Genomic DNA, 143,903 nt, shown 5'->3' with positions numbered 1-143,903 from the left:
CACTCACACTCATGGACACGCTGTGCTTGATTTACACATGTCTCACTTTCCTGATGTTGAACTTAGGGTGGAACAACTTACACATTCCATCATTTATTATTAAGTAGAGATTGGTGACATCATATAATTGCTCAGTATTGACCTTTCATTGACCATTCTTTGCCTGAACTAGGGTGCTTCAACATTGCATCATTTTGTAGCGTTCCTTACTTTTTTTGGAGCAGACATGTGATTACTTTGCTTCGCCTCGCCAACATTAATTCAATTCAATTCAGTTTATTTTTATATAACGTCAAATCATAACAGAAGTTATCTCGAGATCATTATCATCCTTTACTTGCCAAAAAGCTAAAAAAAAAGTATTAACTATTTAAGATATTTTAGAAAAAAGTCTCTAAGGCTACGTATACGCATAATATTTGCAAACTTTTTCCCCTTAATGTAGTTGGGATTTGGGTTTGCAAACAGGTCAGTCTTTTTTGTTATTGTTGTAAAAGGAGTGTGAGCAGTCTACTTGCTTATGGTATTTTTTTGTAAAAACACCGTAGTGAAGGGAAGCGAAGGGAATAAAACCCTGGTGAGATTCGATCGTTGGCTGGTGGGACACTCTCTGTTACTATAAGACAATCTGTGGGCACAACAGGGCAACATCAACAGGTTGGCTCAGAGATGAGCAGCAGAAAATTTCCATCTGTCTCTTCCCTCTTCTTGCTGTGTTCACCCCTCTCTCCATCACCCCTGCGCTCTATCTCTTCACCCTCGCTCCCTCATTTACTTTCACTCACACCCTCCGACTCTCATTCTGGCACCTCCCGGTCTCTTCAGCTCCCCCTCCTCTCCCCTCATCCCCATCCCTCCTTCTCTCTCTCTCTCTTAGGCGTTGTAGCGTATAGCCCCCCCCCCCCCCCCTCTCTCTTTCTTTCTCTCTTTCCATGACTTGCTGTTGTTTTTGAGTGATGTGCGGCTGATGGCGAACGCTGGGCGATGACAGATGGATGTGACAAGCAGATGGTTTTGCTTGTCGTCTTTAATCACACAAATTCAGTCGGCCATGAAGCTGGAGCTCTGTCTTGTCAAAGAAACACAAAGTGGAGACAAATTTATCCAGCACGCCATAGATTTTGATACAGAAAATGTGTAGGCATTTGTGAAGAAAAGGGTCTGAACGTTAACGGGGGTCTTTGTGTTGAGGTCGGCCCCTGATATTGTTTTGATGAGTGTCGACTGCTGTTTGGTTGCATGGCAAGAAGTTGAACTTTAAATTTGACAGTTATGACGATGTAAAGTTGAAGCTGGATAAACAATTGCCCTTGTCATTGTCATTCTGGAACTGCTTGACATTATATGCTGAGTGCATTTTTAATACAAATGCAGTATTGTGCTAATATTTTGATGAGGTTACACACGAGCTGAATCACAAGCTGAAATCCAGTCTTTTCATAAAGCAATCCATCTTATTAGTTTGCACAGCGCAATGTTGTAAAACAACCACAGATATTAAAAGAATAGTAAAATGTCTGCCGGTAGACAAATGGTCATATTACCCATCCCTATGTTATTTAACAACGGCTGGGTATTGTTTTTCACATTTTTCCATACTAGTGCCAATACAATACCTGATAACCAAAATTACGTATACTTTTTTCATAGCTTGCATTCAGGAATAGGAGTGGGACTAAATATCGATACAGGAATATATTGTATTACTTCCTCTTGCGATAAAGTATCGATACACTGGTGCCAAATATTAATATTTTTATTAAAACATGGAGGCACTCTAAACAGCCGATGTGTTCGGACAGCTGAATGGAAACTAGTTAGCTACATTAGTGTCTTTAGCGCGGAGGTAAATGATAAAAATGATCAATAATCCCTCCAAAATACCACATTAAGACACCAAGACCTTGAGGAACATCATAGAAAAAGCCATGCATCGATTTGGTATCAATCAAGATTTCTGCAAGAATTGCAATTTTCAGCGATTAGATGGCGAGCACTTCTGTTGTGTAAACTGCTCAGAAACCCCCTCATCGTCAATCTAGCTAGGTAAGCCATCCATCCTCTGAATGCCCTAGGTCTCTAGGTTGTGGCTGTAAAGTTTCATGAGGCTGTGATTATTGTAGAGGTCACCACAGGTCATTTTATACAGTGTGGTCAAATTTTAAAAAATGGTCTCACTACAATGAAATGGCTACTATGGGGATTGACATCATCACACATGAATACAGTTGGGCTCATTGGATCCACAAGAGTCTCGGCTTTACAGTCATATCCAATTTATGTAATCACAAGATTGTTTAGGGACTCCAGTATGCAGAAATATTCAAACACCATTTTTTATACTGCATTAAAAAATAAACTATGTTTTTTTCCCCCCAAACTGCATGTGGTTATCATAAAGTGGGCATGTCTGTAAAGGGGAGACTCGTGGGTACCCATAGGACCCATTTTAATTCACATATCTTGAGGTCAGAGGTCAAAGGACCCCTTTGAAAATGGCCATGTCAGTTCTTCCTCCCCAAAATTTAACCTAACTTTGGAGCACATCATTGGATTCCTTATGTTTTTCTAGTTTCATATGATTTCCGTACCTTCACTGTAGCTCTAAAACCGAACCTGCTACAGCGTCTGAACCACAGTAAAGTCGGTCGGGATCGTGGGTCTCTGAGTGTTAACTAGCGTGTATAAACAGACCACAGGTCTTTTGGCTCTTTAAACGGACGGTGAGTGCACTCGCTGTGCCCTCAAACCATTATATCAACATTACAACAACACCAAATCTACCGCTATTCAGGATGATTTTTAACGTTGCATGGTAACCATAGCAACCGCTCACCACTTCCTCAATTCAATGTCTGACACAAACAGACCCCTGGCCTTGCCTTTTATTACTTGATCAAAATGAATTTGTGTGTATAAAAACATTTGGTTTGTCCTCGGGTCTCACACCACACCATTTTGCAACAAAGCAGATTTAAGAAGCAGCCACGCACATTGTTGTTTTCACTTAGAAAACCTTATGAAGGAGTTTTCAATTTCATTTTTTTTATAATTGTATAGGAATAGTTGTACCCTTCCTTTTAAACATTTTAACCTCAGAACTGTTCTGCTTCCTGGGAGTTCAGCCTTTTGCCAGATAAGGGCTATTTTACATTAGAACGATGGCACACGTGGACATGGACAAGTTGCAGTCAGTGTGTGTGTGTTTGTGTATTAAAGAGGCACTAAGGTAAAAACTTGTTTCATCTCAGTTGTCAAATTCTGTGAAACTGACACCACAATGCAATAGTGAATAAATACATAACTCCTGCTTTTTGCCATTTTAGGGGTTATTTTTTTCTTCTTCAGTTACACAGATATCGTGATGTATCAGATGATAGGGTTGGTGCCGGTGTAAAATTTTCAAACAGGTTTGATATTAAGCCACAGCACCGGACCGGTATACTGAATTTTACCACGAGGGGGCACACTTGACTCAGCAGCCAAACCACCAAAAATTGGAGGAGCCACTAAAATGAGAATAGCTGGTCCACCTTAACAGCCCACCTTAAGTGAGCCTTGGCCGAAGTTGTCGCTAGCTTTGGGCCCAAATCCCTTCACATGAATCAGCAGGTGGCGAGAAAGACACGGGAACTTGGCTTGAGCCTTGATGAGCTGTAGCATTTATTCACCGACAGCCTGAAATGTGCACACACTGCACTGCTACGTTCACAGCTATAACGTTATTGCTAACTTCAAACTCACCGTCAGCCACATGCTCGCTCCCTCTCTCTCTCTCTCTCTCTCTCTCTCCGCCTCTCGACCGCACACTAGCTAAAGTTACGGGCCGCTAGGCTTGCAATACACTGGCTGACGGAATCCCGTCTTGTCTCGTCCCTCCAAAAAAAGCCATGAACTTTCTAGTAACCAAACACAATGTGTGCCTCTTCCCCCCCTCTACTGAAATTTGATTGTTATGTCGAAGTCACCAGCCTCAGCTCGACAGATACGCACAGCCTGTCAGACACTAGTGGTTCCGTTAGTCAGTTTATAAACAGACATGATAGTATCTTAAGAACGTGTTATGACAAATGCCAGTTCAGTCGGTTGGTATAAAATCAAACCGGTGTAAGCTTGTACACTGGAACGGACCGGCAAAACCGCAAATCGATCCAACTCTGATAAATGATTGTTTTGCAGTGTATCAAGTATCCCAGAATCGCTGTATCGTGATTTTATCATTATCAGGGAAGAGGCCTTTTATGTGAGCGCCTGGAAGCCGTGAGCAGAAACCTTTTTGGCATTAATTGTAACACTAATACAGCTTTTGTGGCATAAAGAGAATCTGACGATGCTGAAGATCTTCAAGACACTTTGGGATGTCTTGGTGACACCTGCCTCCGCTTTTTGTATAAGCACTTCACCACTGCACTGAATCAAAACAAGACCAAAGCAAGCCTAGCTGGAACACTAGTCGCAGTTCGTCACGTTCACTATAAAAATGACTGAGCCAATCAGATTTCAATAAGAGCGAGGATCAGTCCAAGGGGCCGCTCGTATCCCCTCTCAATATTGAAAGTATTAGATTGGCCCAGTCTGACGGCTAAAAAAATAAAATGACCACCGGCTGGTTCGGCCTGGAATGGATCCGCCGTTAGCAAGTCTACCCAAACCCCCTGATTGTTATCTTGGTTAATGTATCGTAATAGTATCCCATGTTATTATGTGATTCTCACCCCTATTCAGGAATATAAACATGCTTCTTTGCAAAACCTCCATTTGCATTCAACAAAATGTAATTGCACATGGTAGAATTAAGTGATCTCCACTGAGTTACCAGTTTTTTTTTGGTACATTTGTAAAATGGAGTCCAGTAGTTCTGCAAAAAAAAATCCAATCTTTTTGAAGCTTATAATGTTCAGTAATTGCTGACACTGCTGATATTGATTCACCTCTATGGTAATTTTTCTTGTAGTTAGTGGTGATGTTGGATAGCATTATATTTAGGAAAAGTTTCTAATATCCATCCCTCTCATGTATGTAAATAAGGCTAGAGAGAACTTTAGAAACACCTTTTAAAATAGTATGCACTGCAAGGCAACACCACCACCAATTACAGCATTAAAAATAACCGATAATAATACAGTTTAACCAACACCTCTCTGACACAGCGTGAACAACGAAAAAATAATATTTAAAGCTTCAAAAACGTGGCTGCTTGATTGGATTGCATTACAGGCGCACCTGATAAACAGGTTACTGAGTGTACGTGTATGAACTGCATCTCTCACCATCTTCTTAATCCGTTGGGTACATTCATCACTTAACGCCACCTGCATCTGTGTTTGATGTAGGTAGGATTTAATGCACAACCATAGACACAAGAGAAGACAAAGACAAACTCTGAGGAAAAAAAAAAGTAGCCTAACTGGTAATTGCAACACACAGACACACACACACACACACACACACACACACACACACACACACACACACACACACACACACACACACACACACACACACATACAGAGACTGTAGCCAACATGGTTGCCTGAGAGAATGAACACCGAGTCTTTGCAGAGTTTTCAAAAGAGAGTTGTAATTAACACCTAAATGATCAACTCAGCAGAATAAGCTGGCAATTGTCTGATAAGGTGGTAATGTTGCACACAAGCAAGCCACAACACACACACAGAAACGTGTCCCACGCTATCTCCACTCCGACAAGAAGATGCTGCAAGTGATTTCTCCGCCGGTGTATAGAGATAAGTCGACATTAGTCTATCATTTCCCTCCATCCCACCATCAACCCAGTTCTTCGCCTCAGTGTCACGACTACCACGGCTCTCAATCTCAAGGTTACGCTGGCAAGGTCAAATTGACTTTAGATTAATTAACTGTCAATTAAGGGAGTAATTGTTTCATAATGTGGTGTGCCCCCAAGACAAGGTGTGTGTGAGTGGGGGCCAGCACTGTCAGAGCTGGTTTAAGCCGATAAGGTGGCGAGTGAAGCCTCTCTGAGAGGGAGAGAAGAGAAAGGATACAGGTGTATATGTGTGTGTGTGTGTGTTTGTGTGAGAGGAAAGAGACCGGTAAGAGGTGTGTGAGAGAGAAACACAGAGACCTGTAATGAGAGAAACGAGTGATACATCCTCCATTATCCCATAACAGTGGCGCTGCTGGAAGCCACCCTCTCCTCCGCTGCCATCACGGTGCATCAGGCCGCCCTGAGGTGGCAGCACATACATACAAACAAACAAACACCAACACACACTCGCAGACACACACACACACACCTGTGGTAGTCACACATACACACACAATCTTATACAATAGGGTTGTATTAGTCACTCAAATCAACATTCATCAGCGCATACAGAGGCGGATGAATGGATGTATCCACCACCACAGTCCACCAAGAGAAGAAGAGAAGAGCTCAGAGAGGGAGAAAAGTGATGAAATTAGAATGAAAATGAGAAATGGAGGAGGAAAAACAAAAGTAAAAAGAAAGAAGACACGAATAAAAGAGAGAGGGGGGAGAGGCCGTGCAGTGAACGTTGATGAAATGGTGATTGGCTCTTGCTTGCTAATGGTTGGCCTGGAGGGGTGTCAGAGAATGACATGTGCAGCTAAGCTCTTCCCTCTGCATTTGTTTCTCCTCCCTTCCTAATATTACCAGTGAGGTTCACCTTTGCAGACAGTTGCAGATTTTCCATTGAGAGAACAGAGGACGAATCAATAGGAATTCAATAATTCGTTGATTGTCTGAAATAGCAAACCTTGCAAATTACATATATGCAGTTCTTATGCCCCTGAGGGTAATCTACAGAGTCACTGTGTATTGGATTATAAAACAAGGAAAAGTAATTTCAGTATCTATTTTCATTACCCCTTTTTCTGAAGACCCTCATTTGAGTTGTCTTTAAAACCAAAGCTGCTTTTTCCAACTTTCATTGAACATTATGAAACATAAAACTAAGGCTGTCAATCGATTCAAATATTTAATCGCGCCGTCCATAATGAATCGGGATTAATTGCAAATTATTTGCACATTTTTATCTGTTCAAAATGTACCTTAAAGGGAGATTTGTCTTTTATCATTATGGGAGTGGGCAAAAATGCTTGTTTTATACAAACGTATATATTTATTATTGGAAATCAATAACCGCACAAAACAATGACAAATATTGTCCAGAAACCCTCACAGGTACTGCATTTAGCATAAAAAATATGCTTAAATTTTAACATGGCAAACTCAAACCCAACAGGCAACAACAGCTGTCAGTGTGTCAGTGTGCTGACTAAACTATGACTTGCCCCAAACTGCATGTGATTATCATAAAGTGGGCATATCCGTAAAGGGGAGACTCGTGCATAGGACCCATTTACATTCACATATCTTGATGTCAGCGGTCAAGGGACCCCTCTGAAAATGTCTATGATAGTTTTTCCTCCCCAAAATTTAGCATAAGTTTGGAGCGTTATTTAGCATCCTTCACGACAAGCTAGTATCACATGGTTGGTACCAATGGATTCCTTAGTTTTTCTAGTTTCATATGATGCCAGTATCTTCACTCTAGCTGTAAAACAGCTTGCTACAACTTCCAAAAGATCGATTGTGTTAATGCATTAAAGAGATTAGTGTAGTTAAAATGAATTTTCGTAAACGCGTTATCTTAGCGTTACTTTTGACAGCCCTAATAAAAACCAAACAGGTAAGAGGAGAACAAGAAATGGATACACACAAAAGGAGGGGCCTACTGTGTAACTCAGAAGGTGAGGAGTGGGACATCATTATACAGGGGACATTATTACAAGAGGCGTCTGATGGTGAGATCAGACTGAAGGAGTTTGCACATCATGTCTGAATTCCTTTTGTGCGTTCTTCTAAATTCATCATCTGAAGAAAATATTATCCGCCAAAATGTTGTACACAGAATTGGAAAATTCAAAAAAAAATTCTTTGCAAAATCATGAAAACTAATAGCATCCCTCCAGCAGAGGCAATTATCTCACCTTTACATCCTTGAATCTACCTAAAACTCAGGGAGATTTCCCAAGATGATACTGGAGCTACGTCACTTCAAGATCTACGTCATGGTGTCGGGCACCCGGGTCGATACACCAAAAATTACAAGAAGTACACATTAAAAGGAATTAGACTAATTACAGTGATTCAGTTGATCATAACAGCAGCTGGCAGTGTGGTAAACCCACACAGACGGCCACACTGTACATCACCTCAGGGGGGAACACCATCTTTTTTTAAAAACAAAACAAAACAAAAAAGCTCAGCTAAGCACGGCTAAGCTAAGCTAACCACCAGCTGCTCCTGGTAACTTCATATTTAGCCTACAGATATGAGATTGGTATCACTCTTCTCATCCGACTAAGAAAATAAACATATTCCCCAAAATGTCAAGCTATTCCTATTCCAGTTTTACACAATCACTGCCTTACTTACTGTACACGGCACAGGAGAATAATCCTTGAACACTAATCCATTTCAATTACAGGATATATCTGTGAACTGGTAATGGATTTCAAAGACGAGACTCTCTTGGTAATCAACCCCTTCGAACACTGTACATTGTTTTCTATCAGTGTTTTTAATTGTTTTTCCCTGTTGCTGTATTTTGCATTTGCGAGTCACAGGAGTGATTACAGCTTGCAACTGTCTATTGATCGAAAAGCTCCAGTGTTTGTCTGTTTGGAAATCTAACATATGGCCGGTTGTGACGCACTTTAAACAACAGTCTTGATGGAGCCGCTGGAAACTGATGGAAGCAAGCATGTGTGTTAGGATGGATGGATGGACGGATAGATGATAGACAAATGGATGAATGATGGGGAGATAAATGGATGGGTAGATGAATTGCTGGATGGGTGCACAGATGGATGTGTTGATGGACTGATTATCTGAAAGATGGAGGAGAGGCAGAAGAATAGTGGAATGGACAGGGTGGATTGTCATCAGATGAGCTGATGAATAAATGGGCAGACAGATAGGTAGATGGCCAGGGAGAGATTAATAGGTGCTTTCCTCACTGGGCCACCTGCATCCTCAGCATTTAGAAGAGGGTGGAGAGTAGATACTCAGCTGTAATAGGGGTAATGGAGCTCAAAATAAACTCACAAACAACTCTATTTCTGTCTCCCCCCCCTTCACCCTGTCAGCACACCCTCACTCCCTCTCACACTCTCAGTACGAACCTTTCCCATGTACCTGGTACTCTCTTTTGAGGGACTACACATACACTAAAGAAAAAAGAGCATTTTCTGTAAAAATAACAGCAAAATCCAATCCAAATTTATTTATAAAGCACATTTAAAAACAACAAAAGTTGACCAAAGTGCTGTACAATTATACTTAAAATGCCCATTCATCATACTCTCATGATTTAGTTTTCTAGAAAGCATTACTTTATTGCTGGTGAAATATTACAGGGGCTCCAGACTAACTTTTTCCACTCGGAGCACTGGCGCTTCCTACTCAAAATGTTCAGCTAATTAGTGTTTTTTTTTTAAAACATAGACACCAAATAATAAATTATGCGGTCAAGTCTTGGCTACTCCTATGAAAGTACTAATTCAAAATTGATATTTAATTAATTCATATTAAGGCATTTTGCTCCCTGTGCGCTGTCGCTGCACATCTGTATAGGCCTATCCGTCTCTCCTCTCTGCCGGACTGCGGACTGGGGCTGTCCAAATCCTTACTGGCACAAAACCCGTTACAGGAGCTATATCCACCATTACGAACAAAAGGATGTCTGTCGTGTTATCACTTGTGACATTGTATCACCAGAAATTAGTGTATTCCATAAAAGTGCGTACGTCTCTCAATACGCAACTATACTATACGCTATCCAAACTGATGACAATAACTGTTTTGGGATTGCTTGTGACAGCCCTAGTGTCCACATTCAGTTGCACTCGCAAAATCAATCTGCGCAGCGCTGATAAATCATAATTGTTATTTTTTAAGCAATGAATGCCACATGATATACGATGACGTTTTGAAAAAATAAATGGGGGTCATATTTACAAGTTGCACTGGAGCTCCTAGTTATAAAATTTAGGAGCACTGTCTCAAAAAATGGTCTCAGTCAGGGGCCGTGTATTATAGCACTTAACTTTTATTTTCATCTTACATCTTGTACAGCTCCATCTAACGATTATCTTCATCATCAATTAATCAACAAATATTCTTTTCAATTAATCAATCATTCTTTTAGTCTATGAAATGTAAAAAAAACTGTGAAAAATCCAAGTTTCCCTGAGTCCAAGGTGACATCCTCACATGTCTCGCTTCCTCCAGCTAACAGTCCAAGTAGTTATTGGATTATTAAAATAATTGCTTTGATTTTGGTTGTCAAAGGTCACGGTCACTGTGACCACACAAAACATGTTTTTGGCCATAACTCAAAAATTCATATCCTAATTATGACAATTTCACACAAATGTCAATTTCTTTGGACAGACCTGGATGTAAACTGCAACTTGACTGGTTGGTGGAGGCATATAACCACAAGGCAGTAGTTCTAGTTTCTACTTGTAAGCAATGCCTCCATCTTGTAGTTGTTGTATGATGTTTTGAAATTCTCCTCTCAGTTGGAAACTTAAGTTTTTATGGACAACTGATGCCTCTGTCATGCATGCTGGATGTCTGGTGCTGTTGTTGTTTTCACATCAGTTATGTTTTTCTGTTTGTGTGTGGATGAGTTTACTGTGCATGCCTCTCTCTGCAGATAGGTCTGTTCAAATGTAAACTTTACATGTAGCATGTGCTTATACAGTATATTTCTGTATACATGTAGAATGTGCTTATGCAATATAGGCCGATTTCATATGGTTCTGTGCTACCATAATGTTCTGCGAGCATAAGCGTGTACCTGTGAGACATAAACACAAAAGGCTGTTTATCAGTTTTCTGTTATATTCAATTAGAATGCTTTATGCTCTCTCAACAGTGACAGTTACCAGCGTAACACATTACTGTCACTCTTTTGATCTCCTCTCCTCTCCTCTCTCTTTTGCGTGGTCTCATTTTGCTGTCCTCTCTCAGCAGATGGGCCAGACACACACTGGTGGCTCTGTGTGTAAAGTAACTGGTAGTGAGGCACTGTGGTTTGACTAAAGTGTGTCTATGTCTGTGCGTTACCTACATGCAATTTCTTCTCTCAAATTCTCTCTCTCTCTCTCTCTCTCTCTCTCTGTGTCCTATGATTGTGTTTATGTTAGTGTGTGTGTGCGTGTGTGTGTGCGTGCAGTGTGTGTTGACAGGTGGCGGTGGAGGTGGTAATGCCACCAGCCACACACTCAGAATACATTTCCATGTCTCCCACCCCCCATCTCATTTGATAGTCATCCTGGTGGCTTCTGCGTTCAAACCCACTTATGCTAATGTATTTTGGGGTATCAGGCTGCTTGTTCTTTAACCGTTTTATATTAGCTGTATCGATCATCACTTCGCTACAAATAATTGTGCAGATAACTGTTATCTATTGGCAGGAAATGCGGGACTTACAGATAGGCAGAAAAAAAGTGAAGAGTCTGCAGAATGGGAAAGGGGAATAAAAAAAAAAGAGAAATCAATAGAGCGTAAGCCGTTTTTGCCCTCTTGAGAAAAGTTCAGGAAAACTACCATGATGCCTCTCTGCAAAACACACAGTCATTCAAACCAGTGGAAAAGTTGGGACGGCTGATAATCCGTAAACATTACTGGTCCAGTTGCAAAATATCCCATATATCTTTTACGATTGCAATTAGCAATGGTATTGGAAAGACATTGACCATTAGTCCAGTTTTTTTGGGGGGTTTTTAAGCGGTTTTGTGTTTACTTTCTAGACTTTTTCCAAAGCCTCCATTCTTTTTAAATAGTCAAATTCATGAACTCTATCTGTTTTACTTTTTTAAACTTTGGGTATCTGTTCAGCTCTTCAAAGAAACAGAACAGTGACAGAGGGAAAGATTGATGGGCATTGACTGTATTGTTTCAAGTCTTTGTCTTCAGGTAAATCACTTGTATTGTTGAATGACAGAATGGTGCCAGTGATCAACAAATACCCTCTGGAGAATATACAGGGCCTCTACAGACAGATTCTGAGAGATGGAGTGTCAAATCAAACCTGAGGGACGCAGTTTTGTGGCTACTTGTAGTTCAGATTCTACAAATGAATATTGGGACTTGGGGAGCACATATTAACAAGGGTTAGGGTGATTCCCTCTGGGTGAATATTGGACAAGATATCAGCAAATCGGCCTGTTCATCTCACACTCAGGTGATGAGTGAATTATATGACAATGGTTGGATGGTTTTTCATACAACCAAATTTGGTACAGACACTCATGGTCCCCAGAGGATAACTCCTGGTGACTTTGGCAAACAGGATATCTCTAAAACTAAGGACGGAAGTCTTGTGAGCCTCCGCTGTAGTCCAAGAGAACACTAAATGTGAAGGTTACACAAAGTGCAACTTCAACTGGTGAAAGTTGAAACCAGTCTGACAATTTAAGTGTGAGCCAGAGGATAATACATTTTTTTATTTAGGTGACTGACAACATGGCCTTCCTCTGGTATCAAATCCGCCAGCCCGCTATTCTGTCTTTCAGAGTCTGTAGCAGGCTCAGTTAAAGCCAGAGTGAAGATACTGGCATCATATGAAACCTTTGGAATCCATCGGTGCCAACCATGTCATGCTAGCTCGTCGGGAAGGAGGCAAAAGTTTGGCGAGGAAAAACTTGCATGGCCATATTTGGAAGGGGTCCCTTGACCGCTGACCTCAAGATATGTGAATGAAAATGGGTTCTATGGGTACCCACGAGTCTTCCTTTACAGACATGTCCACTTAATGATCACATACAGTTTGGGGCAAAAAAAACGTTTTTTGCATGTATAGATGTGTTTTTTCACCTATTCTTAAAATGGTTGCTGCATACTGGGGAACTTGGAATTACATAAATTATATCACTGTATCACTGTAAATCTTGTGGATCCAATGAGCCAAATTATATTCATGTGTGACCATTTCGTTGTAGTAAGACCAATTTTTCAAACTTGACGTCACTGTAAAAAATTACCTGTTGTGACCTCTAGGATAATCACAGCCTCATGAACCTTTACAACCACAAACTAGAGACCTAGAGCATTCAGAGGATGGATGGCTGTCTTAGGTAGATTGAAAATAAGGGGGTTTATGAGCAGTTACCAGAATAGAAGTGCTCGCCATTCAATTGCTGAAAAAATGCAATTCTTGCAGAAATCTCTAAATGTCTCGAAAAGTTTTTGATACCAAATCACAGCATGGCTTTTTCTATGGTGTTCCTCAAGGTCTTGGTGTCTTAATGTGGTATTTTGGAGGGATTATTGATCATTTTTATTCAGTTTATTCAATCATTCAATTCTCGAGTGGTAAAACATTGTTAAATTTATCACCAAATCTGTGTGTAACCTAGTGAAACGTTTTCTCTTAAGAACCACCAGAAATATATGAAAGCATAATGCAGATTGCAATAGAAACATGATTGGTCACATCGTGGAAGATAAAGAAAAACGTAATCACTTCTGTGTGAGTCCTTCATGTCAAACCACTGAAAAAGACCAGGCGTCTCAAATTGAAAGAAAAAAAATATCTGGAATGCTACATTAATTAATCACTGATAATTGAAGATCTATATTTACCTACTCGTAGTACCTTCACGTCTACACAATCTGCAAGACTGATCATCTTTTCTAACATTAATATAATTTTTATTAAAGTCATTTTTTGCCAGTATACTTTACACGTTTGCTACAGGGGTGATAAACCAGTCTTGTATCAGGTGTGTGCTTTGAATTATTCCTGTAGGGAATTCATTTTTTCTCGTCAAAATACATTCATCACCTTAAAAGCTGCTAACAAGGTGTATGAATTTATTAACACCGGTTGCGCTGTGGACAAAGTGTTCTTTCTCATATTGCACTTTGGAGCTTTACAGTCCTATTTTTTCTCCCCTTACCAGATTGATATTTTGGTTCCTTTCCGTGAATGTGACTGCAGTGAAGTGGAAGGAAAGGCACAGCAGGGTGTGTGTCAGTCATGTTCCAGCAGTGCAATGCAATTTTTATCACTCAGATCTGTGCTTACACAGCCTGCCTACTCAGGTAGAAGCTATTGTATCTGTGCTGTATTTGTGTAGCTTTAAAGAGAAATGCCCATGAGAATAAATCCAAACTTGCAATTGCAAATTGCCAACACTTGTTTCTCTTTTAATTCTAATTATTCAAGCATGTAGCTGTAGATTGAGAGATTTTCATGTAACATGCAGTACAACATAGAGCTGTTGATGTATTTGTACTGTATGTACAACCTCTTTAGATATAGATGGGGCTGGTGCGTCCCCGTCCTACTCAGTCTGTCCCTGCAGACTGCTGTTGGCTCTGTTTGTCTCTTCACTTGATATCACTAAACTATTTGTTTCATTGGGGGTTTGGTCTCCTGGGACCAGAGCAGCATGGCAACCAAATGTTTCATCTTCTCCCAGGCTAATTTAATTTAAAACGCCATTCATTCACTTGTGGCAATTCTACACCTCTAAGGACAGCAATTTCCTCTAAAGAGAGGCTGTTAAAACTGGACTATTTACACCATCTCTGCATCTCACACAGCAGTTACTTTACAAGTAGTCAAATGCCTTACACTGTGCTACCACAAGTGTAGAATATTTGTTGAACATTTGTCCATCCATCCATCCATCCATCCATAACCGCTTATCCCGTTAGGGGTCGCGGGGGAGCTGGAGCCGATCCCAGCCGACATTGGGCGAAGGCAGGGTACACCCTGGACAGGTCGCCAGTCCATCGCAGGGCTGACACATAGAGACAGACAACCATTCACGCTCACATTCACACCTATGGGCAATTTTAGAGTCCACAATTAACCTAACCTGCATGTCTTTGGACTGTGGGAGGACACGGGGAGAACATGCAAACTCCACACAGAAGGGTCCCAAGCCGGATTCGAACCTGCAACCCTCTAGCTGTGAGGCGCCAGTGCTAACCACTGCACCACCGTGCAGCCCTGTTGAACATTTGTGAGCAAAATAATTTGTTTTGGAATTGCTGGTTTTAAACACACATATATTGATATTATAAAATATTATAAATATGTCGGCCAATAAATACCAAGAAATTGTAGTACAGAAAGGTCAAAGATATGTTGGCAGTAATTTTAAAAGTGTGTCCACCATTACATATTTTGTCTACCAGAGAGCACTGACAAGTTTATTTTTCAACTGTAAAAAGGATACCAGAGTTGTTGTTTACGTTGTTTATTTGTTTTAACACATATAAAAGACAGTAAAATACAATTCACATAAAAGGAATGACAACTGCGTGTGAGGGTGTGGTAGAAACCTATAATGGATTATATAAAAAAAACAATAGGTAGAAATAAGTACCAAATAATTGTCCATGCATGCCCAGATATGCTGTATCTCCAGTATCTGACTTAAAAGATAGTTGAAATATATCATGGTCACAATTATTTAATAAATAAATGTAAGGGATTCTCATCAATTACAATTTTCTATGATGTCTGTTTATGTTAAAAAACAAAATCAACATGTTATTATATTGGATTTTAAACCCTTAAATATCAACATTGGTTTCACACTCAAAAAATCCAGTATTGGGCAGGATGAAGTTTTTATTCTCTCTGCCACCTTCTCAGGTGTAAGATTTGCCTATTGTGATTTGCTCAGACCGTTAATTCAGTACCTACTTTTGTGTGAGACATATGTTACACACATGCATCAGCACCCACAAATACATGAATCAAGGTGTTTGATATGTGCGTACACACACACGCACACACCTGCAGTTCTTTTGGGTTATTGCCCTAAATGCAGCGCAGTTAGTCAGGGTCAGAGACAGGCTGACCTTCACAACCACAGGACTGCTAGGACACAGTGGGAGGCGGGGAGGGAGGAAAAGAGTTTGGATGCGAGACGTCTGAGGATAAAAAGATATGAAATGTTGAACAGTAGCTACTTGTGAGGGCAAGTTGGAACCGTAGAAATCATCCACACCATAAACAAAGTAAAGCAGCAGTAGGCAGATTGGAGCAAATATGATTTAAAAAAATATATATATTTTTACAAAAGGGTCACTATATCCTGACAGAAGTGCATGAGACAGGTAATCTGAAAAAAATAATTTGCCTCTGTGTCCTCCGGTGCTCCTAATGGCATCTGCAAGATTTCACAGGCTGGAGGAAAACAACCAATCAGAGCCCTGCTGGAGCCTGCCGTCTCTGAGCATCACTCGCGAACTCCGATCAAACGGTCAAACTAGGCAGCAGCGCTGATCAAATATTAATCAATATTATGTTACGTTAATGTTTATTTCTCACCTCAAATGTTTTCAGAAACATCTTGTAGTGTACTGTTTAGCTGTAAAATGAGAAACATTGTGACCCGGCAGCCATGTTGAGAATAGTTGAGGAAATACCAAACACCGCCCACCAGCCGGAGCACACTTTCTCATTTTACAGCTAAAAAGTACACTCCAAGATGTTTCTGAAAACATTTTATGCAAGAAATCGGCATTACCGTAACAGAATATTAATTATATTTGATCAGCCCTGCCTAGTTTGACTGTTTGATTGGAGTTTGCGAGTGATTGACAGCTGCCTCCGCTGAATGAACAGCCAATAGGAACGCTCTCTCTCTGAAATTACCCGTGATTGGCCAAAGTCTCCTGTCACAGGTTCTATTTTTTTAAAGCCTGAAAACAGAGCCATGAGGAGGTGCAGAAGTCTAATTATCTCTCAGAACACTTGAGGTATTAATTAGTTTGTTTTATTAGTAATTTTTGCCCAATGATGCCAAAAACATTCTGCCTACTGCAGGTTTAAAAGTAGTTAATTTTCCATAAACTGAGAAAACGGATGAGTTATATTGACGGGGGTTTTCAAAGTTCGCGGTTGGCAAAGAAATGCTGTCAGCTCTTTGAGAAAAATCGCTAGCTCGCTGCTTATCCACTGTTAAATTTGGTATATTTCCTGCCGAAATATGCAACACTGTAACCTTTGTGACATGTGTGTCCTTATTATTAGTTCGTTTTTTCCCCCCAGTGGAAATGTCTGATAACTAAAACCCCAATCATAGCCCTAATATATTATTGCCATGCCCCCTTTCCAAATGTTTTACATTTCAGTCAACCCTGAGGAAAATTATCATACTGAACACTGATTTAATGAATAAATGACTGAATACACTGAGATTAAATCTCATAGTATAATTATAGAATTGATTGACAGAAATGTCTCATCCAAAGTAATTGCATTAATCCCCTATATGCAGGCATAGAACCGTATCACTTCCAAGATAAGCAGACAATGCAGTACATTTATCTACTGTGATGATGACCTGTCCGACTGCTCTGACCTACTTCAAACTGGCACTGCTGCTGTTTTCTTCCTTCCATTGCCAACATGACAGTCCAAGGTCTCAGGTCAGATCATGAAGGTGTCTGACCCCAACACCCTGCAGCCAGATTGCATTGCAACTGCCCATAACTCACAGAAACCACATCAACAACACCTTAGTGCAAAGTGGCAGGTGACAGTCCATATAGAAGGCGTCTGTGGTACGATAATGTTCACTCAGATTAGCAGAAAAGTTAGCAACATATTCTTAAATCATAAAAATGGAGATCTCTGTACTGTATACAAAAAAAGCTGTTAAAAGAGGTGAGTATGGGTCAGCTTGTAAAACAACGTTTTTAAAAAAGTACTACACTCACAGTCACATCTTCCATTCTTCACACATCAATCATGTCTTGGACTGCCGTGTCACTATTTATACAGTTGTGACCATCCCCTCTTTGACCTCCTGATCCTCTTCAGCGTGTATAGTTTACTGGCTGCCTGTCCAACACCGGATTTAATCACATTTGATCTGTTCTCTCTCTCGCTCTCCTTCCCTTGTGTCCCCAAATACCACTCTCCAGAGAAGACATGTGAATACCAGCTAAAGGCAGCGACACGATGGACTGATGCTGCTGTGACACAATCAATGAATCCTGCTAGCAGCATGGGTGAAAGAAACAAGATGCAGAGTAAGGCATTTGTTCTTGTTTGTGTGTGTTTCTGTGCATACACGTACTATATGTTATAAAAGTACAGCAGGGTCACACATAAAAACATACTGAAGTGTTCGGCCATCACAAGCCTCCAGAACGGCGTCAGTGCTCCTGGGCGTACAGTAGACTGTACGAGTGGAGGGATTCTTCCGAAAAATATTCCCTCGTTTGGTGTTTTGATGATGTTGGTGGAGAGCGCCGACTAACATGATGGTCCAAAATCTCCATAGGTGTTCAACTTGGTTAAGATCTGGTAACTGAAAAGGCCACAGCTTACGAATCACATCATTTCTATACTCGTCACATACCCTTCAGTGACCCCTCATGCCCCGTATGGAAGCATCTCTTTATGTTTCTATAAGCATTTATTCAGGCTTTTTTTTAAATTTGTGACCCGTCTGTATCACCCGTCTGTATGTGCCATCCAAATGTTGCACAAATTTTACAGAAATGTATACAATTTAGCAAAAAAGAAGTGAATCAGTTTTTATAAAATTTTGTGAATATTAAAGGGGACATATCGTGCTCATTTTCAGGTTCATACTTGTATTTTGGGTTTCTACAAGAACATGTTTACCTGTTTTAATGTTAAAAAAACACATTATTTTTCTCATACTGTCTGTCTGGATATACCTGTATTCACCTTCTGTCTGAAACGCTCCATTTTAGTGCCTGTGTCTTTAAGAGCCCCTCTTGAAAAAACCCAGTCCGCTCTGATTGGCATGCGAGAAAAATATGGTGCCCCTTTGCAAAGGTCAAACCGTGGGTGGATTTACTCAGATGGTGGGCGGTATATTCTGATGAGCCTGGATGTGACATAGGAAAGGGAGCCAAATCTGAAGGGTTTGTTGAATCACAAGTTTTCTGATCCAAGCAGCCCACAAAAAACTGACTGGGTTGTCTTATGTCACAGTTTGTGTGTTGGTAGGCACACCAGAAAAATTGAGTTTTTCATGATATGTCCCCTTTAAAAGTTTAACTTTTGTGGGCAACTTTATAGCCACAGCTGTTTGTTACTGCTTCCCATTTTACTGTACACTTTACCGTACACAGGGTCCTTTTTTATTTATTTATATATTACCTTCACATAACTTACTTAATCCTACCGTTCACCAACACAACTATGACTCTCGCAGCAGCACCAGCACTCCCATGTAGGCCTAGCAAGCACTGTCGGCCCTATTCTTGATTTGCCATTTATTTACATAACTCCGGCATCAACACTATGGTTGTAATATTCTTTTCCTACTCCAAACAAAACCTTTTTGCGGACGATGACGCATTTTTAAATGAGCTCAAATTTCACAAGCCACCATTTATGTAGCAACCTGGTTATATACAGTAGTTTCAAGTACCTGCTGTTATGAGCGCCTTTAGTATGGCAAATAACAATTTAACAAATAGGGGAAAACGTCTGCTACCTTAAATTGATATTGGACCTTTCAATACATATCTGTTGTTAGAAATGCCCACTGAAATCAAAGAATGGTTGGATACACGGGTTCAGCCGTTTAGGAAGAGGGGATGTGTGCCCGTTTAACAGCTCAAGTGAAGTTAGAGAAGGGGCTCCAGTGCATGGGAGGCCTCAAGAGACACATGTTGACAGGAAATAATGAATCAGGGTTCAGGAGGAACCCTCTGGAGGTTCAGGAGATGAGGGAAAAGACAGGAAGAAGGATGAGGGAAAGATGGAGTGAGATGAGGGGAAAGAAGAGGGAGAGGTGAGAGGAGGGGAGAGATGAGGAAAAAAATGGCTTTGGGCTGTTGATGTAAAAAATCAGTCTATACCTGCGTTGCATTTGTGTTGCGTGTGAATTTGTTTTGCTTCAATGTGCTTGAGAGTATATGTGTGTATGTATGTATGTATGTATGTGTGTGTTCCTACTCTTCAAGTGAGTTTTGTGTACACCATCAGTGGCAGAGCAGCTATCATATACACATGGTCCCTTGGGGAAAAAAGGCAAAATACCTTTAAGTGACAGATAGACAAGTGTCATATCAACATCAGACTGAAGATATGAAGGACTGGGAGGGATAAACATCTGTACATCTATTTTTAGGCATCATTCAAGGTGAGATTTGCAAAGTAATTTTTTCCCCAGAGTTTTGTAACACTATTGAGAAGAAGAGGCAGCACTCTCAGATAAACGCATAATATTGAATCAGACAAGTGGCCAAGAAAATGAATGCATCCGTCTGTGCCACCTTATAAATTCAGACAGTTTACATACAGAGGTGATCATCAGGAACCCGCCATTGAGAAAAAAAAAAGAAAAAAAGATGAGACATTCTCTGGCAACAAAGAAAGAAAATATGATTGTGTTTCTGTATGTGTGAAGTAATGGGAGATAAATTCTGTTTCAGGAAAATGAATTAGTTAGAAGAGAGTGTCATGTTGAGAAATGGCTCTGTCATCAAGAGAAGGCACAACGATGGCGATAATAAAGCGAAATGATCTCAGCAGCCTGGGTAGTCGCAACAAACGTAACAATAGCAAACAGTGTGGATACAATGAGAGCATCTGGTTACTTTCAATAACTTGATAGTGAAGCTGCCAGTCCTCCATTTGTGTCTATAATTAAGTTAATAACTGTTACAATTTCATTGTGCATTGACAGTTAAGAACAAAGTATTGAGCTAATCTTCGCTAACCCTAGTGATGAAGGGTTCTAGTCTTGTTTCATGTTATCGGATTATGAACACTAAAAGGTTCACCCCTATAATCTATTAACATACAGTAGTTATTTGTCATTTATTTTAAAGGAGTGATTATATGCACATAACATGTAAGTGTAAGGCTACTAGAAATCAGCAACAAATGGTTTCCACACCATATATACCAATTATAGCCCAACTGATACTGGATTTTAGAGGTTGATACTGATATAGATATTTGAATGTTTAAAGAAATCTAGTGATGCACCAATACCAGTATCAGGTCTGATATTGTGCACATGTACACATACTCTTACTTGTAAAACTATTCTGTTGCAACCGACACCACTTTATGCCAACGGGGCGTTAACTGACAAGATTAGTGTTTTGCATGCAGGTGTGTTGCGGTTTAAGTGCCAAACAAGCCACCCAGCCGCAACGATAACCCGATGCATAAAGATGTTAAATCCATTGTTTATCATCAGCTGCAGTGTATGCGCTAAATAGGCAACTGAGTCCCCAGTTCACCTGTCGGGGAGAGTCCACGATGTTGAGTGCATTGTCATGGACACATGCAGACACTTTCCCCAGTAAGTCTCCACAGCATCAATTAGTTTAGCTGCAAGGTTGTCAACTGTGTGTCTGCCTGTGCACTCTGTCAGGGTTTCTGCCAGTGTATTGTCAGCAACAGCATGTTATATATTTAATTTGTTACAGTCAGAAAGTGAGGACCATCTGATGAAAATATAACATCTTTTCAAAGTCATTGTTGGAACTGTAATGGTATTAGATGGTTGTATATGTTATTATTATGGTATTAATGGTATATGGAAGTACATCAATACTGAAAGAGACAATAGTACATCAGATATATCAAGTATATAAAAATTAAATAAAAAATATCCAAAATAGTTTTCTATATGGCCTGAAAGGAAAAATTTTAATATTGTACTTGACAATAAGAATGAAATCCAATTTTGTCATAAGTCTCCACTTACAGTATATGTGTAATATTTTTCTATTATCATTCACTAACATACATTTATGTTATTGTTATGTTATGTTATCAAGACTATGGACAGTGTCAACAAGAAGCTTTACTAAATATACATCTAAATGTACAAAATCAAAGCTTACAATACATGTATTTATTTTTAGTACATTTGACAATAGATAGGTGTTTAGAATTTTGTGATTGTTCGAGATAGGACGAGCATGTGGATTGTGTGTATGTGAGCACATCTGTTCATATATGTGTCTTTGTATTTCCCCTTTTTTTCCACACCACCCAGATGTGAAGTGCTGACGTAAGGTGGTCTTCGCTAATACATTCATGCGTGCTGATGTTTGAGTAGCAAGACAAACATGCTCATATGTACAGACATGCTGATACTGGCTAACAAAAGATATACAGACCGAGTGCTGGCACTCTGGCCTCTGTCCTGTTCCAACTGGGATCTTATCAGTGTGTGTGGTGGGTGGTAATCAGAAGATATAATACATCAGGCAGCTCCCACAATGGAGGTAGCATCGCCGGTACAGCCACACTCTCAGCAGCCAGCGTGTCCTTGAAATGGAGAATGAGACTGAGGTGGAAAAATTAGAAGTCCCAGTACCCAGTAATGATGAGTTTGGCCAACCCTGTCCACACTCAATCTGATCTCTCTCTTTTTTCTGACTCTGCCTCTTTTTCATGGTCAGATTGGATTCCACATGGGGTCATTGTCTACTGTTAGGCTCGTACGACTTCCCTGCCAAACATCCAAAATAGCTAAAATCATGAGTATTCTACCTGAAAGTTACAATCCCTAAGATTTAGAATATATCAAACCCAATTTTTGATACTATTTATTGCAGGAATTTTTCTTTCGGCAATAGGCTTTCAATATATTTACATTCTGTAATTGCCTACAGTAGTTTTCATTGTTAGTGGTGGTGTCCGCGTTTGGAAGACGAATTCAGTACCATGTTGGAAGACTTTGTTGACTATCTTCTTAAAACAGTGTGACACAATGAAACTACCGAGTTCATAGTTTGTTTGAATGTGCAGCAAACAGATAGAAAAGTGAAGATTTGCTGCTTTTCTCGGTTTTATGTATGATTGTAAATTGAATATCTTGTTGTTGGGAAAGAACAAGCATTTTTACTATTTTCAGAAAATGTTTAAACTAAAAAATTAATTGATTAATCAATAAAATAATTTTGAGATTAATCAACAATGGAAATACTTTAGTGTCATCCAGTTTTCAGCAATAAAGAAAGAACAATGTGAATTTTGTATGCATTGTCTTAGAAAGGCTGTATATCAGACAAATTCAATTCTTTCCCCCCCAAATTCTCCAGGTACGAGAGTCCAGCATCACCTCTAAGACGAGAACACCATCAACATGGTGACATTGTGCGTGTGTGTGGGATTGTTTAATCTAAATTCTCTTATTCCATCTGCTACAGTGCCTCTCTCCAGGGGTCCACGACTACTCTGGTGCTGGCTGTCACTGCTCTGCTCCCTGCCTGCCTAAATGAACAGCCCTGCCTGTGTCTCAGGGTCACCTTCCCAAGCTACAAGCCTCCACTACCACTACCTCATTTCACCTCTCTCTCTCTCTCTCTCTCTCTCCTTCTCTCTCTATGTCTGTGATTTCTTTGTATTTTTACTACCTGAGTCTTTCATCATGGCTTCACTGTCACACACTTTATCCCTCATACTCTTCCTTTCACTTTGACATTCCTCTCTGACAGCGGTCCGTGCATCTAAGACTTGAAGGTCGGATGTGGAAACAGCATTACATTCACTGGCTGTGTTATCAGACAATCAAAGCATGGATTGGTCGACAACATAGACAGCACTATGCCTGGTTCAGGCTACACAATTTTTTTGTCGGTTACGATGGTCACTATGTCAGATTAGCCAATTGAGAGTCATAACTTCTTGTCGTGAATTGACCGAGAGACATGACAGACTACACGTCGGTCCCGGACCAATCATCACTGGTAGTCTTTCATAACGTGCGTGATGTCATCAGAAAGGAAGCTCGATGCTAATGGTAGTAGCCTAATCACTGGGTTGCTGAAGTGTCTCTGCTATTTCACGCCAGCTTTTTTTCTTTTTTCACTCTGTCGTGGTAGTCCCTTGAGGAAACATCAAAAAGGCTGGGGAGTTGTTGCCATAGCTCCACAAATCTTTTCTCCATTTCACAATTCCACCTCACATCGTTCCTCTTTTGCTTCGCCATTGTTTACAGTTGCAGAATACGTCATGGAAAGCCAAAAAAATTAAACAGGCTAAACTTTCTGTTGGGCACGTCGTGAGGCGTCCCAGACGCTGCGTCTACTATAACACATTACACGAGATAAAGCGATTGATTGTCGCGCACGACACTCATTGTCGTTCCCGATCCGAGCTGACAACCTACGACGGCCATGTTGGGCTATAATCGGGCTAACATCGTGTAGTCTGAACCAGCCAATACCCATCCTTAGAAAGCCTTGCAAAGCAAAATTAACCCAGGCTATGGTAGCCTCTTGTTTCGGAAACTTATTTGTTTTTTCCTGGTATAAACAGCTGTGATAAACTTCAATCCAATACTTGAGCTATGTGGGTTCATATGATCGAGTTCCCAAGCCAAGTGTGCATTTGAGTTATGCTGTATTAAAAACAAAAAGGCAACAACGTAAACTTTTCTAGCTTGGACATAAAAAATTATCTGATGTGATTGTAACATTGTTTAATTGAAAATGTATTGAAAGTTTGTAAGGCTTAATTCACACATTCTGCAGTTATTTAAATTATTGGTACCATTACTTTTATATCAATAATTTAAAGCACTAAAAAAAAGTTCACACAAACATACTACAAATTAGAAACAGATTATCGCCAAAATTCAATGTAGGATCCAATTAAACTCCTAATATTCCCAGTAATTACACTGGGCTTAGGTTTTCAATTTCCACCCAGGGCCTTTTGATTGATCAATGGATCAATCCAGCAATTAATCACCTCATTAATTACATCAGGTGCTGATTGTGATCAGGTTGAAGGTCAAACCGCAACGAGAGGCGAGACGATATACACCCTGGATGTTGCTGTTAGAGCAGCGGTTGCCAAAGACTTTTTTTAGCCACAGTTTCCTTAAATTAGAGAGTGTAATGTACTAACTACTACAACCACCACCACTGTTAAATGCTTCAGGAAACTCAGCCTGTATCACTCACCAACAATAAACAACACAGTATTCTCATTAAATGGTTTAATTAGACATAACCTTCAACAACATATTCCAAAATGTACTTTTGGGTGCTGAAAAACATTTCAAGATTTACTGAACTATTGGAAAATGTCATATAAATTGACCATATTGACCAAATACCTTGATATCGATATTGTATGGTTGACCATTGATGCTTTTATAAAGTATTTACACAATGAGATTTTTGATAAATAATCATCAGTAATATGGATATAATGACTAAATTGGAAAAGCCAAATAATAGAACAGCTAGAACAGTCTGGTAAGTTCAGAAAAATACATCAATTTACTGTAATGCAGCATTTAAAACCAGGAAAAGACAACATTTATGCCATATTATGATATTACGATATCCAAAATCTATGACGATATTTAGTCTCATATCACGATAAGGATATTATATAGATATATTGCCCGGCCCTACTATATGTTGAGTATAATGAGTATAATATTTCCTCGTCTTAGCAACACAAATTGCTTTCTATGTTTCATGGAGTCTGGCTTTAAAAAATAAATCGTTACATATTTTCACAGCTCCATACCTGATTAAATATGCAAAAACACAAATATGCAGTCCAGCCATTGGTGAATGATGTATGCTACAAAATATGGTCATAATTCTTCCTGCAACAGGAAAACCATAGGATTTCTCAGCTCTTTATCTACCTGTTATGCTTGCGTGGCAGGAAAAAAAACACTTTTCCTGGTGCCATATCTCTGGCAGTGTGAACACTTCACAACTAAGGAGAGTTCATCAGATATGGAGCGCTGATAGTGTGTGCAAAACTGACAAAATTCCTCTGCGATAACATCCGGTCCCGTGATAGCACACTGTTCACCTTTCTATCTTTTGCTCTCACCTTAACCTCACACTGATGACTTGATAACACCAAGGCTGAATCATAGCATTACTCCTTCCACCCCTCCTTCCCTATTCCCCGTCTGTGAAGACCTCATTGTTTATCACGCACAGACGTGAACAGCGTCCATTCCCTCTGGGCAGCACTCATTGCTTGTGTAAGTGATATGATTGTTGACTACTAATTGCATTAGCCCAGCGGGTTATTGAAGTTCTGCTCCACAACTTGTGGTCAGCGCAGAAAGAGATGACCTCAGTCACCAATCCAGTAAGTTGAGCATCGGTGAGCGCAGGCAGGCAGGCAGGGCGGTGAGTTGTGCGACACAGCATGGTTCCCATTAGTGTCAGCAACACAGGGAAATATGGAGGTCATTTGGCTCCAACAGAGGGACGCAGAGCCAGGATCTTAACATTGAACTGTCGTGGTTAAGAGGCCCCCTGCTCTGTCGACTCTGGATGCTTCCAGGAATGGAGCTGCGATGATGACTTGACTCTGAAGTTGCATAAAGATCTTTCTTTTTGTATTCAATTGTTATCGTTGCATAAAAAATTCCAAGGGGGCCAGTTTACATAAATTTTTTTCCCCACGATCTCATCACACCAGCGCTGAGTGATCAGGCTTTACAATACATTACAGCAAAATATTTTGTGCAATGACTCTAAAGCTACCGGTTTCACCAAAGCAAAAAAAAAAGACGTGGTCAGAGTCTGTTTGGGATGTTTGCGATTAGCTTTAAAGGGGACATATCATGCTCATTTTCAGCTTCATACTTGTATTTTGGATTTCTACTAGAACATGTTTACATGCTTTAAACAATATTGTTCTCATAACATCTGTCTGAATTCACCCTCTGTGTTAAACGTGCTGTTTTAGAGCCTAAATAAGGTGCACCTTTGCAAATTTGTTTTTAAAGCCGTTGGCTGTATATTCTAATGATCCTGCATGTGACATAGGAAGAGGAGCCAAATCTGAATGGCTTGTTGAATCACATGTTTTCTGATCTACGCAGCCCTAAAACAACTGACTGTGTTGTCTTATTTCACAGTTTGTGGATTGGTAGGCACTCCAGATACCCAAATGTATGTGCACAAGCACTGAAAATCTGAGTTTTTATTATATCCCCCTTTAAATAATATTGGTGAGCACTTAATTAAGTTTTATGACTGCACATGGAGGGAGCTGATTAAGAAGGGGATTCAGAGGCCATGGACATGACAGCAGGTCATTATTTAAGCCTTGGGCACTCTATCTAGCTATCTATCTTAAAATGTGTGAATTTGAAATCACATGGGCACACACAAACCTCACACTAACACATGCAGTAGCACATGTCCACAAATATTTAATATACACAAAAAGAAATACACAGCAACTGCTGCTCTCACGACTTCCAGCTCCTCCACAGCTCTCTGAATTTGCAGTAAACATGGGTCAAGCTTCAGAATAATTATCGCACTTTAAATGTACACGTGGGAGTTAGTTAGTGATGCCTAATGAGTTTAAAACCACATTTCTAGGCAGTTGTAAAGCCGTAGGTACAGTATGCAGTGTATTTGTTTTCATCCTTTCTTCTCAAAGTAACTAACTGTCACTGGGTTATTGGAGGCAGGAGACCATTCACGCTAAAGAAAAGAATATATTTAGTGAAGAAGAGGATATATTTAGTACCTGACATTAGTTGAACTGTATGAATAAATTTCTTCCATATCATAATTATAAAATTATCACAGTTATCAGTATCATCGCAGTATTGATAAATATAATAATAATATATATATATATATACATATATATATATATATTATCATTATTATTCTCTCTCTCTCTCTCTCTCTCTCTCTCTCTCTCTCTCTCTCTCTCTCTCTCTCTCTCTCTCTCTCTCTCTCACACACACACACACACACACATACTCTCTATCTTCTGTATTGCATTTGAGTAATTGCAATGAGCCCAACAATTGACATTAACACATAGGAGTCAACCCACATTGCAGAATAGCTGGTCCACCTTAACAGCCCACCTTAAGGGAGTCTGAGCCGTTGTTGTCGGTAGCTTCAGGGCTAACCAGCCCTTCACTTTAATCAGCAGGTGGCAACCAAGAGACATGAACTTGGCTTGGGTCTTGAGGAGGTTTTATTCACCGACAGCCTAAACTGCACACACTGGACTGCTATGTTCACAGCTATAACATTAGTGATAACTTCAGACTCGCCATCACACACACGCTCGCTCGCTTTCTCTCTCTTTAGCGATCGCATACTCGCTAATGTTACGGGCTTGTGAGACCCTGGTGGTAATCAAATACGGTTTTAATTTCAAATGGTACTACAAACCATCGGGAAGTTTACCATGGTGTATCGTGTAACTATTACATCCCTACCTGACATATCAACGTATCCTTATCCAACGGTTCGTATAATATCTTTCGGGAAATTATCCCTTTTTTTTTAGGCGTTCTCCTACGAATGTCCAGCAACACGTGTCAGTTTCTATTCGCTTTATGCATACAGTCTATTCAAAATTAACTTCGGTCTTCGCAGGAAACAACTTAGCTAGAAACTTAGTTAGGTTTAGGTAACAGAACTACTTAGTTAGGTTTAAGAAAAGACTGTGGTTTGGTTTAAAATAACTTTAGTGGTGTAAAATAAGCACGGAAGTTATGTGACAAATAAATCAACGTTGACTTCTGGTTTCACACGGGACACGATCAAAGGTTTCCTGGACCAAAGTCTGGCATTTTTTGACCAACCCATCCACCCCGACCCCCGCGCCGTTTGTCGCTCTGTTGCATACAAATTGATTTTGTGGGATATACAGTATACAAATTATAGTGCATTACTTTTCATAAGTATCGCTATGAACCTAGTATGAGAATAGCCTGAACATATGAGACGATTAATTGAAAACAATACTTAACAGAGACAAAGTAAAAGTGAACATTTGGTTATAAGTGTGGACTAGGATTGAAGATGAAAGAAAAGGGGTCAGTTTGATATGTTACTAAATGCATACATATTAATAAAAAGTATAGTAGTAGGGAAGGCCTACAAATCACTGTATTGTACCAGTACCGGGATAGTATTGATACACTATATTTATGGATATTTTTAATGATACATCAGTGTTGCCAATGTTAAGAATGAACAAAAAGATTTCTAAGGAAAAGGAGTCAGGTTATTTGGGACATGATCTCAGGTATGATTGTGAGACAGAAGATTAGAGGGGAAGGGATATTATCTTTTCTTTCACTGGACTCACTGCAGAAGAGCCTGAAGAAGACTGAGTCAGGGTGCTGAGGCAATTCCAATTTGTCGCGAGGGTGTCGTTCGTTGGTCACAGGGAGTTAATGAGGCGAGGCCCCGAGTTCTAAGTCATCCTGCCACCGCTGCCGATCCCAGACCTGATTACTGTAATGAAATGGTCAGGAGATTATTAATCAAACGCCACTATATATCCACATACTGTACACACACACACACGCACACATGTGCACAGATTGAATCTCAGGCACACACAAACAAGACAAACACGTACAATTAAATAGAGAAAATAAGTGACACACAAGTGATAGAGATCATACGTAACACAAAAATAACAGAGCGCACACTGGAGCATTACGGAATTGTTCCAAACATTAGTCTAGACCGATGGACTGGAAGTAGTAAATGCACTACTCTGAGAAATTTATAGCATGTAGGGGAAATGTTGGAATGCTGCACGACCTCCCACTGCAGTCAGGATTTGTTTTGTTTCCGATGCTGCTAAAGTCCCTGAGCTGGTGATACAACAGGTTACTAAAACATGTTACACTAAAACGTCTTTTTGGGTTCATGTAACATTGGTTCTCAAGTCGTGGTGTACAGCATGTAAATGGGCAGTGTGGTCTTAAAAACATGCAAAAGTAAACTGTAGTTTGGACAAAGGAAAATAATTTGGTCTAATTTGGTTATGCCCTTTTACAGTATCTCCCAAACGTCATGTTTATGCTTTGTAATCCTCACTGGCATCAGGTTGAGTTGTAGGTTCACATTATAAACCTCTTTATTTTGCCTGACTAGTAGATGCTCATCAATTATAGAGAACCGATTATGTTTTTTTCCCTTTCCTTTAGTGAGTTATATAGTTTTTTGTGCATGTAAAAGGTCTGCAAAGTTACAAAGCCCAAAGTCCACGCCAAAGGGAGTTACTCTCCCCCACAGAAACACTGCTCCTGAACTGCCTGAAACTCCTTGCTTGAAGTCCCGCTCTTTCTTCAGTAACACGGTGATGTCACCAAGTAACACATTTTGCTTAGCGGCTAGTTTGACACACCCTCAAACAAAGCTAGTTAGAGCAGAGCTGGAGTGGAGTTCGAAGAGTTTGGTTCGGTTGATCAATCACAACAGAGTGGGCCAGGTGACCAATTAGAGCAGACTGGGCTTTTTGAGAGGGCACGGCGGGAGCTCAAACAGAGTGTTTCAGACAGAGGGTGAAAAGAGGTGCTGCAGCAGAGCCGATATGAGAAAAGTAAAGTATTTTTTTGAACATTAAAGCATGCAAACATGTTCTAGTAGAAACCCCCAATACAAGTATGAACCTGAAAATAAGCATAATAGGTCCTCTTTAACTCAGTTGTATTGAGTGCTCATGTGCAGCAGCATTGAAGTTGTTGACTGAAAGAGAGAGCCCACACCTGCTTTTATACATGTCTTGAGTTGAGAACTGTTAAACCAACTAGCTACAGATTTTTTGTCTTTTTTTAACCAAACAGAAGATCATAACCAGAACATCTTCAGTGAACACTGCTTGGGTTGACCACTTGTTGGGCCTGTGCTTGAACTGCCAATGCTAACTTAAGGTAAGCCCCAAACTGCCCACTGCCAGCAAGGCGAGCCAGCCTTCAATCTCTTTCCTCCAGTCTATTTTCTTTCATACACACACCCAGACTGCAGAGTGACCATAGCCAAGACACTATTAAAGAGTCATTTTAGTAACACAAATGGCCTTGATCAGATTTGATTGACAAACCCACCACCATCATCACATTTTAATCCAAATATTGCTAAATCCTTATTAGCGCACCGAAATGCATGTAATCGCCTTTTTCATACTGGTTCCTGCCCACTTTATACCAGTGAGAAGAACACAGAAAAAACAAAACGATACAGAAATCTGTCGTGAAACGACTAAAACTCTTCCAACTTTGGCAAATAACATGTTAATATATGATTCCAGTGCGCACAGTAAGAAGCTGATTGAGAGAATAGTTTTTCAGGGCCCCTAAAGTGCCTTAAAACATTGGTTTATAATTTTTGAGTTTACACAAGGTCACAGAATAAGTTTATGTGGTTTATCGTCCTTCTGTTTGGGTTAAGGGTTTTCAATTTTTGCTGGCCTCTTCAACAGGACAAGGGTCAGAGGCATGAAGTCTAATTTTTAACCTGCGTAGTTAGGCTTTCTGTGACATATTCTGCACCGAGGAGAGGAATTGGCCTGTGTACAGAGCAGACCGTTCGTCCGTCTGCCGCTTTGCTGCTCCCACAGAGAGCAGAGTTATTTTTCACTGAATTATCTCCCCTTAATGACCAAGGGATTCTAATTAAAGGCATGATTAGGGATCGTTCTTAAGCACCTTATTGGAAATTAAGTACAATCCATTCTGCCTGACGGCGAGTTTCCAGAGATACACTTTTGCTGATCACCACTTGAACAGCAGGGGGGAAGCTGCTCAGTCTTGCTTTTTTGTTTACACAGGCACAACAGGCCAGGCTTTTGGCCAGTTTTTATCCACAGAAATATTGTTAGTTGTGTATCTTCAAATAAGATAAATGAGACCCCCTCCTCCTCTTCCCCCACAACTATTGAATGGATTATTATGCCTTTTTCACTCTCCATTTTCTTCATTTCCCTATCCTATAAGGTTAATGCTTCATGTCTCACCTAAGCTATTTCACAAGTGAGATCCTCCGGGGTGTACAAGGCGCAGTGGGAAAAGTTCTGTATTTTCAAGGTGCAATTTGAAGGTGTTCAGCTTAGTGTCTGGAAATGTTCTAATTATTTCTTAACAATATTTCAGCTGCTTTGTTCACTGCTCTGACAGGACTTGATGTGTCAGGCCGGGATAAATGATCATTAAGATTTAAAGGGATAGTTTGGGTGTTTTGAAGTGAGGTATAGTTATTGTATTACCTACAGTAGATAACAGTCGGCACGCCCCCAGTTTGAAGAAGGGAGGTTGGCGGTTTCATCCCCGGCTCCTACTGTCCAAGTGTCCTTGGGCGAGACACTGACCCCCCAGTTGCTCCCCGGGCACTTTACAGCAGCTCATTGCTGCTACAATGCTTAGGATGGGTTAAATTCAGAGGTCAGATTTGATGTATGTACCTGTATGTATGTACTGTATATGATGAATCTAATAAAGTTTACATTTCTCCAACTCTTAAAGATCATTTATCCCGACCTGACGCATCAAGTCCCGCCAGAGCAGCTAACAAAACAGCTAAGATATTAAGAAATAATTACAACATTTTCAGAACGGATGATATAATGTTTATATTGTATTCAAACTATGAGGAAGATGAAATCTGCTGCTTATTGCATGATGTTTTTGGATTTCCTTCTTAATATATGCAGTTAGTTAGATACTGAAAAAAAAGAATATACTTTGGAAGTTGTTTCATATGCATGCATGTTTTATGTTTTAAATAACTTCTGGGTACCATGCAATTGGAAGACTAGGCTTACTTTAAAAAACACAACCTTGCTTTTTTTTTCATGAATTTGTCCTCTGGCTACTGCAAAAACTAATAAAATGGCATCCATTCGGTCCTATTGAGCTTGTCCCACCTGCTATACTGTATGCACACACAGACTTTAATGAACCTCCGGCTACAGTATCATCTAAACACGCAACAAAAACAATTCTATTACAGTCTATTGATTTGCTCCATGCAGCAATAACAACTGTAGAGTATTGATCCCACCTAATTCAGCTACACATTATTTGAAATGCATTACTTGAGGTCTGAAAATGCTTAAAAGTCATCTTTATATTTTATGTGTATGTATAAAAGAGACATTTACAGTAATTACATTTTTTTTTATTCTACAATGACTTTCAACTCTAAGAATAGTGCTTTAAATGTTTTATTGCTGTGCTATAACATTTCTAACATGTTTAAAGAATAGAAATCTACACAGTAGATGGACTTGTGTTGTATTTTTATTCCAGTGTACAGCGAAGACACAGTGATGGTAATGGTTAATTTCCCTGAATCATTTGATAAACACGAGACGGCCGTCTGCCAACTTTAAGACCATTTTTCATCAGAGAAGAAAAAATGATTTCTTCATTTTCAATCAAGACCCCTAACGCTAACCCTTCTGCCCAACACGGGAGTCCATATTCTGAATTTTAAAGATGCATGCTCTGCAATTACTGCATTCCTCACTATTCTGACAAAGTTTCTTGAAAAGGTCACTTCTATCCTGTTAGAAATGAAAATCCTTTAGGAGAAGATTCTCTACCCTTTTGTAACCTTTACACAAGTAATCCCATTGGGTTGACTCATTGTGCAGTGGAGGGGCTCATAAATCTATATCCTATGGAATGGATGCCTCTAATCAATGGCTTTGGGTGCTTGTCTTGTCTAATCACCTGGTCACACCCATTGATCATGACAGCCGGGTCAAAACTAGGGAAGCAATTACCAATCAGAATACACGCTGCTAGTGAGCGGTGTGCATGTGCATATGTGTAATTATGTGCATACTTGAAAGCCTGTAGTACCTGCACAACTGGCTGTATTTGCTAATTGAGCTGCGGTGGAAGTAAATGGATCGCGGGGATTCAGCTTTACCGGCTGAAGTGTGGAGAGTGTGTACGAGTTTGCAAGTGTGTGACAGGAAGGGTCAAATGTTCCCTGAGGGCCGCAGGCTCTCCTGACCCTCCTACAACACCAATTTAACCATCGGTTAGTCCATGTGTGGCATGGGGTGGGCCGTCGATGGTGGGCTGTCGCCATGTCTGAGGCTTTGTGGATGTGTTCGGGTGACATCTTAACTAAGTCTGCTCCTATCAATTAGAGTGAAGAGGTGAGAGGCTGCGGCGCCGAGGGGAGGCCAGAGGTGAGAGAGAGGGACAAAAGAGAAATGCAACGAAGAAAAGAAACGGCAAGATACAGCGCCGCGGAGAAAGAGCTGGGTGTTCAGTGAAGCTCGGAGATAACTACATTGGAATTAAAGTCGAACTTCAGTGCATTGGAGGATGATAGAAAATGACATATGGCTGCATAAATAATCATTAAACTGTGCATCTACATTGACCTCTCAGAGATATTTGAATCGTAGCTGTTGCATTGCTTTTGCTGTGACTAATTACACTGTCACTAATAACATATTTACAAGTAAATAGGAGCAATCTATACACTAGAGATACAGTATATACCAGATATATAATGCTGGCGTATATGTCAGCTGATGAGCAAGATATGGTGATGTTTGAGGTAGTTTAGAAACAATGTTGCCCTAAAATTTTTTTTTTTTTACTGTAAAATGTCTTGCTCAGTACATATCTTTGTCGCAATTATTTAAGAAGCAAATTCAAGGGATCCTAATCAGAAATATTTGCTTATGTTTTGTATTCATGTAAAAAAAAATTGGCTGATTTATCGTTGGGCTGCTTGATTATGGCAAAAATCGTAATAATGATTATTTTGGTCAATATTGAGATCATGATTATTTAACACAATTACTCATTGACTTTGAAAACATCATGCATTCAAAAAGAAATTTTGTAGCCAACATCAATTCAATTCAATTCATCAATCTGGTGCACTTTGAGAACAAAATTAAATGGACTGTTTGTAAGAATCCGAAATTGCTTAACAGCGACGCCTGTGGCCGTTAAGTCAACGAAAGTCAGCGTCCTGTTGCTCGCGCTCGCACTTGTGTTCGCTCTACATAGACATGAACGAACATCGCTCAAAACAGTGAGGCGACACACGTCAGCTAAAACCACAATATCACTCTATATTTCACCTGCTTGGCAGTAATGTTAGCTGACCAGAGACCAGACACCGGAGTTTTGGTAGGAGACGATAACTTTTCTCGCTGCGGAGCCCCGTCACTTCACAAGACATGGGAAACCTCTGTTGGTCTGGAGGAGCTGCAGCAGTTATTTCTGCACAAACATCCACTGTACATTCACTAGATATTCTCAGAGCTACTAACTCTTCTGCAGTGTGTAGTGCACGTGAGTATGGAGCGAAAGAGCGAGAACAAGCGCAGTGTGTGAATGAAGGCAAGCAGGCAGGCAGAGGAGCAGAGGAGCAGAGACTACGGCCCTGGAGACCAAAGCTACGGTCTCCCCCGCGTCCTCCCCCGCGTCCTCCGACCGCGTCCAATACTGTTTTGCAAGACGGGCTTTACTGGATAGAACTTTGCAGTTTTGGTGCTTCAGTGTAATTTGTGTTGGAGACTTGTCTGAACAGCGTAGCCGCATGAGAGTGCGCATGGGACAGCGAAGAAGTTACAAACAGTCCCTTTTAGAGGCTAGATTTATGAAGAACTTTTTGCTCTAGTGAACAATTTAATCATGAACACATTGGTTGTATAAAGATGAATGGTGATGACAAAAAAGTCACGCCCTCAAACCATGGTAAACGAGACGTGGTCCGTGTTTCAAGACGGGTCAGGTGGGTTGCCGACATTGTCGCACTGATGACAGTCCTCCCTGGTTGACCGTCACACCTGGTCCCTCCCTGCAGGGAGAGAGGGCACAGCGAGCAGTAAGTGGCGAGGTCCGGGCAAGGGAGGCTTTAAAGCGCCACCTTCACCCTGGGCCTTTCCAAGCCGACCTAGAACCACTGCAGAGGAAATATGCCCGGCGAGGGCCAGCCAGCACCGGGGAGTTTTCCCACGAGGGGATCTTCCCACACCGCGCGGCCGTCCCTCACCCGCCAAGCGGGGTGAAAGCACACCGCTGTATATGAAAGTGGTGCACTGGATTTATAACACAAGACAAAACGAGAGCGTCATTGCGAAATGGAATGTGGCAAAATACATGATTTATGTTGATTATCTTGTTTTCATAATCGTTGGAAACCAAAATCATAATTGAAATTCGATTAATTGCACAGCCCTAATATATTGTTATTTGACATTTTGTTTTTGTGACCTCCAGTGGTTTAATTTCTCACCTTATAGCTGCAAACTTGTCACCATTCAGACTTCTTCTTTTTGATAGATGCAGGACCGTGCTAGACCATAAACTGTTTTCGGTTGCTGATAGCTAAAATGTTTTTGTTTAACTTAGCTATATTAACACTGACTTGGCCAAAGGGAGCTAACTTTTCAGGCTGGTGTTCTTATCTTACTCTTCTAACTCTCAAATATCGATATCAGTATGGGCTTCAAAAATCCAATGTTGGTTGGGTTATGCTGTACACCAAAGTGGACCCTTTTCACTTGGGACCTTGCCTCTAGGCCTTCAGGCAAATCCCAGTCGGATTCATAGACCCAAACAGAAATGTTTAATAATATGCTGCAATTGATGTGAATTTGGCTGATGAAAACCTTCATTAAATGGTCATTATGGCCTCGCAATGTGAAATCCATACAGACCTGTATGATAATGAGACGACCCTCAAGGGCTCATTTTGCTCTTCCGTGGCAGTTTCTCCTCCCTTTATCCTCCTTCAGCCCTTCTAATGCCGTACTGTTTTTCCTCCATGCATTGAGTTGAAACATACTGTACGCCGTCTTATGAGTCCGCAGAGACATTCATACTAAATGTTTGCCAACCTACATGTACATAATGTGAACGTTTGCACAAGGCAGCAGCATCACATTAACCAAACTATAAAATTCAAAGAAGACAAAAGAGAACATTCAGATTTTGGAGATGGACGCTCTGCAAACTGACATTTTCTGTGTTTTCACCGAAACATTTTTAACTGATTTCCTCTTTCTCCAGTTCTTCGTTCACCTCCCTTTCGATTTTGTTCCGGAAACACACGCGCCACAGCATTTCTTGCAAAGACCCTATTAGCGCGACTGCTGCTCGGCGAACAAATATGCTTACACGCAAAAGAGAAAAGATTAATAAATGAAATAAAATATGAATAAACAGACCAACGCGGTTTATGATGTAAAAGTTGACATCTTAATACATGCTGGCCATTCAATGGGTGTTCCATCTCAATCAGCCTCAGATATAGATGTAGTGGGCTTCTTGTGTATCAGACAGTGCCTCATCAATCTTAGTGGCGCTGTCCCCACAACAAAAAAGGAGAGGAAAGCAAATTGCTGCATTTAATTAATGCACTGCCTCCTTTGTTACACTGCTGCTCAGCATCTTTCAGTCCACAGTAGGAGAGCAGGAACACGAGAAACTCATTCACACCGCGCTGTGCACACACGGAGAACGCAAAAGAGAGAGTGAGAGGTAAAAAGATGGAGATGGAAGGAGGGGATGGAGAGAGAGAGAGAGAGAAAGAGAGAGAGAGATGGTCAAAAAAATGAATGGCCGAGCAGAACGGGCTGCATCCATCGGCAAACTTTATAATGAATGTCTAAGTTTGGCAAGCATGATGGATGAGTCGGGAATAGTGTTTGTCACAAATGCAATCTTCTTTGAATCGCTCTGCTGTTTCCCAGTTCAGGGCAAGGCCTTGTGTGCTGTGCTGAACCAGCTAGAGCGTTGCCGTAATCATGTCATTAACGTTTAATGATATGACAATTAACTCAACGACTACGGAGCACATACGTATGACAAATATCTCATATCAGCGCGTGTAAATGTTAATCTCGTTAGACTTGTTTACAGTAACATATTGGACAATTAAGGCACAGTATATTTAATTATCTTTGAGTGATGTGTTGTAACTGTGGAGCTGAAGTGACATAAAGCTTGTACAGTATGATGGTCATTTTGTGCCGAACCACACAGCTGGGCTGAATGAGCTCACAGTGTGTTGTCAGTAGTAACCAAGTCAGCTCAGTCAGAAATCCCTACAAACGCAAAAGTCTGTCACTGACATACTGACTGAATGATGAAGTTACACGATTGGTCGGCCGAGTGCTGGAGTTTCCTCATTGGCCGTTGCTCTTTCAAAATGAAAAGGTGGGGAACAGTCCTTTATGTAAATGAGCCCGTCCAGCCCGACGCATAATTGTAATTTGTAATTTTATAGTTGTACTGGATGAATGTGCTGATATTTACTGCATATAGTATGTTGATGTGTGCTTGTAGATGTGTTTGTATACTGACTAATGAATGTTCTTAGTGTACTGTGTGGGCAGGGACTGCAGATGGAAATTAGCTAATAGTGGCATAAATCATCTCTTCTCATTTTGAGATCAGTGTATTTTGTGCAAAGTCCTTGTTTAATAAAGACAAATAATAAAAATAATAATAATAATAATATAGGTATCGACGCCAATAGTGACCAGATTGGTTATTTGCCATTATGTCTGACCGTTATTCGTCAATGTTATAATAAACTTCAGTGTTTCTGCCAATAACTAGGTAACTGCAAGCCATCAACTATAGTGCCACAGCCCTCTGGCCTCATGTTGCCTTACATACAAATGATCCTAATAAGTTCCAGGTAGTGAGGTATACAGATTTTTGAATTTGGGAAAAAGAGAGCTCTGGTATTGGATTGGTACTGAACGGAAGTTAAAACTATAAAGACAGACGTAATGGCTCATAATCTTTTATGCATTGATGAGTCAAAATATATGCATTACACAAATTTTGTTTTGGCCTTAAGATGGATTTGATTTACTCTTGACTAAAACTCAACCTACAACCTGGTCTTGAAGTGGACGTAGTCACCATGACTACACCCGTTGGTTTGTGGACTGCCATTTTGAAACCACAAGTTTGGCATTTTGGCCATTGCCATCTTGCTTTTTGGAGGTCGCCATGTTTTTTTTTTGCAACCAGTAGTGACACGAGAGGGTGGAGCTAAGTACAACTAAACGCTTAATAAGACATTTTCAGGCAACCAACGACCTATGATTAACTTTCATGATCTTAAAACACACTGTGAAAGGGTTAAAGTTATAAGATGAAAACACAGACAACTCCCAGACTGGACAACACCGTGGTAGCGACCTGTCAATCACAATGTAGACACACCCTAAAGCATCCCCTGCTTTATGGTCTATTGGACTCTAAATGGGACCATAATTTACTAAATGAACATCATGCTGTATTGAAGAAGACTTGAAACTAGCTATTGAGACCATAAACTCATGTTTACAATGTTTACTGAGGTAATAAATCAAGTGAGAAGTAGGGTCATTTTCTCATAGATACACAGATTCTATACAAACCTGCTGGCTATTAGAAAGAATGTAAGTTTAAGGCACTTCTTCACTGGCTTCATTTCTCAGACCCGGAGGTTGCCCACTGAGTTTGACTGCACTGTTTTGCAATTGACTTGGATTTGACTGAGGTAGTTTTGACTCATACACAAGTGTGAATGTTCACCTACACTTGAATAACTAAACTTTAGCAATAAAACAATCCATTTTCTATTTGGTTACACTAGAACTCAGATGAGCTTGGATTTAAATTATTTGAGTTAAGGAAGCTCAAATGTCTGTCAAACTGTTGCACTCAGAGTGTCTACGCATATGTGAGGTGATGTTAAGGAATGCTGTTGGCTGTCATACATTTTATCGAAACTGCCCACTGCTGCTGTCCGTGTGTCCAAGCTGGAAGAATACAGTCTCCCGCAGTCAGCTCGGTCTAAAGGACGAACAGCCGGGTCCATTTCTCAGAGATGTGGGTGGCCGGCTGCTTGCCCACCCATCAATATCATGCAAGTATGTTGCTGTGACCTGCCATGCGTGTCCCCTCAGCTTAGATCAATAACACGAACAGATTGTACACCCCCTCCCCCCAAACCCTCATCCCCACCTCCACTCTCTGAGGGATTAGTGTGTGCCTTTTCGACATCATTATCATATATCCCCTCTTTGAAAGGGCAGTGTCAGCTAGATTGTTGGAACACTACAGAAATTCAATTGACAGTATAAGCTGAGAGATTTAACAGGATAGATACTGTAGTAGTTTAGTGTAACTGATAATGAAGCAATCACATGATACTGCCGGTTTTCATTTTCATTTTCTAATGAATCAATTTTTCAGTTCATACTCATCAATTTTAGAAGTTACCTGATAATATTGTGATACATTTCTGGGATAACGGGTACACAAAGCAGGGTCTACAAAAACAGTAAAAACCAAGACACAGGAAATCATCGCTCACATACCACACACTGGGTCAAAAACAAGCAAAGGAGACGGGCCACGCGCGGCAAGTCTCAGTGGAACAGAGGACACGTGGGATGAAGGGGGAAGAGAAAAGAGAGAAAGGAGAGGTGTTCACCTTGAGAGTGCTCATCCATTACAGGAAGGATGAGGCCCGCTCTGTCACACTGTCACAGTGATGCCACCTCTACACCACCCGAAAGGTCACCTAGCACTTCACTGCACCGCTTCAAACACAAAATACACACACACACACACACACACACACACACACACGCTCTATTTGTGCATTTACAAAAACGCAGATGGACACACTCCCATCTGTCGCCCCATCGCTGACAAGTCGCTGCCACAGCCACACGAGTAAGCGCATATATGTATACAGTTACTGTGTGTGTGAGAGGAAGATAAGGTTCCACTTTTATGGGTCCTGTTATGTTTTTAAACAAAAACGAAAAACTAGACATTTTGATATTTTGCGCCGTTTTGCACGAGACCACTCTTTCTCTGGATCTAGTGTGTGAAAATGCACTTATATTTTACCTAGGATACCTTTCCTACCTCCCAATATTACCACTATTGTATTTGTGTTACTGTATTTACAATGAATCAAACCAAGTTTTGAAAAGTTTTGTGCTGTTTTGCGGGTGTATCAGGTCTGCAATGAGCACATACGGTATAATGATACTTCAACATTTGAAATCACACCTTATAAAACATACAGATTCTACCGATCTGTTTTTGTGTGAATTCACATTGTAGCAGATTTACACATTGACCTTCAATATTCTTTTCACACTAGAGTAAACAACAGAAAAATAACCTAGTTTGGCTTATGAATTGATGATAACAGGAACAATGGTGCAACTACGAATCCAGGGAGTGGCCATAGAGAGAAAAAATATATATACTGAGGCCACAATTTACTAATTTGTGCACATAAGATATAATTTGTTCCTTCAATTTAATTAAAACATACCCACTTTTTGATTATTTTGTGCGCACAAGAGAAGTGTATATACTGTACAGAGAGCCAGCTCAGCCACCCCGCTGAAGTCTCTAGCTGGAGTGATGTTGCCAAGCCACAATTACGCACGGCAAATCTGCTGGTTACATTTTGTGCAGCCAGCATCTACTATTGTAAATTAACCATAACCCTTGTGCTTATGTGCACATCAAACGTGTTGTTTTGATTAATTATTCGACACAGTTATTTCTGCACATCAACAGGCATGTAGGCAAAAATTGTGAATCACTTCAAACTTTTCTCTCCGCTTATAACTCCCCCCGGCCCGTCCGTTCCTGCCGGTCTTTCACCCGTGCGTTCTTAAAACGAGGCTTGCCAAATTTTTTTCTGGAGCGCCACATTTTCAATAATAATACCCTACAAGTAGATGTGTGGCTGCGACGATGAGCAACATGATGGGATAACGTTTTTTCTGGTTCAAAACTGTTGGTGTGTCATGATGAGCATAGCCCTGTGATCAAAGGGGTCACGAAATTACCAAAGGTGCATTTGGCACTGTCCCGACGCACCTGGCAGAGCGCACCAGCCAATTTTTGCCTACATGCCTGTTGATGTGCAGAAGAAACTAGAATAATTAATCAAAACGACACGTTTGATGTGCACATAAGCACGGGGGGTTCTGTGGTTATTTCACAACAGTAGATGCTCGCTGCACAAAATGTAACCAGCAGATCTGCCGTGCGTAATTGTGGCTTGACAGCGCGCAGCATCACTCCAGCTTGAGACTTCAGCGGGGTGGCTGAGCTGGCTCTATTTATATACACTTGCCTTGAGCACACAAATTAATCAAAACGTGTGAAAGATTTAATTAAATTGACGGAACAAATTATATCTTGTGTGCACAAATTAGTAAATTGTGGGCTAAATATATATATTTTTTCTCTCTATGGCCACTCCCGGGATCCGTGGTTGCACCATTGTTCATGTTATCAATTCATAAGCCAAACTGTAGGTTATTTTTCTGTTATTTACTCTAGTGTGAAAAGAATATTGAAGGTCAGTCCCCACAATTGTGAAGCTGGAACCATGAAATGTTTTTGCATGAAAAACGACTTTAACGGTTTAATAGTTGCCAATTAATTTTCTGTCAATCAACTATTCAGTTAATCAACATTTATTAACACAGCCATCACTTCAGCTGTACTTGTATAAATTGCTGGGTAGTTTCTTTAAAAACAAACACTGTATTTTAAGTAAATTATTCATGTGTTTTTTATGTAAAAATCTTATTTTTAAAAATAAGCAATTACTTAAGACTGGCGACCTGTCGAGGGTGTACCCTGCCTTCGCCCAATGTCAGCTGGGATCGGATCCAGCCCTGGACCGGCCGATGTTGATCCTAATTTTCCTCCGACGTCGGTCACATTCCTGTTTTGCAAGACGGGCTTCACTAGATATAACTTTGCGTTTTTTGTGCTTCCGTGGAGTTTGTGTTGGAGTTTAGAGTTGTGGTGGAGGCTGGTCCCGTTAGCGGACTCCCGTTTGCTATTGTTAGCTATCCCTGTAGCTGAGCTGAAGAGAGTAGGCACACACAAGTGTGCATGACGTCACATCCGCTGGGACACCGACCCGAGTCCTTCACATAAGAAGCAGTCTACGGGCTGATAGAGGAATCACAGAAAATTGCGGAAGGTCTCATTTTTTAGGTTAGGCTACAACCTGTTCCCTCATTTGCAATAAAAAACAATTTATACATATAAAAAGTTACAAACAGTCCCTTTAACCTGTCAAATAATTGTATTGAAGTAAAAAGTACAATATTTCCCTGTAGTGGAGTAGGAGTAGAAAGTGGCATGAAAAGAAAAGACTCAAGTAAAGTACAAGTATCTAAAATTTGCACTTAACTACAGTACTTGAGTAAATGTACTCCGATCCTTCTAACTGCGCTACATGCTAAAAAGAGGTTGTGATAGTGCTGTTTGGTAACTGCCTAAAACACCAGAAGAAGAATAACTTGTTGCCATTTAGCATATCCATCCTTAAACTAACTCACACATGATGAATTGTATTCATGAACTACTGTACAAGCGAGAAACAAACTCTCACTCGATTTCAGTGTGTCTCGAAATGCTTCTTGGATGCATTTGAACTTCACTTTTTTGATATCCAGTGGCTATATGTATCCTATTGACCCACAATGCATGAAGTGTAAAGGAGGTGTATAGTTTGGGATTTTGAGATGGAGATGCTGTCTTCATTCCCTTTTTGGCATTTTCTGAGTGTCATGGCGGAGGCTCATTGAACCAATGCAGACAACAAACTGACATTTGCCCAATTCAGAAGAGAGATCACAGCGATAATCTTTTTTGAAGACTTTGTTTCAACAAATGGAGGGATATTTATTTCCCCTGCGACTCTTTCACATTTCTTTTCTTATTTTACAGTAAAAGAGAGTATGATACAAATTAAGACTTGAAATGAAGGATTAAGAAAGGAAAATGGAGGGTTGCAAAGGTTGTAGAAAGAGTGAGGGAGTGCGAGTTGAGTCAGAGAGGTGAGAGAGGGTATGGCAGGCAGACTCACTCTGCTTCTTTAGGATCTGGAGAGAACAGGTGGTGTTATGATATCAGCGTGGCGCTTTAGAGGCTGCCGAGCACAAATGTTCATCTAAGCGGCCAGTTAGCGGTTGCCTCAGCATCTGCTTGCAGAGAAGAGCCTCACAGCAGGACATTTAAGACCATCAATAACCCAGTAAACCTGCAGGCTTTCTGCAGTATGGAGTTCAACAGACTGCATTCCATGGGTCCTAGATCAGTGGGAAAACCGTTAACACTACCAGTACTCTTTTTATGAATAATGGCAATTTTAATCTAGTCTGATTGCTTCTAAATTTTGCACTTGGTGATTTTTAATCGTATAAGGCTATCAGATTTTTTTTTCACAGTGTCAGATGTTTTGAAGTACGATATCATCATTAATTTGAGGTTCAAATTCATGTTTTTCATCAAGGTATTGCAGTTTTGAGTGGCTATTGCTTCTTTAATGCTTCGCTGTATGTGGAAGAAGTAGGAATAATGTTTGCTGACAACATTTTTTAAAAATCCACAGTTTTCCCAGTAATCTTCCGTTTTTCTGGACAAACATCCATCACAGATATCTGTATTTTCTCTGCTCTGATTGATATCAACCCTCTCTGGTAACTTGCATCATAATGCCCTCCAGACAAGTGATCAATAGGTTTGAAGTGTGCAGACAGTTCCCATCAGCGTCATTAATTATCCACAATAACAGTAAACACTGCCATGGGTATTATAGCTTTTATACAACAGTTACAGCTTTATTTTTCACTACAAAAATAGAAAAAAAGGACTAGCTCCCTGATTAACACAACAGTTACCATAGCAACCAATAAATCACTGCTACAAAAGCCATGGCTCATAGAAATGTGTGGCACTGTTGTGTTCTGGCTGTGCCAGCTTGTTGTTGTGAACTGTTGTGGGTTTTGATGTGGTTTATTTGTATGTATTTCCGGTGTTTCCTGTTTTATTTTGGTGATTCACTCCTCCTGTGTCTTGTCTGGTTTACTTCCTTCCTTTGTCTGTTTTCCCGCCTTTTGGTTGATTGTCTGCCCCGCCCTGATTTGTTTCACCTGTGTGTAATCTTGTCTGTTATTTAAGCCTGTGTGTTTCCCCTCTGTCCTTGTTGGTTCGTACTTGTCTTCCCAGTCCCTTGTCCTCCGTGTTCCTAGTGTTCCTCCGTGTTCCTAGTGTTCCTAGTGTTCCTAGTGTTCCTCCTGCCCGTGACTCTCGCACCCTCTGGTTTGTAGTTTTTTTGTTTTTGTTCTCAGTTTGTTTTTGGTGTGTTTTCATTTGTACTTTGTTCCCCTCCTTGTTTTGTTAGTTCTGGAGTTTGTCAGCTGAATTAAAGCTCGCTTTTATTTAAAAATCTTCCTGTCCTACTTGTACTCTGCGTTTGGGTCATCTTAGTAACTCATCACATGACAGAACGAACCAACCCTAAATAATGACCCCAGCAGAGAGCTTTTATGCCTTTTTGGGCATCCGGATTCGGTCCGAGCATCAGCCTCAGCCCCGGCCTGTTGGCTTCCTGAGCTTCCGGCCCATGCCCCAGCAGTCAGCTAGCTCTAGGCTAGCATCAGCCCCGGATCGGTTCTTGGGAACCCGCCTTGCCCTGGGAGGCCCACGGAGTTTCCAGTCTGCTCCTCGCCATGCTGGCATCCAGGACACTAGCTTTGAGCCAGAGGTCATGCTAGGGGTGGGATCTCACAGAAGGAAGCGTGGGTCCCAGAGGCGGCGTTCTCCTAAATTGCTCAGTGTTCCATCCAAATCCAAGTCTACTCCTGTGTCGGAGGTCCGGCTGACCTCTGCTCCAAGTTTCCTGTCGGAGGTCAGGTCGACCTCTGCTCCAAGCGTCCTGTCGGAGGCCCGGCAGACCTCTGCTCCAAGCGTCTTGTCGGCGGTCCGGTCGACTCCTGTTCCACGCGTCCTGTCGGCGGTCCGGTCGACTCCTGTTCCACGTGTCCTGTCGGCGGTCCGGTCGACTCCTGTTCCACGTGTCCTGTCGGCGGTCCGGTCGACTCCTGTTCCACGTGTCCTGTCGGCGGTCCGGTCGACTCCTGTTCCACGTGTCCTGTCGGCGGTCCGGTCGACTCCTGTTCCACGTGTCCTGTCGGCGGTCCGGTCGACTCCTGTTCCACGTGTCCTGTCGGCGGTCCGGTCGACTCCTGTTCAACGTGTCCTGTCGGCGGTCCGGTCGACTCCTGTTCCACGTGTCCTGTCGGTGGTCCGGCCGACTTCTGTTCCAAGTGTCCTGTCGGGGGTCCGGCTGACCTCCGCTCCACATCTCCTGTCGGGGGTCCGGCTGACCTCCGCTCCACATCTCCTGTCGGGGGTCCGGCTGACCTCCGTTCCACGTGTCCTGTCGGCGGTCCGGTCGACTCCTGTTCCACGTGTCCTGTCGGCGGTCCGGTCGACTCCTGTTCCACGTGTCCTGTCGGCGGTCCGGTCGACTCCTGTTCCACGTGTCCTGTCGGCGGTCCGGTCGACTCCTGTTCCACGTGTCCTGTCGGCGGTCCGGTCGACTCCTGTTCCACGTGTCCTGTCGGCGGTCCGGTCGACTCCTGTTCCACGTGTCCTGTCGGCGGTCCGGTCGACTCCTGTTCCACGTGTCCTGTCGGCGGTCCGGTCGACTCCTGTTCCACGTGTCCTGTCGGCGGTCCGGTCGACTCCTGTTCCACGTGTCCTGTCGGCGGTCCGGTCGACTCCTGTTCCACGTGTCCTGTCGGCGGTCCGGTCGACTCCTGTTCCACGTGTCCTGTCGGCGGTCCGGCCGACTTCTGTTCCAAGTGTCCTGTCGGGGGTCCGGCTGACCTCCGCTCCACATCTCCTGTCGGGGGTCAGGTCGACCTCCGTTCCACGTCTCCTGTCGGGGGTCGGGTCGACCTCCGTTTCGGTTGGGCCGCAACCGCCACCTGCTGCTCCGGTTGGGCCGCAACCGCCACCTGCTGTTCCGGTTGGGCCGCAACCGCCACCTGCTGTTCCGGTTGGGTCTCAACCGCCACCTGCTGTTCCGGTTGGGTCGCAACCGCCACCTGCTGTTCCGGTTGGGTCGCAACCGTCACCTGCTGTTCCGGTTGGGTCGCAACCGTCACCTGCTGTTCCGGTTGGGTCGCAACCGTCACCTGCTGTTCCGGTTGGGTCGCAACCTCCACCTGCTGTTCCGGTTGGGTCGCAACCTCCGCCTGCTGTTCCGGTTGGGCCGCAACCTCCGCCTGCTGTTCCGGTTGGGCCGCAACCTCCGCCTGCTGTTCCGGTTGGGCCGCAACCTCCGCCTGCTGTTCCGGTTGGGCCGCAACCTCCGCCTGCTGTTCCGGTTGGGCCGCAACCTCCGCCTGCTGTTCCGGTTGGGCCGCAACCGCCACCGGCTGATTCGCCGGTTGGTCCGCAACCGTCACCTCCTGTTTCGCCTGGGTTTCAGCCCAAAAACCTGGTTCCTGTGACTGCTGGGCCGCGGTTCCGGGACCCCGGGTTCCCCGGCTCTGGCTCTGCCTTGCCCCCGGGCCGTCCGCCCGAGTTTCCCGGCTCTGGCTCTGCCTTGCCCCCGGGTCATCTGCCGGAGTTTCTCGGTTCGGACTCTGCCCTGCCTCCGGGCCGTCCGCCCGAGTTCCCAGACTCTGTCCCGGTTCTGTCCTCGGGCCGTCCGCCCGAGTTCCCAGGCTCTGTCCCGGTTTTGCCCTCGGGCCGTCCGCCTGAGATGGTCGGTGCCCAGGGTTCCTGGAGTCCCTCCTCCGGGCCCCCCTCCGCCCACCCGGTTCTGGTTGTGGAACGTCTGGGATCCGTCCCTTGAGGGGGGGGCTATGTTGTGTTCTGGCTGTGCCAGCTTGTTGTTGTGAACTGTTGTGGGTTTTGATGTGGTTTATTTGTATGTATTTCCGGTGTTTCCTGTTTTATTTTGGTGATTCACTCCTCCTGTGTCTTGTCTGGGTTTACTTCCTTCCTTTGTCTGTTTTCCCGCCTTTTGGTTGATTGTCTGCCCCGCCCTGATTTGTTTCACCTGTGTGTAATCTTGTCTGTTATTTAAGCCTGTGTGTTTCCCCTCTGTCCTTGTTGGTTCGTACTTGTCTTCCCAGTCCCTTGTCCTCCGTGTTCCTAGTGTTCCTCCGTGTTCCTAGTGTTCCTAGTGTTCCTCCTGCCCGTGACTCTCGCACCGTCTGGTTTGTAGTTTTTTTGTTTTTGTTCTCAGTTTGTTTTTGGTGTGTTTTCATTTGTACTTTGTTCCCCTCCTTGTTTTGTTAGTTCTGGAGTTTGTCAGCTGAATTAAAGCTCGCTTTTATTTAAAAATCTTCCTGTCCTGCTTGTACTCTGCGTTTGGGTCATCTTAGTAACTCATCACATGACAGGCACAGTTGGAGATCACTTTGAAAATGTAAGTGCTTGGGTAATAATTTGTATTGAAGGTTATTTTTTCACATGCAGGAAACAACGTCAGCTGCCAGTTATAGTTATTAGTTAGTATAAGCGCAATGTTTCTGCAGGTCCAGTCTATTTTTTGTGTAAATATGTGCTCCGAATGAAACAAGGACATATCTAAAAAGCACCAATTGCAATCCTATAACCATTCTGCAAAACCCCTGAATACTTTCAGTGACAAAATCATTCTATGTCCAATGCCAAGGTTTTTTTTTTAACATTAACTTCAACTTTCTACAATATCTGCACACAGCAGCTTACAGTATGGCAAGGTTCGGGAAAGGTGGTTGTGGTTATGTCACTGAAACTATGGTTAGGGACACTTTGTGGTTATGTTCAATAAAAACATAAATGTTAACTGCACATCTGCGGTACTATACGCCAAAATCCACCACCCTAAGATCCACACCTTCACTATTTATGCTGTGAGGCCCTGAACGCGGATATAAATCATTGGGTGACGACTCCAATTTGTATGTGATTCTTATCGTTACTGGGTAAGGTTGGGCTCAACTAGGGCTGTCGCAGTGAAGGAATTTCACCTGCGGTGATAATAATTGGCTCAACGCAATATGCGGTATTATGCAACTTTTCTTTTTTCTTTGCAAATTACTTTATCAGGATTTTAGTGCTATATAAATACGCTTTGTGGTTAGACTATTATTAGGTATATTGTTGCTTTTTAAATGACGAAGATGGCAATTTAAAAAAAACTATTAAATACTAGTTTATTGTTAAATGTAGAATAAAGAAGGACAATGAGGCGCAGTGTTTTTTTCAGCTACACTTTGGTTGCGTCTGGTTGCCATGATACGGAATATCAAAATGTCGGCACAAGGTAGAGTACTTGCTCTGGATGAAGGGAAGGCTGAAGCACATAGGGAAAGAGGACAGACCCACCTGTCTAAGTTTATTAATTTCTCCTCCATTGTTGTTGTCCAGCACTTGTAGCCTACATGTAGGATGTGATGGTTGGTCATTGTGGAGTTTTACCCAAAGTTGAAAATTTTTTAGCTCTTGACAACCAGAAAAAAACACCAAATGTGCAGCGCTCGGCGCAGAATAGACGCTCGACACCTGGTCACGCTGCTGTCGTTTGTAGCAATGTGTAAAAATGCGACACTCAAATTGCAAAGAATTCAAAAAAGAAAAAATGTGAACATAGCGGTTGTAGCGGTTGCTTGCCATCCCCTGCGGTTGGCTTGTCAATATTGCGGTTATTGTGACAGCCTTAGGCTCAACCATAGTTTATTTTTCAATCCCCAGATTTTCCACGTAGAGTAAAGTTATCACTTCAAGCAACTTTTTTGTTGCTCAGACACTTGAATAAAGGAGAGTCCACAGTCTAACCTCTGCGTTAGCTTAACCCTAAAACATTTCTATGTGACAAACAGGTACAAAATACATACTATAAATAGAAATAGATAATGTAGAGAGACAACATATCGTCTCATCCGGAGCAATGACAATAGCATCAATCAAACAATCCCTGTCATTTATGATTTTAACTACAAAATCCAACATTTGGTGGGCATTAAATTCTCTCCGCTGCCCCTTGGACAAATTGTCTGGTGCCATCACCACCACTTCCGCTGCTTTGCCAAAACCACTCAACTGTATCTCTCGATCATAACAGTCCATAAACCATCCTGTCCTCACCAACTGTGTCGTCAACATAAAACGCCAAGTGCACTAAACGGCCCTGAAATGAAATGCGATAACCTTGAAATCTTGATTGTTTGCCCTACTTGTTCATCATAAAAACCTAGTCGCCCATACTTAAATAAATAAAGTGTCCATTCATTTAACACCAGGAATTTCATAGGAAACCCAAAGACTGGCTGAATTATTACCTCTGAATAGCACCAGTAGTACATGTCCTCCAGCCTGTTTACTGCCCTGTGGTTGTTTCATCCTGTAACTGTTTGTGCAGGCGTATGACTTCTCCAGTTGATGTATTATGAGGCCTTTAACTTGTTACTCAGCCTCCGGGGAGGATGGGATAGCGAGGAGGAATCCATCTTGCATCCCAAACTTGAAGGTCTTGGTAGATTGCCCCCGTGCACTCTGGTAGAATAGTTTAAAAGTTAAGTTAGAGCGAAGGCAAATAATTCTTACCTCATTAACTAGACGCTCCATTAAACATCAAATCAATCACATTTGCAAAACTGTCTTTTGTTTGAGGAAAACTGGAAAAATCTATTGTTTAAATGTTCTCAACACGATATTCAGAGCAGAGGGATTGACTCCACACGGCTCTCATCACGGCTACGGCTGAACAAGCGGCTAGCAGCTTATGGTGCTAAAAGCATGAACATCATGAACAAGCATGTCATCTTGAGATTTTGACGTTATTTGGAGCCTGAGTCCGCGCAGTAGTGATCGGGGGACTGGAGCCGCGGTATTGAAGTCCCGCCCACACAACCGCCCGAGCCAATCATGAGCCGAGCACAGCTGCAGCTTGTTACTGTGAGCCGCCTAGCTGCTACGTTAGCACCACGGTAGCTGTTTGGCTAGAAAGAAGAATTTATAATCAAATTGACGGGCTCTATTACACAGACTTGTGACTGTTACGGAAAGTTAAAGTTTCACTATTGGGGAGCTGTCATGTCGTCCATCTTTATAAACAGTCTATGAGAGAGACTCACGTGCACTAATATGCACGTGCGGCTGGCCTGGCCACGTAAACAAAGCACAGAGAAGCTTGGATTGGAAGTGTTGGTGAGGTTTTGGTTCCTTATGACGAAAATAATTTGTACTCACTACTGTTAGATGAAATCACCAAATGAAAACACATAAAACAAGATTAATATTATTATTATTATTATTTTTGTTAAGTAATGAGCGTTGTACTTTCTAATATTATAGCATTGTTTTCCAAAGAGCACTTTCATGTTGACTTACCCAGAAAACAAGATGCCCATTATAGTCACTGCAGCAGCATGCCACTGGGCTGAGATTAATATATACGTTTGAACCTTTGACATTTGAGTGGAAATACAAACTAACACTAGAACACAACATAATAGCCCCTGAATGTGGCTAATGCACAAGTTACACTTGTGTTGAAAGAATATGCAGCTTCGGATTTGTCTGCAAATTAGCGTGAGAAAAAAATATTCCATGCCAAAGCACAGGTCACTTCACTTCATGGTGCCAAGTCCAGTCGTTCATAGAAAAGAAATGAGAGGAGAGAAATCTAAAACTATAAGATTAAACCCTAATAAGTGTCGGTGAACAGCAGCTGCTGACAGCTCCAGTCAGTGAAACCTGCTGCACCAGTCTGCAGAGTGAGAGAAAGGAAAAGAGAGAGGGAGAGAGGAACCCTGAGAGAAGGAAAAGGTTAATTGTATCTAAGAATACTTACGACTGTTTGCATTTTCCATCATTCGCCAAGGCCCACCTTAAGGTTCCCTGACCTTTTGTTTGCTACCTAATGAAACTCGTGTAATAAATCACACCGTGACACACCTCTTCCCTCTCTCCTACTTGTGTATTTACTGCTGCTGGAAGTCCATGTGCCATCTCTCTGTCTCTCTCTAGTCCTTCTTCTTCTTCTTCTCTCTCTTCTTCTCTCTCTCTGTCTGTGTCTCTCTCTCCCTTTTGTGGACCCTGGGCCTGCATTAATAACACTGACACTCCAAACGGGGGAGATAAAGGGAAATGAAGATGGGAACCAGAGTCTCTCAATATGTGCACTTCATCATATAGTAGACAGCCTCTGAAACAAGGGGAGCCGGATGCGATGGATTGGGGAGGAAAGAAGAGGGGAGGGTGTTGAAGGGAAATGGAGAGACTAAGAGACGGAGGGGGAATGGAAGGGAAAGGTTGAGGTTCGCTGGAAGGAGGAAGGGAGGAATGGGACAACTTGGGGTAAAGAGGTCGACAAGACTATTATAAGGAATGGTCGGTTGTTGGAAACGTCCTTTTTAGGTGTCATGGGATCGAAGATGGTCTTTCATGAGATCCAGAGCAGCTGGATGATGCTTACCACTGGACCATTTTTAAGTTGGCATGTTTCTTGAGGTTAGCAGTGAGCATAGATACAAGGGGAGAGGCAGGACAATACTGCTTGTACGTTTCCATCCAAGCTGTGCTTCTTTTAATCATCTTCTTCATCATCTTATCATGTCATTAGCCATAGTTACTTCTGTATAGTTGACACCGTCCTCCCACGGTCAAATGATGGTGGTAAAGATTAATGATGATGTACTGCTAACAGGCATAGAAATAGACTGGTAGCTCTGCCAGCAAAATAGTTTTTTTTTTGTATCTTCTTGAGACATGAGTGGTCATTTGTACCAACTGTATTTATCATCTACACAGTCAGAATAATAAATGCATGCTATTGGCAGTGTGCTTTTGTGGTAGCCAACCAGGGTCTAATTTAAAAGTTTACATTTTTAGTATTGTCACATAGCATCACTGTCAACTTTTCACGAGCTAAAAATAGCTGTGTTGTTTTAAGTGTCATGCAGGGCTCCAGATAAATTTTTTTTTACATTGGATGCACCTTTTCATTTAGGTGCACCAGCGCAAAAGTTAGGTGCATCCAAAATTTTTCATTGCGCTTTTTGGTGCCGCTATAATACATTTTAAGCATTGCCTTTTTTGTCAGTTATCGTACACATTGGTCATTTCTTAACACTCTATGTAAATGATTGTTGAATAAAGGTGAAGATAAATGTTTTTTGAGTCAGATGAGGCGATCTCTGCCGAAAGTCTTGGATCAGAAGGAAGGTGGAAGAAGGGGGTCCAACAATTGGACCCCGAGAGTATATGAAGAAAATGTGTAAAATGCCACGCCACGCCAAGCTTTAATGCTCGGCAAAGTATGTGGTCGGGTGACAGAGACAGAGATGCGCTCAGAGCAGATCAGCTTAAGCGATCATCGAAGCTTAGGAGAAATATGCGGTAAAGTAGTCTTAAATGTACAGTGTCTCACACACCCGTTTTGCCCTCGCTACTTGTGAAATGAATCCGGCGCTGTGTTCAGGATCAGGCATCTTACCGGTGACCGGTGGTGGAGCGGTGCTCTGCCGATGATGTCGGTCTGGGGTGGGCAGTTCAGGACTGGGGACAGGTGTAACAGGCACCGCAGCATTTTGTTGACAAAAAAATAATCAATAGTTTTCTTAATTTTAAATTATCGGTATGTTTTAAGGTTGTGATGTCGCTCGAGGAGGAATACACGGCGCAGTTTCACACACACACACACACACACATAGAAGCAGACCTGCTAAATGTCAGGCGCACTGGTGCGACCGATGAAAATGTTTAGTCGCACTTGACAGATTTTTGGATGCACTCTGGAGGCCTGTCATGGCAATCAAGTTTTGAGATCCACTTGTTTTTTTTAAGGGTTTTATAAGAAGTAAGAGCATTTTCTCATCCCTTAGAGCAGCTATACTGTAATCAATATTTTACTATTACCAATGGACCGCATGACTACTTGTATGTGAAAAGGATCTCTTGCAGTGATCCCACAGAGAATAATCACTGGACTTTGCAGCTCCCCTCAGAAATACAGAGCTTTATAACGACTTTCAGCTCATTGTTTTGGTTTTCTGGTCGGCAATTTTACTGTTGATAGTATGTCAGTGTATTTACAGCTTGATTCTGCTGCCCCCAAATGGCAAAACTATCAGTTAAGCATTTAATGCTTCAGTTTATTATGCCTCCGCATCGGCGACAGCAGTGGTCGGAGCATTATGTTTCCCATCTGGACCATTCTCATGAATGTGTTATCTCAGGAACACAAATGTCCACCTGGTCAAAGGTCAAGGTCACTGTGACCTCACGTCCATCCCATTCTCTTGATATCTCGGGAATGAAACACATTTCGTCAAATTTGTCACAAACGTCCACTTGGATTCATGGACGAACTGATTAGATTTTGCTGGTCAAAGGTCAAGGTCACTGTGACCTCATGTCTGTTCCATCACAAAACAGGTTTTTGTCCGTAACTTAAGAATTAATCTGCTAATTATGATATGATATTTTCACACACAGTGATGAAATATTGGACAGACATGGATGTAAACTGCAACTTGACTGCTCGGCGGAGGCATACAACCGTGAGGCGATAATTCTAGTTTGAAAAATTCTAAATCTGGGTTTTCACTGAAGCCACAATAGATATCTGAAGATAATATTTGGCCGGGGACTTATCTTTAATTGTCTGCAACTGAAAACTTAGATACTTTGTCATAGTATGAAACTTAAATACATATCAATGATTTAGTTGCAGTGTTTCCTGTCCAGCTGTTTTAGAATATAACTACAGGCTAGGCTGTCTTTTTCTCAGAAGCGATGGACGCACTGAGATTCTTTAACAGGAATAAACATGACTTTTCCGTAGTGAGTCAGAGTAATCTGTAGAGAGACAACTTGTTGCAGTCGTGAACAAAGACGCAGGGTTTTCTGAAAATAGTGTCCCTCTCATCATCAGCAACTTCCTCCCTCTCATTGTCATCACCAGTATAAGCATCATCACCTTTCACTTGCAGCCCCGTTACAGGGTGTAGAAAGTTTTAATCTCCTTCCCTCCCTCCCCTTTCCGCAGGCGCCAAAAACATATCTCCAATAAATCTGTTGAATTATTTTTTAAAAAGAAAATAGCAGACACTTTGCTCTCAAAAGCAGATTGTTCAAAACTCCCACCAGTAATTAACAAGCGCAGAGACATCGGGAGAGCGAGAGGCGAACAGAAAGACAGATCCTCAGTGGCTTTAATTGGAACAACATCTCACACTATACAGAAGTGTCGTACCGTTCCCATCATCAACAGCCCCCTGTTTCCCTTCGTGCCTCCCTGTGCTCCTCTTTTTCCCACTTCTCCGCTCTCTGTGTGCTCGCCTTCAATTAGCACTGGCCAATCAGTAGCCCAATTAAGTGTTTTTGTGACTTTCTGCCTCTCTCCTCTCAAGCTGGTGAACATTCAGCTATCTCCCAATTAGAGGGATATTAGTTAGACTTAACAAATACGGGGTCACTGACTGCAGGCTCGTCATCTTACTCAGTCTCCGCGTTGATACATTTGGGAGCGTCTTTCTCACAAAATAGAGGTATTGACCTTTAAGGAGACACACAGTAGGACAGAGAGTGGGTGGATGTACACATCATGAATTATATTATTTGGACTTTTTTTTTTATCACCGCAAATTTCACCATGTAGCAAAACGGCCTTGTCAACCAATGTAAAAAGATTCTCCTCAAGCCAATCCCAGCCAAACCCTCCCTTTTGCCGTTCCTCCTTTTGTCTGCTGCGTTCCTTCACAAGCAGACAAAGTAGAAGCAATGAGTCAAGGCAGCCATGCGTGGCCCCTGTGTGCGGCTCTGTGAGCTTTGTTTGAGCTCGAGGATGCTCAATGAGACGCAGAGAGTGTCATTTCTCAGGCCTGTCCCACAGGCTTGCCGAGAGGGCGGAGAGGGGAAAATGGAAGTGTAACAAACAGACTGTTCAATTAGGGGCGGAACGGTGTGAAATTGCCTCCAAATGATAAGCCTCTATTATAGCCATGGCTGTATACTTGCCTGGTAGGTGAGCAGTTATGTATCCCAGAAAGAAAAAACAACAACACAAATTTTCGGAGACGGTACTCGCACATGCATCTTTATGATCATGACAAACATTATAGATATGGAACGCTGTGCAAGTCAGAAAATGTAGTAAATACAGACATTGTTTAGTTAGTGTGAGGAGCTTATTGCTGCCATCCTCGACAGTGTATTGTTTTTGCCTTGTGAGTCTGTGTGTGTGTGTCATAGACGCGTCTCCACATCCTCCCACTGTACAAAATTGAAGCCAAAATAGCCCGGATACAGGAGCTGCCATCTTGAGATGTTGATGTCATTTGGAGCCAGAGTCTGCGCTTCAGTGATTAGTGATTTAGTGATCGGAGGGCTGGAGCCGCGGTATCGAGGTCCCGCCCACACACATGCCCAAGCCAATCACGAGCCGAGCACGGCCAACAGCTTGTTAGCATGAGCCACCTAGCTGCTACATTAGCACCATGGTAGCTGTTTGGCTAGAAAGACACAACGAACCATAATATCTATATAACTACATTAATGATCAAATTGTTCACATGTATATTACACAGAATTGTGACAGTTATGGAAAGTTCAAGTAACAATCTCCTCTCTCGTACAATTCCAGAGCGTCCAGCTCTTCTACTACTTCACTCAGAGCAGCTGTCAATCATGTCGTATCACCCCCTTTTCATAGCATCAAATAACTAATTAAAAACAAACTTATCAGAAAAATGAACACTTGAACATACATCGGCGTGATAAGTGCTACCTAAAATGACAAAAACTATCTTTGGGAAAAATGAATTTGACATGTACTTTGACTTTTTAGTGTGACCCATGTCGCATTCTCTAACATGGAGGAGGCGGGATTTATGACCAATACTGCAGCCAGCCACCAGGGGGCGAATGAGATGTTTTTACTTTATTTTTGGGGAGCTGTCATGTCGGCCATCTTTGTATACAGTCTATGGTGTGTCATCATGGCAAAATGTGGTCCTGAAGACACCTATTGTAGCGGAAAGTACCGCAGAAGCATTTTTGAGTACTTTGCCAGGTGTTTATATTTCTGCGGACAGATATTGTCACAACGATAGTGTCATAACCATGCAAGATGTCGTTCAAGTCACAAAACTGCAGGTGTGTAGGTGAAAACAAAATTAAGGCCGAGTTTGAAGATGGGTGTTGTTCATCGATTCCATCGCAAGATGGTCTTTAGTTTAACTTTATGATCATTTGGGAGATGTAGTTTGTGGTGCTGTTTAACTGTATTGTATCATACAGAGAGATGTTTTTTGTAACAGTATGTAGCACCTCATTGATATAAATGGGGTTTCAACAAAAACTGAACATTAAAACCTTCATGAAGGTAGGATTTATTACAGGACTGTTGTATCAGAATCATCTTTATTGGCCAAGTATGTATGCACATACAAGGAATTTGACTTTTGCGTCTCTCTCAATGTACTTGCACAGAAATTGAAATAACAGCTAGTATCAAGGACAGCGACGCAGGACAAATAAAGGTAAAGAATAGATAGGACTCTTACGTATACAAGTAGTGAATACATAGGTGTAATATTATATAAATATACTGTATATACAGTATATATATATAAAAAGCACCAATGTTGTATTAGACTGCATTAGTTTTAGCTAGGTGTACCTAATGAATTGGCAACTTATATCCAGTGTATATTCAGTACAAATTAAACAACCGCTAAGCTTCATGTTTTAAGGTTGCTTATCACCAGTATCATCCTGAAGCACTTGTTATATGCTGATTTGGTAATGAGAAAGACACATAGAACCTGACATTTTTGTAGAACTGAAACTAACACGTACTTTCATGATCAATTCATCTATCGATTATGTTTTTCAATTCATCTGAGTCTATAAAACATCAGAAAATAGTGAAAAATGTGCGTCACAATTTCCCAGAGTCCAAGATGACATTTTTAAATTGTTTGTTTTGTCCGACCAACAGTCTAAAAATCCTAAGATATTTAATGTGAAATGATATATAACAGAAAAAGGCAGCACATTCTCACGTTAGAGAAGCTTGCATCAAGAAGGAGAAGAGTTCAATACTGCACATTTAGAAATTGTTTTTAATTATTCAAAGTCAATTAAAAAGATAACAGTCCTGTTTATGGCTTTCTCACTCCTCCTGTGCCATACTCGACTCCGCTCTGACATTATGGATGCACAGGCCTGCAGCCACTCCTCTGAGCTCATACATCACTGGATAAAGGTTAAGGAACAGAACTCTCCTCAGACAATGGGCCCAGGAAAGGGCACGTGTAAGTAATTGTGCAGGGTTTTCTTTTTTTCCCCTCACAATGAAGAGGTTCAATTCAAGTATTCAAACTTTGCAGAGGAGTGTAACCCACAGAGGAATGACAACTGTACAAGTACTTCTACCTTGAGACAAACAGGTTGATTAAGACACATTATGACTGTGAAAATCCAGAGGAGACACTGGGATAATTTCACTGGCCTCTCTTTCCCACATATTCTCATAGGAAGGTCAGCACTCATGCATAAAGGTTCAACTAACAAGAATTGTGCCGAGGCATCGCTGCAGAGGGAGAAGAGAATGGAAAACTAATAAACCATTGAGTTTGCTTTTCAAAATGCTACTAGATGGATGACACTTACCACATGTAAAAACCAATACCAGATAGCAGAGATTATGTGAAGGTCGGTTTAGCATTCGGTTATGACAACAACCATAGGCTGCCTTCCAAATCGCATAATGTTTCTTTCAGTACGTACTGCAGCTGCCCTTACAAAGTATATATTTTTTCATGCAGTATGCATACCATTGGGACATACTACTTCATCATTACATTGTGCCTTGATCTTTGACCCTCTTGCTCATATAACCACTAAGCAGATTATTGTGGGTAAGAATAGCCAGAAAAGCATGTTGGCTGGCATATTGCAAAATAATACCTGATGTAGTAGGAAATCCTGGAGTTTTTGGCATACTGCATTTGATATACAACGTTGTGGGACATCTTTTTCTGGCATACTAAATAGTTTTTAGGGTATTTGAACGCACAGATTATCTAGAAAATTACATTATTAGGTTACAGTAACAGTGCCCCTCTACTCAAAAATGTGTCTTGCTTTAATGTTTTATTAATTGTATTGTTTATCCTGGTTCAATATGCAGATTACTGAAGTGTGATGTGGAAACTCCAGTGAACATACAGTACACTGAGAATGGACTTTTCAGTGAAGTACTGTAGGAGACATCCTGTGTCCAGTTAAAATATTTGCATATTGATATACTCTGGATTTCTTAGTGAGGGAAGATTTAACATTTATTTTATTTACTTATTATTTTTAGATTTCTTAATTATGTAATCATTATTTGAAGCAAAGTATTTTATATTTCTTAAATTTTTTGTCGGGGATCTTTGGTGATGGATCGTGGACGTATGGAGCAGCTTTTGCCCATGGTTGTCTGAAGAGATATTTTTAAGGTTCCCTGCGGAGTTGTTGACCTCTAGTAGTGTTATGGAGCTGTTGTTCTATCAGTGGGTCACCTTTTTTGTTTATCTTGTGCATGCGTACAGGGACGCACATGCACCCCACTCATGCATCGCCCTCAGTAAACACTGTTATCTCTGTCAGCACTTTTATCATTGTTTGCACCGTTGCGCTGTTAGCACCATTAGCTGCGAGCCGCCAACTCGCCGTCCGCCATGTTGATAGCCATTAAGATGCAATAGAAATGCTTTCAATGTTGTATTGGGCTCCTTTAAGTATGGCAACTATGAGGCAATATGTTTGAAACATCTATTAATATAATTTATCATATAATATGTTATATTTTTATTTATACGAATGTTTCCTATATTGATAAATGGCACATAGGCAAAGATCAAATATAAAAAAAATAAACTGATGTTGAATGCATGTTGTTTATCACTTTTAAACATTACATCAGACAAATCAACAATCTAACCAAAAGTACACTGAAGCGATTTTCATATCCCCAGAGAAGAACCCTGCCCCTTTTCTTTTTGGCTGGCATTAAGCGGCCACAGAGGAGGTGTATCTTAACGTATGTTCACATTGACTTCTCCACTCAGCCGTGGTGGTTGCTGCTTGTATTTGACCCAAGTCTTATCTACAAATGTAACGGGGTCAATGTGGTTTATCCCCAGTCAGTTAAAGCACTGTGGGGATTTGAGCTCCACTGCCCTTTTGATGTCTTCACCACTAGAGCCTAACATCAGCTGCCAGAGCCCAGAAAAAGAATAATTCCATTTTTATGGATGACTTTATCGAGCAGAGTAAAGAGGCTCTCACACTAACAATGCCGCGCAGGTATGATGTTTAAATCCCTATCCTGCTGAAATCAGCAGACCTTACCATTGGTGTTTTTCCTCAAGCAGGTTCCTGACGATGAAAAATGTCCGTATTCTCAAGTTCAGACTGAGTGTGAAAGAGTGTATTTGTGTGTGTGTGTGTGTGTGTGTGTGAGAGAGAGAGAGCTGGAGACAGTAACATAGAGTGGGGCCAGTGGATAAAGAATATCAGAGTGTATGCATGAGCCTATAAGCAAGTTGCTGCTGCCTACTGTGGTGTAAAGACCTTGCGCAGTGAATTTGTCCAGTTAGTGAGCTCCCTGCTTCTGTTATCCTTGATCAATAGCACGAGTCGACTGGATGGGTCCCTGCGCAGTGTGTTGGGGGGGCAATCTTCATCCCCTAACCAGCTGGCCCTCGCAACCCCACCTAAGACAGATAGTAACATTACACATGCATGTGTGTATTGACTGCACGCACACATACTCACCACGTTTCCACCCACACCTATCCCAACCACATACCAGACAGGCTTGTAACAGATGGGGAGGAAGGGGTAAAGCCCCCTGCAACCATTCTGCAGCCACTCGATTGGTAAGGAGTCATAAGATTTATGGCTGACACGCTCTTAGTAGGTTTTTTTATGCATTCCTTCACCATCTCCTCGTCTCCTTTCCTCCCGTACCTTTTGTTGATCGTGCTGACATAAGCGGAAAAAACTCATTGTGGTGTTAAGGTTTTCTTGCCGGTCCATGTTGGTTTCCTGATTAAACTCCCCTCGTGAGAAGCTTGTGAGCTCCACAGAAACGCATGTACAAAGAGGCAAGGTGCATCTAGGAAATGTTTTATTAATGTATTTAATACTTGAGGAAAATAAAAATGAGACGTGGTGTTTTAAGGAGGAGGCACGTGGTTGGAGAGGTTTCCTGATGATGAACAACCGTTTTCTTCATCTGGTCAGTAGCATTTCCTGCTACAGCAGGTGTTCATGCACTTGATGAGCATTAAAGAGCAGCATGTTACTGTGTGCGAGAAACGTGATTCAATAAAAAAAAAAAAAAGCCTATAGCTGTGATTACATACATAATACATAAATGTCACATAATTCATAACTTTCACAAGCATTGGTACAAATGTGCGATATTATGCAACTTCAACTCATTTTTGGTGAGACAAAAACTCAATATGTACCTTTAAATGAGTGCAGTTACATGGCTTAATGCAGAAGCAGGTAGAAATGGAGCAAATATCTTGTAGTGTACTGTTTAGCTGTAAAATGAGAAAGTTTGTGACCCGGCAGCCATGCTGAGATCAGTTGAGGAAATACCAAGCACCGCCCACCAGCTGGAGAAAACTTTCTCATTTTACAGATGAACAGTACACTACAAGATGTTTCTGAAAGCATTTGAGGAGAGAAACAGAATATTAATTCATATTTGATCAGCGCTGCCTAGTTTTACCGGTTGATTGGAGTTCCAATTGAGATTGACAGCTGATTCTGTTGAATGAACAGCCAATAGGAATGCTCTCTCTCTGAAATGACCTGTGATTGGTCAAAGTCTCCCGTCATGGGCTACATTTTTTAAAGCCTGAAAACAGAGCCATGAGGAGGAGCAGAAGTCTAGTTTTCTCTCAGAACACTTGAATTTCAATTTGCTGAAAGATTATTATGGAATTTTTGCCCAATGATGCTAAAAACATTCTGCCTACTGCAGGTTTAAGTGAGAATTCAAGTTGAGCACAATATTTGCGTTTTCTTTCCAGTCCAGCTCTAGGATTTCATGTAACAGTAAAGCACGTTGTTACTTTCATCAATATACCGTAGGTATGGAAATTGCTTATAGAAGTGGAGGCAAAGTATCCCGAAGCTAACAGAGTAGACTACCTAAAGTGCAAGAAAGAGCAAGGCAGGAGGTCACAGCAGTTACACTGAGCAGCTAATCACAGATGCATGATTGTACAGTCATAAATGTAACTCTCCAAACTCTGATTACCAGTCGGATGACAAGGGTGAAATCTCAAGGGCAGTGTAACGAGACAGAAGAACGATGATGATGAGATAAGCCATAAATTGGAATATGCGGCCTATCTTTCTGTCTAGTGCCGCAGATGAGATGGAGGAATAGAGCATTATGGGTCTATCCACCCCCCACACCCCCTTCCCCCTGCATCTGGAAGGTAGATGACCGTCCACTCCTGTCCATCAGCGTCTGCCAGGCGCTGCTCTTTCTGATTCACCTCCCAGAACTTTTCCTCTGCTTCGACTCTCGGGCTTTAATTATGCCTTAGGCACTACTAGGCAGCCACTCTCTGAGCATAAATACATAAATACATGAGAGTACAGACAAAAAAATATACAGACAGGTGGACAGAAAGGGACACAAAGTCATGTGCCACACACACACACACATGCACATGCATATAATAAACACAATAAGATGCAATCACTGGAGCTGCAATGAATAGCACATTAACACAAGTGATTTGAATGTAACACAGGAACTGTCAGTCGAGGTCCCAAGGTTCCTCCGTCCAGCCAGCCAGTCAGTTAGTCGTTGTCTGGGCTCCACTGCCTCTGAATATAAAGCGTCATAGTGGCTTTGCCGTACACCTCCCTATTACGAGCCCAGCAGCATGTATAGCATACATATGGAGGGAGTACTATATGTATAGACCATTAACCGGGGCAGGGATCAGAATACGATTCGTCAGGCAGTGTGTGGGGAACACGACTCCAACACAGGCATGAAGCTTTATACGATACATTTTAGATAGCAGGTATTGTGGCAGCACAACTCTCACTGACAAGCAGAGGGAAGAATGCTCTTATAGACTACATTATAACCCCCCGATCAGACACAGCCAGTGTTTCCAGCACCTTCAGACTCCATCATTACCTATTCAGAGCCTATTCCACCGGACTGTCATGGGACTCATTACTCCATTGCTTTGTGAGGCTGCAGACAGTCCCGCGGCTGTGCGGTGGGTAAGAGAGAGAAGGCGTACGCTGACCCAGGGCACGGGTGCTGACATGGAGTGTCTATCAACGCACACGTAGAGTACACAGGGTTTGACCGCGCTGAGGGAGGTTTAGAGGTAGAATAGTGCCACCGACAGTCCACCAACTGCTCAGGGCCCTGCTGGGGATGATGTAATGCTGTGTGAGAGGAAATGCAAACGCTTCTCCCAGTGAATACTGGGAGGAAGGCAATATTAAAGGATAGATTCACATTTTTTCAAGTCAACCTTAATCATAGCCTGTATATAAGAAGTGGATGTAGTCACCTTGACATCACCCATTGGTTTGTGGACTATAGTTTTGAAGCCTCGAGTTAGGCTTTTCATCCGTCGCCATCTTGGTTTTTTGCAACCAGAAGTAACAGGAGAGGGTGGAGTTAAGTACAACCGAACGCTGAATAAGACATTTTTAGGTGACCGCAATGTTACGATTAACTTTCATGAACTGGAAACACACTGTGAAAGGGTTAAAGTTGTAAGATGAAAACAAGGACAACGCCGTGGTAGCAACCTGTCAATCACAAGGTAGCCACGTCCTGAAGCATACCCTGCTTTATGGTCTATTTGACTCCAAATGGGACCATAATTTACTAAATGAACATCATGCTGTATTGAAGAAGACTTGAAACTAGTGACTGAGACCATAATAGTTCAGCGTTTGGTTGACCCATGCTTCCACCCCCTGCAAAATGTTTGCCCCTATAATAAGATAGCATTACTTTCTTCTTTACTCTCGATGGACAAGTGTCAATACTGTATGTTGTTATCACTTACACCAAATCACTTACATTTGAATCGCATTGGAAAGGGATCTTTTCACAGCCAATATGGACTGGAGGAATGATTACAGCCACAATTAACGCTTTAAATGTAAATGCGGGCATGTGAGTATTGTATTAAGACAGACTTGAAAAATGTGTGTTTGTATGCACATCTGTCAGTAAACCTGTTTGTGGCTGTCTTCCTCTGTACCTAACAGAGTGTGACTGTCTGTGTGCGGAGTAAAGAGGGAAACAACTGTGGTGTGACAATGTGGCGTCAGATAATGAATGAAAACATTCTCTGTATCTCACTTCTTTCACCTCACTCCTCTTGTGTTCCTCTACCGCGCCTCTTCTTTCCTCCCACAAAGTTCTCAAGACCTGGGGGCACTCTGCAAATTAATATCAAACACTGTCATTGGCCCCAGTTGGTAGAACAAACCAGATATGATATTAACAGTAATAAAAAGAAATCTTTAAAAGAACAGGACAGGAGGGAAGACGAGGGAAGAGCAAAAAATGAACAGGGACTTTGTGAGACAGATATAGAGTACACACATGCACGCAATCACAGCCAAACACAAGTTGGCTGCACACACACACACACACATAGCCCTGTGTTATATGATCCAGAAAGAGCAGTATAATGGAAAAGCCCTGGGGGTGTGTGGGGATTGTGTCTTCTCCCTAGCTACAACTCTCCACTGTTCGCTGCCTTCCAATCCTTCAGACCACTCCACTGATACCTTCAGCCAAGCTTTAAAACGCTGCTCATTACAGCAGTGTTGCTGAAAAAACTCACATCGTAAAAAGCCTATTTATTTAATCTGTCTTGTATCTAAGTCGCGGCTGCTCAGTTGAGTGTTGCTGTGATCATGTCCAAGCAATGTCTTCATATGCCAAATGTGAATTTTAATAAAATGATAAGTTGTTTGATGGTAATCAAAGAATCCTGCCTTTCAAATCCAAGAGCTGAGCGAGGCTCGGTGATTCAGGGAGGTGATAGATAGATCAGGCTACTAGCCTCGGTTCAACCCTCCGGCTATCGCAGAATATTTCCTGCTCCATGGCTCCAATTCCTTTGGTGGCGTATATGACGAGCTCATGATGACATGAAATTAGCCCACCTCAATTAGTGCCACCATTAGTGGCTCATTAAACAGGTGTGCCATCCCTACATCAGAGACCACTTGGAAATGTCACAATATATACACACAGATCAGCTCTGTGCATGGCGCAGACCCCGCTGTACCCTCTGCTTCTTTCTCTGTCCTTTTTTCTGTCTCTGTACCTTTCTCTCCTCCTCTAATAGAGATAAAGAGAAAACAGCCACATTACGAAATCTGAATCAAATCATCAGCTAGTCTTTTTTTTTTTAAAGCTAAGAATGTTAAAGGGACTGTTTGTAAGAATCAGAAATGCTTGTTAACAGCGTCACCTGTGGTCGTTAAGTCAACGAAAGTCAGCGTCGGGCTCGCGCTTCTGCTCGCTCTACATAGACATGAACGAGCATCGCTCAACACAGTGAGGCGACACACGTCAGCTAAAACCGCAATATCGCACTACATTTCACCTGCTTGGCAGTAATGTTAGCTGACCAGACGAAGGTCTCTCCATGAATCAATGCTGATCCTAGTGTTGGCTTTTCCTGCTTCAGCCTCCCGACCGTGGCCGGAGCGACACACCGGCACCCGGTCGGAGACGATAACGTTTCTCGCTGTGGAGCCCCGTCACTTCACAAGACACGGGAAACCTCTGTTGGTCTGGAGGAGATGCAGCATTTATTTCTGCACAAACATCCACTGTACATTTACTAGATATTCTCAGAGCTACGAAGTCTCCTGCAGTGTGTAGTGTGCGCGCATGCACGTGAGGTGGAGCGAGCTGAGTGAAGGCAAGCAGGCAGAGGAGCAGAGGAGCAGAGACTCCGGCCCTGGAGACCAAAGCTACGGTCTCCCCCACGTACTCCGACCGCTGACCAACACTGTTTAACAGACGGGCTTCACTAGATATAACTTTGAGGTTTTGGTACTTCCGTGTAGTTTGTGTTGGAGTCTTGTCTGAACAGCGTAGCAACACATGAGCGCGCATACGCGTATGACCCCGACTGCTTTGCCCGGGAGGAGAGTGGACTGCTGCCCCGCGACGGTCGGTCTCCAGAGCTGGCGCCTGCTCTGAGCGCTGAAGTGGTTTCCCAGCGGCGGGGAGTTTGGAGGGACTGCGGGGTGTTAATTCTTGTCTCATTTGTGGTCTGATTATCAGTAAATTCAACAAATTCAGTGCCCCATGTTGCTATCTTCCAAGCTACTGTAACTAGTTGTGTCATATTTATCGATGCTGCGTCGAGGCTTTCATCATACGGAAGTAGGCGTGGTTTCATCTGTCGACCCCTTGCCCACTTTTTAGCATTTTTCAAATTTATGCAGTGGGTGGATTTAGGCTCAGACCTAGGGCTGAAGATACACTTTAAGTACTGTCATGTACTGAATTTGCTGTTTGGCCCTTGTACTGTGGTGGTACTCCTAGTGGTTTTACAAGATCATGGTTTGAGTTTATCTCCAAAGCCCAACATCTAAATGTCTCAGTCACAGGCCAACAGCATTAAGTGCCTCCAACCCAGTCCAAGCTCCCTTGCCTAGAGAGAAGACAAGAAAAAGACCCCCAAAATACCTTCGCACACAAGGTAAAAATAGAAAACATATTGTGGGAGAGGCAAAGAATCCCTCCCTCCCCCCGCTCCAATGGCTGGGTGTTCAGTTGAAGCTGAAGGTAGGAAACTGTTTATTCTATAACAGTTAGTAGAAATTCATCACACAAGGGAGTCATAATTCAACAATAGGATTATCGGAAATCCAATACTAATATATAATGTAGTACATCCAATAAAAGAAATCCGATGGGTCCAATGAAAAGGTTTAATGGAAAATAAATTCAGATTTCATATGACATTTAAGCAAATCAATGTATTTTATAGGATAGTATTACAGATAACCCTGTTTCCTTAGTTTCCATATAGCTTGTGTAAAATGGGTCTCAAATAAATATAACACAATTAATCATTGCATGCATGTCTTACTTTACACCTGGGAACTTTGGACATTCATAAAGCATGTTGACACATAATAAACAGAGAGACGGTGTTCCTACCATCAGCTGATTTGTTGATTTTCCCTAAAGACAGTTATATTTGCTTATACAGTAATATGAACCAAAGGTCAAACTGTTGCATTGTAGACTAGACTAGTTGGTTTACCTATATCTGTGTGCATTCATGCTATTGAAAACATGCAAATTAATTTGCAATCATTAAAAAAAGTTACTCATTGTAGACTCTTGGTTGGTTGGAATAGATTTGTGCCGTTCTCAAAATATTCCTCATGAGCATGTTTGTCAAGATTGAACATATGTCACCGTGACTTATAAGCACAAGTCAGAGTGAACAGAAGTTTTATTTGGAAATCTTTTACTCTCAGGCATTTTTATGATTATCTGGTTTAGTTCTGACAGTTTTGCTTTAATGGTGTTGAGATGCTCTTTAATGTCAAACAGAAAATCTGGACTGCACTAACACTTTTCATACTAAAACTTGTTAATGGGCACCCTCTTGGTACTCCATGAAACACCCTCACACATCTTATGGCGTTGATGCCACAGCTTTAATAGCCAGCCTACCCCTTTGTAAAAAAAACACAACTTGAAATACAGGATGTTTTGTGGCCAAGTACTCCCTTTTCAAACTACCATATTTTGTTTTCAACGGCATCAACCTTGAGCTAGCTTCAAATACTGTTGGGTATAACCTTACCGATAAGTTACTGGTAAACCTTATCTTCTGAAAGTGGACCTCTCTTGTGAGTGTGCTGTTTCTGAATGTGTTTTTTAGAAGGTGTGATGAGCACACAGGACATAATGGTGTGCTTTATGTGGCACCTGCACTTCTGTATATTTTTACTGACATTTGATTTAACATATTTCTCATGTCTCACGCCCTCTTCAACCTCTCCTCTCACTCATCTCACCTAACGCTATCTTCATTTTCTCTCGGATTTCTGCAGCTAGTTCCCATTACAAGTGAAGTATAATGCCATCTGGGTTTACAGTTTTCAATCTATCAAAAAGAATATTAATATTGACTATAGCTGCAAATGTTAAGGATAGAGCAGTCTTTTTTTTGGAAAACTGCTACTAGGCCTAAAACAGGACAAGTAAATAGTTACATTGATTGTTACATTACTGAAAAAGGTGCCTTCCAACTAGTTTTAATTTTGTAAGCTATTTTTTTTTATATAGTCTTAGTCCTGTGTCATATGTCCTTGTTAGTTTTAATTGTATTTAGTCAAGCTTTATTAGACTAAAAGTCTTGGCATTTTAGTCTTACCTTAGTCAAAGAAAACCAAATATTTTAGTCTAGTTTTAGTTCATGAAATCTGTTGATATTTTAGACTTTTTCATCAGATTATATTGAAGATTTCAGTCAACCTTGTTTCTTTCTCCCAAGCCCTGTTGTTGTCATCATTAACTAAGTTACTCCGAGTCCTCCTGACTGTGCTCATTGGGCGCTGCGGGTGTAGTCCGGATATGGCGAGCGCATCACATGAAATGTGACTGCTGCATTGAAAAAAAAAAACACCTATCTATAATATTTTGACAATGAAAATGGATAGACATTTTGATAAAGTTTATATGTTTTAAACTACATTTTAGTCATGTCTTTTTTTGCCAACAATATTGCATGTTGATATAGTAACAGTTACTGTTTAATGACCACAGACTGTATATAAGAAGTGGACGTAGTCACAGTGAAGTCCCCCTTTGGATTGTGGACTATGGTTTTGAATCCTCAAATTCAGCATATTAGCTGTCACCATCTTGGTTTTTCGCAACCAGAAGTGACACGAGATGGTGGAGCTAAGTACAACCGAGCGCTGAATAGGACATTTTTAGGTGACCAAAATGTTACAATTAACTTTCATGAACTGAAAACACACTGTGAAAGGGTTCAAGACGAAAACACCCAGACCGGACAACGCTGTGGTAACGACCTGTCTATCACAAGGTAGTCACACCCTAATAAATACCCTGCTTTATGGTCTATTTGACTCTAAATGGGACGATTATTCACTAAATAAACATCTTGCTGTATTGAAGAAGACTTGAAACTAGCGATTGAGACCATGAACTCATGTTTACAATGATTACTGAGGTAATAAATCAAGTGAGAAGTAGGCTCATTTTCTCATAGACTTCTATACAATCAGACTTCTTTTTGCAACCAGAGGAGTCGCCCCCTGCTGGCTGTTAGAAAGAATGCAAGTTTAAGGCACTTCTACATTGGCTTCACTTTTCAGACCCGGAGGTTGCCGCCTGTTAATGACGTCAGTGCCATCTTGTCATCGTCTTGTCATAGTCGGGAAAAAACGGTTGTTGACGAACATATTCAGTCATAGTCACACTACTTCCAACAACTCAAAACATTTCCAAACATTGTGTCTTCTGTGTTTAACAAGTGTAGAAATAGAAAACATGGTTTACCGGGCAGCCAGCCTAAGGTTTGAAGGTATTTAATGACCATCAATGACTGGCTTTGCCCCAGTCTGAATATTAGTTTCCTGCCTGTAAACCCTGATTTGCAAGTTTGTGCATTCTTCCACCTTCTGTCCACCTTTAATTTCTGTTCTAAGGTTTCTGTAGATTTACAAAAGATGCTGAAATGTTCTTAAGGGAATTATTTGGTCATTTTATCTTGTTCTGTAAAGCCATTAACAACATAGCTAGCCAGCTAACGAACAACTGGCTAGCTGTCATTGTTATTGGTTGTAGCAGTTCTAAAAAAGCTGATCTACGTATGTAGCTCTGTGTATAAAACCACACCACATAGGAAACCAGCCTGTGATCTCACACACACACACACACCTCTGTGTGAGATAATTTTGCTGCACAGTTTGTAAAATGAAGCTTCGAAGCCTGAAACTGAATGCACACACTTGCCGTTTATAGGTAGAAACCTAAATGTTCAAACGTAATAAATATATGAAGCCTGTCAAAGTTGCAAGCACAGACCTTAATGTACAAACTTTCATCGCAAGAGTTTACAGCTACAAATGTACAAAAACAAAAAAAGATCACAGGTACAAAACTCCATGTTCAAGCGCACCTTTTAAAATTATATAATATTCCACAGTTACTCCATAATGTGATTCTGTACACTGGACAGGATGTGACACCCAGATTACCAGTAAGGATGGCAAACCCTTTTTTCTACGGTTGTCCATTACCGTGATCTTCTCACATAACATACCTCTTACATTTGCACAGAAGTTTGCTCCTGAATATAAATCCACATGAATGTCATTTTTAGAGACAATTTCGCTGGATAAAGACCTTCCCTCTCCCCATTCTCTGCTTTACTCTCATTTGCAAATACATTACAGCTATCTACTTTATTTCTCCTCCATTATCTCCATCTCTTACCACCTAGAGATGCATACTATATATACTTCTTGCTGCATTTCAGCCTGCTCTCTTCCCCTCTCCACATCCTGTCATTGTGATCCCTCTTAAACATGTCAGACTCCGGATCTGCTCCCCGGGGAAAGCCACCGTTACCAATGTGAATACTGAGCAAAATACCTGAATAACAGGTGATGTGGATGTAGGGAAGAGATGGCAAGACGAGTGGATAAGGAGGCTCATGTGAGGGGAAACAGACGGCGTGACATGAAATAACTTTGGAAATACAAACACAGAAACAGGGAGAGGATGATTGCTGGCAGATGATTGTTTTAAAGGGAATGCCTCTTAACAAGCTCCCTGGGTGCCATGTAAAGGGGAACCCAGCTCTGCGCTGATGGGAAGGCACCGAGGAGCTCATTAAGAGCCACAGCCCATCCCTGCTAACCTGCCATCTCCTGCCCTGCCCTGCTCCATCCACATCTCAAAATGAAGGACAGGACCCGAGCATTGGATCCCACTTTGAACGATGCATGCTAATGAACTGCGCACATGCTTCAGGGGAGTGTTTGGGTTGTTGGTAGGTTGGCGGTGTCTCTGTGTGTAATTGCTCACCGTGTAGAAAGGCTGCACTTCTAGTTGTTAGCTCCCAATGCTTTGACAACGTGAGCGAGCTTCCATCTCAGGTCGATCATGATAAATTCATGGTCCTTGCGGTGTGGAGCTCTGCTGTTGAATGGTTACTGTGTGGACACTGTAGTGACTTCACTGTAACCATCAGATATAAAAGAGTTTCCTTTTTTCTTCCTTTGGTCTTTCTGTATGCCGTACAGTTCATGGTGTAAAAATGTCCTCTCCAGTTAAAGGCTTCTTTCCACTCGTGGCTTGCTGACACATTTAATTGCTCGTGCCATATGATGTTAAGGGCTTTGTTGTAAATAGTGCAGAGAAAAACACTGGACCATCGTTAGCTGCATTTTCTGTCGTAAATGGGCAGTGGGTGTTTTTTTATAATCACGATACATAATGTAGCCAAGGTACGCTGTCATTCAGGGTCAAAGATGCTGTTCTGAAGCTGTTGATTAGTTCTACCAGAAGATATCCAATTATTGTTTCTTGAACTCACTTTCCTATGGTCTTAGTATTTTTGATGATGGTGTGGTCCATAATCAGTATAAATGTTGGTTAGGATTACCATGTTGGATAGTTCAAAACTTCAAAAACCGACCTTTGACCGTGTGAATTGAGAGTAAAATTACTTCAAAGCGAGGGTAGGCAGTATATTTCTGGCATCATTGGGCAAAAATTCCATAATGACCTTTCAGCATATTGTAATTCAAGTGTTCTGAGAGATAACTAGACGTCTGCACCTCCTCATGGCTCTGTTTTCAGGCTTTAAAAAAAAATCTAGCCCGTGATGGGAGACTTTGACCAATCACAGGTCATTTCAGAGAGAGAGCGTTTCTATTGGCTGTTCATTCAACGGAGGCAGCTGTCAATCACTCGCAAACTCCCATCAAACAGTCAAACTAGGCAGCGCTGATCAAATATGAACCAATATTCTGTTACTGTAATGCCTATTTCTCTCCTGAAATGTTTTCAGAAACAACTTGACAAAAATTTCTCATTTTACAGCTAAACAGTGCACTACAAGATGTTTCTGAAAACATTTGAGGCGAGAAATAGGCATTAACGTAACATAATATTGATTCATATTTGATCAGCCCTGTCTAGTTTGACCGTTTGATCAGAGTTTGCGAGTGATTGACAGCTGCTCAGAGACGGCAAGGCTCCAGCTTGGCTCTGATTGGTTATTTTCATCCAGTCTGTGAAATCTTGTAGATGCCATTAGTTTTTTCAGATTACCTGTCTCATGCACTACTGTCAGGATATAGTGACTGTTTTATAAAAATAACTTTTTTTAATCATATTTGCTCCAATTCTACCCACTGCTGCTTTAATTGTTGCTTACATGCTTGAAACTTCAGGAGTGGTAGAAAAACAATATATTTTCTGTCAGTATACAATTTATTTGGAAAATAGAGAAATCAAAACTTTTAGATTAATCCTTGATCAAAATGATGAAGTTTACAGTAGAGCTAGACTGTTATCAGGTCATTAAATGTGCGTCATCAGAGGTTATAAGCCTCATAGATATGGGTCAGAAGGGGCCTGCTACACCCACTAGTAGGTTTTTTCATCGATTCACATCGTCGATTACCGAAAGAAGGAATAAAAGAAGACGAAAGCGACCTCTAGCGACCGTAGTTATTATGACAAGAGCAAAAGTCAGGCGCTGTAGTATATATAGCATGAAACTCCATATGGGGTGAAGGTCGTGGAGAAGGTTCGGACTCAAAACACAGGGGTGTCACCCAGGAGACCGGGGCTCGTAACCAACAACTTGTAGTGGTCTTTATGTTCACAAGCATTATGTTTCATTTTCAATTTTGAAACGTAGTTATTTTAAGCCAAAACACAATCTTTTCCCCTAAAGTTAACCAAGTGGTTTTGTTGCCTAAATCTAAAGAAGCCTTTTTGTTTGTGTTCAAAAAGTAACGTTTCAGTCAGTTTTACAACATGTTGGAATATGTTGCTTGTAAGTTTCGCTTTCACTTTTACAACATAGTAGTAGGTGTAGCAGGCCCCTACTTACCTACATCTCAGAGGCTAAGAGCAACCAGTAATGCACATTTAATGAGCAGTCGAATCAGGTGCAGCTATCATCTGATATTCGCTTACTGCAAATGTATTATTATTGGTATTTGGTATTGGTGTATATATTGGCAAGAAATGACAATACAGAAATATCAAACTTTCAGTAATTTAGAAACTGTGTCTCAGTTACATTGTTTTTCTACCAGAAAGCACTGACAAGTTGATTTTACGCTGTAAAATGTCCCGCTCAGTATGTCTATTGGTCACAATTTAAAAAAACAAACAAACTAAGGCGTCTGTATCGAGATTGTTTGTTTGTGTTAGAATACTATCGGTCAAAATATCGTTATCATATATTTTTTTAAACTCCCAAATATTGATAACTGTATCATAATTTACAGGTTATTTACTTGCACCAGAAAAATTAAATTAATAAAATATAATTAAATTAAATATAGCTCCAGGGAGCTCTATGGCATAGTATAAAAATAGCAGCAAAAATACCAAAACATGTGAACGGTTTCAAACAAACAATTTTACCACATAAGTCATGGCTCCGCTTTCATTGTCATTTTCATCAATCCAGAGACGTGTCATGTTGGTTTTGAGTAAGGACAGATATATGGTACATTTACTTTTAACACATCTCTATATTCTAATGTAATAAAGTACAGTATGTTTTTAAATCTCAGCAAAAAAAGTGACATCAGTTCAACCCCACCAAAGCGAACATAAATGCCCTAAGCCCTGCAGTGTACAAGTTGTACATTTAGATTGTTGGAAAAAAAAGGTTAAAAAAATATATAGTCTTTTTCCTCTCTGCTTGAAGAGTAATAATGAGGGTCAGGTTGGCACCTAGACCTGCTGCTAGCTGGCAGCCTAGGGGAGGTTCACACTAATCAGCCTGGTGTCAAGGTATTAGCCTTGCCTGTCTGCTTGGACTGCCTCATTAAACACCTCACCTGATGGGTGCCACCAACCAGAACCTTACCTGAAGTCCCTCAACTTCGCCCTCTCATCTTCTGACGACATCGGCTCCCTGAATTGGTGCCTACAATTAGGGCTGGGCGATATTTCAATATGATCATTTATCGTCTTTCAGTGGAATCATATCGTGATGAAATCATGTATCGAGATCATAATACACAATTATGTCATCTAAATTGATAATAATAAGCACATACTGACTGAAATTTCTCAGACAATCTGTTCATTTTACACTAAAGCTCTTAATTAAATGAGAAAATACTTTTTATTTGTCAAGTATTTAATTTACATAAGAGTTTACAAAACCATTTTTTTTTTTTTATATAGACTATTTTTTTATTAAATTATGAGAAAACATGCTGCTTTATCGTGATATATATTGTTATCAAGATATAAAATTACCTGTATTGAGATAGAAGATTTTGGCCATATCGCCCAGCCCTACCTACAATGGGAGGATACATTCTTCCAAAGTGCACTTATGCTGTGCTTTATAGCTCACTTCTGCACACTCTTGTGTTTATAGAATTTTAATGCAAGTGTCTAACGCCGGGTCGAGACTACATGATATCAGCCTGATGATAACCGGACCAGACAGACGTCGGAAATGAAAACAGGCCTCACGACAGCCTAACAAACGGACTAGCATGTCAGACATTTTTTTTCTCTCGCAGATTATGACAAATTCCACAACCTGTGTTCCGGGCCGTTGACCAATAGGACAACCGACTACACTGTTGTCAGGCTATTAAATAGGCGTCATAAGTCGCTATAAGCTCCATAGACGTGGTTCAATAGGTGTCTTCTACACCCACAAGTAGGTTTTATCATCTATTCACATGGTAGATCATCGAAAGAAGATATAAAAGAACACAACAGTGACCTCTAGCGAGTGTAGTAATTATGACAAGTGCAGAAGCAGAAGTCAGGCGCTGTAGTATAAAACAAAACACAGGGTTTTCACCCAGGAGACCGGGGTTCACATCTCGTGTGAAACAAAAAATGTGTATTTGTCTTTGTGTTCATAGTTATTTTTAACCCAAAACACAATGTTTTTCCCTAAAATAACTGTTTTTTGTTGCCTAAACCTAAAGAAGCCTTTTTATTTGTCTTCAAAATGTGATGTCATTCAGTTTTACAACGTGTTACAATGTGTTACTTTTAAGTTTCACTTTCACTTTTACAACGTAGTAGGCGTAGTAGGCCCCTACTGACCCACATCTATGATGCTTATAGTGACTGATAATGCCTATTTAATGGCCCGATAATAGTCGAATCGGGTGAATAGGAGCCGAGTGCTCTTCCGCACACAACTGTAAACATGGTGAAGCAAATGCGGAATGATGTTGTTGGTGCTGCTAGGTGGAACTGTGAAACGGAAGAAAGGTCACTGTTGTTGTTCTTTTCTCAGGCTTTTCGAAACACAAGACAGCCAGTATCTTACACACCGCTTCAGACGCCATTGTGTATTACCACTGTTATTCCGAGAAGTCAGTCCATAGCACCTTCTTCCTGGTGACATCACACAGGCCGTGAAAGACGTGTAGTCAATCATATCTCTCGGCCAAGTCATGACAAGGATTTATGACTCTATAATCACCTAATCTGACACAGTGACCATTTTAAGAGACAAAAATATTGAGTAGTCTGAACCTGGCTTAAATGAAAATTTTGATTTAAGCATCACTGAAATAAAATGGCTTTCTATCATACAAAGAGCTTAGCGTTTGCTAAATCATGCAGAGAAATGAATCATGCCTCTTTGATGGTATAGGTGTGTGGGCTGTCACTTTTGTTCAAAAACATTCAAACTGTAATGACCTGTTTGAATTCATGGCATTACACTATATGGGTTGAGTTTGAATTAACTGGAAACTATTACTTTTGAAAAAGGTATAGGTGACCAAGTCAAATTCACAACCAGAAATCCAATGTGTGACCATCTCTTTAAAGCTCAGCAACTTTAAATCCTTGTGTCTGCACCTCATGCAGACACTTCTTCTGTCATTTTGTACTCGTGACCTCAGAACACCACTAATGATCTGCAACGTGCTACCTTCTATTCGGTGCCATCAGTGGGGGGAGTATTTCCACCTCAATCATGATGACCAAGATGTCAGCAGCAGCACCTGGACACCCTGGTCATCCTGATTTAGGCCCCCAAAACAAGCAAGAAGCGAACATGAACAACATTTTGCAACACAGAGATGAACTGGCCGAGCATCACCAGTGAAGATACTGTATTGAGTGTCTAGTGAGTCCATGTTTAAAGGTGCTAAATTCGACATCCAGAGCATTAATATGGCAGCAAACTAGGATTGCTAATTTTCTTCTTTTTTTTTTCAACCGATAACCGACCCTCGTTAACCGCTTATTAACCGTTAAACGACAAGATTAGTGCGTTTCACGCAGCGGTGATATTTTGAGTGCCTAACGAGCCGCCCAGCTGCAACAAAAAGCCAATGCCCAAACAGGTTAAATCCACCATTTATCACCAGCTGCAGTGTATGCGCAAAACAGACAACTGAGTCCCCGGTTCATCCGTCCGAAAGAGTTACTGTAGCAGCCACGGTGCTGCGTGTATTGTCCCAGTAAGTCTCCACCGCATCATTTAGCTGTGAGGTTGTCAGTTGTTTGTCTACCTGGCATACTCAGTGAGCACAGCGTAACTTTAGCGAGTGTCCAGTCGAGAGACAGAGCGTGTGTGTGTGTGGCGGCGGTGTACTCTTGTCAACCTGGCTTTGGTGTGTGTGTGTGTGGCGGCGGTGAGTTTGGGGTTGTCGGTGGCGTTATAGCTGTGAACGTAGCAGTAGCAGTGTGTGTACAGTTTATCTGTTGGTGAATAAATGCTACTGCTCCCATGTCTTTCCAGCCGCCTGCTGATTACAGTGAAGGCGGTTAACCCGGCGTTGGCAACAACACTGGCTCAGACTCTCTTAAGGTGGACCAGCTTTTCTCCTTTAAGTGACAAGCCGCTCCTCTGAGTTTTGCTCAGCTTTTTATTTAATCTTTAATGTTTATTTTAACTGATAGCATTAATAGGTTCAAATTCTTAATGTCGGTTAACGGTTAAACGGTTAATTATTAACATCCCTACAGCAAATAGTTATTTGTTATGTAAAGATATAGAGGAGTAATGTCTACCTGAGCAGAGAATGAAGTCACTCTCCCTCTGTGTGTGTTGTAATCCGAGTTTCTCTGTGCTTTGTTGACAAAGCCAGGAAGGCCGTGCATACCTTTCAGTGCATGTGAGCGTGCCCTACTGGATAGCTCACGGCCACCACTCTGCACTGCTCTCATACGGCGACTACAGCCGATAACGCAATCCTGACTGACGGCATTGTCGCCTCCGGTCCCCCCCTCATGTTAACACTGTTATCTCTGTCAGCACTTTGGCCTTTGTTTACACTGTTAGCGCTGTTAGGACTCTCAGCTGCAAGTCACCGGCTTGCTGTTGCCATGTTGAGAGCCATTGAGAATCAATAGAAATGCTTCCAATCCCGTATTTATCACCTTTTTAAGGGAACTTTGGTTTCATACAACCTGACTCTTATTTTTGTCCATCATTCATGTCGCTAATAATAACATTGTGCTCTGGAAAGATCTGGAAAGTCGGCACCATTGCAGGCAGGGAAAGGAGAAGGAGTCAGATGATCAGACAGCTTTTATAAACAAACTTTAAGTTAGTCAAACTTCTGTGAAAATGAACCGTTAATGTGACCGTTAATGTCTGTTGTAAATATCCTCCACAGTTTAGAGACCAACTTCCTGGTTCACCTTTGACCTATCGTACCATGGGCACAGTTTTCCTGTTCAATGAGGGATTGTGATAGACATTTTTGTGTGTGTTCACTTTCAATTATACCTAGAAATTAAGTGGTTTAGATAATCTGGCCGAACTCGGATTGTTGACCGCTCATTTCTTGCCCTGTCAATGTTGCTGTATGTCCAGAGTATAATAATATTATATCCAACAGAAGTACAATGGTATTACTCTTTCTGTAGTAGTTATGTAAAGCTACACGGGGGGCAAAGTCTTCTAGACATAGAAAAGTGTGTAACTTTGTATGATTACAGGCTTCACAGTAAATATGGTGGGGTAGAATAGAGAAACAAAGAGGGAACTTTCAACCTCTTACTAAATGGTACAATCTGAGGGGAACAAGAATAAGTGCAGTCCCCTTGGCTGCTGTGGGGAGCTGAGTATTTGCTTTAACAGCACGGCAGATCAGGAGTCAAGTGGCTGGATTCATTTGTTGGAGTGCAGAGGGAGTGCTCAGAGTTAGGAGTGCCACAGAGAGAGGAGGAGGGGGGATTGAGTGTTAGAGGATAAAGAGAATGGCAAGCCGTAGGAGGTGAGAGGTAGATAAGCCTGGAGAGAAAAGAGACAGACAGACAGAAAGAGAGCAGGAGCAACACAGGTAGTGAGAGGACGAGAGAGAGGGAAAGAGAGGCTTCAGTTCCCAGCGCTCAGACAGGCACTCTTCCCCAGAGACTTCTTATCTACAGGGGGCATCTTTGACTTGATAATCCTGCTCCTCGTCACTTTTACCACCCTGAACTCCACACGCGCGCACACACACGCATGCACGCGCACACACCTCCACCTCTGCACCCTGCCCAGGGCCCAGGGGAGTGAAGAGCTACCTGTCACTGTGCCTATACCTCCAGGCAGCTTGTGGGGCAAGGTGGTGAGGGGTGGGGGGTTGTCACTGTGCCCGACTAAGAAGTCACCTTTCGGGGATATGAATCTTAATAAGGTGGGGATGAAGGGGGAGGGGGGGGGGGGGGGCTAGAGGAATGGGAGCAGATGCATGCTGCTGCTGTTACAGTATGTGTGTGTTTTTGTTTGTGTGTGTGTGTGTGTGTGTGTGTGTGACAGATGGGGAGTTGCGGAGTGCTGACAGGCCCTCTATGCTTCCTGGGTGCCAGATTATTTTTGGTCATTTATAACCATTGTTGCTTAAAGGGGCTTTTATCTTCAGCGGTTACTGATGTAACAACACTCCCAACCACAGCGATGCAACTGGCTCTGGCGTAGAAGACTACGTCTCCGGTTATTTGTGTGTTTGTGCTTTCTCTTTTTTTGTGCATTTGTGTGGCGGTGTGTTTGTATTTGTATATGGTAGACAGAGCACTGAGGGTAGGAGTGTTCTCACTCATAGAAATGACTGTTGTCTTTCTGAGAAGGTGCAAAGATAAACAGAAGAGCTGAAAATGTAATATTGTGTATGTGAACATGGAATGTAAAGCCCAATTAACATGACTGCTTGAGTTTATGAAAATCACTGATGTTTATTCATTTGAGCATAGCGTTAGTTCACTGAAGTCACTCTTGACTGGCATCAGCTGCTCGGCTACCAGCTGACTAGTCCAATGGTCAATGGTCAAATCCTTAAAGGAACAGTGTGTAACTTTTAGGGGGATCTATTCTCAGAAATGGAATATAATAACATTCATAACTATGTTTTTATAAGTGTATAATCACCTGAAACTAGGAATCATTGTGTTTTCGTTAGCTTAGAATGAGCCCTTCATATCTACATAGGGAGCAGGTCCTCTTCATGGAGTCCGCCAAGTTGCTTCGCCATGTTTCTAGAGAGCCTTTCATGTTTTTATGTTACCTGAAGGCCACCGTAGTTCTCCGACACGCTTGTGAAACTGTGGTAACGTGAGCCACAGATTGCCAATCTGTGGTATCGCCAGCCGCCGTCTGACTTCCATTGCTCTTAAAGTAGTGTTATTATGGTAAGGATGGCCTCTGAGCGTAGCAAAAGGCGTTGCACTCGGCGGCTCATGTTACCACAGTTTTGGAAAGGGAGGAGTGAGTGGAGGGACACTCAGTCGGTTGCAATCTGCAACCACACCACTAGATGTCGCCAAAACCCAGACACTATACCTTTAACGGACATGTCTTGGACTGAATTGTGATGTTTGTGTTTGACATGTCATGTGATCTGGCCACTTTAGAGCTCTGTTTAACATTGGCTTGGACACTCACTCATCATAGGGATGTTTGCCAGATAACTTTAATAAGTCCGCTATTAAAGAATACACTTTCAGTCAAAAGTTAACATAGGTAATAGCCAGTTGTAGCTCTCTTGACTCGTGAATAGTCAAGTGAACAGCTAATATGTGACATGTATGCATACATGTCACCTTTTTGGGGACTGTCATGACTCGTGTTGGGTGGCTGGGGCCCGTTTCATAAAATCCATATGTGAGCACTGTAAAGAGGCAGATCACAAATGATGGCAGCATCACGTTGACACATGATTGTCGCTCGGAAACTGCAGACAAATTTGAGTCCTACACAAATGATCTGGTGTTGCAAATCATAGCTTGCATGTTGTAAAATGTGGTGAACTGAGCCCCAGTGTTAATTATACTTTGTCTATGTGTCTATATTTCTTTAAGTGTAGGAAGGAAAGACATCCTCCAGCACCAGACCAGACACTCATAGAGTAACTGTGTCACTGAGTCACTGTTTTATATTTGGCAAAAGTACAACATGCACCTAAAACAGTAAAAATCAAATACAGGATCTGTAGAAACTGGAGTGTATGGCAGAGTCAGACAGGGAAATATGATTATGTTTGATCAAAGTGGCTTTTAGATTCATCTATTTAAGATGTTTTGTCTACAGCCTCTTTGTGAGTAGATGGATTACGTGCATGTTGTCAGGTAAGTTTGATGTTGCACATCATCTGATGCATTTGGACACATCAGCGATGTAACCTGAGGTCACAAAGTGTTTAGGGTCTTTCAGCATTAGACACACTCAGCCATGCCTCCAGGCTAGAATCGATCAGTTCCCAGCTTGTATTCAAGTCTTATCTGTAGTCCAAGCATCAGTCTTCATTATTCATGGCCTTCCTTAGGCCTTTTTTATAACCTCTGATGGTATCAGTGGTAAATAAGTTAGATTCATAAAACAAATTCTGCTGCCGTCCTTTATGTCTTTATGTCAGAAGAAATGGTATTGGATAACAGCAGTATTAAAAAAAACTGACATAATATGTGAAAATTGTCAAAAGTTGTATAGAAACAGTAAAATGTACTACATTTTTCACTAATTGAAATTTAACAAGACCACATTCAAACTAGCTTTAGCTCTGTGTGGAAAAAAAGCAGCCTTCTCATTAATTTCAATGAGGCAGCAGGGGTGCCAACGAAGGGTGCTGCAGCATAGAAACAGGGTTTTTCCATTAAAGAAGTTGAACTAAGCTCAACTTTTGTTGGACTGCAACACAACGCCATCCAGCAAGAGGCGTTGGTGGCCAGTTGAATACGTGCAAGCTCACATTCCTGCATTGTGATCATTTTCCAGAGTTAAAATCCTGTCTCAAAGCATTAAAGATGGCAGTCAATGCTGTGTTTTGGTGTCTGATATGCCTCCAAACTCATGGATCTGTTACTCAAACTGGACTTCCATGATTGTATTTCATGTCTCATATGTACCTGAAGCAACACGCCCCAACCAACACAGCCCTTTAAATTGTTTTATTCCAGGGCTGTTTTGGTCTGACTGCCCCCAAAAGAGTCTACAGTCATGATTGTGAAGCTGTACTGACTAGGCCAGTGGGCTACTTCCGGGTCTGAAAAGTGAAGCTAATGCAGAAGTGCCTTAAACTTGCATTCTTTCTAATAGCCAGCAGGGGGCGACTCCTCTGGTTGCAAAAAGAAGTCTGATTGAATAGAAGTCTATGAGAAAATGAGCCTACTTCTCACTTGATTTATTACCTCAGTAAACATTGTAAACATGAGTTTATGGTCTCAATCACTAGTTTCAAGTCTTCTTCAATAAAGCATGATGTTCATTTAGTAAATTATGGTCCCATTTAGAGTCAAATAGACCATAAAGCAGGGCATGCTTTAGGGGCGTGGTTACCTTGTGATTGACAGGTTGCTACCACGGCGTTGTCCGGTCTGGGAGTTGTCCATGTTTTCGTCTTACAACTTGAACCCTTTCATGGTGTGTTTTTCAGTTCATGAAAGTTAGTTATAGCATTGTGCTTGCCTAAAAATGCCTTATTCAGTGTTCGGTCGTACTTAGCTCCATCCTCTCATGTCACTTCTGGTTGCACAAAACCAAGATGGCGACGGATGGCCAAAATGTTGAACTCAAGGCTTCAAAACGTCAGTCCACAAACCAATGGGTGACGTCACGGTGACTACGTCCACTTCTTGTATACAGTCTATGCTGTAGGCCTAGTGGTGCTTTCAGCTAAATGCTAACAGACTCACAATGGAAATGCTAAAATGCTGATGTTTAGCAGGTTTAATCTTTACCATGTTCAACGTCTTAGTTTAGCGTGTTAGCATGCAAAATAACACTAAACACAAAGTACAACTGAGGCTGATGAGAATGGCATTAGTTTTGAAAGATATGTGATCATAAACTAAAGTATTAGCCAGATTAAAGGTTTGACCTGATGGTGGCGCAAAATGGAGAGTAGTGGATCACCAAAGTTATCACAATTCATCCCGTGTACCAAAACACATGACAACCTTTACCATAGTTGATGGTGCTCAAAAGCACAAATGTCAGCCTGAAGGTTGCACTAGAGGAAAAGTCAGGGAAACACCATGAGGATTCATCCTCTGTGCGCCATGACTGTCAAATTTTCACGGCAATCCAACCGTTGTTGATATATTTCCGTCTTGACCAAAGTGTTGCACTGACCGTTCGACAGACACATTGCCATCCCTAGAGCCACGTAGACAGCGGGGCTGCAAATCTCACGCGAGACAATTGTCATTCTTCACATCGGACCAACTTCACAAAGAGTCTTCCACATTGTGACACTGTCAAAATAATTCCAGGCGCATATTATGTCCTGTCCTGTTCTGACAGACAGACGTAATCAAATCCAATTATACCACTTCTCCCTTTGCTCCCCATTAGCGCTCATCTCCCATTCTCCTCTCAAATTCCCTTCCTGCAACAAAACATTTGAATGACAATGGCATAGTCCTAACACCCGCAACAGAAACGCCGCTCATGCTCTTCTCCTGTGCCTCTCTCGCCCTCTCTCCTTTCCACAAGTTTTTCGTCGTGAAATCGATAGAAAGGAAAACAAAATGACAAGGTTTCATATCAGTGCTGTGATACCCCGAGACTACACAGGGAAATGACTATTTCCACACACAAAAGGCTCCATTACTGCCAGGTGACCTCTTGTCATTCTATTCCTTAACCCCCCGAGTTAGACACCCCAGGATCGGCGCTTCAATATATATGTGTGTGTGTGTGTCTGTGTGACTGAGCAGATTGTGTATGTACCAGAGCTCCTCAAGCAATGGCAAGGAATCTGTCATTCATACCAATTTTTTTTCTCACTCTCTGTTTGCAGTCGTGTTTGCAATGACTGCACGGCCCTCTATTTTTAGCATTAAAAATTCCAGCTTTTAAAAAAAATGTCAAGGGCATGGCTAATTATATTTTCCTTTGTCCATTTAGGCATGCTTGCAATTACTAATTATCCTTAATAAAGGTTTTATCTTATTGAGAAGATAAGATACTTTATTTTATAGACTCTTAGTGTTTTCCAGCTCTGCAATCAGATCTAATTTTGCGTAATCATTGGAGTGTATCTACTGCCTGAGTGTGTGTATATTAACACATTAACAAGTGCATACTTCCACAGACAGAATTTTTTTTTTGGCATGTGTGAGCATGTTTTAGTGGACACTGAGATTGGGTTGATGTACTGTAATAAGTAGTGTTTCAGGTTGACTTTATCAGACTGATTTTGTGTCCTATATCTTCCTCCTCTGCCTTCTGCACCTCCACCTCTCCCCACATATATCTGCTGCCTTCTCCTGTCCCTCCTTCCACTTCCTCCGCTTTACCTCCATCGCCCTACTGTTGCACCATGTTTAAGTGGATTTATAATGTGCGTTAAAGGGTAGCTGACGTATACCTCCTCAAAAAATGGAACTACATATCAGGGCTACCTTGGCTACAGAGTTACCACGTGGAGACCATATAAACTATGAATGGTCAGCTTGGTGCTGCTTGTGTTTTCAACCACAATTTCCTTATTCCGGTTGAGATTGTTTCGGTGGCTGAGAAGGGTTGAAGTAATGCAAAAGCCACAACAGTGCTATACGGATTGGCCGGGATCCGCCGGCAATAATAGTTGGTCCGTTTCATTGTCAACATTTGTTGTTGCTCACTTCCAGTTTTGAATTTGGGTTGTGGCTTTTGCATTCGTGTTGTGGCTTTTGCATTCATTCGACCCTTCTCAGCCACAGTAGATTGTAGACAATGAAGACTACATTAAGCAAGTTGAAGAAAAAGTTTCAGTAACACATATCTAGGAAAGCCATTTCCACTCTAAACCTTTTCCTCACCATGATTGCCACTCTCTATCACAGTGAACAAAAGAAAATAAAAACGGCAATTATTCAGAAGTTACCTGAACTGCACTGCAGCTGCTCTTAGGCGGATCGGGTTGCTATCAGATATATAAAACAAGCAAGTAGCATTCAAGACAAACTGAAATTGACAGATTGTGAGATGCATTCTGGCCAGATGTTAAAAATATGTAAATGCATCTTTCTTTCTAAGAACCATGTGTTATCTTTACTCTTCCAACTATGTTAGTAAACTGTGGAAATAACCTCTACAGGGTCTGTCCCCTGTAATAACGGCAACTGGAAAGACACTAAAAGTACACTGTTATTGGCCGTTGTACGTCCCGTCCCATTTCAGCAAAAGGAAAAGGCAGCTCCAGTGATTTTAACACACACAATGTTGATCTGTAGGGGCGAGGGAGCAGCACGAGTGAGAGCTTTTGTCTCGCTCGCAATCCATAAATGTGATCCATTCATTTGTTTGTTTATGGATAGTTATTAGCAAGCTAGCTTCACTGTTATTGTTGTAACCATCAATGTAAACTGATAAAGTGCATATGTTATTACTTTTATTCTTTTTTGCTCGCTAAACATTATAAGCTGCATTTACCACTACTCTCCGGACTGGGTAGGTCCGACCCTGATTTGTCATGTGTTTTTTAAAAAAGCATCTTGATTTTATCTATGAGACGCTTGAAATGACATGTAATTATAATACTGCCTGATCATGTACTGTGCCTGTACATTCTAGTGTTGCCGTGATGCTTGGCAAAATATGATGCTGAGTTATAAATCCAAACCTAGGCTGTAGATTATCTATAGCGGAACGGCCATCTAGTATAAACCCTGGCTTTACTTCAAATCCCCACAACCACTTCCTTTTTTTTCACTTCCTTGTCTTCCTCCTTCCTTCTGTCACTTCTGCTCCTCCTCCTCGTTGTTCCGACTTTACCACCTTCTCTCCCATTTGTCCTCCCCACCCCCTGTCCACTTTTCTTCATTTGCTGATTCTCCTGTTTCCACTTGCTGCTTCATCCTCCTCCATACTCACATTGTTGTCCTCCTCACTTATCCCTCTTTACCACCTCCACCCACATCTGCTTTTCTCTTAATCCATCAAAGGGCGTTAATGGTAAAGTGCTTTAAGGCCGGCATTAATGCTTAAACATGTATAGACTTCTAGATGCACTTAGTCTTGACTGTAATTTATTGTCTTCAATGATACATACGACTTCTCTCATTTGTTTGCAAGCATGAAGATGATAAACACAAGCAGCCGTTAAGTGTGCAGTTTTGGAAATGATAAAAACTTTCTACTGACATTTGGGGAGGAAGAAGAGGAATAATGATGCGAGGATGATATTTGTGAAAGTAGATGCACTCGGCTCGCGCCCAGAGCATGTTCATTCATTTACTATAACCATGCGGCGACCGAGCGACTCGGAACAGGAGTGTCGCTGCTAAGTGGAACAGAGAAGGGGAGCAGCTGGGCGAAATTCACCTGCCACTTCCAATGTGGATCAGAAATTGCACTCACACCAGCAACCCCTCTCCGACAGTGGTGGGAGAAAACATTTTTTTGGGGAAACAGGAGGACAGAGTGTGCTGTGGCCATACAAATCACAGACAGTAGATTGAATGGAGGGCAGTGATGGAAATAGGAAATGGTCACATTCTTTGAGACCCGCTGTGTTTGATAGACAAGGTTTCATGGTCTACTGAAGATGAAGCAATGGGTGTAACACACTGATTTACAGCAGCAGTAAGATTGGCAGGAACCGAAAGAGTAACTTACTCCGATAGTCTTTGACGGCCACAGTGAAGTATTTTATTCTTTATAATTGAGGAAACATTAAAGGTGTAATGTGTCAGATATGGCCAGAATTTTTGTTTAACATTATTAACAGAATATGAAGAGGTTACAGTGTTACAAGACGTATCTTCTGAAATGAGCATGCTAACCAGCTAGCCCCAGCCCGTCCTGTCTTGTAATACCACTTGTACCTCGAGAGGTAATAGTGAGTCACTGTAACGTCCAGTATGCCTTCAGCCCAACATGAGAGGATGAAGAAGTAGAGCTGTCCCAAGAAAACGTTTCGTCCTCCCTGCCACTAGGAGATTACTTCGCCAGAAGAAGAGCGGGTGACAGCTCCAGCGCAGACAGACCTTCAGTTAGCTCGAATTCAGCCAGTGCAAACCGCAGCGCCGGGGGTCTTATCGCGGGAACTGCCCCGACCTCACGCCAGATCAGCAAACTTTCTGCTGCTGCAGTTACACAGGTTAGACCCAGCGCTGCCGCCACAGCCCGCTGTGACTCCCAGCACTGGGATTTGCACTGGCTGATTCGAGTTGCTACAGCCGCCAATTGAAGGTTTGTCTCCTGGAGCCGCCGCCTGCTCTCCTCCCAGTGAAGTGGTCTCCGGGTGGCAGGGAGGACAAAACGAAAATACGAGTTGTTTACTCGTTTCTTCCACGTTGGATTTAATCCAATAAACAAACTATCAAGAGGTAGACGGACACTACAGCCCCCCGGTTAGTGGCACAGTAACAACAATAATAAAGGCCAACACCACACGCGAAGATTGTAAGATAGCAGTGTTATTTTGACCGGCTCTCAGAGTTTCAGCAGTTTGGTCGAATTTTGCGCGTTCTTGCCCTGCTGCTTTTTATAACAAATTACTATAAATTTAGATTGTATGGTCCCAGTAGTAGAGGTGAAATGCTACCCCCTATTTATTTAGAGAATGTGGCCAGGTATTACACATTTCACCTTTAAGTAATATTAGTTTTTCTCATCTTAGTGAGATTTTTGTGTGTCTCAAAATGTTTGACAAAACATTGTAATAAGTTTATTCCGACCCGGTGGAATTCTTATTTGTTAAGCCAGAATACATTTTGAGGGAAATCAAAGTCACTTGTACTACTGAAGGTTTCTTGTATGAAGAAAACTGATGTGGTTTTGTGCCACAGAAAAACGAAGGATTTTGACACTAGATCTGGAGTTTGGATCCTGAGTCCCACGTGTGGTTAGGTTAAGGTTAGGGATGGATTGCGGTTTTGATTAAATACTAAATGCGTTTTCAATATTTAACCAAGACCATGGTCTTTCCCTAACCTGAAGAAAGTGCTGTGAATGCAATTCAAATAAATATAAGGAGCGGATATTTTAGGGAAAACAAATGAAATGTGTTGTCAGTGAATGTTTGCAGATGCGTTCAGACCATTTCATAACTTGGCAGATATATTCCTTAAAATCTTCTTCCTCATTATGTTGATTAAAAAACACATCTCAAAATGCATTTGTTGTTGAGTTAATACAGTATAAATGTAATTTCTATGAGATAGGATTGGTTTGTTCTCTGTTATACACTACTCTGAATACTTACTCTCCTACTTTAAGAATAGAAATGTGATATTGGGTCACTTCCTGTACATTAGCTCAACTAAACTTTAGTTTAATCTCTCCTGGTTTCTTGCCAGATTGTGCAAATGATTTCAATGGCCAAACAATACTTTCAGCAAGATGGTTGCATACTTGAAATTTTTGATTGACAGGTGCGTTATTGGAAATAACTGCTTAACCATCTTTCTTCTTCTGCGATTTGATCACCCAGTCAACGGCAAACTTACTGTACATCATACTGTTATTATCAAAATCCATTCCTTAACCATCTTCAACCTTCCTGCCGCTCTATTCCCTCTCTTGTGTAAACCCAGTGCTCCGTGTTCACATCCTCTCAGCACTGGTGTTTGCCTCTGCATGCAATGAGTCTTTGCCTCGCAGGGAGGCAGTGCTGCGTCATTCTCACACTGATGAGAGCCACAGGCAGTCTGCAAAAAAAAAAGCCTGCATTTCAAAGAGTGATAACAGATTGCTAATATACAATATATATAGTCACATATAACCACAAAGCAGCTCATTTTACACGGACACTCCTCTCCATCTGTGGCAGGGTCTCGCAGAACAGGCCCATCAACATGATGTGCACTTTGGCCAGCAGTCCCAAAAACTGGCCTTGTAAATGTGAGACTAGAAGCACGAAGACACGCCACAGGTGAGCTAGAACGTCTGTTATCTGAAGAGGGAAGCGTTGCAATGTCTGTGTTTGATCTGCAGGCTTATGTCTGTATTTTCAGGGCCAAATAGTGTTGTTCTCTCGGGATAGAGACAGTGAAAAGTAGCTAAGAATCGTAATTTGGTGTGCTGAATGTGCAATGTATACATGCTGTAAATATTTTGAAAAGACAGCCATAGAAGTGGATGAAAAAAGAATAAGACAGACAGGTAGATAAAGGGGCATTGGGAAAAACAAATAGACAGTTAACTGGTCAGTCAGTCATTCAGACAGACAGTTATCCAGAAGGGACACACTTCCTCATACACAGACAGAAAGTCGAGATGGACATTATCATACAGAAGGGACGTCCGCCAGTCACTCCGTCAGATACGTATGACTGATTGACAGCATTATATAACGCTACCCAGACAGACACTCTTAACAATCCAGCTGCTGACAGACGCACTGATCTCCACACAGATAAACTCGCGAGACAGGCGAGCAAACGCTGTGTGCATCCCAGATCAGTTCATTTTAAAGGTCCACAATCAGGCAGGCAGCAGCTGGGACTGGCCATCAGGGAGAGATGTGGGACCACGCGATGCCCCAATATATCCATGCAACATTAATATTTCAAAATTGTTTTTCTGGGAATTTATAGTCTGGCTAGCTTGTGCTGTTGGCCTCCGTCACACACAGTCACGTAAATGAAGCAGTTAAGGTTCATGTCTTTGTGTGAGATAATGGTTGTTTTCTATTTGCTCGTATGATAGAGTTTAGAGGAGTAAAGACTATCTAACTATTTATTTATCTATCTATCTATCTATCGATTTATTTTCCATTAATAATTGGAATAATAAAGCCAACATTATATAAAGTATACAGGCTGAAGCAGAATTCATAATGAGAGGTGGTTTAAAATAGCTCTGCAAATAACGACCATTATTTTCATTATTGATAAATCTGCTAATTATTGTGTGGATTAATATTATATGAAATATTGAAAAATAGTGAACATTCGCCAGAGCCCAATGGGGACATCTTCAAATTGCTTGTATGTCCAACCATCAGTGAAAACCCAAATATATTCAATCATAGAAGCAGTGAATACTCACATTTGTCACGCTGAAAAACGACTTAAACCTGCAGTAGGCAGAATGTTTTTTGGCATCTTTGGGCAACAATTTCATAATAACCTTTCAGCATATTGTAATTCAAGTGTCCTGCTGGGAGACTTTGACCAATCACAGGTCATTTCAGAGAGAGAGCGTTCCTATTGACTGTTCATTCAACGGAAGCAGCTGTCAGTCACTCGCAAACTCCGATCAAACGGTCAAACTGGGCAGCGCTGATCAAATATGAATCAATATTCTGTTACTGTAATGCCTATTTCTCACCTCAAATGTTTTTCAGAAGCATCTTGGAGTGTACTGTTTAGCTGTAAAGTGAGAAAGTTTGCGACCCGGCAGCCATGTTGAGATCAGGTAAGGAAATACCAAGCACCGCCCACCAGCTGGAGCAAACTTTCTCATTTTTCTAGGCATTTTTTCCTCATTTCTAGGCATTACAGTAACAGAATATTGATTCATATTTGATCAGCACTGCCTTGTTTAACAGGCTCGGCTCTGATTGGTTGTTTTCCTCCTCAGATTACCTGTCTCATGCACTACTGTCAGGATATAGTGACCATTTTATAAAAATAACTTTTTTTTATCCAGCTCCAATCCAGCTGCAATCTCAAACTTTTTCACATCAAGGACTTCCAAAAATAGCTACAATAGACCACAGACCATGGATGCATATAAGAAGTTGTGCCCTCTGCTTTTGTTAGTAAGCCTATAACTAATACTACATTAAATTACATTTATGTCGTGCTACTAACGCTACTAGCTACTGGCCGATAGCTGGTTGTTTTGGAACAGAGACGTTAATACATCCACCTAGGTACAGGCTTACAGCATACAGCCCATGGGTGTATTATAAGATAATAAAAGTGATTAATTACAGCCAATATATACATTTTTACAGCCGCAGGAAGCTCCAAATCTACCCACTGCTGCTTTACTAATTATCAATGATCCAACTAATTTTTTAATCGATTTGAACCATTTCAGCTGTAATATGAAAAAATTAAAGAAATAATTCTTTTTGAGAAAGTTAGCATCTTAAACTCACATTGTAAGCCAACCTCTCACTTTCTCTTTAGTTGCACTACACTAACTTTAGGGAGTCTAAAACATCATTCTTGGCATCCTCTCTGATAACTTGGACGATGAGTATATCATTATCCAACAACACTGACAGGACAAAATATCCTACATGCAGTTGTGGTCAGTGTGGTTGCGAATAAACCAGAGCTGCTGTGCGCGCACGGACAGACACAGAGAGAGAGAGAGAGAGAAAGAGGGAGGGAGAAAGAGAGAGGAGAGGTGGAGAGATATCATCTCTCTAAACCCAACCAGTCAGTATCCCAAAAACACAAGAAGCGCTGGCGATCTTCAATGAAATCCCCCTCTCTTCTCTTCCGCGCTCTCCAAACTGACTCCGTCTGCGCGTAAAAACTTCCAGCTCAACCTCCTTCAGCATGAGCAAACCAAACACCATGGATGTGCCACATGACGCGGACCAGACTAACTGAAGACACCGCTCAAAGTTTACCCCCTTTAGAGACCCACCGTGAAACTGACTGAACAAACTTTGCGCGTGTTTTTTCCTGCTTGCTTCCTCTGATTCCCACTTTTTACTTGTCGCCTGCCTGTTTCTGTTTTGGGATTGCTTTGGATTCCTGCGGTTGTTGTTTCTTTTATATGTTCATCCGAGGAGACGTGTAGTTGTTTCGGGGGTGGTCTATAAGGCTATAAGGAAAGGTGACATGCAGGTTCTCGGTTGGACCACAGTTCTCCTGTGCCAGTGGATCCTACGGAAGGTGAGTTTATTATCATAATCCTGAGAGGAGAAAAAAAAATACTCTTTTATTATATATATTAAACCTCCAGATGTGTGATGCGCGCTGCGTCTGGAGAGAAAACATCTGCCTTCTCCATTTCGAGGGTCAGTTTCCTAGAAATCAGAAATGCAGTAACATTTTTTATTTTTATTCAAAGTTGTTATATCTTCACAACAGCTGTTTAGACTACAAACAACACGTTTTTCTTTGTGATTAATTATGTTTGTTAGTTTGCATAAACGAGTGTGACTTTTGGAGACCCATCTATCTCCAAAACGCGCAGATTTCTGCTGTCTGAGCGTTTCCTCCTTTATTCCCACTTAAGCAGCCCTTATCTATTTATCTATTTGCGCTCGCAGCAACTTCCTTTAATTTTTTCTTCAGAAGTTAAAACACGCCCGTGGCTTGTTTTATTATCTCTGCATCTCTATGTCAAAGAGTTTGTACATCTAGTTCATCTCCGATGCTGCTGGTTATGTGTGTTGCGCACACTCATCTTTGCGCATTATATTAAGAGTGTTTTCCTGATTGCTCTACACTGACAGTCATGCTGTAGTTATTATATACAAACACCCACACATAACAGAATACAATACTACAGCATACAATAGAAGGCAGTCTGTCCCAGCAGATACACACACCATCTGTATACTCAGTATGTCTTTTTGGCCTCAGCAAATAAAAAATGAAAGACAATAAAAACATGACCTTTCACCATGATCCTCCTCTTCCTCCTCACCTCTCCTTCATATCTCCTCCTGCGTCCTGCTCCTTTTCCCTCTCTTTTCTCCTCCTCTTCCATTATGGATAACCATGCACCCTCCCACTGATTTCACTTGCTGTATCTTCAAATACAGTTGTAAAAAGATACAAGACTGTCAAATCTGTGTTTTTTTATGTTTTTTTTTTTTTAACGAGGCTTAAAAAGTTGGATGGTTTGGAAAGTGGTGCTGTAGTGTTAAGAGCTGAGGGGGTGGATGGATGGGGAACTCTCACTGTTAACAGATTTGCTCAGTGGCCCACATTATAGCCCTCATTCTCACCAAACACACATGATTTTTTAAGAAAAAAACACCCTGTTGGCTGCTGGCAGATTGGGGCTAGGTTGTATTGTGACAGGTAATAACACCTACGCTTCTTTTGAAGATTGAATGCAAATCATTTCTGCTGCGAAGTGGAACTGCTGTGCCTTTTCCTTGTGAGAGTGCAACTCTGGTTCAAGTATTAGGATCGACTTCGGTATTAGATTATATCAGCCGTGCTTTTCAGTAATGTGCCATTTGGAAATCGTTTTTCTTTTCCTTTTTTGAAGAGTAGGGGTGGGGAAAAAAGTGTCTTGTTTGTTTTTGTATTGCGGTGTAGATGACACAGTGATTCGGCTGACATGATATGACAAGTTGCATCCTTGGGAGCACTATTAGCTTGAGGGATTAATAAGTGAGGAGGTAAAGGAGGCAGTGAAGAAGTGAAGGCAGGTGAAATATTTGGTAAACAGAGATGAGGAAAGGGTAAGGAATCAGAGACACAGAAGTCAAGGGAGGGGAAGGAAGAAAAGGTTCTCTCTAATTTCATTTCATAGTCTCTTTAAACAAAACCCAGCCTTAACTTAGAGGCCTGTTTAAGTACAGGTGTAAATGCACAAGTGAGCATTGGCCAAAAGAGGTGACTGGGAGAGAAAGTGAGAAAGAATCCTCTCATGACACCTTCAAACTCAATCATTTATATTTTTCCAACTGCTTTAAAATGTCAAACGTATTTTGTAGATTATTTTTCCAAAATGTGTTTTGAAAAATGAATTTGTTTTAGCACACTCGGATAGGAGTGGGTTCCCACATTTGTATAGAAAAAATAAAATAAAATCCTGCATATGATGTCCAACGCTGCAATATTCAAATTTTTTCCACCTTGTGCTTTGAAACGATATCTACAGTAACAGCACTACAAAAGAAGAAAAGATGTGTGAAAAGCTCCTTTGCTGTTTTATGCTCCCAGTAGGAACAATAGCATTAGCCAGCATCTCAACCTGACAAAATCCTCTTATCTCCCCCCATAAAACAACTAGCTGTATACCCCAGGGATATTACAGCAACTGAGTCATTTTAATATCATTATACTGTATATCCTACTTCCCTTTTTGCAATCACGTCTCATATATTCTGCATAGCTTTGCATTTCAGTCTTAGTCCCGGTGAAATGTGTATGGGGAAATACAACCGCGTGTCTCTCCATGCCTCATGTTCGTGCCCACATTATGCACTTATATTCAGGCCATTGTGGGAAACACAAAATTGAGCCATCAGAACAGCAGGATCAGATGTTTTTTTTTTTTCCACCACGGATTACACCAGGTGGTTGGTGGTTTGCCTCCCACTAGCCGTCTCTTCGTCCATCCATCTGTCCGTCTGTGGATCATCTAAACTGTCAAACGGCCCAGTTTCAACAAGCAGGAAGCACCACTGGTCTATAATCTGTGCAAATTATATTCTCCATTCACAAACCGATTAGATATGTAATCTGTTGAAACATGATGACAGAAGCAATCACATTACCGCTATATCTATTGCCTCTGAAATTGTTCCCAGAGATCAAAGCATTCTTTAACCTAAAAAAAAAAAAAAAAATGGCACAGATTCATCCAGTGTTTTAATGGATTCTAACATGGTTTGCTTAAGGTTAAGCAACGATCCATTTTTATTTAATTTGTTTTCTCCCCTCTCAAAAGCCCTGTGCCCCATTTTTGACAACCCATTACTTTTAAAAATGAGTTATCACTTGCTTGGTGCAGTGAACAGTTCCACCTCAGGCTTTGTATCAGCCTTAAGGAGAGGGGAATTTAATTTAAACGGGTGAAGATGTCATATATTTTAGACTAATGTGAAATAAAACATCGTTATGGACGCGTGTGTTCTGCTTTGTACAAGCATCTGTCATCGCTGTTCAGGTTGTGGAGCTCATGTAGGACTGTAAACCTAAACATAATTGCACTTTTTGGTGATTTAATGAAACACTTTTTAAAATTTAAAGACAAATTTGGGTATGTATAATAGCTGCATCATAATCCCACTGCTATTTTTGCAATTTCTAGAGGATCCGGTTATAATAATAATGAGGCATACAGCAGGCACAAGAGTAAATACTATGGTGCCAAAATTCAATTACAAACAACGGGTGCATCCTCTGTTTGACTGACAGCTCGACTACACCTGAGCTTCCAAGAAAGGGAGCATTATGTCTGACATTATTGATAAGGCAATGGTATTATTTTTAAAGCACAAAGGAAGAGAAACCCAGTACATATTCAGGAGCATTGGCAGCCACTGCAGCTGCTCTCTGCTGAACAGGCCTGTTGTTGGTGTTTGGTTCTTTTCCTGTTGGAGCCACCAGTTCATGTTTGATATGCAGATGTTAAAGGTGTTCCTGGGTCTATATGTGAGATTCTGCTACTATTCATTCATTGTAAATGCATTTCATCACTATTACTTAATTCATTTCAGTAATGATTTTAGAATGAATCCTCACCAGTAGCAGAAGTATTTAGATACTTAATTTAAAGGACCAGTGTGTAACAATTAGGGGGATCTATTGGCAGAAATGGAATATGATATTAAGTGTTTTCTTTAGTGTATAATCACCTGAAAATAAGAATCATTGTGTTTTTGTTACCTTAGAATGAGCCGTTTATATATCTACATAGGGAGCGGGTCCCCTCTCCACGGAGTCCGCCATGTTGTTCTGCCATATTTCTACAGTAGCCCAGAACGGACAAACCAAACGTTGTTAACTTTTCCTGCTTGTGCTCGAGTCGATAACGCTACTCGCTCCCGTCCCCGCCGCTCTCTCTCTCTTGCTTCACCACTCACTTTCCACATATACACACACACTCTACGCTCTGGTTCTGCTCCAAATGACCTACGCTAGTCCTACTGGCGCTAGAGAGGGCCATTTGTGTTTTTGCGCTGGCCATCGTAGCTCTCCAACACGCTTGGCACACTAGAGAGCTTTAGTTGGTTGCAATCTCCTCACCTCACCGCTAGATACCGCCAGATCCCACACACTGGACCTTTAAATAAAAGTAGCAGTGCCACGCTGTGAAACTACTCCATTACAAGTTCAACTCCTGCATTAAAACTGTTACTTAAGTAAAAGTATGCAAGAATTATTATCAAAATGTACATAAAGTAACAAAAGAAAAAGTATTCATAATGCAGAGGAATTACCCCCCTGAGTGTTACTGTCACAGTGGGGAGGGCACGCAGCAGGAGAACGACCCAACACACAGATGAAACAGATGAGTATAGGCAGCAGGATGAATGCAGTGATCTGTTGAAAATGGCTTACAGGCTGAGAGTCCAAAAGTATAAGCAACTATTTACTTACTTATTTATTTATTTAACTTTTTCCTCGCTTCCTAGAGGAGCAGTGAGCAATGGACATAAATGGAAGCTAGAAAACTCCAGCACTCTTGGGATTTTCAGAGCAATCTGAAACTTTTTCATGTCAAGGACTTCCAAAAATAGTTACGATAGACCACAGACCATGGATGCATATAAGAAGTTGTGCCCTCTGCTTTTGTTAGTAAGCCTATAACTAATACTATGTTAAATTACATTTATGTCGTGCTACCAACGCTACTAGCTACTGGCCGATAGCCGGTTGTTTGGGAACAGAGACGTAAATACAGTAAATCCACCACGGTACAGGCTTACAACATACAGCCCATGGGTGTATTATAAGTTGATAAAAGTGATGAATTACAGCCAATATATACATTTTTACAGCCGCAGGAAGCTGGCAGAATCGGATATGTCATATGAGCGTGTAGGCCAGCGCAGTCCCGTGGGTCTGATGGATGTATAAAGAGGGCTACAGCGTTGGTGGCGGGTCCCCGTTCATTTCTATAAAAGTTGCTCAGTGGTGCATGAAGTAAAAAAAATTTGACTTCCGAGTATAAAATTAAATGTGTAAGTAGCATTTTACTGTCGTAGTTGGTCGAGGTCAAGCTAACGAATAGGTAAATCTATAACAGTGCATCATATTTTATAAACGGATCATATATTTTGTATGTAAAATGTGAATCTGTAATGTTGTGGATTAAAAAGCACATTTCCCAGTGAAATAGTGGAGTAGAAGTATAAAGCAACATGAAATGGAAATACTTAAGCAAAGTACCTCAAGTTTGTATTTAAGCACAGAACTAAAGTAAGTATTAGTTACAGCCAACCACTGATTCTCACTTTAAGGTTGCTGCCACAGAAAAGGAACTACTGTAGGGTTTTATAGGTTTATACATTTTACTGCATACTTCATCCTTTTTTGTGTTATTTGTGTATTTGCTGCTGCAAGAAAGACAAGAGGAGAGTAAATCAGGAGTATAGGATCAAGTTCATGTGTATGTCTAAAGTACATTTCATACAAATATATCTCAAAGTGCTTTCAAAAAATTTTGAAAAGCAAAGATTGCACATAAATGTGAGAAGAACACAAATGAGAGGATTATAAAGGAGTAGACTTTTCATGTCCAGCCACTTAAAAATAAATGTGTCAGACATTTTTACCTTGTTTACTAAAGACCAGAGCTTCTTCACATCTCAGCGTCTCCAACCAGCTCCTTTCTCGCCAGTCTGGAGCAGAGCAGATGTTTCTCAGGTTTAAATGCAGAGGCAGATCACACTTCGGGCAGACAGTAAACAGCTGGAAAGCGGGGCTGTGTTTTTTTTCGCTGTCACACATTGAGCTGGCTTTGGAACAAATTTTAGGGTTGGGTTCTTAAACTTCTAAAGACCCAGTTAGAACGTATTCCCAATCTGAGCCTACTGACCCGTCAATAAGTCTGTCTGTGCTACATTTGAGATGTTTTTCTCATATTACAGGCATTCCTGTTTTACATCAAAGCAGTGTTCAGTGTAATCAAGTTACACCGACAATTAAAAGGTCTATTAAAATGACAGAAACAATGAACAAAGGAGACAATTTATTCTGTGTCACAATTTGATCATGAGGCCAAATAATCTTATTAATATTTTTTGTAAATGTTAAATTAAATATGAAACAATTCATCCCTCCATTTAGTATATATTTTTTTCATTTTATTTAAAAATGTAGTTGATTTTTGTAGCGCCACAATCAGGAGAATTATTTCCACAATTTAGTTTGCATGCTTTTGGATAATACTGTCAAATTTAGATGGATTTACATAATTCTTTTGTGTCAAAAAAGAAAACAAAATAAAAAGTGATGATGGTGTAGATAAATATTTAACATGCACACTTCAGTTGTACGTTCATTTTGAATATACAGAGTTGGGATAGAATTAAACATATTGGTGAAAAGTAATGTACTGTATGTCACTTAAATTAATTTTGCATTAGGTAAATATTGCCTGAGATGTTGTGGAAAACTATTTTGTGTGTTACAGGCTCAACTTGATCTGTTGCCAAACCATACAGTATATGTACAGTTCTGCACATTTGAGCAAAATATATAAGAAGTTAGTTAGTTTTACATTTTTGAATAAAAGTCTCTGATGAATTACAGGGTCATAATGCTACAGGGAAAGTCAGGGGACCACCAAAGTCATGATGATTCAACCACCGGCCGTCATGAATGTCTGTACAAAATTTCATGGCAACAGATGACATTGCCATCCTTAGAGCCAGGCTGTTAGCATGGCTAAAAATACCAGCAAAAAGAATGGGCTCCTGACCATGTAGCCCCGGTCACCTAATTAATATCTGCATCATAAGACCAATAAATGTTGATGGAGCGATGTCGGTCGTGCTCTGAATCTGCAAATCATTGAGCAGAAGGTGGCACAGGTCTATAATTGAGGCCCTGTGTACAAACACAGTTAAACTCCCCACAGTTAAATGATCTGTTGGCTCCCTCCATTCACCCTGGTAGTATCATCTCCTGTTAATGCACAGTTGTACAGTGTACAAGTGGATATTTTACAGTGCTTTAGGCTTCTTGTGTTGAGGTATTTGCTCTCCTTTTATCCCAGGCCTTAGCTGTTTTTCATAGTTATTTCTAAATAAATGCTTTTTTAAATAGGACAAGGTACTCGCAGTGAGAAAAGACAGGGTTTTGTGAAAAATCAAGTTCATTTTTCTGTTTAATTCTACAAACTAGCCTCCAGCTGTCAGAAGAGTCTTGCTTTGGTTTGGATTGACTTGGTTGTGAATGCCAGATGGTGGGCTTTCACATAACTGCAAATAATGCTGGCAATTGGTTGAAGCTTTTATGTTGGAAAGAAAAACATGGATATCAGAGAAGCAGAAGCAGACAACTTGAATAAAACGCCTCCTCCTGTCTCGTCTGGGCTCTTGTGGAGTTCCAGAGAGCTCAAGTTCATATGAAATGATAAACAAAATGTTTTTCATATAGCAACAGTTTATGGCCGAATGGCAGTGAACAGATACAACAAAATGTTTTTCCATTTGTTTCTTGCTGAGTGATTTAATATCTTTACTGACTGATCTAAAAGTCTCTGAATTTGTGCTCTGTGTCGTTTTAAAATCAGTGGAACCAAATGGGAGAATGAGAAAAATGTGTTAATCATGTTGCCTGCATATAAAACTTGTCACATGTAACTCTGACGGGATGAAAATGAGCTGAAATCATGCTGAAAACTGGAACATCTAAATTTTTGCACAGATTGTGTTTGCATAGTTCAGAGTTGTGTAGTTACTCTAAATACCATTCCAGGTATACAAAGCCTAATCAGAATATCCCAATGTCAATGTTTTTATGTTTTCTTTGGACAACTTATGGGAATGCTGGTATTTTGCAGGGTTTGGCTGCCCAGCCAAACAAAGACCCAAATAAACTTGCATTAAAGCAACAAACTGTTGCATAATGTTGAGGCTGTCATATCGTGAAGTGGTATAAAGTTTGTATCTCTCAGAAAGCGTGTAAGTCACGTCTCAGCTGATGAATTCAAAATCAATATGTAGCACTGGTTTATTCGATTGAAGAGGGAGGCTGAACCTTGTGTCTCACTTCTTAAAAGGGGGTTGTTAATATTTTCTTCAAACTCTTCCCTTGACTTAGAAAAGATCTGCCACACCCTCTGCAAAATGTCTAAACAGTGTTTGGTACAATTTGTGTAACCAATAAAAAAACAGTAATACTACAGTGGAGAAATAAAAGTAAAAGTCTTGCACTGTGTTACACCAGCTACTGTATACCCAAGTTCAAACGCAGCCTAGTTTGAACGTAATTTCTAACTTAGGTCGGAGTTTACGCTAGGGTTGCACTGATACCGATACCGGATTGGCTATCGGGCCGATACTGACTCAAATAGCTGGATTGGGTATCGGTGACAATAAGGCCAATCTATTCAATTCAGTTCTATGTTTATATAATACATACATTAAATACTGGAATTTGAATTCCTGTTTAAGTTTTGACCAATTTGTTTCTGCATTAAAAAGGTTTACACCTCTTAGTTTCGAAAAATTTTGACCAAGTTGAAGTAGGCAGTATATTTTTGGCATCGTTGGGCAAAAATGCCATAATAACCTTTCAGCATATTGTAATTCAAATGTTATGAGAAAAAACAAAATTTCTGCTCCTCCTCATGGCTCTGTTTTCAGGCTTTAAAAAATCTACTAGACTTTGACCAATCACAGGTCATTTCAGAGGGAGAGCGTTCCTTTTGGCTGTGCTCCAGTCATGTGACCGGTAGTTTGGCGTTCCTTTAAGAGAATTAACAATGGCTACTGCGACGCAAACTTTCTCATTTTACAGCTAAACAGTACACTACAAGATGTTTCTGAAAACATTTGAGGTGAGAAATAGGCATTAACGTAACATAATATTGATTCATATTTGATCAGCGCTGCCTAGTTGAACCGTTTGCGAATGATTGACAGCCAGCTCTCATAGACAAATGACCTCAGATCAGCTCGGACTGCTTGTTTTCCTTTTCCAAGATCCCTGTGAAATCTTGCAGATGCCATTAGGAGCACCGGAGGACACAGAGGCACATGATTTTTTTTCAGGTTACCTGTTTCATGTACTACTCTCAGGATATAGGGACCGTTTTATAAAAATAACTTTTTTTAATCAGATTTGCTCCAATCTCGCCTACATCATCTTTAAGAGAGAACTTGCGTATAGCTGGTGCAACACACAGCTGCATTCAGAATCTCAACTTAAAGCTGCAGTGGGTAGAAATGGAGTAAATATGATTAAAAAAAGTTATTTTTATAAAACGGTCCCTATATCCTGAGAGTAGTACATGAAACAGGTAACCTGAAAAAAATCATGTTCCTCTGTGTCCTCCGGTTCAGAAACATCTTGTAGTGTACTGTTTAGCTGTAAAATGAGAAAGTTTGAGATCTGTTGAGGAAATACCAAGCACCGCCCACCAGCTGGAGCACAGCCAATAGGAATGCTTTCTCTCTGAAATGACCTGTGATTGGCCAAAATCTCATGTCACGAGCTAGATTTTTTGAAGCCTGAAAACAGAGCTATGAGGAGGTGCAGAAGTCTAGTTTTCTCTCAGAATACTTGAATTACAATAAGCTGAAAAGTTATTGTTATTGTCATATTATGCAAAATGAGATTCTCTTTGAGAGTGTTATATTATTATATTATATTATATTATTACTGGATTCGTGTTACAGATGCATTCACAATGTGCGCAGCATTTTGATGTTGCAGACTCACAGAGAAGCTAATTTATACTACTTTTATATACTATTGGGTCGTTCAATTGTAAACAATGCATCATATTTTATAACTTCATTATATGTTTTAGTCTGTATGTAACATCTTAATCTCCAAAGTCAAATTAGCGTAGAATCAAAAACAATATAACTGAGTCACATAATCACTCTGTTTTCTTCATTATGGCGATATGCTCTTTTCAATGTAACAGTTTATGCATTTCCTGACTTTGTTAAAGAAGAAGGCTGAAATAAAATGTGGATTTGAGGTGAGAAAGAAAATAGTTCAGTTCCTCAATTCATTCATTCAATCCCAGTGGAAACAAACACAGTAAGGGGAGTAGCGTTTCAACATTCACTTCACAGCACAGGCTTTAACATAATAACATAAATATCCCTGACCTCGTGTTGGAAAAATTAGCTCTTGAGCTTCAGTGAAAACACGGCCAGACAGAGAAAGAAGCAGAACACCGGGCTCCACATCAGACCATGCCAGGCAGTTTCACTGCCAGGATAATCTGGAGAAGGGGGCCTGTGGACAGCTGCTGCCTCAACCCCAAGAGGGTCTCCCATCTCGTGGCCTGAGCCACCGCCCAGCCTCCAACACGGCTCTCTATGTAACTGCCAGCTTGGGCGGTGGAGGAGGAAGTGGTGATGTTGGAGGTGATTGTTGTAAGGCTGGGATGATAGCGAGCAAACAGGAAGTCTGTGAAACTCCATGTTGGTCATTGTTTTAGTTCACCCCGGTATCACGCCAAAGCGTGTAATAGACCACCTGGCCATCAGAGGATAGTGTGTCAGAGCCATGCTTAGCCTTGCTGAGGAGTGAATTAGGGCTGGGCGATGTGGCTTATAAATAATATCTCAATATTTATAGGTTATATCACCATATACGATATATATCATGTGTTTTTCTCTAAAATTACATAACTGTTTGATTTAACCCTTTGATGCATATGATCATACCAGCATGATCATTCTAGCAAACTAATCTGAATAATCTGAGGTGGTGTACTGTCATAGTGAAGTCATATTGGTCTTTGGAAATGTATTCGTATTGAATTTGACTAATTATTCACACAATTGAAATTTTTCTCCAACATACAATTTAATATTTATTCATTTTGTCTTATTTCTTTATGTATTATTGCCAGACAGACTGACTGACTTATAGAATTTATGTGAAAATAAATTCAAACCTTATCACATTCACTGGAAAATCACTTTTATTTTGAAATCAATTCTTGGTCACTTTTATTTGAAAAACACGCACCATATGCGCATCTATGCTCAGACACACAGTGTGTGAGCCGCGAGAGAAGCGGAACGGCAAAGCAAGTCTCATGCCGGCGGCTTAAAGAAATGACGTGACAATTAATATTTGTACTCAATATTAGCGATATAGTCATTTACAACATCCCACGTAGAATAAGCATCAATAAGTCGAGTATATTCGATCCATTGCCCAGCCCTAGCGTGAATATTACACGTGTGCATGAAGGTGCATGAACCAGCACGGGGCAACAAAACCACTCTTAGGTTTAGGCAACAAAACCACAAAACAATTTAATTAGGCTTAGGAAAATCATCATGGTTGACCTTAAATAAGTGCGTAAACTAAGTACAATACGTACAGAAACAACGTTACATCTTGTAACGTTGTTTCGTACGTACGTCTTGCACATTATCGTGTCATTCATACGCCTGTTTTTGTGACTGGTCTAGTTGTATCATTATGCTTTTCATTAATTCCTCCTCAGTGGCCTCCATACTGACTCAACTTGTGTTTCCTCTGCGTCCTCCGCTTGCTCTCTCCCTCTTTCTGCCTCTCCTCTCTGCCTGGAGTGAAGAGAAGGAGGCTGAGGGCAGAGCAGGCAAAGCACATATGGAGGTCCAGGTCAAGACAACCACAGCTGATCTGTCTTGAACTGAGCTCTACCCACACCGCAGAACACACACTCGCATAGCATTTTAATGCGTCCTCGCCTGCCTCAATGGATGGGCTAGCATTATTACAATAGTACTGTGTATGACTCACCAAGCCTTATAGAGTGACTGTGGAAAATTGCTCCCTGAGAGGAGTTGTGGGGGGCAAAAAAGAGGGAATGCATGAGAAGGCGATAACACCTGAAAAGGAATCAATTTGAAAATATTACTCGTAATCTGTTTGCCGAAAAGATATGTGGCACATATCTGCATTGAATGGAGCTATGATGAAATGAATTATCCCCGAGCAGAGGCGTAAACACGTATACAACCAGGAGGTAAAATCCAGGAATGCAGGGAACACGAGTACCCGATTGTTCATGTTGTCATGACCAAGGTGTGATAGACAAAGAGCTTATCTCTTACACAGCAATTACCATTGAGGTACTACAGCCATGATGGCAGAGGGGAGAAAATGAACACTTAGCTGCAGCCGATAAAGGGACATTACAGCTGGGTGTGTCGTGGCCCTGTACCGCTGTCTGCTGAGAGGGCACACATCCATCACCTCACCGTATCCTCCTGAACAGAGGAGAAGGGCAGGGGGGGGGAGCTCCACAACTTCTTATGTCAGCTCACTTTTTAAATGTTGACTTTAACTCAGTGAGGCCAAAATGTTTCAGTACACTTTTAAATATTTGAGTTTGTCAGTGTTTTGTGCAGGAGTTACTTACTGTAGGCAGTAGGGCTGAGTATCTGTACTTTTTTGGTACCGACTCAATTGTACTGAAATTATCATTGAATGTCTGGTACGATTTGTAATCTTGTTTACTGATTGACTGATCAGATATTTCCTTATTTAAATCCCCTTTTTTTTTTTTCCTATTTCAGACTGCATTTTATTTCAACAAACGTCTTGTACTGCTTGTTTTTAGCACGGGTAGAGGCACGGCTCTACGGAGGGCAATGTTGGTCAGTCCACCACTTTGGTCCAGACCAAAATATCTCAACAACTAGTGGATGGATTAACCTGACATTTTGTGAAGACATTCATGATCCCCAGAGGATGACTCCATATGACTTTGGTGATCCCTTAAAGGACCAGTGTGTAACAATTAGGGGGATCTATTGGCAGAAATGGAATATAATATTATGTTTTCTTTAGTGTATAATCACCTGAAAATAAGAATCGTTTTGTTTCTGTTACCTTAGAATGAGCCGTTTATATATCTACATAGGGAGCGGGTCCTCTTCACGGAGTCCGTCACGTTGCACCGCCATGTTTCTACAGCAGCCCAGAACAGACAAACCAAACTCTGTTAACTTTTCCTGCTTGGGCCGGAGTCGATAACGTTGCCGCCGACCGGAGTGAGCGCTACCTTGCTTCACCACTCACTTCCGACGTAACCACAACAACTGGCTCTAGAGAGGATCATTTGCGTTTTTGTGTTGGTCACCGTAGCTCTCCAACACGCTTGGCACACGGGAGAGGCTTCAGTTGGTTGCAGTCTCCTCACCTCCCCGCTGGATACCGCCAGATCCTACACACTGGACCTTTAAGAAAACCATGTTTATATTTCTCAAAGTATGGTGACATCGAAAATAAATATTAGTATGGTATTGTGCTGAAACTCATTATACTGGCACAAGTATTGAAAAGTTGTAAGTTATTGTCAATCAAAATACTTTTTTATTAATGCATTCAACTATTAGTTCCCCTCTCCAATGGGGTTTTGTTGTTGTTGTCCTCTTTTGCATGACTTAATGAGTAAAGCAGCAGGGGGAGTTATTGGATGTAAAGTGGTCAGCCCTACTTTGGATTGCTCCACTTTGAGAGGTCCCCAGTCATCTTCGTGGTGTGAGCTCTGTGTTTATCTCTCTCTCTCTCTCTCTCTCTCTCTCTCTCTCTCTCTCTCTCTCTCTCTCTCTCTCTTTTTCCTGGCTGCGAGGAGCAGAGTTGAGCTTTGGAAATAAATCACATCAGAATGGACGCTTGGCTCCTGATGATGGGCACCGTATTTGTTTCATACATGCATGATGAGTAGCTCAGCTCTCGGCGGGGGCCACCAGTTATGGCATCACGCCGCTGCCCGTGGTCAATGTGTTGCCTAGTCTCAGCTCCCCCCCTGGGAGAAAACACACGCTGTGCTTCATACTTTTGCCGTTTGATATAGCAGTGTGTATTCTAATGTGTTCACGTGTTTACTGGTGCGAGAGACGAGCATGAGAACTGAACACAAGCTCACACAGCGCTGAATTGTAAGAGAAAAAAGACAGGTTGTGTGTGTGTGTGTGTGTGTGTGTGTGTGTGTGTGTGTGTGTGTGTGGCTGTTTACGCACACAATTTCTAATTACCTCTATATGTACTGTATAGATGCACGTGTTTGATTTATTTTCCCTACACATGCACACAATATTTGTATATGAGTGTAGCGCACATACTGTAGTATTGGACATCCTTGGGTTTTCACACCGTCTTATGATTAATAGTGACACACCTGGGGGAGATATATAGAATAGGATTTTGTGCTTGTAATGAAATATTAAGTGTAATCCGAGTGACACCAAATATCATAACTCATGGTGCAGACGGCAGAGAACGCTCAGGGTCAGCTCAGTGTGAAGACCCCGCCACAGATGGGACCGTGGAAGAGGGATTTTTTTTTTTTTTTATATCATTTTTTAATATCTCCGGCGTGGCTTGTAATGCATTAATTCAGACATGCATTGAATTTATTGGAGAACTGAGGCAGGGTGAGAGTAAAAAAACAGAGACATTGGTAACCCAGCTAGAATGGTGACCCCTCCGGTAAGCCTCGGTATGCACCGAACCTCAGCATCTTAATAAATAAAAGATCCTGCGGAAATCTGCCGCACATACAAGAATCTCAGGGATTTGATGTTTTTTTTTTAAGAAGACATGTAATAATGGAGTCTTGTTTGCATTCTTGTTTGTCCTTTCAGGATTTTAGGAGCTACATGGGATGCATTATTGAGATGAAAGCAAGACAATGTGCTTGTACAAGCTTTTTTATCTGGATTTGCTTTCCTGCCCGGACTGTTTTCCCATGTCAAAACTTTCTTTATAGATATTGTTTGCTGGACTCCAGCTTAATGGAGAGTGGTCGGGAGATTTCAGGGGAGAAGCGAGCACTCCGCACAACCATTTGGTCACAGATCGCTCGCACCTCTCTCAGTCTATTTCTCTGTCTTTCTCTTTCTCACCGTCTTTCATCTTACACCTCTCTCACCTGCCACCTGCCTGTCAAAACCGTCACAATCGAGCCTCTATCCTTCACTCCGTCGCCCCCATTTCTCCTCTTGAATGTTTTTTCCACTTCCTCCTCGCTGCTGCTACCCCCTCGCCTTGATACTGGTCATGCCCGGCCCTGCAACTACTTTTGTGTCTGATTAAAATGTAGCCCTGGAAGAAATAAAATATGTGAGGAGAATATCATAGTTTCAGCTTCCAGCTCCTCGCGCTCTGATAGCTCGGTGCTGCTGGAGACGAGATTTGCGTTTTTTTTATTTTTCCTTTTTTTTTTTTCTCTCTCCTGGTGCTTTCTGGCTCCAGTCACCATGTCTCTCTCTGGGTGTTTCTGGATCAAGACATGGCAGTTCTCGCTGCTGAATTATATAAAATCTCTGCTTGGTTTTTAGTTAATTAGCCCGAGCAACGACGAAGCAGGGGGGATGGGGAGATTGACGGCGAGAGGGAAGGAGCAGTGTGTGCGGAGGCGGCGAGGGTAGACTTTCCTTCCTTTAACTTGGTCCAAGTTGGCCCAAAGGAGGTTGCTGGTGTGAGGGAGTCTAGGTCAGGGCTAAGGAAGGAGACGAGTGCAGAGCAAACTGAACTTGGGGCTGTGTGGGCAAAAGGGAAACATCAGAAAATAGTCTTGCATTTTAACTGCCCTCGCATTGGCAAGTTTAAAATACAATACTTAACTGTCAGCGTGTGTTAGAGGACCTTTTCATGTGTGTTTTGATGTTATTACAGATTCTGAATAAGGGAATTATATATTGAAGGGCTGTAGCTGCCAGTGAGGAAGTTACTAATATGTGAGAAACAACCCACAAATTTAGTTCACTCACTGCGGTCTGACAAAGCTCGCTATGTGTTTGTTTGGGTTAGAGGCAACATCAGCTGGTGTAGACCAAAATCTCTTTGTTGATGAGTGGATCCACCCTGGGCTGGACTGGCCATCTGGCACACCGGCCACTTTCCTGGTGGGCCGACGTGCCTTTTGGGGCCGACGCAACTGTCTTTTTTTTTTTTTTTGTCTGACCGGCTCATAAAACAGGTAGATTGGCCCGTTGTTTTTTTCTTGAATTGCCACTAGGCTGATAATGATAAAATAAACATGCTCTATATGAATGTGTGTGCTCAGCTGAGAGTTTGTGTCCGCGGAGAGTCGTCTTCAGTGTTTGACAAATATTAGCAAAGTAATTGATGACAAAACACATTCAGAATTTGCATTGGTTGCACAGACGGGGGACATCCTCATTAGACGGGCTACTTCGGAAAACACCGGCAGCAGCAAGTTGACGATTGCGCAGTAGGCATTAAAAAGCCCACTGAAAATGCTGCATTTTCCATATAAGCCACACAGACGTTTATGGGCTTATATCTTTATTTTCATTAACCATCATTGTGGCATGTCTTGATAAACTTGCAGCAAAATGTAAATCTGTCAATCTTAATGTTAATGTCCTCATCAGGTAAATGACTTGGTTGTTTGCTCCTGTTGTGGTCATGCAATGACTGTTTCTCTCTTTGAATCAATGACAGAAGTAGTGAACTTCTGAAGTGAGAGAGCTGGGTGGATAGTTTAGACGTAGAAACTTTGTTTCGCATCCTGTCTCCATGATCACTACTGTATCTTTCCCTGACCTTAACCAATGACCTTGTAGTGAGATTGTTTTTTGATAACTGTTTCCAAGGAGAGGAACAAACTTTCTATCTCAACGTTTAAGTCAACATTAGTGTTAAGTCCTTAAAGTGTTCAGAAATATGGACATTTAAACATCTACAAGTTCCTGACAACTGGGCGAACTACTTCATGACCACAGTGGTTCTCTTACCTTCACTGAGAGGCTGAATTAGGTGGTTCAGGTAGGGGGGTCATAGGTAGGTAGTCATAGTGGTAATTTTGTGAAGCACTGACAGACAATAGCCGTGTTTCTATTCACATATTTTTATTTGCATTTTGAAGCATTGCATTAGAAAAGCTGTATAGAAACGCCAAAATTCAATAAAACTGCAAAAGGTTTTTACGCTCGCTTGAGGTATTTTTTGTCTTTGTCGAAAAAGAGTTGACGCGCTAAAAGGGATATGGAAATGCTTTTGTTGAATACATTCTGATGTAGTGAAGATTTAACTCACATTACTGATCAGCTGATCAGTCACATTCAAATATGAATCAATATTATGTTACTGTAATGCCTATTTCTCGCCTCAAATGTTTTCAGAATAATTTTGTAGTGCACGGTTTAGCTGTAAAATGAGAAAGTCTGTGACGCCGCCGCCATTGTGAAATCTGATGACGGAACACTAAGTTCCGGTCACATGACCGGAGCGCAGCCAATAGGAACGCTCACTCAATAAAATGAAAAGAGCCATGAGGAGGTGCAGAAGTCTAGTTATCTCTCAGAGCACTTGAATTACAATATGCTGAAAGGTTATTATGGATTTTTGCCCAATGATGCCATAAATATACTGCCTACTGACACTTTAACATAACTTTCCTTTCCTTTGTAAGACCTTTATGTACCACCAGAACTAGCTAGCTAACAACAACTCAACTCTTCTCTCAAACCCAGTGGAGGAAACTTCAGGTTATGACGGAAATTCAGACTCTGGCCTTAATAAAGAAAGCTGCAGTCCACGTCGTCACTCAGTCTGTGTCAAAGCTGGATCTCACACGCTCATGCCCCCCCCCCCCCCCAAAATAGCTTTCTCTCTGTGTGTCCTTGTCAGAAAAAAACGCAGATGGAATCAGTTTCCTGAAGCCCCAGTTCACTTTGCTCACCAGATGTCACCCTCCCCTCGGCAGACACTTGGACCAGACCCCAACCTGCATGTAGCGACATGACCAGTCAGTGACAGTGACATAATGTGGCACCTAGAGAAACAGACAGACAGAGAAAATGAGGGCTGGGAAGACGTGACAGACAGACGGAGGAGCAGACACATATGCTGCACCAGCGAGAGGCTGCATGTCTCTCTGCAGTCGGCTTTGCTTCTGTATGTTCAGCTGAGGGGAGTGTGAACAATGTAATGCAGCATAAACAAGGAGGGCATCAGCAGAATCAGTGCAACTCCCCCGAAGGACCAGCCGGGCAATGCTGATCAAACTCTTCTTCCTCTCCTTATGACTTTGGGCAGAGCAGTTGGCAACAGTATAACCTTAAACTCTCAGTGCATGTCTGCTGGAGTGAAGTATGTTGCATGAGTGACTGCGTGAAGTTCAACTAACTACAGTTTAGGGATGGAAAAACAGTGAACGCTTGAATGAATCAAGTTAATTTGCGAGCTCTGTGATGCATTCGACTCATCCTGTACACACTACAGGACTTTACAAGTCTTCATTTCTTTCATTCTGTTTTTATGTTACAAACTTTTCAGTTGTAAACCAATGTCCTATTTTCTATGTTTACTGAATTTAAAGTCCGAAATTAAATTGTTTGGGGTTTTTGTTCTGCTACAGGATACTGATCCGCTCTGTAGATTACGTGTCCTGTGTGCTATGTAGAGAAAAAATACCAGAAAGGGAACTATTTATATTTCATATTTTTGGTTTCACGACGTTGTGCCCAGTCTGCTCAGACTGTTGCTACTTAGTCTACATAGACAGACGTGATTTGCATTTGTTTGTTTACATAGTCTCTTCATTCTCCTGCTGGTTCAGCTGTCAATCAAACACAGACACTGGCCCGCCCACTCAGAGGCCTCTGATGACTAAAGGAGCATTTCTCCTTCTCAAGTACTCCTTCTCTTCTCATGATCTTTAAAGACCTTTTTATTCATTTTATACTATTCTTTATTCTTTCTTTAAATCTGCATTAGCTTCCACTACTTGGTTGCTAGTCCTCCTGGAGTTCATATCTTTCTTTTGCATAGATATTGATTTTTGAATACAAAAAGGCAGGACTTTGGTTTTAATTTGGCCTTAAAGGGATACTTTGTCGATTTTCAACCAGCTCTGTGTCATCGCAGTGTGTGCAGGTGAACTGTGTTTGGTTCCCTCCAGGCACTGGCAGCACGAAGGGAGGCCGGGTGCTGTTTGTTTGCACACAGTGCCCACACAGTGATGACACAGAGCTTAAAAATGTGTTAGGTTGCAAGGTGGATCTAGGATGGCATGTTACTTGTTCCACCACTTTGATTCAGACCAGTGGGCAACCTCAGGTTCTGAAAATACAGAAGTGGCCTAAACTTGCATTCTTTCTAAAAGCCAGCAGGGGGCGACTCCTCTGGTTGCAAAAAGAAGTCTGATTGTATAGAAGTCTATGAGAAAATGATCCTACTTCTCACTTGATTTATTACCTCAGTAAACATTGTAAACATGAGTTTATGGTCTCAATCGCTAGTTTCAAGTCTTCTTCAATACAGCATGATGTTCATTTAGTAAATTATGATCCCATTTAGAGTCAAATAGGTCATAAAGCAGGGTATGCTTTGGGGCGTGGCTACCTTGTGATTGGCAGGTCGCTACCACTGCATTGTCGAGACTGGGAGTTGTCCGCGTTTTCATCTTACAACTTTAACCCTTTCAGAGTGTGTTTTCAATGCATGAAAGTTAATTATCACCTTTTTGGTCGCCTAAAAATGTCTTACTCAGCGTTCGGTTGTACTTAGCGCCACCCTCTTGTGTCACTTCTGGTTTCAAAAAACATCACCAAGATGGCGATGGACGAAATGCCGAACTCGAGGCTTCAAAACAGCAGTCCACAAACCAATGGGGTGACGTCACAGTGACTACGTCCACTTCTTATATAGAGTCTATGTTTCAGACTGAATATCTCAACAATAACTGGATGGATCGCATGAAATTTTGTGCAGATATCTATGATTCCCAGATGATTAATCCTAATGACTTTGGTAATCTCCTGACTTTTCCTCTTACACCACCATGAGACATGTTGACATTTTCGGGGTTTTTTTTATGAAATCTTTTAACAATTCTTGGATGTATTGCAATGAAAGTTAGTGCACACGTTCATATTCCCCTCAATTGTAATCATTTTGGTTTTCCTTTAACATTTTATCTAATCAGCAAATTATAGCATGCTAACATGCTAAACTAAGATGGTGACAATGGTAAACCATTAAATATCAGCAATTTAGCATTGACATTGTGAGCATGACGCCATCGTTGGCATTTAGTTCACAGCTTTTGCAGCCTCACAGAGCCGCTAGCGTCTCGTTTAGTTCCATCCTTCACCACTTCTACTACCTCCTCCTCCTCCTCCTCTACTCTTCAACGTTATCCCAAGTCCTCTTGTTTTCCAGGTGTTCATTTCCTTTATATTTTTTTCTATGTCACTCCTTAAGGTTGGATGTTTTTCTTGTAGTTGAGATAAGCAGGCCAGCGTGATCTCGTGTCTTGCTACATCAGACAGCAGAGTATTGAGGGGCTGGCTTCGTATCCTGATGGCCTGCTGAGCCACATAAATCAAACACATGCACACACAAGGACAGAAAGAAAGAGATTAAAAAGATATCTGTGAGAGATTGACTACCCTGTTGCCTTGTAAAATAGAACCGCCAAAAGGTTGAAAAAAAAATACTGGTGTGTAGTCTGGTATCAAAACCCCCGTGTAGACCTTGAATGAGAGTAAACGCTCGCTTCGAGAGCGACACACCCAGAATTTATGGCGTCGTTTACTATCTGGACATTATTCTTGAGATGGACTTGACTTAACCTTAGAGTAATATCGAAAAATGATGCGTCCACAAATTGTGCTCCTACATTAACTGTGCGCCTCAAGGTTTATCACATCTTACAAAATCTCATCAGGCAAAGCAATTTGTATTTAACTGGATGTGCATTATTTGGAGATTGCCACATCCACTAAATAGAGATTAAAATGAGATTTACAAATGAATGCTGCTGATAAATGTTTTTTGTAATTTTCTCCGATGTTTAATCCACGAGGTCAGTGCTTAACACAAGCCGCGCCGTGTCACCCATATCAATTCTGTAATTCACATTCCACCCCCGCCATTTTTATATCAGATACACTACCTGCTCCATATTTTACAGGACATAGATTATAAAAAGGCTTTGAGATTTAATGCGTGTTTCTGACCATTTCCAAGGTCTTAAACCTTGTTTTTTTTACCAGCTACCAGCTGCACCAAACACCTCTGGTGTCTTTATGCCTCTATAATGATTTCTATTTTGGCGAGGATTGATTTTCATCTCTGATAACAAATGTTCTTTGTTGAGATATCAACCCACCCTCCCGTTTTCATTTACCACGTCTGATGTAGCAAAGATTAGATTCTGTTGCCAAATGGTTTAGTTAATGATTTCATTCTTGTTCTTCATTGAGATATCAAACCCCTGCGTGTCTCCTGTTCATTGTAGAGAAAGGAGATTACAATCTGTTGCCGAATAATTTCGGACTTGTCTTGTGGATTGGACTGAACGCCATGTTAGATAAGGAGGTGACGATCCTTTAAGTCTACATGTAGGCCTACGTGCAGCGTGTGACACCATTGCTCGATTGAATTCTCTTCTTTCTTTTTTGTAGGTGCCACAAAAATCTGGAGAATTATTTGGCAGGCAGATAATTGAATGACGTAACTTTACAATGCAGTATGCAAAATATGCAAGACAGGCTCTTCATTAAGACAGTGAAGTGGATGTTTGGGATGAGTCAGTGTCAGTATGTGGAAACATTAGCATCATAAATATGTCTCACCAACAATAAATTAACGATTATTTAGTGTTAAAGCTGTTGTGCAAAGAGATTGTTTATTAGGGATTGTAATACTACGACTTATTTTGTATTTTTTTAAAGCAATGCTTATAATTAAATATTGATATTTGTGGTTTTTGGCAATCACCCGTTATATTTAATATCCATCTCTGTGTTCTGTAAACTCTCTATGATACTTTTGAACTTAACTATTGATCTATTTTTCAGTCAGTTTTTTATTTTATAACAAGCCTGTCATTTTTTTTAATAAAAGGAGACATCAGAGAAAATGTTGTGTAGAGTTCTGTGAGTTTGTGTAAAATTAGCTCGTCCTCACGAGTGGTTTCTCTACAGTAATGTTATGCAGCGACTGGCTCAGCTGACAGTTTAATCAGTGATGTGTTTCATTAATTTAGATTCAGTCATCTGCTTTTTTTGTTAGTTAGTTTTGTTAATGTTATGTGGCCTCTGAAGGAGTCATTTTTCATTCATAGCATGTTGTTTAGACAAATGGGATAAAATAGTCACTATATTAAAGGAAAACCTTCATTTGTTTTCTTTATGTGTTGTTATGATCTAAAATGCTAAATAACTGAAAGTAGTTTGGCATAAGAGGCTGTGATTTCATTTTACAACGTAAGTGTTGCTATACAAAAGTGGAGGAACACATAACCAATAAAGTAACCGTATTCTCTGCCCAGAAATACAGTGTGTCCACAGTGCATTTACTGCGTCTTTTTTTGGCTTTGAAGGAGGTTTGCCCAATAAGGACTCTGTATTTTAAAAAATGGCACCAGAACAATTTAAGAAAGTCATTAAAGGTTTATTTTTATCTCCCCAGTGTTTTCTTTATGGATTATCTCTGTAAATTGCTTACTAATAATAAGTTTTTATTGATGATATAATAATGAGAATCTTAATACTAATTCATCACTTTGTCTACTTGCATATATGGATGTCTGCTAGTGTGTTTGTGTAATCTTCTCTTTTTCTTTTTTTCTTCTTCTCTCTCTCTTTACCATCCTCTGAGGTTTTTTGTACCTCTCCATCACATTTGTTGTTGCTTATGTAATATCAACTTGTATCTCCGTCCCTCACACAAGAATGAGAACTTTTGGGGACAGAGCCTTCAGTGTGACAGCCCCCACACTTTGGAACTCTCTCCCCATAGAGCTCCGCAACGCACCATCTCTGGACACCTTCAAAAGACTCCTCAAAACCCACCTCTTCACCAAGGCCTATGGCCTCTAGCTACTGTTACATTTGTTGTATTTATTTATGTCTTTGTTAAGCGTCCTTGGGTTTCATGAAAGGCGCTATATAAATCCAAGATATTATTATTATTATTATTACCTTTTTTTTATATGTGCAAACAAATAAAATAAAAAAATTAAATCTTCTTCGCGTCAAAGGAAAAGGTGGAGGTGGTGCAGCAGTAGAGGTGACCGTAGAAAGAACATCCACACTGCATTTTATTTTGCAGAATTCTCCAAACACTATTTTTTGTGACGATCAATGCAGCGGCTCGTACACACAGTAACCTAAATTTAGTTTTGGCTACTCTCTTGTAACAAATTGACATTGTGTGGATTTGTTAGAATTCTGGCACTAAGTGTTAAGTTTTCAATCACCGGCTAATTGGGGAAAGTCCGGGGGGCTGTGAACAGCTTTACCAAGACCACCAACACGTGTAAATAAAGAGCGGGCCACTGCTGGCTGTATCGACTTGAGGGTGTATTGGCAAAGCTAACAGAGTGTTTGTGGGTTAATTTGCCCCTTGAGACCGAGCCAACTGTAATGAGACAATCTGGAAAGCTCCGTCGTCCCTCCTAGTCACTCTCGAGGCCTCTGGAAAGGCCGATAGTTTAGAAGTGTGAACGGAAAGTTGCTGTCGACACTGTGGAGAAGACGGGATGACTCCGAGACAACAGAGTTTTAGATTCATATGTTTGGGATTAAAGGGGGAGAGAGCGATGTGGTCTTCTTTCCTCATCACACTTCTGTAACTCTTTGTCTTAACCTGTGGAAGGAAGGAACATTCACTAAAGTAGTGTACAATTCTGAATTATATACTTACGTATATGCTTCTTCTTTTTCTCCACATTTAAGTATATAAATAAATATTGTACTCTTCACTCCAGTACATTTATCTGACCGCTTACTCATTGCAGATTCAAATTTTGCAAATCTGTAATCAACATATAAAATATAATGCATCATTATACAGTCAATGAACAGTACTGTGCATAGAATAACTAGAATTCGCTCCACCTCGGCCAGCTATAATACTGTGCAAATGTTAATGCATCAAACATAATCATCCAATATTATAATATTATAATATTATAATATTAGCACTGTGAATGAGGACATTCTGCCCGCATTTGGTACTTTATGCTGTTCATTTTGCTGATAATACTTTTACTTAATTACAGTTATTACAGTTTTAAATGCAGGATTTTTACTTGTAATGGAGTATTTCTTGAGATTACTGCTTTAATAAGGTAAAGGATGTATGTATATATATATATATATATATATGAATACTTCTTCCTCCACTGATCTTAACACCCCAGATTTTCACTTTTAAAGGTTTTAAAATGATTACCCTTGGTGGTATCAAGCCATGCAGATAGTTTTTGTATGTTTTTTTTTAGTTTGTGTTTACCAAAGAAATAGTAACTAGAGCATTGGGCCTCTTGCAAGAACATTTTTTTTATTCTTGTCTAAACTTTCTCTATCTTTTTTTTCGTACTGTGTGCCACTTCAGATTTTGCAAACGCTCCTAATTTCATATAACTGTGTAAATGACCAGCGTAAACATGATGAATGTCACCTGCGCGGAAATAAGCACGTGTTCAGAAGAATTGTGAATTAGCCTAATTAACGCCCCAATGATACCATATAAGGCTACGCACCATCCATCTGTCTCTGCCAATATAGCCGTACGCAATTTGGGGTCATAGTCAAGTCAGCACACTGACACACTGACAGCTGTTGTTGCCTGTTGGGTTTGAGTTTGCCATGTCATGATATGAGCATATTTGTTATGCTAAATGCAGTACCTGTGAGGGTTTCTGGACAATATTTGTCATTGTTTTGTGTTGTTAATTTATTTCCAATAATAAATATATATATGCATTTGCATAAAGCAAGCACATTTGCCTACTCCCATGTTGATAAGTATTAAATACTTGACAAATCTCCCTTAAAGATACATTTTGAACACATAAAAATGTGCGATTAATCACGATTAACTATGGACAATCATGCGATTAATCACGATTCACAGCCCTACTTCAAAGTAACGAAATATTCAATTCATTAGTGGAACACTTTTTCACTAATGGATAACAGCAGACTAATTGCACAAGACTCCTACAATAGGTCTGGACCACTCGTAAATTGTGTTTGTGCCAAAGGGAAAATTCGAAATACGAGGAAATTTGTGAATGCGGCAGGTTCTCCTAAATCACTCATACAACCCACTTAGGAACGAATCTTTGTGTACGAGTGGGACTTGCATGAGGTCCATTGTTTCTGGAAAGACTCTGAAAATAAATGAAATATTGCATTTTAAGTGTAATTTCATTTGTGACTGTGATAAATCAAAGAGGTGAGTTGCTGAGTGGCTGGTTGGTAGATTTTTGTGTATTCACCATGTGAATATCTTTCCTCCCAGGCCCGGTGCAGTAAGGGCAGAAATCCTATTCCTAGAAGTTAGAGTTTGCTTTTCTGAAAGCTTCAGAGTGCAAGTATAATAATGTCATTACTGATTCAGTCAGCAGAGGGGGTTGTCAGGAAGGATGGAGGGAGTGGAGGAGGAAGAGGAGGAGGATGAGGGTGCAAAAAAAAAAAAACTGAGCTAAATTAAAAAATGCCACAAAATGAAATAAAGATGAGTGCTCCGCTGAGCCACAGACTGAATATAAAAGACAATCCTGTGAAATATACATGGCTGGTAGGAGAGTTGAGCAGAATGCTAAGCTCCGAACTCTACCTGTAACTCACAACAGCGGCCCCGATCCTGAGCCCGTTGATCATCCCACAACATTTAGGGATCAAGCCAACCGCTGCGATTTGTCCAACGGAACGGTTTCCTGCTCACCTAGGCAACAAGAGACAGGAAGACATAGAATAGAAGAGACCATCGCCCATATTTAATAAGATTTGGTGTTATTTTTCCCCGTCTGTAATGCCTTTATTATTGCAGATTAGCTTAGCGGTGAAAGGTATTGATTGTGAGCCAGAGCCCCGACTGGGACTGAAGAGAAGGAAACAGAGACGGAGGGTGTGGGCTCTTACGAGCAGGTGATTTGTGTTTAAAGAAATATGTTCTTTCCCGTCATGTAAGGTGTTTTTTCCCAGCGTACTTCACGCAAACGAGCAGGGTGCATTTATTTATTTGAATAAATCAAAGCAGTCGTACTTCAGTCCCTGACAAACTACCTCGGGGACGTTTTTTGTTACAAGACTTGGCATGTAGAGACAATCTAACAGTAACAATAGGTGTGTGGTGCATGTAGCGACGTGAACCAGTTAATGCTAGAAAAATACACCTGTACATCATTTAGAAGAGGCAGTCTGAGAGAGAAAGACAAAACAGGGAAACTGATTCTTTTGTTTTAGTTGTTTTAGTCTTTCCTTGACCATATATAATGAATGGCAGAAAGAAAAAAAAAAGCAAGAAAGGAAAGATATATGGAGATGATGAGTGAGTGGTCGTGTTCGTGTTCGTGTTCCTATTCTTAGCCGTGCAGTGGGGAAGCAGGACTAATGATGCTTCCTGACCTTAATGCCTAGCACTCAAGGTCAGCCCTCCGCTGATGCATCGTGGGCAAGGTGTCCTGGACCGCAGAGGAGCACTGCCAGATTGAGTTTGTTGTTGTTTTCTGTGACTTTGCCCCAGAATCTATCACCGTTCTTCCTGAAAGAATAACAGATACAATCACAGAACAAGCAATTTATTCAGCAGCTCTGAGGGGGGGAACTACCAGGTTCTTGTTCTACGAGTTACACACTTGATTTTTCACGGTTTCTCCCGAGTTATGCACTGATAATTTCACGCTAATGGAAAAATAATGTAAGAGAGACAAAGGATGCAGGATTTTCAAATAGACAGGGCAAGTTTGGATTTTACTACAAGGCTTTACTTGTAGTTTTTTTCACATGGTAGCATCATGAAAATTTCCTCCAAGTGTTTACAAATCCGGCAGATGATTTATGTTCCACACTCTGAGCTGAACACGTTTACACTGAAAGTGAAAGAAGATATGTTTGGGCATCATTTGCATACTGAAATCCAGCTTGTAGGCGGATGTAAACAAGCCACCATTACTGCGGTCGATCCACACTTGTAAATCCACGTGTAATACCAATGAATGCACTTTTTTAAGTGCTTTTCGTAAGAAATCTATCTGAGGGATAAAGTAGAATTTCTTGCATGTTGAAAATATAGTCATCAAATGCCATTGAAAAAAAATTTTATATCTAAAAGAAGTCAAACTTTTCAACAAGACTTAGTCCAGTTTCAAAAGATGACTCAACGTCTTTTTTGTTCTGTGCTGCTATGAAGCAGCAACCTCTGGGTCTGAGAAGTGAAGCAAATGAGGAAGCGCCTTAAACTTGCATTATTTCTAACAGCCAGCAGGGGGCGACTCCTCTGGTTGCAAAAAGAAGTCTGATTGTATAGAAGTCTATGAGAAAATGACCCTACTTCTCACTTGATTTATTACCTCAGTAAACATTGTAAACATGACTTTATGGTCTCAATCGCTAGTTTCAAGTCTTCTTCAATACAGCATGATGTTCATTTAGTAAATTATGGTCCCATTTAGAGTCAAATAGACCATAAAGCAGGGGATGCTCTAGGGCTTGGCTATATTTTGATTGACAGGTCACGACCATGGCGTTGTTTTAGTCTTACAACGTTAAAAAAGACGTTGAGTCATCTTTTGAAACTCGATTAAGTTTTGTTGAAAAGTTAGATTTTTTTTTTAGATTATAACATTTATTTTAACAGCATTTGATGACTATATTTTCAACATGTAAGACATTTTACTCAATCCCTCAGACAGATTACTTAACAAAAGCACTTCAAAAAGTGAGATTGTTTACATTCATTAGTGTTACACGCGTATTTACAAGCGAGGTGCGACCGCAGTAATGGTGGCTTGTTTACCTCCCCCTACAAGCTGGATTTCAGTAGGCAAATGATGCCTTTTCTTTCCTCGATTGATCAATTAGAAACAAGTTGTGTTTGCACATCAATCCGAGAGTGTTTCTCTCACCTGTCTTGGAGGAGGAGAAAGTGCATAAAGACAAGAGGCAAAGGGAAAAAGGATTTTAAAAAACAAAGGAGAAGAGGAATAAGAATGAGAAGCCAACGTAGAGGAAGATGCAACCGGGAGGAAGGCTAAATGTTGACTAGAGGGAGGGAGAGTCAGCCTGTCTCACTTGCTTGGATCATTAATTTGTGTTCTAATTAGCAGGAATGCCACAGTAGGAATGTGACGCCTGCGTAAGGACGAGGAGCGTGTGTGTGTGTGTGTGTGTGTGTGTCTGTGTGTGTCCTGTGTGTCCTGTGTCTGTGACCTGCCCTGGCTGCAAGTCTCCTGGCTTGTTAGAAATGACAGATTGGTGCTCTCCTGCACCCCACACCCCACCAGGCCAACCCCACTCCTCTACCCAACCCACCCATCTGCTCTGGAAGCACGCCAGATCCTTAGACCCGGCTTGTGTTTACGCCGCGTGGGCGTTGGTCGTTTGTCAGTCACTTCAGTTATTTCTTGTTTTTCTGTAGGTCTGGTTGGGCCAGTGGGGGACCTCAAGAAAATTATACTTGTGCTTTTTGTTGCATCTTTTGCTTCTTCTGTGAAAGCCAAGGCTGAGCTGGTTTTGTTGACTTAATCACATTATTGTCCAAACCGAGGCTGCGCTGGACACAACACAGTGTCATTGACATCTATCAGTAAATCCAGTGTGTTTGCTTAAGATGCACATTACGAGTCCTTGGATTCAAACTTACAAAAGACCAGTTGCCAGCCGAGCGAAACTATGAATTCAGCTGAAACGGGTTGCACCCACCAACTGTCAAAAGACTTTTGTGGAAGTGCTGGATTTGACTTCACAGGTCACTATTCATTTCCTGAGTTTTCTCACTCATTGTGGATAAGCGGTTTCAGCCAAGCTTTTCATCAGCTGTCCCCTGGTTTTTAAAGACCCAGACGGTGCAGTGAGCCGCTGCCTCCCCAGGGCCTGCAAACATTCATTTAGATAGTGCCAATATCCAATCCTCCCATACGTTTCTTCTGGACATATCTTTAAGGAAAAAACGAGGAAGAGAAATGTATCAGTGTTCATATCCTTTGGTCAGTGACATCACATTTATAAAGGCTGTGTGTGTGTGTGTTTGTGTGTGTGTGTGTGTGTGTGCGTGGGCTCTGGCGTGTGCTTCAGTTGTGTGTGTGTGGGTGTGTGAAGCTATTGCAGCAAAGCGTCTAGCCCAGGGACAGAGGAGAGCTGCCCCACACGGTAATTGAACCACAGATCCTGCTGGACTATTAGTCACAAGTCTCGGTCCGTCCAGAGCCTTTTATCGCTGTTGAATCAACACAAGCAGTGTGAATGAGAACAAGCCAGTAATACAAATTTAGCTATCATAGCAACACCACGATTTTACTTTCTATACAAATCTTCTGCTACAAGTTCTCTGTGCCTGAGAAAAACTGTTTTTCTTTTGCAGAAGTCAGACAAAGGTAAGGTTGGCTAATGTGGCAATGAGACGATAATAATTTGTCAACAGTCGATTGTACTTACCTAATTAATTGTTAAGATCTGGGTACACAGGGACTTTGTTAAAAAGAAGTCAAACGGGGCAAGAAACAAGCCGAACAGGTTTAAACTCATATTTACTTGAAAAGGAAGGTGGACAGTAAAATATTTCTCAAATTGTCTATTGTAAAGTTCTATCGCAGTTCACAGATCAATTTCTTGGTTCAACATTAACCTACCATGCTTGTTGTAACTGTGCTAATAATAATAAGTAGGGCTGTCAAAGTTAACACAATAACGATAATAATGCAAATTTTGTTTGAACGTCACTAATATCTTTAACACATTATCGCAACGTGATATTTTTAGGTCGTAGCGGGCTCAGTTTTAAAGCTAGAGTGAATATTCTGGTATCATATAAAACTAAAAAAACTAAGGAATCCATTGGTGTCAACCATGCCGACCCTTGACCTCTGACCTCAAAATATATGAATGAAAATGGGTTCTATGGGTACCCCCTTTACAGACATGCCCACTTTATGATAATCACATGCAGTTTTTGGCAAGTCATAGTCAAGTCAGAACACTGACACACTGACAGCTGTTGTTGCCTGTTGGGTTTGAGTTTGCCATGTTATGATTTGAGCATATTATTTTATGCTAAATGCAGTACCTGTGAGGGTTTCTGGACAATATTTGTCATTGTTTTGTGTTGTTAATTGATTTCTAATAATAAATATATACATACATTTGCATAAAGAAAGCATATTTGTCCACTCCCATGTTGATACGAATATCAAAGATTTGACAAATCTCCTTTGTTTAAAAAAGATGTGTGGTTAATTTGTGATTAATCAGGATTATTCATGGACAATCATGCGATTAATCCCGATTTAATATATTAATTGACTGACAGCCCTAGTAATAAGGGATCGTTATTAAAATTACAGATAATCACTCTTGGTTTTATCTCCAAATAAAGTGGTTTAGATCAGTGTTGGCAAAAATGGCAAACCATTGCAACACAATTCACAATAGGCCTCATCTATAAATTCTGAAAAGAGCGAACAAGTGCGTAAATGAACGTTCCTGACCATTTTTACTGCCATTTCTATATCACCTCATATTATCTTGGATATGAAAAACAGCCATTTCAAACAGATATACGTAGGTTTGATTAATCATAACTTAATTTTATACCCTTGCTATTGAAAACATTTAAGTGTCTGTTTCTGAGAAAAAAATAGACTTCTACTCCTCATGGCTCTGTTTTTCGGTGTTAAAAAATCTACTTTGGCCAATCACAGGTCATTTCAGAGAGAGAGAGCGTTCCTGTTGGCTGTGCTCCGGCTGGTGGGCGGTGCTTGGTATTTCATCAACTGATCTCAACATGGCTGGGTCACAGACGTTCTCATTTTACAGCTAAACAGTACACTACAAGATGCTTCTGAAAACATTTGATGTGAGAAATAGGAATTACAGTAACAGAATATTGATTCATATTTGATCAGCGCTGCCTAGTTTGACCGTTTGGTCGGAGTTTGCGAGTGATTGACAGCTGCTCAGCGACGGCAAGGCTCCAGCTCGGCTCTGATTGGTTGTTTTCCTCCGGTCTGGTAAATCTTGCAGATGCCATTAGGGAGCATCGGAGCACACAGAGGCACATGATTATTTTTTCAGATTATCAGTCTCATGCACTACTGTCAGGATATAGGATATAGATAGTTATAAAAATAACTTTTTTATAATCATATTTGCTCCAATTCTACCCACTACTATTTTAAATACGTCATAAATAAGACCAAATAAATGCATTTAGGTGGAGTTAACAGGCTCTTGTTTTTTTTCCTCTCATCAGTAAAACTAACAGAATGTTTGCTAGCCTTTCATATTAGATTTAATGTTATAAGTCAGCTACAATCATCAGAACAATACGAACATTCAGGCTCCCTCATCTGGCTCAAAGGTGTACTGCAGACATACATGTTAAATAAAATATTTTTTTTAGGTTAATCTATTGGTTTGTCACCATGTTCCCAGATCTCTGCAGCAGAGCTGGACCAATAGCCAGGCCATTATAGATATATCGGTATCATATATGTCGGCTAATAAATTAGAAAGAAATTGCAGATTGGAAACGCCAAAAGTGTGTTTGAGGTAACTTGGAAACAGTGTGTCCTTTTCATAGTTTTTCCAACAGAGAGGAATGACAGCTGTAAAATGTCCTGCTCAGTACATTTCTTGATCACACTTCTATTATTTTCCAAATTAAAGGGATCTGTATCAAAATATTTGTGTTAATGTAAAAATTAGAAATACTGCCTTCATTTTTGTTTTTTTAAACTAAAAATATCAATATCATATTGACCTCAAAATTGCAGTAATTGGTTCTCAGTACAATGGTATCAGAACAGAAACAATAAACAAAGCTACAAAAAAAAGATTTTTCAAACACAAATGACCTCATATATCTCTGGTTGTGTTTGGCCATTTCAGGCAATGTTGCAAATCAGTCAGCAAGACTGCTTTATGTCATTATTGGATTTTCAGGATGTTTGCATCTCGAGCTGAAGTGACTCGCCGATTAATCAATGAGCCGTTTCGACGAATAAATAATCTGCGATCAATTGATAATTGATTCATCGTTTTAGCCATTTTAGCTCATACCAGCTTCTCATTTGTGAAGATTTGCAGCTTTTACTTGTCTTAACGTGATAATGAACTGAACATCTTTAGGGTTTTGGACTGTTGATCAGACAAAAGGAGGCATCACCTTGTGTTTCAGGAAATCACAATGGGCATTTTTCATTATTCCATTTTCAATTTATAGACCAAAGATTTATCAAGAAAATTATCTACAGATTAATCAGTAATGTAAAAATTTAAAAATAACAATAATCATTAGTAGCTTTTTGCATCACCGTGATAAAGTACAATACATTTGTAGATATTTCATTCACTGATTCAACATTTGAAGAATTCAGCTTCAGCATTAACACCGAATATGTGTATGATGCATGTGAGCATCTGCGGTCAAGGATGATGTCCATGTGTGTGTGCTTACGTGTGTGTGCGCACATCTGGGTGTTGACAGTGACCAAGTGATGATCCACCCCAGGCAGCACCCTGCAGGTGAGATGACCTGAGCCGAAACAAAGCGACTATCTCATCAGGTAGAGAAGGAGAGAGAGAAGAATACTGCTGTCCTCAGTAATGCTTTCGGCCCGATGGAAAGGCAGCAGGCAGGCAGGCGGACGGGCGGCCCAGAGAGATAGAGGCTTACTTACACCAGTGGATAACCTGACACAAATAACCGTAGTGGACACAATTGTCTGTGGAAAGACAATCCTGTGTTTCTCATATCTACTCTGATATTGGGTCTCGGAGTGTGAAACCAAGTCGAATGATGGAAGGACGCCGTCTCTGGAGGAGGGCGTGCAAAGAGGAAAGGGGCGAGGGAGTGAGAGAGGGAGTGTGTGAATGAATACGTGGGACAGTTCTGGATGAGCAGAGACGCTGACGCCTTCTCTCTCTTTCTTTTTGTCTGTTCCGGCCTCTGTCTCTCTCTCAAAATATCATTACTGCTCTGTCCGACTCCTCTTTGTCTCCAGAGAGGATTCTTCTGTTAAGTCCAGTACATACTAAGCAGTCGTTGGATTGATTAGGTTTAGCACACACACACCCGCCCCCCATTTCGCGGCTCATCCTGAGGAGCAGAATGAGAGCAGGGCCGCTGGTCAGCACTCTGGTTTTCTGAGTCCAGATGGTGGATGTGAAAGATCCCAGTTAGGGGTCCCAATGCTGCGTCCTTGAAGCCGGGTGATTTATACACTGGCAAAGGCATCCAAAAGGCAGGAGGGGAGAAAACTTGCTATACATTGTGCGCTCGAAATGTGTACGTGTTGTCTTATCTTCATCTATCTTATCTATCGTGTTATTTCCAGCTCCTTTTAATCAAATTACTCTCACAGAATAAAGTGGAGCTAATCTTGTGCTCTCTATGCAAATGATAATACAGGAACCTTGTCGCTTCAGCTTCAGAAGCAGGTGTGTGTTTTTTTTTGTGTGTGCATAACCTTGAAGTGAAAGGGGAACGCCGCCATGTCCTGCTGCCAGCATCTCTAAGGGGTTTTATTCATCGGTACCTCCCACTGTTTTCTCTCCAATTAACTCTGCCATCAGCCCCGGTGAAGACAGTGTGACCCAAACCCGAGAGCCACGTATCACCTCGCAGGTTTGAGCTTTGCCCCCTGCGCAGCCCCACTCAGCCTAGGACCCACAATGCATGGAGGGCATCCTTCACAGCCGGGAAGGAACAGAGATGAAAACGCTTAGTCTTTTCATCTTTGTCTAATCATCGTATTACAACCCAGAAGTCGGCTGACCCCCAAATCAGGGAGAGAGACTGGGAGGCCTGGGCTCTGGCATCAGGATGAAAGTAAAGTGGGAAGGGAGGACGAATATGAGGATTGGAATTAAAGGTGCAATGTGTAAGATCTGCTCCAAAGAAATAGGGGGTAAATTTACTGTAATCGGTTATAAACAAAGAAAGAAAAGAAAAGCCAATCACTAACTAACAGCAGGGCAAGAATCCGGTCAAAACAACGATATCACGTGTGGCGTCGGCCTATATTGTATTTACTTATTTAACCTGGGGCTGTACGGTCTGTGTGTCTCTTGATAGTTTGTTTATTGGATTGAATCCAAAGTGGCGGAAATGAGCAAACAACTCGTATTTTTGTTTTGTTCTACCTGCCACCCGAAGACTACTTCACTGGGAGGAGAAGGGGGGGCAGCTCCGGGAGATGAACCTTCAGTTAGTGAAGCTGTAGTAATATGAATTCAGCCAGCACAAACCCCAACGCAGAGGGGGGGTCTGACTAACTCCCCACCGGATCAGCAAACTCTCTGTGGCAGCTGTTACACAGGTTAGACCCAGCGCTGCCGCCACACCCCGCTTTGACTCCCGTTGCTGGGGTTTGTGCTGGCTGAATGGTCTGTCTCCCAGAGCAGCCTTCCACCCTCCTCCCGGCAAAGTGGTGGCGGTGAGGATGAAATGAAAATACCAGTAGTTTTTCCCATTTCTGCCACTTTGGATTTAATCCACTAAACAAACAATCAAAACGTGCACGGATCCTGTACCTACAACGTGATTGACAAGCTCTCGGGGCAGCTCTACTAGGGATGAAAGAAATCAAGGAAGGAAAGACAGAGGAAGTTCATGGATGGAAGGCTGGAGAAGAAGAGTGGTGGGATTGGTTGAATGGAGGATGGGAGGGATGTAGAACAGATGAGAGATGGGAAATTTGGGAGGGAAAGATGGAATAAAGTATCAGGATGAGGTCATAATTACAGATATGTTATGAACGAGTTGTTGGGAGGACGGAGAAAAGGAAGGATGCAGGAAGTAAAGGACAGAGAGACGATGGATTAAAAAAGAGAAGAATTAAGGAAGGACAAATATTATTAAAGTCGTGGATGGTTGGATGATAGAGACATGGAAGGATGCAAGAAAGAGGAAATAAAGGGAGGATGTGGAAATTAAGGAAGAAAGGGAAACGATAGAGGGATGGAAGACAGATTAGACGGAATAAAGGAAGGATGAAGGAATTCAGGGGTGAAGGAAAACAAACAAAGGCAGATTAAAATGAATTTAAATGGTTTGTAGGCAGTGAGACCGCAGGTGGCTGGAAAAAAAGGGAAGCGAATGGAAGGAAAAAGAGCAGGTCTTTATTATGGTGAGTAACTTTGACACGCTCACGTTGCGCCCAGCGCCAGTCCATCCGTCATCCAGCTCTCCTACTGATGAGCACTGGGAACAAAATGTGAGGAAGCTGGGCTTTATTTTGCCGCCTGGGTGACTTGTCGGAGTCGTCACAGACCCATGTGTCCCCGTATCCCTCCCCAACTGACGTCTCCCAGGATCAGTTACACCCGCTGGGAATCTCTGCCTCTCTCCTCCCTCCTTCATTCCATCTCGTCTATTCATTATGCAGATTTGTTTCTTCTTTCTTTGCCAGTCCCCTGTGTTTATTTGATTCTTTATTTATCTCCAATGTTTCTGCTGTTTATCTGTTCACGGAGTGAGTGTGTATACGCGCTTGATAAGTTGTGAAACACAGAGGGCATCAATCACTGTCACTTAGCTGCTCAACACGTCGCTCATGCTGCCAGAGCCCGAGCACGCCGCACCTCCTCCGAACCCGCTCAGTCTAACCTTGATGAATTTCAAACTTGTTCTTTACATAAATCTACGAGAGAGAAAAGAGGCGGGGAGGGCTGTGGGTGATGAGGACAAGCGCTTTTGTGCTTTTGCAATCTGAGTCAAATATATGTTTACACGTTTACAAATGAGCAATCCAGGAGCGCGACGTCAGTTTTCATATTCCCCCACGCCCATGGCAGCCTGCCTGGCTGCGGCCCCCTTCCGCTAGCAGACTTTCTGCAACAGTTATTTAGATGAATGATTAAAGTTCAGGCACAGCCAGCGAGAGTCTCACCACTCTTATTTAAGGAAGAATGGGATAGCTGTCATCTTTTGATGCATTGCCTGCCATTCCGCATGCAAACGAGACACCCTCAATCCACCAATGCCTCCCCGCTCCTTCGTCCCTCCCTTCCCCAAAGAGTTGCCGTGGGTGATTGATCAGGTGCCGTGGCATCACTGGAGACATGTGGGAAGTCTGCCCACCCAGCCAGCCAGCCAGCCAGGCGAAAACACTCCGGCATGCTGATCTGATGTGATCAGTAAGATAGGAGGAACAAGGGAGGACTCCTGCACACAGTTGATCTATGGCCGCTGAAGTCGGGCTCCTGAGAGCAAAATCTTCTAATGACTTTATAGATAAAGCATACTGCGGTTTGTATTCACTCCCTACCTTGTCCACCTTTCGGCAGACGGCATGGAGAAGCTGTTTTGTTACTGATTTTTTTTAAATTTTTTTTTAAATATTGTTTTAGTGCAAGGGTAAAGATTGACAAGAATCAAATAGTTCACCAAGCCACATTTTGTAATTTTATTTTCTATTTTATACACTTATTTTGTTTTAATAGATATATATTTTAATTTTAATCTCAGTTTTGTCATTAATACTGATATTCTGCAGTAATACCTGTTCCACTTAATGACCAATGGAGTCATTTAAAGGTGCTAAATTCGATATCCAGAGTATTAACTTAGCAGCAAACAACTATTTGCCTATGTAAAGATATAGTATAGATATCGCTAACTGCTTATACTATTCAGGGTCGCGGGGGGGCTGGAGCCGATCTCAGCTGACATTGGGCAAAGGGTTCACCCTGGACAGGTTGCCAGACTATCACAGGGCTGACACATAGAGACAGACAACCATTCACATTCACATTCACACCTACGGGCAATTTAGAGTCAACAATTAACCTGCATGTCTTTGGACTGTGGGAGGAAGCCGGTGAACTCGGAGAAAACTCACGCTAACACAGGGAGAACGTGCAAACTAAACACAGAAGGGCACCAAGATTCGAACCTGCAACTCTCTTGCTGTGAGGTAACAGTGCTAACCACTAGTATAGATATTATATAGTATGATATAGAATGAAGTCAGTCTCCCTCTGTGTGTGTTGTAATCAGAGCTTTTTTGACATAGCCGTGCAGGCCGAGCATGCCTTTTAATGCATGTTTCTGCATGTGAGCGTGCTCCACTGGCTAACTCATGGCCGCCACTCTACACTGCTCTCATACGGCGGTTACAGCTGATAAAGCCGTCCCGATCGACAGCGTCATCACGGAAGCGTAGCGCCCACCCTTTGCCCCGCCCCAGGCCATTAGCTGTCACGATGTTGTGAGCCGTTGAGAGGCAATAGCAGTGCTCCCAATCCCGTATTTAGCACCTATAAACAAAATGAGGGACCATAACCTAATTTTCACTTTACTTCATCATCAAGAGTTAACCGTTATTGACTTTTCTCATTTCCAGTTTTACAGGATGTCCACATGACTTTCAAAGGCCAAGATAAACAGTCAATATGTTCACGTAGCCTATAAGTGTCTAGAAACCCTCACATCCCTTTCATTACATACAGCATACCTGTTCCTGCTTGCTCTCACGACACATTTTCCAAATGTCTCAACAAAGAAAATATTCATGTTAAAAAGTGGGATGTACATTCCTCTTTTAATTAAATGAATGTTAATAATAGAGTTGTAATTTATAATTATAGAGTTGAAGTGCATGAAAATACCGTCAAGTGAGACTGAAATTACAGCAGTTGCTCTTGCTGGCAGTTTCAAATATCTGTAAAGCCTTAATGTTCTTATAGGACTTTTGCCAGGTTTGTGAAATAACACTTATTGTTTTATGCAGTGGCTCCACTGCAGATATCATTGCACTATGGTACCTGGTTGTAGCCTTTCCTTCAATGAGGGCAACGTGGTCAATACCACTGAGGTTTTATGTTTTGTGAGATTAACACAGCCTTCCTTGCCACAGGCATCACTGTATGCACTTAGGACGCCAATCCAGCCACAAGGCGTCAGCTGCCGTTTTGCTGCCCTCACATTGACTAATATTTATCTTAAACATATTAAAACAGTTGTTGCTACATTTTAATTTCATAGTTTCTGAAGAGTCTGAAGATTTTGGTTAGGCTGTAACATTTGGGATTCATGTTTTCACTGATTTGGCTGCGGTAGCATTGTTTAAACGTACATGAATGAAAACTCCCACTCACAATGCTGGCATTGAAGACCAATGTGTTGTAAGCTCTGGATGCTTATTTGGCGGTGATTCACACTCACGGCGTGATTGTCTCCTGGGTTAATATCTTACATAGCTCCATAATCCCAGTGTTTTTACCAAAGGTGGTGTTAACGAGCGGTATGGTCTGTTTAGGGCCGTTAATCTATGTGAGTATATAACCTTACTTTATTCTCTTGTTCTATAGAAGCAGTATTCATTTTGTCCTCCATACCTCCAGTTTTTGGATGTGGCTGTTCCTTTTAAATTAGTGATTCACTGCTCTGCGATCCTAATGTGCACCGGAGTAGTGCACAACTGAGTGTGACAGTCGGCAGGAGTTTAGATTATGATGCAAAGAGAGTTTATAATGTAACTGTGTTGCTCTTATTGAATAATGGTAAAGAGGATTGTTAGATTCTGGCAGTGTGTTCTGAATTCAGACTGTGATTGCAACATCTGTACTGTTTCCTGTAGACCCTGGGCTGCATTATGTGACCTGACTAATTACAAAGAAAAGAGGGGAGTGTTTAAAGGAATAGTTTGACATTTTGGGGAATACGCTTATTTACTTTTGTGTCGAGAGCTAGATGAGAAGACCGAAACCACTCTGAGAGCTGAAATTAATTAAAATCAAACTTATCAGAAAAATGAACGCTTGCACATACATCAGTGTGATAAGAACTACCAAAAGTGACAGAAAACAGGGAACAATTAATTTGACGTGTACTTAGACGTTTTAGTTTAGCCCATGTTCCATCTGCGAACATGGAGGGGGGCGGGATTTATGCTCTATACTGCAGCAAGCCACCAGGGGGCGATCAAGATGTTTTGGCTTCACTTTTGGGGAGCTGTCCTGTCGTCCATCTTTATATACAGTCTATAGCTAAAATATACAAGAAGCCTAATTCTCCTTCACAATATTTTACTTCACGTTTACTATCAGGTAGGCAAACTCATTCAAATATGCATAATTAAGATCAGTGTATATGGTGGAAGAGTGGCATGACAATGTGCCAGAGGAACCAGATTTGGTTTTATGGCTGGCTAGTGGTGATTATTGTATGCATCGTAGTTTGGCATCAGTTCACATTAAAAACAGCAACTAATTACTATTTCTTAGAAGTGCCCCCAACATTTTGTAAATGCCCCAATTTTTAAGATAGTGGGTTCCTTTTTTTATTTCCTACACTGACACTTAAGCTAGCAGACAATACCTTCATAAATGTATGTAGTCGCCTTGTATGTAGACGTCAGATGGCAGCGAGTACTGCGTACTTTCTTTCTTTTTCCCTCAGTTGATGCTTGTTCCAAACAACACTTAAATATAGCTTTTATTTGCTGTATATGCTACAAGATGTTGGCCTATACAGAAAATAAAGCTCCTTCTATATGAAACTTTTGCTCATGATCAACCAGAATACTTTTTACATTTAGCCTGATACAAGGGAAAAAACTTAAACTAAAAAATATTTCAGAGCTGAGCTGGTCTTCTCGAAACAATATTACAGATATTACTTCTCAAGAAACCTCTGATTATTCTCTATGGGGTGAAGTGATTCTCATTTTTGTCTTATTGCACTCATAATCTCACTGTGTGTCGTATATATATTGTCTCTTTACCTTTTCTCTCTTTCTTTGCACTTTCCCCTCACATTGTCTTACAGACCTCTCTGCTTTCTCTACACTCATTCTCTTATTCGTTTTCTTCTTCTCCCTTACTGTGTTATCTGTCTCGGCTCCATTTCCTTGCTCCCTGATACTCCCTGACTCAGTAGCTTTCATTTTCATGATAATCCAGCGACACCACTGGACTGCGAAATCGCTTTTACTGCCTTTACTTTTTCTTTTTCTTCTTCTTCTTCTTCGTCTCTCTCTCTCTCTCTCTCTCTCTCTCTCTCTCTCTCTCTCTCTCTCTCTCTCTCTCTCGCTCTCTCTCTCTCTCGCTCTCTCTCTCTCTTTCTCTCCATTTTCCCCCGTACTGGTTTATCTTTTTTCCTCCTGGCTTTATTTTGCTTTTTGTAATTAAATGTCATTTTCAGTTCTCCCAGTTTTTTGGAAGAAGGAAGAAAAAATTCTTTTTTTATTATATGATCGTTGTCAAAACAGAGTGGATTCACTGCTGGGAGAATTGAACATGTCTGAGCCACAGTACAAGACTAGCAGCACTTAAATATGTTCAATTAAGCTTTTTATGTTTTATTTGCCTCACAAATTAGTTCCATTATTTCAACAGCAATGAGCACTTTGCAAAATTATGAAATGTCCTTTAACCAAACAGACATAGGGTTAACGTCTATCATATCAGGCTGCTCACCGTTCATAGCTAGACCTACAAAAAGTAATGCACTGTAATTCATATATATCCCACAAACTCAGTTCATATGTATTCCACATAATCGTGAAACAGGAAGTATAAAGAGCAACAAATTCTGCATAGTGAGGAGGTCAGGGTGGAAGGTTGGGTCAAAAAACATTAGACTTTTTCTCAGGAGACCGGTGTTCGTACCTCGTGTGAAACCAGAATTCAATGTTGATTTATTTGTCATGTAACTTCCGTACTTATGTTGCGCCACTTTTTAAGTTATTTTAATCCAAACCATGATCTTTTCCTAAACCTAACTAAGTAGCTTTGTTGCCTACACCTAACTTAGTTGTTGCCTAAGAAAACATAGGTTTATTTTGAAAAGACTGTATGCAACGAGGGAAATTGACATATGTTGCTGGACATAGGAAAACGCACGAAAAATGAGGAAAAACTTTTCGTAAGATATCATACGAACCGTTGTTTGAGAATGCGTTGATCATATGTGTTGTGTGTAGCTCTGTCCAGAGACATCCTATTCAGATTGTGGTGGCCCAGACATTCTTCTTTACAGTCAAGTCCAATAATATTTTCCAGGGAGATCTTGCAGAGTTCATAAGGCAGATGGGATTTGTAGTCCCTGGGATGAGATCTATGGGTCTACCCTGAGGTGCTACAGGGAGGCATCTATGATATTATAACAACTGTAAACGCCCAAGGCGCATGTACTCAATGCTTTGTCTGGAGGTCTTAGGTCCTTACCCCTCACCTCAGTGGTGAGCCCAATAACCCTGCGATGTTCTGGTGACTTCGACATTGAAATGGGTTTTCTTGATTTGACTAACTGTTGCAGATGTCGTGCTGCTTGATTCTGTTTGTTCACCTGTTTCAGACCTGCCTGTCAAAATGTACCTTAAAAGGAGATTTGTCACGTAAAATCAATTAACAACACAAAACAATGACGAATGTTCTCCAGAAACCCTCACAGGTACTGCATTTAGCATAGAAAATATGCTCAAATCATAACATGGCAAACTGCAGCCCAGCAGGCAACAACAGCTGTCAGTGTGTCAGTGTGCTGACTTGACTATGACTTGCCCCCAAACTGCATGTGATTATCATAAAGTGGGCATGTCTGTAAAGGGGAGACTCGTGGGTACCCACAGAACCCATTTTCATTCACATATCTTGAGGTCAGAGGTCAACGGACCTCTTTGAAAATGGCCATGACAGTTTTCCTCGCCATGGTTGGTACCAAATTTGCATTAACTTGTTATTATCGCGTTAACTTTGAATGCCCTAATCTATAGTAATACATCATCATTTATAAGTTGATTATATTTTGTATTAATAATATGAATATGCAAAGTAACTAGTAACTAATGTCAAATACATGTAGTGGAGTAAAAAGTATAAAGTAACATAAAATGGAAATACTCAAGTAAAGTACAAGTACCTCAAAATTTTACTTAAGGACAGTTCTTGAGAAGTTACTTTCCACCGCTGATACCGAATGGAAATGATATAGCTAAGATGAAAGTCATTGAAATTTCAGGGTTTTACAACACAACTCGTACCTCAGTAGCAATGGTGTAGTTAAAAAAAAATGTCATCTTTGAAGTTTAGAACTACAGATAACTTTTTTACTTTAAGATGTTCAGCTTTCCATCTGCACCTTGAACAGATTTATGGCATTTAGGGGCATTTAAAGTAAACAGTGACTTCAAAGTAAAAAGTGATGTGCATTCAACATTTCATCCTGAATTTGTGTCCTCTCACTGCTTGTAAATAGTTTGCAGTCTCTTGTACTCCTCTACAAGAACCATGAGGTAAACCTGAAAAATGCTTCTAATCACAACAAGCAGTAGAAACAGAGAGTTTAAAAAAAGTAGCATCAGTAGCTGGCATCAGAGCCTGTTGTTTGTAGTGCGGTGGGAGTGGAACTGTACATTTGACTCTTCTCTGTGACAGCAGATCAATGCAGCCCGGAGCACAGATAGAAATGAATTGATTGTCACCAATAAAACTCCAATTAAACAAAGGAACAAGCCTGGGAGAGAGCTCCGAGACAAGCAGCTCTCATTTTCTCATCAGTCCTTCTGGGGGAAGGATGGGAGGGCGGGAGGCGGGAGGCAGATGTGTGCTGGGGAGCCGGTGAGCGAGGTCCATTTCCTCTGAATACTCTCGCTATCAACGAAGTGTGGATGTTATGGATGGAGGTGAGGGAGAGCGAACTGCCGACGGAGGATCAGATACCCGATAGACAGAGAGAGAGTGAAAGAAAGGCAGAGCAGAGGTGCTACCATTGATCCAGAGCTTCCTTAATGATGAAAAGAGATCTTAATTGTGGTGGCATGTGATAGATCAGGTTTCAGCAGTCAATTCTGGAGCTCATCTGACCTTCTCTTATTTAATAAGTTAGTGTGAAGCCCTTCACCGCTCACTCTATCTTTCACTTTCTCTCTCTAAACCCCTCTCTATCTGCCGGCTTCTTTTTCTGTCACTCACTCTGAGCCACGCTCATAATCTCCTCATTGAACAATCCCCACATTTCATTCTCGCTTGTACTTCCAGGTAGGTTATAGGCCTCCCATCTAAGCAGCAACTAAAGATGCTTTTTTGCTCATATGAACCTCCAAATGAAGTTATAGATGATTAATGTTCCCCATTCCTAGAAAATGTACAAGATCTCCTTACTCTCTCCGCTCCTCATCTCACTTCTCCGCTAATAACATTTTCTTCGCTATCTCCCTCTATCTCCCAAGCTCTGTAATCTGATTGTTCTTTCTATGATTGTGCTGTTATTGAGTTGCCTGTATCATACATATGTATAAGTCCACCGCAATACTTATTCCATCTTATGCTACGATTTGCCCCAGCATCCTACTGAACAGAAATTTCAATCCTAAATAGAGGAAACACTAATGCCATGTTGACGCATGTAAAGCCTCACTATGTGGCGAACTTTGCAGGTTGGAAGCAATGGGTGAGTCCGGGGTCTGAAAAGTGAAGCCAATGCAGAAGTGCCCTAAACTTGAATTCTTTCTAATAGCCAGCGACTCCTCTGGTTGCAAAAAGAAGTCTGATTGTATAGAAGTCTAGAAAATGAGCCCTCTTCTCACATTTAAGTTATTACCTCAGTAAACATAGTAAACATGAGTTTATGGTCTCCATCGCTAGTTTCAAGTCTTCTTCAATACAGCATGATGTTCATTTTGCAAATTATGGTTCCATTTAGAGTAGTTCACATTTTCGTCTTACAACTTTAACCCTTCCACAGCATGTGTTCATAAAAGTTAATCATGACCTTTTTGGTCGCCTAAAAATGTCTTATCCAGCATTGGGTTGTACTTAACTCCACTCTCTCATGTCATTTATGGTTGCAAATAACCAAGATGACGACAGCCAAAAATCAAGATGGCAACGACAGAAATGCCGAACTCGAGGCTTCAAAACAGCGGCTATACAGTCTATGGCTAGAAGGCCCAAATAGCCACAACAGGGAGCCCAAAGCATCCCCCGAAGTCAAGTTTTCTTTGACCTTTACTTAGTAATTTCTAATTGCCTGAATGGGTTGAATGTTTCACATTCCTGAGATGGTTATTAAAGGAGCCTTGGCCCGGTCGGTTCATGTGAATGTGATTATAGGGAGTGAGAAGGTAAAGCCGTGGTGTTGTATAGCATCTTTGGGTAGAACGACTTTTACCTTTATCATATTCACATTATAAGCCATGCTAGCGCCGTGGCTCTAGGGATGTCAGTTGGCACTATCTCAACAACTTTGGATGTATTGTATTGTCATGAAATTTGGTACAGACATTCATGGTCCAAGGAGGATGAATCCTCATGACTTTCATGATCCCCTAATTTTTACTCTAGCACCACCATGTGGTTCACTTTTGTAGTTTTGAGTGAAATGTCTCAAGAGCAATTGGATGGATCGTTATGAAACTTGATAGAAACTTTCATGTCCTCTGGATGAATTACAATAACTTTTATATGGAGCCATCATGATCTTTTTTGTAATTCCTCCGCGCCGGTGAAAGCCGTGGCCAAAGGCATTATGTTTTTGGGTTGTCTGTCCATCAGTCTATCCCATTCTCGTGATCTCAGGAACGCCTTTAGGGAATTTCTGCAAATTTGGTGCAAACTACCACTTGGACTCAAAGATGAACTGATTAGAATTTGGTGGTCAAAGGTCAAGGTCACTATGACCTCACAAAACAGATTTTTGGCCATAACTCAATTATTCAAATGCTAATTATGACAATTTCAACTAATGTCGAACAGGATAAAATGATGAACTGATGATACTTTGGACAGACATGGATGTAAACTGCAACTTGACTGGTTGGCCTAGGCGTACAACTTTGAGGCGGTAATTCTAGTTCATCCAGTACTTAGGTTTATGACCAAATACCTGCAAAAACTAATGCCATTTTCATTGTGAATATGTTGTGCTGATGTTAGCAATAACTCAAAGCACCACTGTGCCTAAGTATAGCCTCACCGTGGCACTAGCGAACATGAATTACTTAATCAGAGGCAAAATATTCTTGAAGAACACATGTAATTTACACATAATCTTTGTTTTTTTTCCCACTGTAATTACAAAATATACTTCTATTTGAGTGAAAACAATTGATTTGTGCTCAGAGATTAGAAGTCTGGAGTCTTTTGTTGATAGAAATAGATTAGACATTTTTCAGAATTGTGTGCATAGTTCTCTTTTTTGTGTTTATACAATGGAGAAAAACTGTAATTTCCTGGGAATGTCACCACAGACACCCATTTAATAATAAAATATATGAATATTTCAATACTTTCATTAGTGGGCCATAGGCTCGATCACCATTGTGTTACCTCATTTGGCTATAGATAGTGACTTAACAGACATTTATTCAAATGAAAATCTTTGAGATTGCTACTTTAATAGATTGACAGTTTAAACAGCAAGTACCTACTCCTATAATTAATTATGCATGCATGCTTAACATTCAAACAAGATGTGATATTCATCTCCCAGGTGGTTCTCATTACAAAGGTTGCAGACTCCCTGATTCCTATACAAGCCTCTACTGTATAGCTACCCCTACTGACCCTGAAATTACATACAGCCAGTCTGTAATTTCTGTTTTTATGCAATTGAAACTGTACGTACTGTGATACTTTACATTCTTAACTTCTAGATGACCTTATGAATTAAACATAAGCATAAATACTGTAGGACTAAATCTATACATAAGATAGCAGAGTGTAAAAAATACATCTGAGTTAATTTACCTGCTAATCTTGAAACTTTTCCCAGATTATATTTAGATTAAATTAACTAATGTAAACTGAAGTACATGCATGTATGGGACTAAAATGTTCAATTTGGACTCTAATTTCTTCAACTGTAACCTACCAACCTGTCTAGTTGAGCTGGTCAGTGTGTAACTACAGTATAGTGCATCTACTGCGTGTTTGTTTGTGTGTGCGCACCTGTGTGTATTTAGCTTCAGCACCTCTTCATGACCCCAGCAACATCCCTCTGGCTATTTCTCTAAAAGTTACTTCTCACTCATTGTAACCTAACTGAATAGAGGCCGAGGAAGAAGAAAAGCACGAAGCTGTGTTTTTCAAACCGTCACTCTCTCGCTGGTTGCGGCAGCCTGATGTGACCTTATAGCAAACATCCGCTGTTTTGCAAAAAGTCTATAGCTTATGGATTTCATGTCATGAAAAAATATCTGATATTTCTTCTAACAAATCCTCACCCTTTAAATGGATTTACTGTCCGGCACAAAGAAAAATTTCATATTTATGCTAATAGAAAGCCCATCTATTCATTGGTTTCTGTTGGCATTTTATTACTTTCGCGCCACAGAAGGAGAAGCCCTCTCTCCATACTCATCTTTTTCTACGCAATCGATGTTTATTAAAGTTGCTGACTGCGTACAGTTGCTTTTTTACCCCCCCTCAGAAACCCCAGACCCCGTCGTAAAATCATTTTTGAGCTTCATACAGTTGACCCTGAAGGTTAGGTTGAGGTTCCTAGCGTGATGTTGCCGCCAAAGATGGTTAAGGATTATGATGATGGTGCTAGTTCTGGAGCTCTGTGCCATCAGCAAGAGAAATGATTAGGACTGCACCAGCAGAGTGTTAGCCTGACAGATGGCAACACATGGAGCTAGCTGACAGCACTGCTGACAGCGCATTCACAGGAAGTCCCCCCATCTTGCATGCGCTGTACACACTGTTTGTTGCTGTACATATTCTGGTGTTTTTCTGCCATCAACTGTGGCTTATTCCTACCTGTCAGCGCCTAAGTCGGCTCACAGCGCCAATTCGCCGGCTTAAAATTGCAAGACCGCTGCATATAGGCCTCCTGTCATGGCACCAAAGGGAGTAGAGGTGTGTTAAAAATCTTCTGTGGGTCATTATCCCAGTCACTGGTCATTTATCAACACCTGTCTGTTTTTGGTAATTCATTCCTCCAGTGGTCAATAAACTTTCAGTTATTTTCCCCTCAATCAATCTACTTAGAAATCAGCTCTGCGGGCATGTTAATGAATGGCCAACAGACATGGATACATTAATTGAATGACTGAATACATTAGGAGCCGTATTGAGCGCTGCACTGTTGCCTCTGCGAATAGCAATATGGAGTTATTATTAGGTTCAGTGATTGATGAAAGATGAGGAGCGCTTTGGCACAAACCTGTCGGTTCCACTGCCCTGGATAGGAATGAAGGGAGACGGAAACTGTCCTTGCATGAGAAGACACAAAGATCTGATCCTGTGCTTGTTTTGAAATGCTGTTTTTCATTTATTTTTTTGGTTTGTTTATCCACTAGAACAGTTTAAAACTCTATCCAAATGCATCCTCAGGGGAAGCACATGTAACCCCTCCGAATAGCTGTAATACTTCTCGCTGTCACCGCATGACAGCTTCAAGCTTGATGATCGCATGTGTGTGCGGATCGAGTGTGTGTGTGAGTGTTGTACATATATGCATATGGATGGGAGCATGGCAGTGATGTGATTGATGAGACATGAAAGAGAGCAGAGGAAGATTTCTAGTCAATCAGCCCAGTGAATAACCACCTAGGCTGTGGATTAAAGGCAGAAAGCTGTCTGAACTAACAAAGGCTCACATCCATTACCTTACACACAGAGTTGTTTTTCTCTCCGTAGCAACACTGACAACAAAATTAAAGTGTGTTAACAAAAATAGATGGTTTTGTTTTTCTTGAATTCAAGAGATGAAACATGGCAACTTCTAACAACTCGGATGCTCGGGGAAGTAAAAAATCATGTGAGGTAAAAAGATCTCTGCAGCGGAGTGACCTATACAACACTTGAGATTATGATAATGTGCGTAAAATGAAATGGGACTTACTGTAATGGAATTTTTTCCTGTGTATCAGTCCAGTTTCAAGATTGTATTTAATGTAGATTTCTGAATCATTCAGCCGCTCTGATCTCTTCAGCGTGGGTTTAGAGAATTCAGGTTGCTGGTCTAACTCCCAGTACTGAGAGCAGTTTATTCTGCCTTTGTGTCAGCAACTGACAGCATTGGTATTACATCTACCACATGGTGCCCACTATTTTAAGTTAAGTGCCCTTGATCAAGGTGCAGAAACCTTTACAGGGTAAGTGTAACATCTCAGGGGATCTATTGGCATAAATGGAATGTAATATTCATAACTTTGTTTTCGTTAGTGTACAATCACCTGAAACTAAGAATCGTTGTGTTTTCGTTTAGCTTAGAATGAGCCCTTCATATCTACATGGGGAGTGGGTCCTCTTCACGAGTCTGCCATGTTTCTACAGCAGACCAGAACGGACAAACCAAACACTGGCTCTAGAGAGAGCCTTTCACGTTTATACGTTACCTGAAGGCCACCGTAGTTCTCCGACACGCTTGTGAAACTGCGGTAATGTGAGCCCCAGAGTGCAAAACCGTGGTACCGCCAGCGGCTGTCTGATTTCCGTTGCTCCTAAAGTAGTGTTATTATGGTAAGGATGGTCTCTGAGTGGCGTTACCACAGTTTTGCACTTGGTGGCTCACGTTACCACAGTCTTGGACAGGGGGGGAGTGAGTGGAGGGGTACTCAGTTGGCTGCAATCTGCAATCACACCACTAGATGCCACCAAATCCTAAACAATGTCCCTTTAAGGGCCCTTGAGCAAGGTGCCGAACCCTTTACCTGCTGTGTGGCTGATGCTGGGCAGACATTGTTAGGATTAACACAGATTTGAATTCCGAAAAGGTTACCCCTCGATTGGGCCGAATTCCCACCAGATCGGTTTTCGTTGGATATTCATTTTGCGCCCGACAGCTGATCAATTTCCCAAACGATCTGGCTTTTGGACACTCGGATGAATTTATGGCGTGTCAGAAACAGGTTGAGCAGTTTGATTTCTCACATGGCTGCTGTAAAAATATCCATTTTAAACTAAAGTCAGCTCGTTTTAACATTAGTTGGATTTACAAGTTGTGGCAAACTGTAGTCTTGACAAAACATAGAAATAATACGTTTTGTTTGTGCCGATTAATACTGCAGTGGGCAGAGCGTTTTTAGCATCATTGAGCAAAAATTCCATAATTACCTTTCAGCATATTGTAATTCAAGTGTTCTGAGAGAAAACTAGACTTCTGCACCTCCTCATGGCTCTGTTTTCAGGCTTTACAAAATCTAGCCCATGACAGGAGACTTTCACACAGGTAATTTCAGAGAGAGAGCGTTCCTATTGAGCGTTCCTCAAACTAGGGAGCGCTGATCAAATATGAATCAATATTCTGTTACTGTAATGCCTATTTCTCGCATAAAATGTTTTCAGAAACATCTTGTAGTGTACTGTTTAGCTGTAAAATGAGAAAATTTGCTCCAGCTGGGGGCGTTGCTTGGTATTTCCTCGACTTCTCTTAACAGGGCTCCCGGGTCACAAACTTTCTCATTTTACAGCTAAACAGTACACTACAAGATGTTTCTGAAAACATTTGAGGAGAGAAATAGGTATTACAGTAACAGAATATTGATTCATATTTGATCAGCTGTGCCTAGTTTGACCGTTTGATCGGAGGTCGCGAGTGAACGACAGCTGCTCAGAGACAGCAGGCTCCAGCTCGGCTCTGATTGGTTGTTTTCCTCCAGTTTTTGAAATCTTGCAGATGCCATTAGGAGCAACGGAGGACATAAAAGCAAATGATTTTTTTCAGATTACCTGTCTAATGCGCTACTGTCAAGAGGATATAGTGACCGTTTTATAAAAATAACTTTTTTTAAATTATATTTGCTCCAATTCTACCCACTGCGGTTTTAACAAATCGACTGATGCTTTTTCTCCAGGAGAATATGTGAAAAACAAATTTGGAATTTATGTGAAAAACAAATTTAATAGCCTTTGGCCTGTTGTAAATAAAGTTTTCTTCTTCTTCTTCTTCTTTCTGTCTGTCTTTCTTTTCTCCAGGTCCAAGGGTTGGAGAAGCAGGTGGAGTTCTCAGACCTGGGCCCAGCTGGCTCGGTGATGAAGACTCTTCCATATGGAATGGGTGGAGGCACGGTGGGAGGATCAACAGGGGGAGTGGTCAAGCCTCCGTACCAAACACGTATCTTCTCCACCTCCATTGACCAGACACCCATGAAATCCAAGCCGCCCACCTACAGTTTCTTTAATCCATATGACCCGGCCCGGAACCAGACCCTGCTCCTGGACCAGACAGGATACCGCTCCAAGCGCAAGCCCTCGCTAAAGACAGCCATGAAGACCAAGAAGATCTTTGGCTGGGGAGACTTCTACTTCAACGTCAAGACCATGAAGTTCAGCTTGTTGGTAACGGGGAAGATCGTGGACCACATCAACGGGACGTTCACCGTTTACTTCCGCCACAACTCGTCCAGCCTGGGCAACGTGTCGGTCAGCATCGTGCCGCCGACCAAAGTGGTGGAGTTTGAGGTCGTCCAGCATCTGCACCCCCACACCCAGAACGTCCAGATCCAGGAGACCCATCAGTCCACCATCGACCCGAAAGAGACAAAGACCTTTAACTGTCGGGTGGAGTACGAGAAAACCAACAGATCAAAGAAGCCGAAACCCTGCCTGTACGATCCGTCTCAGACCTGCTTCACAGAGCACACCCAGTCCCACGCTGCCTGGCTCTGTGCCAAACCCTTCAAGGTGATCTGCATCTTCATCTCTTTCTTCAGCATCGATTACAAGCTGGTTCAAAAAGTGTGTCCGGACTACAACTTCCAAAGTGAGCACCCTTACTTAGGATAAGTAAGTGAGACTGAACTGTAAAGAGAGGGAAAAAAAAGACAATGTTAATGATGATGATTATAATGCTAATGATGGAAATCATAGTCATATTGATTACGATGAAGAAGCAGGGGACATTTTTTTGCCTCTGAACTGCTGTGAATTGTGGATTTAAATCAAGTATAATCAGAGTTATGGATGGTTAGGATATGGCTGATTTCTCTGACTTATTTTCCAACTTTGTATTTGTTAACTTCTGTTTTTATTTGCTTTTTTTTCTGTAAATAATGTACTCAACCTCAGCACACATATTGTTTTTAGTTATTTGTTTCTCAGTGTTATTACTTTTTTGCAGTTGGAAAATTCGGTTGAAAACAGCTGGAATCAGTGTTATGCCCTCCGAAGTACAAGAGGAGCCTCTGAGGCGGCTGTGCTGCGCCATCACCGTATGGCAGACGTAATGTTATGGTAGGCTGACTGTTAATCATCCTCTCAGCTCTACGTTTCCCCGGATATAAGAGAGTTATATGTATGAGAAATGCTATGCTGGAAATGCATACAATATACTGTATGAAAAAGCACATTAAAATCTCTTAAACTGTCTGTCTTTTATTGGCTGAATGTTTTCGTTCAGAGCTCCAAGCACAATTTCGGGGCACACGCTGTGCAGCATATTCACGTTATCTAACTCAGCAAGGACACTATTATGAATTAAGTTACACTTCACTCTGATTGTGAATTCATGCCCGAGCTTTCTGTGAAGATATGTAATTTTAATTTTCTGCAACATATTGAAAGGAAGGCTTGAATTTTAACATGAAAACCAACCGTGAAACATTCTTAAGATGGTGATAATGCTTGAGTACTTTTGAGGGAGTTGGTATGTACAGTAATTGAATCCGAGGGAGGTATCTGATATCATTTTTAATTACATTTACCCTGAAACAGAAAAGAAAAATAACTATTGTATTGGAAGTAATATGACTGACAGATTCAGTTTGTTTGATCATGCAAACAAAGGAAGTATTTTTCAGTTGCACCTAATCCTCCAGTTGGCTTCCTCACAGTTTACTGACTGCTGTATTACTGGTGCCACTGTTATAACCTCATCTACCTACCTAGCAATATTTATCATTGCTTTCTTAAAGAGATGAGTTTATGGAAAAATGAAGCAGGATGGCATCACCATTCACCATTGCTATAATATATATATTAGGGTTGTCAATCTATTCAAATATTAAATTTTTTAATTGTCCATAGTTAATCGCGATTGATTGCAAATTAATCAAATTTTTGTATCTATTAAAATGTACCTTAAAGGGAAATTTGTCAAGTATTTAATACTCATTATCATCATGGAAGTGTGTAAATATGATTGCTTTATGCAAATGTATGCATATATTTATTATTGGAAATCAATTAACAACACAAAACAATGACAACTATTGTCCAGAAACCCTCACAGGTACTGCATTTGTTATAAAAATATGCTCAAATCATAACATGGCAAACTGCAGCCCAACAGGCAACAACAGCTGTCAGTGTGTCAGTGTGCTGACTTGACTCTGATTTGCCCAAAACTGCATGTGATTATCATAAAGTGGTCTGTTAAGGGGAGACTCGTGGGTACCATATCTTGAGGTCAAAGATCAAGGGACCCCTTTGAAATGGCAATGCCAGTTTTTCCTGACCAAAATTTTGTCTGGAGCGTTTTTTAGGCTCCTCTGCGACAAGCTAGTTTGACATGGTTGTGTATATATATTATATATATATATATATATATATATATATAATATATATATTAACACATCCAGATTAGAGGATAAAACTGAAAGCATAAGTAAACTCACCCACCTCTTCCTTGATTAAATTAAACACCTCCACCTTGCGACTACCTCAGACTGTTTCTCTTCCTCGTTTTTTCTCTCCCATCGAAGAGTCGTCTGCGGCTCTTTGCTCTCCACATTTTTGATCTGAGGATAATGGTGCTCAAAATTTCATTAGAAAACACACAGTCGATGCTAATTGAATCTTCATCTCACTCTGGCTCGATACCCTATTATGCTTTTGATCAATGACATTGAGGTGGAGGTCCAGGGAGGTCCATGTATCTTACACTGGTTGCTGTAGGTAGTCGGGACACAGAT

At 41.2% G+C, this 143,903-nt stretch overlaps 1 protein-coding gene across 2 annotated transcripts; it reads left to right on the top strand.

Moving 5' to 3' along the window:
• The first annotated feature begins 90,571 nt into the window (after nt 1–90,571).
• Nucleotides 90,572–142,662, top strand: nxph4 (neurexophilin 4). 2 transcript variants are annotated; one of them, XM_074651799.1, is made up of 3 exons: nt 90,572–91,171; nt 140,968–141,754; nt 142,112–142,651. In XM_074651799.1, the coding sequence occupies exons 1-3, from the start codon at nt 91,118–91,120 to the stop codon at nt 142,126–142,128; spliced, it is 858 nt and encodes a 285-aa protein (XP_074507900.1). In that variant the 5' UTR covers nt 90,572–91,117; the 3' UTR covers nt 142,129–142,651. The 2 variants fall into 2 exon arrangements, with proteins under 2 accessions (XP_074507900.1, XP_074507890.1); XM_074651789.1 differs by having other exon boundaries at nt 90,573–91,171; nt 140,968–141,777; nt 142,112–142,662.
• Nucleotides 142,663–143,903: the final 1,241 nt, after the last annotated feature.

This window comes from Sebastes fasciatus, chromosome 1 (genome assembly GCF_043250625.1).
Source record: "Sebastes fasciatus isolate fSebFas1 chromosome 1, fSebFas1.pri, whole genome shotgun sequence".
NCBI classification, from domain to species: Eukaryota; Metazoa; Chordata; class Actinopteri; order Perciformes; family Sebastidae; genus Sebastes; species Sebastes fasciatus.
This window is presented reverse-complemented; position numbering and strand designations above follow the sequence as displayed.

What these genes read in the sequence shown, in the direction of transcription:
- nxph4 (XM_074651789.1), top strand. Translation starts at nt 91,118, where the DNA reads ATGCAGGTTCTCGGTTGGACCACAGTTCTCCTGTGCCAGTGGATCCTA. An exon ending in GCCAGTGGATCCTACGGAAG is followed by an intron (nt 91,172 to 140,967) that starts GTGAGTTTATTA and finishes TCTTTTCTCCAG; the next exon opens with GTCCAAGGGTTGGAGAAGCA.